We start from the raw sequence: 144,179 nt of genomic DNA on the forward strand, positions 1-144,179 counted from the left end.
GAGAATGTTCCACGAACACTTGAGAAGAAAGTATATTCTGTTGTTTTTGGATGGAATGTCCTATAAATATCAATTATGTCCATCTTGTTTAATGTATCATTTAAAGCCTGTGTTTCCTTATTTATTTTCATTTTGGATGATCTGTCCATTGGTGAAAGTGTGGTGTTAAAGTCCCCTACTATGTTTGTGTTACTGTCGATTTCCCCTTTTATGACTGTTAGCATTTGCCTTATGTATTGAGGTGCTCCTATGTTGGATGCATAAATATTTACAATTGTTATATCTTCTTCTTGGATTGATCCCTTGATCATTACGTAGTGTCCTTCTTTGTCTCTTGTAATAGTCTTTATTTTAAAGTCTATTTTGTCTTATATGAATATTGCTACTCCAGCTTTCTTTTCATTTCCATTTGCATGGAATATCTTTTTCCATCCCCTCACTTTCAGTCTGTATGTGTCCCTAGGTCTGAAGTGGGTCTCTTGTAGACAGCATATATACAGGTTTTGTTTTTGTATCCACTCAGCCAGTCTATGTCTTTTGGTTAGAGCATTTAATCCATTTGCATTTAAGGTAATTATTGGTATGTATGTTCCTATTGCCATTTTCTCAATTGTTCTGGGTTTGTTATTGTAGATCTTTTCCTTTTCTTGTGTTTCCTGCCTAGAGAACTTCCTTTAGAATTTGTTGTAAAGCTGGTTTGGTGGTGCCGAATTCTGTTAGCTTTTGCTTGTCTGTAAAGCTTTTAATTTCTCCATCGAATCAGAATGAGATCCTTTCTGGGTAGAGTAATCTTGGTTGTAGGTTTTTCCCTTTCATCACTTTAAATATGTCCTGCCACTCCCTTCTGGCTTGCAGAGTTTCTGCTGAAAGGTCAGCTGTTAACCTTATGGGGATTCCCTTCTATGTTATTTGTTGCTTTTCCCTTGCTGCTTTTAATATTTTTTCTTTGTATTTCGCTTTTGATAGTTTGATTAACATGTACCTTGGTGTGTTTCTCCTTGGATTTATCCTGAATGGGACTCATTGTGCTTCCTGGAGTTGATTGACTATTTCCTTTCCCACATTACGGAATTTTTCAATTATAATCTCTTCAAATATTTTCTCAGTCCCTTTCTGTTTCTCTTCTTCTTCCTGGACCCCTATAATTTGAATGTTGGTGCATTTAACGTTGTCCCAGAGGTCTCTGATACTGTCTTCAATTCTTTTCATTCTTTTTTCTTTATTATGCTCTGCAGTGGTTATTCCCACTATTTTATCTTCCAGGTCACTTATCCGTTCTTCTGCCTCAGTTATTCTGCTATTGTTTCCTTCTAGAGAATTTTTAATTTCTTTTATTGTGTTGTTCATCATTGTTTGTTTGCTTTTTAGTTCTTCTAGGTTCTTGTTAAACGTTTCTTGTATTTTCTCCTTTCTATTTCCAATATTTTGTATCATCTTTACTATCATTACTCTGAATTCTTTTTCAGGTAGACTGCCTATTTCCTCTTCATTTGTTTGGTCTGGTCAGTTTTACCTTGCTCCTTCATCTGCTGCATATTTCTCTGTCTTCTCATTTTGCTTAACATACTCTGTTTGGGGTTTCCTTTTCACAGGCTGCAGGCTCATTGTTCCCATTGTTTTTGGTGTCTGCCCCTAGTGGGTAAAGTTGGTTCAGTGTGTTGGGTTGTGTAGGCTTCCTGGTAGAGGGGACTGGTGCCTGTGTTCTGGTGGATGAGGTTGGATCTTGTCTTTTTAGTTTGCAGGACCATGTCCAGTGGTGTGTTTTGGGGTGTCTGTGAACTTAGTATGATTTTAGGTAGCCTCTCTGCTAATGGGTGGTGTTGTGTTCCTGTCTTGCTAGTTGTTTGGCATGCAGTGTCTAACACTGGAGGTTGCTGGTCACTGAGTGGAGCTGGGTCTTAGCGTTGAGACAGAGATCTCTGGGAGCGCTCTTGCTGATTGATATTATTTGGGGCCAGAAGGTCTCTGGTGGACCAATGTCCTGAACTTGGCTCTACCACCTCAGAGGCTCAGGCCTGACACCTGGCTGGAACACCAAGATCCTGTCAGCCACACAGCTGTAGGTCTTGGAGTGTCTCCTGGGGAGGTGGGGTTGGCTGTGGCTCACTGTGGGGACAGAGCCACTAGTGGCAGAAGCCCCAGAGAATATTTGTCCATGTGAGCTCTCCGGGAGGCTGCCATTTTGTCACCCAGAAATATGTTTTGTAATTATAAGCCATTGAGATTTGGAGGCCACTTATTGCCACAGCAAAATGTGACTTATAGAGAGTTTTCATTTGTATTTGAAGATACCTCCTCACTGGGACCTCTCACCTGTGCCTCCTTGATTCCAGTGATGCATCTCTGGGTTGCTGTTAATGTCTTCCTCAGCCCCTGTTCATTGATGATATCAGTAGTCTCTAACCTAGGTCCATCCTAGCCAGTCGTCTTTGATTGACAGTATTTAAGATCACCCTACGTTGGCATCACCTCTTTCTGACCCACCTTTGCAATAGAAAATACACACACATTCTTTGCCAGGACACACTCTGGAAATGAAGGGCATTTAAAGCAGTCTTTAATTTTTTATTCCTCCATTAACAGCTAGCCAGCTTCTCCCTTGCCCTCTAGGTTCTTCAAACAAGAGTCAGACATCAGCCCACTAGGTGTCTCCAATCTTTAGGAAATGCGTATTAAGTGCTCCAAGTTTTTGTAGGTTGTCTAGTAAGTCTGTGGCAGCTGCGAGGTTATGCTGCTCACATCTCCTTCAGGATAATCTACTGTGAGGTGTGTAGTTGACTGACAGCGCCAGCTGCTACCTCTTTCATTCAGTTGCAATGTTTGTATCAAGGCATTACTGCTTCTTGTTGTTCCCACACGATGACTAAGCACAGTGGGGGTACTAGTGCCATTCCATTCCTGCCTGCAGGGAATTCCTTTAATTAAGGTTGCCAGATAAAATACAGGATGCCCAAGTAAATTTGAATTTCAAATCAACAATTAGTAATTTTTTAGTATAGGTATGCCTACAATATTTAGGTCATACTTCACTAAAAACTATTTGTTGTTGATCTGAAATTTAAATTTAACTGTGCGTTCATATTTTTATTTGCCAAATGTACTTATAGTGACAATACAGTTGTTTCTCCATATGGAGGAGGGGGATTGCTTCCAGGACATGCTGAGGATACCACAATCTGAGGATGCTCAAGTCCCATGGTCAGCCCACAACCTCCTGGGCCATATCCGTGGTTCTGTTGCCAAAGAATCAACCAACCTTAGACTGTGTATTAAATTTGCAATCCCTGGTTCATTGAATCCTGGGATGAAGAACCAGAGAATATAGAGGGCTGACTGTATATTTATTGAAAAAAATCGTCGTATGAGTGGACCCTCGAATTCAAACCCTTTGTTTTTCAGAGGTCATCTTGAGCACACCCTATCATCCTGGCAGAAAATTCCTTAGAAATGTACAAAACTCTTTCTATCCAATCCTTCTTTATCTCTCCCCTTTCCTAAGTGTCAGACCTGCATCATAGTTTGAATGTTTGCCCTGCCTATTCCCGTTTGTTTCCCTTTATCCTAGACAGTCATTTCCCCATAAAAGCTCCTGTAAGTCTAATCCCATCTTGGCATCTTCTCAGAGGACCTGAACTGACACATGGAGTTTGATGAAATTGGTATCTTTATCTCACTGAAAATTCTATTTTAATTCTACCATGTGGATTTTGGAATAGGTGCATGCTAAAGTCCTTTCAGCTCTATCTTATGAGTCTAAGTTTCTTCTTCCTAGTCAGAGAGATCACACTGTAAAAAAAGATTCCACTTTTACTGTATGAAAACTGATGTAAGGTTTTAACTTTTTCGAGACTGATTCCTAACTCCTCTAGGCTTCCTCTAAGATTCTATGGAAATTGGCTATAGTGAAATGCTGTAAATGGTAGTTAAATGAGCTGCAACCTACATTCTGTATTCAAGCTAGTGCCTCCTAACTGTGAATGCTGAAGTGGTAGAACCAAGCCAGAGAACAAGTTTCTGTTATGTTGGACAGCTGCAGTCTCCAGGTTTGAACTTCAGCCTGCTGACCAAGCTGGAGGAGGAGCTGGCTCTTCTCAGTCACACAACTCAAAAATCCCCACTACTCAAGGGCCAGGTTCTCTCTGGGACTCTACATCCAGTCCTATTGAATTCTAGTGCACTGGCCATATTGAAGTGGACAGTGGGAGGCACACACACTATTTTTTTCTGTTTTCATTGATTTTCTGAAGTAAAGTCTTTTTAGCAAGCAAAATGTGTCCTATCTTGACTTTGTCTTTGTGTTATTGAAATCAATACTATGACCAGAAGATTTATCTTGGCCTCCAACATGGAAGCATAGAAACAAATCAAGGGACTGAAAGTCAAAATCTACCTCAGGAGTGGGAAAAGTTGACCTTTGGTTGGTATGGTATGCCCAAGATGGCCTGCCGTTTCCACAGTGCTACATAGTTCAGTAAAATGGGAATCCTGAGGAGGGGGCACTAAACCCCATGACCCATGTGACCTCCACCATTCCTGTCCCCAAATAAAGGAAATAACCCCAGTGCAGACCAAGTGAGCCAACAGAACTACCACATGGGCTTGCCGCACTTGTTTCTGAAACAAATGTGATAAAAATGATAGATTCCAATTCTACTTAAATAGATTGACCACCTAGTACATAAGATATAAAGAATATTAGGAAAAGATACAAACAATCTGAAGAGTGGAGATAAGGAGACTCCAAAACTATGTCCCAAACATATCAGATTAGGATGGGGGTCCCTCTGAGGAGTTGTCTCCCAGGACCCCATTATCAGACCTTGGAGGCTTGGTGGACACTGTTGTTGCCCCACCCAGATCTTTATTACCAAGCCGGTATATTCAGCCTCTGCTGCTTGAGTGTTGGCTGTGAACAGCACACAGCTCTATCATTCTCCTGAGAATTGTCCTTGACTAAAGGGAATAATGCACCCAGAAATGCCAGGGATGTAAAGGACTCCCTCAGAGGCAGCTCATAGCCAGTTACTAATAGACACTGGCCACAAAGGTCAGCTTCATTGCCTCAGGCTGGGGCAACTCTGTGGTGTTATTCATGCTCCAGAGTTGCCCCCATTAAATCAGGCTAAGGTTAGACTTCTGCTGAACCCACCTCTTTGCCTAACACCTTCCTCAGTTAAATCCAGTTACCCACCCTCGTACTGAATTCAGCTGAGAGCACTCTTTCCATCAATAATCCGCTCAAGAATCCTTGCCTCAGGTCTGCTTCTAGAGAACCTGACCTAAGGCAGAGTGGCTTACCTTCTCATGGCTGATAAATGATGATATAGTGGAACAAGGCCGAGGGTCCGTTACTTCTCAAGCCACACTGCTGTTGGATCCCAGCCCCTCTTATTACCGGGATGAAGGTTGGTATTTCCCCAATCATAAAACTTAGATATCTCCGTAATTCAAGGGTCAGGGTTCCTCTCCAGGAATCTGATGTCTGACAAGTCCTGCTAAATTCCTGTGCTGCTTCAGAAAGTAATAGGTAATGAGGGAGCACACGCCTGATATTGCTTCTGGGTCTGTGATTTTCCTCTAATAAATACTGAACCAGACATTCTGATGAGAATCATATATTATGTGCTCTTGTTTGATCAACAGAAAATAGTCCCTCTGGCCACCAAGAAAAGGATAAGAATTGGGAGGAAAGTGACGGTGGAATTTCCAAATACTTTGCCTCTAAATTCCTTAAGAGTGGATAGAAAGGTATTGTAGATTAAATTATTCATATTTCCATCTTTCGCAATAGTTTAAGCTTATGAATGTAAAATCTTTTTTTCTTTCTGCATGATCAGCTTGTCACATGCTTCTTAGAAATAATATTCACGTGCTCTTACTCTCAGCAAACAAATGAGAAAATTGAAGTGGAATTTAAATCATGACTTAATGATTTCCCTAGAATGGAAAGCATGGGACTGGTCTTAGAAGTATAACTTTAGAAATAGAGTAATTGTAACCTATAATTTTAGTTTGGGCTTCACTAATTAGGGATTGGTGGACTTGTGTGTGTGTGTGGAGATACTTTACTAAACTTTTTCAAAGGACTACTTCTCGTGTTTCTACCAAATAGCACCCCCCCCAACCTCTCAGGCTGTCATTACTTACTATTGATTTATTAATGAGAAAGGAAAAGGGCAGGCATTTTATAGACCCATCATTAGAATTAGAAGGTATCGCCTTGGAATGAGGAGAGGAGAACACTTCTACAGTTTAAAGAAAACTTTGGAGCTTAACAGTGTATTTCAAGGTCTACGTCATTGCTATATTTGGTTATGGAGGACCATGTACAGTAATCTGTTCTAATCTTATGATGTTATGCTTGTCAGAAAGAAAGACGGCATCTTGCAGTTGCTGTGAGCCTCATGGCAGGTGCATCTTTTCTCCTTAGATTACACATTTCATGCTCCACCACTTACCAGTTTACAGGGAAATTGACTACATTTCTTTGTGTCAGAAGTTTCCACATCTGTAATATGGGTATAATGATAGTATTTTCCTCAGAGCATTGTCAAGATTGAATTAAATAATATAGCAAAACTACTGGCACATAGTAATGGACCAATAAATTATACCTATCTTTATGTTTCTGTTTGCTTTTTATTGCAAAAAGCAATACTTTTTACTTATGTGATCTTTTGGCTTGGTCAAAATGTTCAAAACCCACATGGCTACTTCAAAATATGTGGTAAAACGATGATGAATGTTTAATGTTTAATACCACTCTTTTTTTCTTTCTCATTCTTTTCAAATATTAAAAAAATAGTTATTTTTAGAACCTTAAATATTATATTCCAATCAATAATTTACCTCCCCGTAGTATGTCAGTAATAGCTCAGTAAAACTGGAAGAAAAAAAAAAAAAAACTCCTCTTAGTAGAGGAAAGAGAACTGACATTCTTTGCACAACATTCTTTGCACAACTAAGGTGAGATGACTATTTTATTCCATGGCTTTCCAGTTATAAACATAACACATATCTGTAGAAAAATTTGGCAAATACAGTACAACCAAGTGGAAAGAAAAATGTGTCTCCTATAGCCACACTGATCAGTACAGCCTTTTCTCAGAACTTAAAGATATTTACTTTCAGTTTTTAAAATTAACATTGTTCTAATTATAAAGGTAATGCATGTTCCATCTTGTTTACTGATCTTTTATGCTGTTTAAATTTGCTATATAATTACTCTTTCTTTTTTTTTGCTGGATCTGTCACTATAACTACTGTATGTTTTAGATGTGGCTGTTGTAAAGAGAATATAGCTGTGTTTGTTTTGTTACCCAGTATTTTAACTGAAGAATTGCATCTGCTTATACTGTTTGTGCTTACTGCCATATTTAGACCTATTTCTGTTAAGCTATTTTGTGCTACCCCTGTGACTTCCTATCTTTTTTTTCCCCCTACTTTCCCCTTCCTTTTTCTTTCTCATTCTTTTGGATTGATTGGATTTCTCTTCCATGTCATTTTTTTTCTGCTACTAGTGTGAAAATATACACTTGGTTTCTAGTATTTGAAATCACTCAAGTGATTTAAACATAACTTTAAAAATATAACGCTACATAAATTTAATCAATATTTTTACCTCTTCATGAATAATTTTATTCACCAACTCCCTTTCATCATATATGACTATTTTTCAGAATTTTTTATTTAACTTGGCTTTATCTTCTAAGTTAGGCATTATTTTTGCTCTGATTCATTCAGTAATTTAAACATTCATATTTCATTTTCTTTAGTAAATCGTCAGTCTGTCATTCCTTTTTTTTTTGAAAAATTTTCTTCTCTGTATGACTGCATTTTTAAAGTTGTTCTTGTTTTTGCAGTGTCACTATTGTGTGTCTAGGTGTGGAATTCTTGGGATTCAATGGGTTTCTTGAATAGGAGAATGGCATTTAAAATTATTTTTATAAAAATTAAGATATTATATCTTCTGTTATTGCCTCTTTCCCATAATTTCTGCTATCTCCTCTGGAATTCTGATTAGCTTATTCCAGGTCTTTTCTCTCTCACCTTAAAGTATACTCGTCTCTCAAATATAAGAGGGTAGCCCCTTATCTCTTAGTGCCCTATCTTTCTTTGCTATCTCTGTTTTCCAGCCCATTAACACTCTCTTCAGTTACACTTTAGTCGTCTGATTGAACAATTATTTGAATTTATGTTTTTAATTATGATTTTTCATTTATATAATTAGTTATTTTAAAAATCAGCCTGATTAAATTTTCTTTTGCTTTTGTAACCTGTTCAGTTTATTTCATTACTTTTTAAATCTAATAAGTATATTATACTTATTTTCTATCCTATATCTGATAATTTCAGTATCTCTAGTCTGCAGTTTTGATTCCATAGACCACCCACTTCTCTCCTTCATTTGGAAGCTTGTTCATGACAGCTGCATTCTACTACTTAATTAGTGCGGGATTGTGAACACATGCTTCTTGGAACTTATTTTTGGGGAATTTTTTGAGTCCTCAGTTTAGGGTGAGTTTATTCAGCAAGGATATGGGTTTATTTTTGCTAGGCTCCTGGTTGGCAACACCAACCCAAGATGAATTTACAAAATATTTGCCTCAAGATTTTACAGGTCATGTATGTAAGATGAAGCCTAATCACAACCCCTCGAATAGAGGTTTCTTCTTAGAAATTCTCAGGGAGACTTTTATTTCTATTTTTCTCTCTACTTAGAGCCCAGACTGAGAAAAGAGAGGATATTCCTCTGCTCTCCCTTCACAGAAGATACATATATATATATATATATATATATATATACACACACACACACACACACACATAATTTCTACTACTGAAATCTACTGGAATGGTTGGATTGTGCCCATTCTTCCCCATTTGCTTGCCCACATCCATCCCTTTCTCTTCTTCACCCTTTGCTCTTCTCCAAGCAGTTGACCTTCAGAGACCACATCATCCAAGCTTCTTACACACCAGCTTCTTCTTGGCTTCAGGCAATGGCTAGATTGGCAATGGTTCAGAAGTCTGGAGAGCAGGATTCCTTCCCTTTGCTTATTCCTTGCCTGGCACAGACCTGGGAGTAGTGTTGCATTCTCATTTAAAACCTGCTTGGGTTGTTCTTCTTCCATGGCCTTATGCTGTCTTTAGTGTTCTCTAACACCATTCCCTTCAGGCCAAGGAATGGATATAGTGTACTGTTGGTTTCCAGATTCTTCATGGTCCTTTTTGTTCCCTCAGCCGGAATCACTCCTCTAGATCATTGAGTTGCTTCAGAGCCATTTTTGATTCCCTAAACCCCACCCAATTAGTGTCTCCATTAAATCCCTTACCTATGAGTGTTGCATCTGTTTCCTGCTGGGACCCTAACTGCTACAGTATTAATATTGCAATTTTGTAGGTGAGGGAAGTGAGACACGGAAAAATGAAGTGCTTTTTAAAGAGAGAAATATGGTGGTTTATATTGTTTCCACCTGGGTAAGCAGGGGTCTCTTCCCAGAGACCATCTTGGAATGTTTCCAGATTAGAGTTGGCCAAACGAAAACTCGCCTGTGACTTGGAAAGCAGAAGTGAGGTCACATCATTAACTCCCTGAAGTTCCTGGTCGTCAGATGGAATGTGGGACAAACAAGAGGTGGCCGGTGGGTAACATCTTGTCCTCACACTCTTCTGTGTTACGCTGCACTCTTTTCTGACTGCCGACTCCTTCCACAAATAGGAGCCTCCGACCAACCACCAGATGCTTCACTGCAAACTCCCAGGGTAGTTGCTACACAGGGGCAAAAACATCTGTTTTTCACTGTGATGATGTCTGGGATAAAAGACCATGTGGAGAGAGATGCCCAGATATCACAGCCATTCCAACCATCCTAGGGAAGGCCTTGGACTTGTGAGTGAGATCATTATATACCCTCCAACTCCCATCAGGGCGTCCGGGTAACTAAAGCCATATAAGTGACCCCAGGGAAGACCAACAGAAGAAACACACTATCAAATCCTGAGAAAAAATGCAGTATTATTGTTTTAAGCTACTGATTTGGGGGATTTTTTTTTTTAATGCAGGCCGTAGACATCAGTATATATGAGTGTGGTATTGCTGTAATAATAATCGTTAAAAAGACCGTAATGCATGTGACATTGACTTTGGGACTTGATGATGGGAAGGGTTTCAAACAGGCTGCTACCCGAGACTACAAAGGCCCTAAGAAAACCATCAGAGTCTGGAGAAAAGGCGACCTTGGTTATTTAGTGGCAGGAAAATTGGCCAAAACGTTGCCTGGGGTAATTTGGAAGCTAGTATGAACTGCCTAAGAGGGCTTTCAGGGAGAATGTTGAAAAGCTAATTGGCTTCTTTTAGTGTCATGGGATCAGATATAGGAAGAAAGAGCCGAAAGAAAAATAGAACTGTACATTTTAAACACAGTTGATGAAATCAGAAGGACCAATATTTTTTGTGTTGGAAAATAAAATCATCTCACGCCTCGTCTCCCCAGCCAGCAAACCATCATCAAAGTAATACAAGACCTAGGACTGCCAATGAAACAAAGTTGTATTTTTAATACCTCCTGCTAATACATACGAAAGATGTAAGGTGGTTTCAAATAAACACTGTCAGCTTGAACAAAAGCATTAAAAAAAATCAGGAGTGTTGTCAGAACAGCCTCGCCTGCACCCCAAATAGTGTGAGGTCATCTTGGGCCCTCCAGCCCCAGTTAAACTGTTAGATATAATTCCAGGCGACAGAAGTAATCCCAGGTGACGCCAGTAGAAGGGCTACTCAGATTTCCAGCAGTGCCCTGTTGTGTGGTGTGTTATGTAGTAAAAGGGAACTCATGCAAGCTACTCTTCACAATTATTTGTAACTGGGGGTGTGATTTAATCCTGAGTCAATTATCCTTTTGGTTTGTTTGTTTATAAAATGCTAAAGAACAGCTTACACGATCAGCCCAGCATAGAAAAACTATGCAACACCAAAGCATTTTGTGTTTTCCTTTTAAAATTATAAATCAACTATATTCCAAAAAAATTAAATTTATAAAAAGAGATTAAATAAATAAATAAATAATAAATAAATAAATAAAATTGGCAGATGAGGAAATACACCTAGGAAGAGTTTAGAATTATATAAAAAGATATGGTAGTATTCCATGTAGAATAAAGGATAGATAAATTGGATTTAGCTGAAAGCTTTCTTTTGCTTGGGGTATTATTATTTATCTTCATTTTACCACTTTATCATTTTTCTAAATCCTCCCCCCCCCCCAAAAAAAATAGGTGTGTGTGTTCAATAATCTTTTAGAATAAAAAAGCTACCCTGAGGGCTTCCCTGGTGGTGCAGTGGTTAAGAATCCGCCTGCCAGTGCAGGGGACACAGGTTTGATCCCTGGTCCGGGAAGATTCCATATGCCGTGGAGCAACTAAGCCCGTGTGCCACAACTACTGAGCCTGTGCTCTAGAGCCCGTGAGCCACAACTACTGAAGGCCACTGTGCCTACAGCCCATGCTCCTCAGCAAGGGAAGCCACCGCAGTGAGAAGCCCACGCACCGCAACGAAGAGTAGCCCCCGCTCGCTCCAACCAGAGAAAGCCCACACGCAGCAATGAAGACCCAACACAGCCAAAAATAAATAAATAAATAAAATTTTAAAAAAATTTCTTTTAAAGTTGCCCTGATCCCCAAACTCCACCTTAGAACTAGAAACTCACCCTCTTCTTATTCTTAAGCCTAGTCTTCCTGGGTCAGTTCTACTCTCCAAAGGGCTTACAATGTCCGTGTCCATCATTTTTCCTCAGCATTGTAACATGAACCACTCTTGAGAGAGGGAGATTCATAATCACTGCAAGACGCCGGGGACCTGGGATATAGGGGTATGTTACAGATGCTACTTCAGATCTGGAAGCGGGGTATTTTGACTCTTAACAGTATATTCAGATTTTCCACCTTTAGTCACCAGCACCATCACTATCACTGCTGTGAGAGCACCGGCCCTCTGGCCCCCTGTCTCATGCTGGGTCTCTCACGCCCACCCAGAACCAAGGTCTCCTTGCCCCCTGTGGGGCTGCCGCACGATGCCAGCCTTGTCAGACTTGGCGTCACACACGGCTGGCAGGTCATCTTGGAAATGCTCCCTGCTCGATGCTGCCAGGCTCCCTGTTCTCTCTGCCAAGGCACCGAACCTGACGATTTCTGCTGTTGGAGACAAACAGACAGCCTGTTCCAGGTCAGCCCTGACCAGGCTGTGGTGATGACATTTCTGGTTTAGCAGGGTTCCTCGCGGTCCAGAAGGGAAAACTCAGTGGTCTCCCCTCTTGTGTTAAACTTAGGGATTGTTCTTTCCACCAACCCACGCTATTCAAAATCTGAATATCGGAGTTCTTTGTTTACCCTCACGAACACAACTGCTGTTTACGAAGCGGATCTGCAGTTCTAGGTGGTTTAAGCCTAGACAGATGTCTAGCCTCAGCAGGAAGCTATTTTCTGAACCCACCCCTCTCTAACCAGCACTGAGCACGTCTAGGTTTCTCTAAGTGAAGACTCCCTGCTTACCAGCCCTGAGTATCTAATTCTGCTGCTTAACATAGGCTGTGCCATTTCAGCTTGGCACTTATGATCTAATACTCTTGAACCTTAAAAGGGAAGAAATTGGAGTCTTCTTTTTTCCTCGGGTGGTACATTGGTCTATATGAAAATTTGTTCTTCCTAAGCAAGCAACACTTGTGTTCCACATCTAAAGAGAACAGAAGTAATGTGGTCAGTGAGAGGAAAGTAAAACGTGGCAGAAAATTATTGCTAGTAGTTGAGCTGTCAGTATCAAAATTGATTCATTATTTCACCATGCCTGGAGAGAGTCAGAGCCCACTTAAATGTTTTATGCTCTGTATGGGCTCAAGATTTTCTATCTATGTCTAAAGTACAAGAGAAAGAGATTCTTAAGGAATCTTTTAAAGGTGCTAAAGATGCTGTAAGGATTTCCTGTCATAAAACCTAGAGGACGATTCTGTTTCTGAACTGTCAATCTAAGTTTTACAAAAACATGTTGGCAGTCACTTCCCCCAGAGTTGTCAAATGTGTCATTGATAATAGTTTTGCATCATAGAGGGGAAAGGGGATATTAGGAACTTAATTCTCAACACATCAGCGGTGTCATTGACAGCTTAAAACAAGAAGTAGTCTAATTCCTCTGAACATGTAATCCGAAGTCTTGCAAAGTGATGGAGTGTGTGAAGGGGTGAAGGGGAGGGGTGTTTATCGAAGGTCTATTGCGTGTTTGGTGTTTCTGTATTTCAAATTCTCCACAACCCTATGGGACCAAATTAATTATCTTCCTGTTCCATAAGAAAAGGGCTGAGGCAGGTCCCATAGCTGTTAGTGCCTCCTGGGATGGGTGCTCAGGTAGAGCTGACTCTGGAGGCCATGCCCTTCTCACTGAATCATGTTCAGGAACATGTGGAATGAAGGGATGTGAGATTGCCCTCTCTCTTCATCAAAATAGTTTGGACTATCATAGGTCAGCTGCCAGCAAGACTATCATTTTATCCCCAACAGAAATTTATTTTAAAAAATGTGATGTGTTTTTTGTAAAGCCCCTGGGCATATGTACAAGAATGCAAACAGCATTTACATATCTATTATCTATTAACTGACACTGCATTTGCCAGGCATTTGACACAATTAAGCAAATGCTTGACTGAACAGATGGGTCTTATAAGGATCCCTAAGGGCATGTCTGCATTAACTATGCCAAGGGGGGTTAATGCACCCATTTGGCATCTGCGTGCATTTTCCCATCAGCATATACACTACTGCCTTGGATGGTTGCAAATGGGTCCATATTTGTCCCAGAGGACTAAGTGTAAATGAATTGAGGTATTTCCAGTTTGTTCCATTTTTGTCTTCTGTTTGAAATGTATCCACAACAATAGTAGATTACAATCCTTGCTTGTGTCTCCTATTCATTTACTTGAAAATAGCCTAATGTTTTTATTTAGTTTACTAGTGGTGTCAATGAAATATAACACGTTTTTTAGACAAAGTACATAGCCTTTGGATTTTATGCCTTGGTTTACATAGTCTCTGATGCCAGTTTATAATAGCGTAGAGGAAGGAAAAAAAAAAAAACCTCAGATCTTAATGGTAATAATGAATAATTTAACATTACAATACCTGACGAAAAAAGTATTTGTCTTATACTAAACTATTTCATGGCCTCTGAAATGAAAACACAACCCCAGACATACGTACTTAAGTCATACTGTAGAATCTCTTTTCTGTCTCCTGGATATCTCTCTGGGAGATGACCTCACCATGTCAGTTAAACTTTTTAATTTTTGCTTTGGCCAAGTCTTCAGGACCTCCTTCAAAAGCTCTCCTAAAAGGAGTACAGTTCAGGACCTACTCTGAGGTAATGGGTACTCCGGCATTTTGTTTGTTACAGAGATAAAGCTGCACCATGAAACAAAGCATGGACAGAGTAAATGTTGGAGTTCATTATATGTGAGGCTGTATGGACTGTAGTCTCTGCATTTTGCATTGATCTACAGCTGTATCAAACATGTTTGGCCCAGTGGGTTTTGTGCCATCCTTTATAGCTAGTAGAGTTTAGCACTAAAAGTAAAGCAGCCATGGAAGTATATTGTACACTGCAGATCATCATGTGGGAGGATAACATTAAACAGAAAACAAAACTGGTGAAAATCCCAATATTGATTCAGCTTTGTGAGGCAAGCAAATATACAGAGTTAATGAAATTAAGTGATAGTCTTGTCAAATCAGGCATGAGGAGTGGAAATTCTTTTTTCTGTTTAAAAAGGCTTGGCAGTGTTTTATCAAAATATATATTTGATCTACTAAATGGGAGATAATCTCACACTGGGAAAATCCCATATAACATTTTTTTCCACATCCTATGCTTTTATTTCCTTATTGACTAAAAAGAAAAAAAAGAAAAGAAATAATCCTTTTCAAGTATAAATATGACCAAAAGGATTTGTTTCCCTGCACTGCCTAAGTTCTCAGGTTTTTATACAGAGAAAAGTAACTGTAAAATGTATTTCATTTTTAAAGTATATTCAAAAATTATAGTATGCATATTTTAAATTTCTGTTAATATGTTGCCAGCTGAAAGAGGAACAAGAGTTATCCAGGATTATTTTCATTGTTTCTACTTGTTGCCCAAGGTTCGGCATTTGCAGTTGCTGATTCTAGAGTGAAAAGAGACCTTCACATTTTTCTACTGTAGCACAATAATTTGAGAAATTTGAGACTTCAAAGGATATGACTCACTCAGTCAAATAACTAGTTAGTGGTATTCCTAGTGTATCAAAACTAAACCTTTTTCATTTTAGCCTAGTACAATGCTACCCTGAATCCTAGATGATTTGGATTTTAGTTTTTTAAATTAGTTAATACATAGAGCATAATATATGTCATAAAAGAAGTATCACATGCTCATATGAGCACCCAATTTAACAACTAGAACTTGAGCAATACTGCTAAATAAACCTTTATATTTATCCCCATAACATTAATTAAAATTTAGTACAGAATGAAGCATATATCATTTCCCTGAAGATATTCACTCTTAACGATTTCATATATATCCTTCTAAGCCTCTGTGTATTTGTATATGTTTGGATATTTAATTTTACAAAATCGGTATCATACAATAGATGCTATTTCTCATTTTGATTTTTCACTTAACAATATATTATAGATAGAATAGCCTGTTTGTATATGTATTTATTTTAAAATAAATATTGCAATGGCCTTTCTTGTCTATATTTCTTCGTCCACTTGTGCTAAGTACTTTAAGATGCTGGATTTCTAGAAAAGATACAATGCTGATGTTACTACATTAGACCCTCATCACTTTTGAGTTAAAGGTATGGAACAGACATATGAACACATCTTGAAGATTAAATAAAATTCATCTTATCTTGGTTTACTCTGACAAAGTATGACTATAGTTCTAATACTTTCATCTCAGTTCTAATGTAGACCTTATATTAAAATTTAAGGTCCGTTCAACAAAATACCGAAGATGAAACTAAAACTATCCCACTTGATCCCTGGATGCTGAGGCCAGAACTCCATGAAAATTAATCCACAGAGCTTTGGCAGCAAGTCTGGGGACAGCTGTCCATGCAAATGCCCAGCACACCCAACACCGTGGTCTAAAGACTATGTGGAGAGCAGAGGCTTTCAATTATCTGACCGCCCTCCTGACCTGGAAATACATCAGTGTCAGTCACAGCCCTGGAGGTGAAGTCAGAGCATCTCAGAACTCAGTCTAGCAAATCACACTCAACAGAAGGCCAGCTTGCCTCTCAGTGATTGGATTGAGGATTTGCATTCACTGTTTCCTAAAATTTCTCCTTCTTCCTGCTTTCTAATGTACACAATACGTATTTCATATTTAATGCACTTTTGGCAGAGAGATATAATTCAAAGTCAAAAACATTAATTTCTCTCTTCGTGGCTCTATTATTATAAATAGCACCTGAACCAGATCTATTTTTATTAACAGGTTTTCTTGTTCCATGGGCTTCATGGACCAAAATGTGACTCCCCTCCCCCCAGCCCAGCACCAAGTTAGCTATAGTAGAATATGACGTGCAACAGATTTTCTAGAGAAGTTCAACCATAGTTTATCCTCTCTATTTGAACTATCACAAAGAAACTAAGTGGTTACTTTTGTTCAAGGCAAAATACTTATTCTGAGTCATCAGAATACAGTGCCTAGGAAGGAGTAGCCTACATTATTTGCCGTGGAAGGATAGACATTGGTTATTTGATCATCTTGAGAGTACTTCTGGCATTTGTCATCTTCTAAACACACACACACACACACACAAAGTACAAATTATTTAAGAGTTCATAAGAATATTCCTGATTAACTTTTTAGGATAGTTACACCCTTAACCCTACTTAAAAATAGCTATTTGTTCTTTTCTAATTCTGATAAAGCTTTCACTTTCCCCAAGATTCGTTTTTGGGGAAATCACTATATTGTAGAAACTACAAACATTGTTTTGTTTCTGCTCAAGTTTGTTATGGGAATGAACATCCAATTGAATGGAGTCTGCAGTTTTACTTTCAGGTTTCATGTTAGAGACATTCCATGGTTCTGCACTGGTTAAGTTCTAGTAGTATAAGAGTTGTATAGAGAGGCTCAGAATTCCTGGGGCACAGAGCACAACCGTTATCTGCTCAGATTTCTCTTAAAAGTTCCAAAGGAGCTATATGCCGAGGCAAGGCAAGAATTGGGTTGTAGGTAACCACCTGCATCTCGAGCCAAGATATGTCTTAGCTTTTATCACAAAGTGAGAAACTATAGATTTTGCAAGATAATATCATAAACATATCATACCATCTTATTTAAGTTTTGTCAACTTAGTCCTTTTTTCATAAGTAATAATTTGACTATAATATTTTACAAACACATAGCACATTATATGAAATGAAATAAGAAAATCTAATTGTTTCATTTGCCATTTAACTTTTCTTTAGGTCAGTAGAATGATATAGGATTATGGAGACCTAAATAAAATTTACTTTTTCTTAAACTAAACCGTTGCTTTCAGAAAGAAAGTGCAGTGGCACAGATACTCTCCATGGGAATTTTTTCTGCCCCATTTGAAAAGTTAAGCCAACTACTCAGCAAGAACTTTTGTTCAAATAAAATAGGAGATGGAAGAGTTGTAGCATTGTTAAAGGCAGCATAAGGAGATGTGATTTGTTCTATTTTCAAAATATGGTGAAGGGAAATCTATAGTTCTCTTCCTGTGTATGGAAAAACCCAGTTCTTTCCTCCTGTGTGTCTCTTATGTGTCTCCTTTACTCCTCACACCGAACAGTTTACTTCTGACACTTCTGGTTGCCAAATGTGTGGGGATCCCCCCTCCGCCCCCCACGAAGAAGTTCTCTGTGACACCACCTGAGTGTTCTACGGTTTAACTCAATTCTGACACTATCTATCTGGAGATAGTGTCAGATTCTGCAGGTTAAGGGCTCAGTCCCACAAGACTGTTCCACACTACTTCAGATGCCAATCACAAATAGTAGGTCCCCAGGTTACCCACAACTTCTGTCCAATTTGGCTACAAATCAGAGGTTTCCATAACCCCTTCCTTGGTTTTGACTTATTCACTAGAACAGCTCACAGAACTCAAGGAAACACTTTCTTGTGTTTACCGGTTTATTAAAGGATATGATAAAGGATACAGATAAACAGCCCGATGAAGAGATACAGTACCTATCTTGCTGTTCATCGTATCCTTCATCTGGGAGGTCCTGGAGTACCAATGCAGGAGCTGCTGTCCCTGTAAAGTTGGGGTATGTCACCCTCCTGGTGTGGATGTGTTTACCAACCTGGAAAATCTCCAAACCCCATACAATTCAGATTTTATGGAGGCTTCCTCACTTAGGAATCATCAGCTGTTAGCTCCATTTCCAGCCACTCTCCTCTCTCTGAGGGGTAAAGTGTGGAGCTGAAATTTCCAAGCTTCTAATCACAGCTTGGTCTTTCTGGTGAATAGCCCCCATCCAGGAGCCCACCCAGAGTTGCCTCATTAGAACAAAAGAAGCTCCTAGTGATCTTATTTAGGAATTTATGAGGCTTTTAGAAGCCCTGTATCAGGAATGGGGTGAAAGACCAAATATTAGAACAAGAGATAATCTTATCGCTTAGGAAATTACAAGTATTTTAATAGCTCCATGCCAGGAACATGGAACAGAGACCAATATATATGTATATTTTTTTCTGTTAACTCACAGATAGTTTCTAATCTGTAATTTCTTTCTAGTCTTTAAAAAAATTGTCTATGCTTGAGTCTTGTGAAAAAACCGATCTCTTTTCTTTTAAAAAAGATTGATGTTTTCTACCTCAGTATGTGACATTTAAATGACCACTAAATGTAATGTGTTCTAATGTCACTTTCCCTAAAAAAGATGTGTGCTATTTTTTTCTGCTGTATGCTTAATATTTATATTTATTAGCATTATCCTGAATGGCAATGTGAAGTTTCTGGAACAGAGCAGGTTACTATTTACTTAAAGCAAATAACAACTGCACCAACTTCCCTTTCCCCAAATTCTTATCCCTGAGGTGGAGTGATGAGAACCAATGCGGTCCTACACATAGTGGGGTCCACCATATGTGAGGAGCCCCCAGAAATGAGCCCCAGCATTTATACAGGAAAGAGAGGCAACTAATCCTGCTCACCTGGGTCACCTTGGAGACATAATGGGGAAGATACTGGTTCTTAACTCTTGGGAATGTAAGTGACTTTCTCATGGAGGAAAATAGGACTAGTGTGTCCAACTTTCCAAGCAGGGGATACCCTCATGGTCTCAAGTCTTCTCCCTCTTGAGATGTGAACATGTACCTCCTGGGAGGCACATCTCTCTGGACTGTTCCCTGCCCATAGCTTAACTTCCCAGCTTGTTTTTTTTTTAGCCCAGGTCCCAAGTTTTAGGAAAAATTTCTCAGAAAGCTCTAACTATGTAGAAATAAGAAAAAGTAGCACCACATCTTCTAGGTAGTGACTTTCCATATTGGCTTATCTAGCAAATTCGTGGAGCAGCTTTTAAAGCTTTTATTTTTCTTTTAGGTATGTAAGATTAGGACAGATCATATACCACTGCGGCCGTGACTGTGGAATGTGTTAAATAATTTCATAGTTAGCTAAAGTCAAGCAGATTGAGGAAAAAGGCCCATAGGGCACTGGTTGCTGCAAAGACCACCAAGTTTCAGTGCTTGGTCTCAGCATTTTTATCTTTCAAGTAAGTGAATGGTTTCAGTCAGCTAGACCATCTTGAGAGTGATTGGTTTGAAGAGAAGTAGGAAAGCAGACTCATTTTAGAGTACAGCCCTAGCCTGAGAGATCATTTTGGATAATAGCGGTAGATGTTTTTAAAGAGATTTCTACTCATTACACATCGCAGGTAAATGGGTAAGAGGAGGATAGAAATTAAATTCTGTGGGAACATTTATCATATTGGCATTTGGCCCACAATGAAATAAACCACTGACCAGAATGTAAGTTCCATGAGGACAGGGATTTCTTTTTGTGTGTGTGTGTAATTGATGTATTTTCGTTACCCACAGAAATGCCTTGTTCACAGCAGGCTCCTAATGTGTATTACATACACGAGTGAATGAATGAATGATAGTAGACGGAATTAGGAAATGTGAAAAAGACTCTAGTATCATTTGAAGGATGCTGGTCTTTTGGTATCACCTTATTTTGATTACTGTTGGCATTTGACACATTTTTTCTTATTAAAATTATATCCTTCATTTGTTTCCTTTGACAGAATTTTTAAGATATTCATTCTGTCTCTTTGGGCAACCTCTTACTTTAATAAATTACAATTATTGAGCTCAATTCTTAAAAGATGAGGTACCCAAGGGCTCTGTCTTTGTAACCTCTCTCTCTCTATCTTTTCCCTGGATGATATCCTAGCCCTTGGCTTTGACTACTCACTATGTATACATACTTTCTAAACTCTCGCTTTTAACACGGACATCCCTACTAAATTGTTCCTTGATTCTTTGTACTCAGAGTGTATGAAGCTGAATTTATCATCTTTCTTGCCCAATATGCATCTTGTCCTATATTTCTTCCTTTTGTGACTGGAACCAATATTTCCCTTAGCACACAAGCCCAAAACAAACTCCCTTCATTCCTCTCCTTTGCCTTAGACTCTATTATTCAGAATCCCTGGTGGAGGAGGTCGTAGAGAGGATGCGACCTCTGGTTTATTCAAGAGCTGACCTCGGACAATCAGAAGCTCCTCACCCTCCCCGGCCCTTGGAATGAGGTTCTGCCCACTGTTCCTACAGTGGGAGACGTTTTCAAGGATGCAGCCTTGAGAGAGCAGTGTGTTATTGAGACCATCTGGATGAACCCAGTTAAGGCCCCCGTATAAACTTTTAAGTTTCTGGCGGGTATATGGGGAGATCTACTTGCCTTGTGATGCCCAAGACAAGCCTTGTAAGGAAGTTCCCTTGCCTATTAAACCTGCCACCTGCCTTCCCAAAGGCATCTACCTCCCTCCTCTGTCTCTCCTTCCCTTCTCTGTCTGGGGCCAGTTTACTTTCTTTTTTCATCCACTTCAGTGGTGCCCCTTTATTGCTAGTTTTCCTTGCTTCCCTTCTATCCTTTAGACTTCTGCCAAAGGGATCATTCTAAACAAAATAAATATGATTATACATTCCGATTAAATTTTAATTAATAAATTTACTTAATAAAATTAGCTTTCAAGGTATTCCTCAGATCTTCACTTTCTGAACTCTGCCTTCCTTGAAAAGCCTCAGATTTTGCTCTCCTTACACATTCTGGGTTCCTATCAGTAATTCATTTGTTATTTTATTTAGTAGTCAAATGTTCATTCTTTTTTCTCATTCAGCAGTTGTTAAATGTGAACCTATGAAGACACAGGGGACTTTGCTATGAGCTGAGGTGACAGCAGAGCACAAAACAAAGTCTGTTTCTTCAAGGAGTTTTCAATATACTAAGAAAGATTATAGATAAAGAAGCCAAACAGTTACACATGTAATCAGTGATGTAAAGAAGAATTACAGAATGCCTGTAACAGGAGTGCTTGATGTAGTCTGTGAAGGAAGGAAGGGTATCCCTGTGGTAATAAAATACATTCGAAGCCATGAATAAGGAGGGATAGTGAACGAGGTATGAAGGGGGAAACATCATTCCAGGAAGGGGAAAAGATGGTGAGAAGATCCTGAGGCAGGAATAACCATACATCTGGAGCAATCTGAAAGGCAGGACGTCCATAGAGGAGGGAACAAAGGGAAAAGACGCCACAGCCCAAGTGCCATGCTGATCTATCCCTCTCTCCTTTACTGGGTAGTTAATATTTCAAAACTTGTTAAAATATCCCCACTTCCTCTATGTGCACCTTGATTTTTTAAAATTAATTTTAATTGGAGTATAGTTGATTTACAATGTTGCATTAGTTTCAGGTGTACAGCAAAGTGAATCAGTTTGTTAGTTTCAGTGAATACATATACATATATCCACTATTTTTCAGATCCTTTTCCCTTATAGGTTATTACAAAGTATTGAGTATAGTTCCCTGTGCTATACAGTAGGTCCTTGTTGGTTATCTATTTTATATATAGTAGTGTGTATATGTCAATTGCAATCTCCCAATTTATCCCTCCCCCACCCTTCCCCCTTGGTAACCATAAGTTTGTCTTTTGCACCTGGAGCACTTTGATTTTTACCTGTTTCCTTTGTGACTTTAAAACACCCTGTGCAGACTTCCATCATAAACTTACCTTTTATCTCTCCCACACTATAATTATGAACTCCTTGTTGGAAAGAACTGTCTGCATCCTTGAGGCTCTGCACAGAGTGTGGCACATGGTAGAAACAACGACTCTGATGTAAGAATGAATGAAAGTCTGTAGGTGAGCACAGGCACTGTGGCTGCTCGATTATGCAGTACTACACCTAATAACTCCTCTTACGTCTTTTTTTTTTCTTTAACATCTTTATTGGAGTATAATTTCTTTACAATGGTGTGTTAGTCTCTGCTTTATAACAAAGTGAATCAGCTATATGCATACGTATATCACCATATCCCCTCCCTCTTGCGTCTCCCTCCCTCCCACCCTCCCTATCCCACCCCTCTAAGTGGTCACAAAGCACCGAGCTGATCTCCCTGTGCTATGTGGCTGCTTCCCACTAGCTATCTATTTTACGTTTGGTAGTGTATATATGTCCGTGCCACTCTCTCACTTTGTCACATCTTACCCTTCCCCCTCCCCATATCCTCAGGTCCATTCTCTAGTAGGTCTGCGTCTTTATTCCCGTCTTTCCCCTATGTTCTTCATGACCGTTTTTTTTTTGTTGTTTTTTAGGTTCCATATATATGTGTTAGCATACTGTATCTGTTTTTCTCTTTCTGACTTACTTCACTCTGTATGACAGTCTCTAGGTCCATTCACCTCACTACAAGTTAACTCAATTTCATTTCTTTTTATGGCTGAGTAATATTCCATTGTATATATGTACCACGTCTTCTTTATCCATTCGTCTGTTGATGGCCACTTAGGTAGCTTCCATGTCCTGGCTATTGTAAATAGAGCTGCAGCGAACATTGTGTCACATGACTCTTTTTGAATTATGGTTTTCTCAGGGTATATGCCCAGTAGTGAGATTGCTGGGTCGTATGGTAGTTCTATTTTTTGTTTTTTAAGGAACCTCCATACTGTTCTGCATAGTGGCTCTATCAATTGACATTCCCACCAACAGTGCAAGAGGGTTCCCTTTTCTCCACACCCTCTCCAGCATTTATGGTTTGTAGATTATTTGATGATGGCCATTCTGACCGGTGTGAGATGATATCTCATTATAGTTCTGATTTGCATTTCTCTAATGATTAATGATGTTGAGCATTCTTTCATGTGTTTGTTGGCAATCTGTGTATCTTCTTTGGAGAAATGTCTATTTAGGTCTTCTGCCCATTTTTGGATTGGGTTGTTTGTTTTTTTGTTATTGAGCTGCATGAGCTGCTTGTACATTTTGGAGATTAATCCTTTGTCAGTTGCTTCATTTGAAAATATTTTCTCGCAATCTGAGGGTTGTCTTTTGGTCTTGCTTATGGTTTCCTTTGCTGTGCAAAAGCTTTTAAGTTTCATTAGGTCCCATTTCTTTATCTTTGTTTTCATTTCCATTTCTCTAGGAGGTAGGTAAAAAAGTATCTTCCTGTGATTTATGTCATAGAGTGTTCTGCCGATGTTTTCCTCCAAGAGTTTGAGAGTGTCTGGCCTTACATTTAGGTCTTTAATCCGTTTTGAGTTTATTTTTGTGTATGGTGTTAGGGAGTGTTCTAATTTCATTCTTTTACATGTAGCTGTCCAGTTTTCCCAGCACCATTTATTGAAGAGGCTGTCTTTTCTCCACTGTATATTCGTGCCTCCTTTATCAAAGATAAGGTGAACATATGTGCGTGGGTTTATCTCTGGGCTTTCTATCCTGTTCCATTGATCTATATTTCTGTTTTTGTGCCCGTACCATACTATCTTGATTACTGTAGCTTTGTAGTATAGTCTGAAGTCAGGGAGCCTGATTCCCCCAGCTCCGTTTTTCTTTCTCAAGATTGCTTTGGCTATTCGGGGTCTTTTGTGTTTCCATATAAACTGTGAAATTTTTTGTTCTACTTCTGTGAAAAATGCCAGTGGTAGTTTGATAGGAATTGCATTGAAACTCTAGATTGCTTTGGGTAGTATAGTGTTTTTCACAATGTTGATTCTTCCAATCCAAGAACATGGTATATGTCTCCATCTATTTGTATCATCTTTCATTTCTTTCATCAGTGTCTTATAGTTTTCTGCATACAGGTTTTTGTCTCCTTAGGTAGGTTTATTCCTAGATATTTTATTCTTTTTGTTGTAGTGGTAAATGGGAGTGTTTTCTTAATTTCTCTTTCAGATTTTTCATCATTAGTGTATAGGAATGCAAGAGATTTCTGTGCATTAATTTTGTATCCTGCTACTTTACCAAATTCATTGATTAGCTCTAGTAGTTTTCTGTTAGCATCTTTAGGATTCTCTATGTATAGTATCATGTCATCTGCAAACAGTGACAGCTTTACTTCTTCTTTTCCAATTTGGATTCCTTTTATTTCTTTTTCATCTCTGATTGCTGTGGCTAACACTTCCAAAACTATGTTGAATAATAGTGGTGATAGTGGGCAACCTTGTCTTGTTCCTGATCTTGGTGGAAATGGTTTCAGTTTTTCACCATTGAGGACAATGTTGGCTGTGGGTTTGTCATATATGGCATTTATTATGTTGAGGAAAGTTCCCTCTATGCCTACTTTCTGGAGGGTTCTTATCATAAATGGGTGTTGAATTTTGTCGAAAGCTTTCTCTGCATCTATTGAGATGATCATGTGGTTTTTCTCCTTCAATTTGTTAATATGGTGTATCACATTGATTGATTTGCATATATTGAAGAATCCTTGCATTCCTGGTATAAACCCCACTTGTTCATGGTGTATGATCCTTTTAATGTGCTGTTGGATTCTGTTTGCTAGTATTTTGTTGAGGATTTTTGCGTGTATGTTCATCAGTGATATTGGCCTGTAGTTTTCTTTCTTTGTGACATCTTTGTCTGGTTTTGGTATCAGGGTGGTGGTGGCCTCGTAGAATGAGTTTGGGAGTGTTCCTCCCTCTGCTATATTTTGGAAGAGTTTGAGAAGGATAGGTGTTAGCTCTTCTTTAAATGTTTGATAGAATTTGCCTGTGAAGCCATCTGGTCCTGGGTTTTTGTCTCTTGGAAGATTTTTAATCACAGTTTCAATTTCAGTGCTTGTGATTGGTCTGTTCATATTTTCTATTTCTTCCTGGTTCAGTCTCGGAAGTTTGTGCATTTCTAAGAATTTGTCCATTTTTTCCAGGTTGTCCATTTTATTGGCATATAGTTGCTTGTAGTAATCTCTCATGATCCTTTGTATTTCTGCAGTGTCCATTATTACTTCTCCTTTATGATTTCTAATTCTACTGATTTGATTCTTCTCCCTTTCTTTCTTGATGAGTCTGGCTAATGGTTTATCAATTTTGTTTATCTTCTCAAAGAACCAGCTTTTAGTTTTATTGATCTTTGCTATCCTTTTCTTCATTTCTTTTCCATTTATTTCTGATCTGATCTTTATGATTTCTTTCCTCTGCTAACTTTAGGGTTTTTTTGTTTTTCTTTCTCTAATTGTTTTAAGTGTAAGGTTAGGTTGTGTATTTGAGATGTTTCTTGTTTCTTGAGGTAGGATTGCATTGCTATAAACTTCCCTCTTAGAACTGCTTTTGCTACATCCCATAGGTTTTGGGTTGTCATGTTTTCATTTTCATTTGTTTCTAGGTATGTTTTGATTTCCTCTTTGATTTCTTCAGTGATCTCTTGGTTATTAAGTAGTGTATTGTTTACCCTCCATGTGTTTGTATTTTTTATAGATTTTTTCCAGTAATTGATATCTAGTCTCAGAGGGTTGTTGTCAGAAAAGATACTTGATACAATTTCAATTTTATTAAATATACCAAGGTTTGATATGTGACCCAAGATACGATCTACCCTGGAGAATGTTCCCTGAGCACTTGAGAAGAATGTGTATCCTGTTGTTTTTGAATGGAATGTCCTATACATATCAATTACATCCATCTTGTTTAATGTATCATTTAAAGCTTGTGTTTCCTTATTTATTTTCATTTTGGATGATCTGTCCATTGGTGTAAGTGAGGTGTTAAAGTTCCCTACTATGATTGTGTTACTGTCGATTTCCCCTTTTATAGCTGTTAGTATTTGCCTAATGTATTGCGGTGCTCCTATGTTGGGTGCATAAATATTTACAAATGTTATATCTTATTCTTGGATTGATCCCTTGGTCATAATGTAGTGTCCTTCTTTGTCTCTTGTAATATTCTTTGTTTTAAAGTCTATTTTGTCTGATATGAGAATTGCTACTCCAGCTTTCTTTTGATTTCCATTTGCATGGAATATCTTTTTGCATCCCCTCACTTTCAGTCTGTATGTGTCCCTAGGTCTGAAGTGGGTCTCTTGTAGACAGCATATATACGGGTCTTGTTTTTGTATCCACTCAGCCAGTCTATGTCTTTGGGTTCGGGCATTTAATCCATTTACGTTTAAGGTAATTATTGATATGTATGTTCCTATTACCATTTTCTGAATTGTTTTGGGTTTGTTATTGTAGGTCTTTTCCTTCTCTTGTGTTTCCTGCGTAGAGAAGTTCCTTTAGCATTTGTTGTAAAGCTGGTTTGGTGGTGCTGAATTCTCTTAGCTTTTGCTTGTCTGTAAAGGTTTTAATTTCTCTGTCAAATATGAATGAGATCCTTGCTGGGTAGAGTAATCTTGGTTGTAGGTTTTTCCCCCTCATCACTTTAAATATGTCCTGCCACTGCCTTCTGGCTTGCAGAGTTTCTGCTGAAAGATCAGCTGTTAACCTTATGAGGATTCCCTTTTTTGTTATTTGTTGTTTTTCCCTTGTTGCTTCTAATATTTTTTCTTTGTATTTAATTTTTGATAGTTTCATTAATATGTGTCCTGGTGTGCTTCTCCTTGCATTTATCCTGTATGGGACTCTCTGTGGTTCTTGGACTTGATTAACTATTTCCTTTCCCATATTAGTGACGTTTTCAACTATAATCTCTTCAAATATTTTCTCAGACCCTTTCTTTTTCTCTTTTTCTTCTGGGACCCCTATAATCGAATGTTCGTGCATTTAATGTTATCCCAGAGGTCTCTGAGACTGTCCTCAATTCTTTTCATTCTTTTTCCTTTATTCTGCTCTGCAGTAGTTACTTCCACTATTTTATCTTCCAGGTCACTTATCCTTTCTTCTGCCTCAGTTATTCTGCTATTGATCCCTTCTAGAGAATTTTAAATTTCATGCATTGTGCTGTTCATCACTGTTTGTTTGCTCTTTAGTTCTTCTAGGTCCTTGTTAAACGTTCTTGTATTTTCTGCATTCTATATCCTAGATTTTGGATCATCTTTACTATCATTATTTTGAATTCTTTTTCAGGTAGACTGCCTAATTCTTCTTCATTTGTTAGGTCTGGTGGGTTTTTGCCTTGCTCCTTCATCTGCTGTGTGTTTCTCTGTCTTCTCATTTGCTTAACTTACTGTGTTTGGGATCTCCTTTTCTCAGGCTGCAGGTTTGTAGTTCCCGTTGTTTTTGGTGTCTCTCCCCAGTGGCTAAGGGTGGTTCAGTGGGTTGTGTAGACTTCCCGGTGGAGGGGGCTAGTGCCTGTGTTCCAGTGGATGAGGCTGGATCCTGGCTTTCTGGTGGGCAGGTCCATGTCTGGTGGTGTGTTTTGGGGTGTCTGTGGCCTTATTATGATTTTAGACAGCCTCTGTGCTAATGGATGGGGTTGTGTTCCTGTCTTGCTAGTTGTTTGGCATAGGTTGTCCAGCACTTTAGCTTTCTGGTCGTTGAGTGGAGGTGGGTCTTGGTGTTGAGATGGAGATCTCTGGGAGATTTTCGCCATTTGATATTACTTGGAGCTGGGAGGTCTCTTGTGGACCAGTGTCCTGAACTTGGCTCTCCCACCTCAGAGGCACAGCCCTAACACCTGGCTGGAGCACCAAGAGCCTTTCATCCACACGGCTCAGAATAAAAGGGGGAAAAGAAAGAAAGAGACACAGAGAGAGAGGGAGAAAGGAAGGAAGGAAGGAAGAAAGAAAGGAAGGAAGGAAGGAGGGAAGAAAGAAAGAGAAAGAAAGGAAGGAATGAAGGAAGGGGATACAATAAAATAAAGTAAAATAAAATAAAGTTATTAAATTTAAAAATAATTGTTAAAAATTTTTTTTTAAGTAATAAAAAAAAAGAAAGAAGGGAGCAAACCAAAAAACAAATTCACCAGTGATAACAAGTGCTAAAAACTATACTAAAAACAAACAAACAAACAAAAATGGACAGACAGAACCCTAGGACAAATGGCAAAAGCAAAGCTATACAGACAAAATCACACACAGAAGCATACACATTCACACTCACAAAAAGAGAAAAAGGGAAAATATATATATATTTTTTTGTTCCCAAAGTCCACCTCCTCAATTTGGGATGATTCCTTGTCTATTCAGGTATTCCACAGATGCAGGTACGTCAAGTTGATGGTGGAGATTTAATCCGCTGCTCCTGAGGCTGCTGGGAGAGATTTCCCTTTCTCTTCTTTGTTCGCACAGCTCCTGGGGTTCAGCTTTGGATTTGGACCCGCCTCTGCGTGTAGGTTGCCTGAGGGCGTCTGTCCTTCGCTCAGACAGGACGGGGACTCTGGCTCACTCAGGCGGGGGCGGGTGGGGGGGAGGAAGGGTACGGAGGCGGGGCGAGCCTGCGGCGGCAGAGGCTGGCGTGATGTTGCAGCAGCCTGAGGCGCTGCAACCGTCTCTGCGGTCCGCACTGATAGCCGCGGCTCACGCCCGTCTCTGGAGCTCGTTTAGGCAGCGCTCTGAATCCCCTCTCCTCGCACACCAGGAAACAAAGAGGTAAGAAAAAGTCTCTTGCCTGTTCGGCAGCTGCAGACCTTTTCCCGGACTCCCTCCCGGCCAGCTGTGGCGCACTAGCCCCTTCAGGCTGTGTTCACGCCGCCAACCCCAGTCCTCTCCCTGTGATCCGACCGAAGCCCGAGCCTCAGCTCCCAGCCCCGCCTGCCCTGGCGGCTGAGCAGACAAGCATCTCGGGCTGGTGAGTGCTACTCAGCGCCGATCCTCCATGCGGGAATCTCTCCGCTTTGCCCTCCGCACCCCTGTGGCTGCGCTCTCCTCCGTGGCGCCGAAGCTCCCCACCTCTGCCACCCGCAGTCTCCGCCCGCAAAGGGGCTCCTAGTGTGTGGAAACCTTTCCTCCTTCACAGCTCCCTCCCACTGGTGCAGGGCCCGTTCCTATTCTTTTGTCTCTGTTTTTTCTTTTTTCTTTTGCCCTTCCCAGGTACGTGGGGAGTTTCTTGCCTTTTGGGAGGTCTGAGGTCTTCTGCCAGCGTTCAGTAGGTGTTCTGTAGGAGTTGTTCCACATGTAGATGTATTTCTGATGTATTTGTGGGGAGGAAGGTGATCTCCACGTCTTACTCTTCTGCCATCTTCCTCCTCTTATGTCTTGATCTGAGAATATTTGTTGCAATGATTAATTGGTATTAGCATCATACATGTCCGTAGTTTAAACCATGTATCAGTCTGTCAGTCTCCCTGTCATATTTACTAAGATTTAAGCTCCCCAAATGTTCAGAATCTCTCTGAGACTCAAATGGAACGGAAGTACAATTTTCTTTCCTTCAAGGAGCTCTACCGAAAGTGGAGATACTCTTCCATATGGATCTGCAGGGAATGTATTGTTTCAAGTATTGTTTTGCTCAGCACCTTAGAGACCAGCTGCTGAGAAAGAAAGAGCCCTGTGAAAAGAAACCTGAGTTCTCATCAAACTGCTGCGGCTGCCATTATTAACTTTGCAGGGCAGATCTTATATATATTAAAGCAGACATACTTCATCTACCCAGAATTTACATTCTGCATCTCACATTGGCTTGCTCTACCTTTTGAACTCTTTAAATTTCGAATTACTTAGCATCTATGCTGACTGCTTTCACATAGATTAATAAAATCCCATTGGTAATCTGCGTGCATTGTTTACATGAATTTCTTGTACGTGAATAGGACTTTGATTCATGTTTAGGACTCACTGGCCATGTGCTCTATTTAAGCAGGGGTATGTGTTGTAATCAATCATGGACCATCTAAAAATATTTTATAAAAGCACTATAAGGTCCCAGCATAGCAGAAATTCAGGAAATAAAAACCACCATCCCACAACAAAGTTTCAATTTATACTCTCTAGCCTTTACAAATGAGATTTTAAGGTGTAATTTAAAGATGTATATTTTAACTTGTAAGAGCATTTATCTCCTTTATACTATGTGTGTGGTTTTTCAATATAAGTTATCATGTGTGAGAGAATTCTCTTAGACTTGAGCGTTTGGTTGAATAGTTTGTATCTCTAAGGAGAACACCAATCATTGATGAGGGCTGCACAGCTACAACCAATATACACTACGAATTAAAGTATTATTGGTTACAATTTCGGATTATCTATTTACATGGGATGCATGTGACTGAAATAGTGCCTTGAATTCCCAGTTGGGAAGAGTGGATTCAAAAATAGGTTTTAGCAGTACATTTACATCACGTGCACTGTATTTAATTCAGATTAAGTACTTAGAAGTTACTTTTATTTTTTAAATACTTAAATTTCTTAAAGATATGCATACATATATATGTAAAATATGTGCATGTATATACATATATCTTTTAAAATTAACTAAAATTAGTCACTTTTTTAAACTACGGAGGAATGCACACAGAGCTACACATCCCCCTATACAAATCCTACTTTTATTTCTACTCCTATTTCTACTCCTGTTAATGGTAGGTAATGCTTATTGAACATCTGCTCTGCTCAGTTATACTTTACATTTATTCACAAAAGTAATTCTTATGACAGTTCTATTAGAGAGATAATTCTGTTTTTATTTATAAATGTATAAGTTGGGATTTGGCCAAGTGCCAGAAGTTATATAGTTATGTGGCCGGAAGTGGACCTAGATTTCAGACCCAGTTTTTCATCTACCATGAAGCTGGGAATCTTGCTACTCTGTGTAGCAGTTCTTTACTCTGTAGTAGGCACTTTTCACATGTTACCTAAAATAATATCATTACCATTGCCCCTTAAGATGAGTATTATTATTATTATTATTATTTTATAGATGAGAAAATCAAAGTTATGTCAGGTCAAGCAAATTTCTCACACAGATTCTAAGTGACATGGGATCACTCTGAGTGCAGTGTTGGCAAGTGTGGGAACAGGAAGAAGTTAGGAGCCTCTTTCAATAATCCAGGAAGAGAAGGTTGGTGGCAGTGAATAGGTAAGAAGTGGTCATATTATGGTTTGATGATCCATGATGCATCAGGAAAGGGATAAGTCAAGGATGACTCCCAAAACTCTGGCTTCGGCAGATATAGGTATATATTGGTACCACTTCCTAAATAATGTAAAACATTATGAAAGGCACACTCCGGGTATGACAACAAAGATTTCTTTTTAAATTTGAACTTCCAGCATGATATCCAAAAATCAATTCACAGGAAGTAGTTGGTTTTTTAGATGGGGGCTTTAGAAGAGAACTTGGAACTAGCAATATCATTTAGGGGTATGTTAGTTAGCATTGGGGCTGTCACTGAAACCACTGAATAACTATTGGGGGAATGTGTCACACAGTGAACTGAGGACAAAGCTAAGACTGATCCCTAAGAAATGCCTATGTTTGAAGATCAGGTATATGAATCAGAGCCCGCAAAGAGTACAGAAAAGGAATAAACAATGAAGCAGAAAAAAATCAGAGAATTTGGAGTCATAAAGTTCCAAGGAGGAGGTTTTCTTATAAGGACTTCATATTTTTAGAGCAGTTTTATGTTCACAGCAAAATTGCTAAGAAGGTACAGAAATATCCCATATACCCCTGCCTCCACACCTGCATAGCCTCCCCCATTATCAACATCACTCTGCAGAGTGGTACATATGTCACAACTGATGATGTAAGCATTGGCAAATCATAATTACCCAAAATCCATATTTACGTTAAGGTTCACTCTTGATGTTTGTACATTTTATGGGTTTGGACAAATGTATCTCAGCATGTATCCATCATTATGGTATCACATAGGGTATTTTTCACTTCCATAAAAATCCCCTGTGCTCTGCCTATTTACCCCTCCCTCACCACCCGTGTCCCCCAGGCAATAACTGATCTTTTTACTGTCTCCATAGTTCTGACTTTTTCAGAATGTCATATAGTTGGAATTATACAATGTCTAGCCTTCTCAGATTGGTTTATTTAACTTAGGAATTTGCATTTAAGTTTCCTCTGTCTTTTCATGGCTTGATAGCTCATTTCTTTTTAGTGCTTATAGTTATCCCTTCATTTACTGAAGGGGTATCTTGGTGGCTTCCAAATTTCAGCAGTTATGAATAAAGCTGCTGTAAACATCTTATGTAGATTTTTATGTGTACATAAGTTTTCTACTTCCTTGGGTAAATACCAAGGTATGTAATTGTTGGATCATATGGTAAGAGTGTTTAGTTTTGTAAGAAACCGTCTAACTGTCTTCAAAAGTGGCTGTATCATTTTTCATTCCCACCAGCAATGAATGAGTTTCTGTTTCTCCACATCCTCGCTAGCATTTGGTGTTGCCATTGTTCCAGATTTTGGCCGTTCTAATAGGTGTGTAGTGGCATCTCATTGTCCTTTCAATTTGCATTTCCCTGTTGACATGTGATGTGGAACATATTTTCATATGCTTATTTGCCATCTGTATATCGTCTTTGGTGAGGTATCTGTTAAAGTCCTTGGACGATTTTCTAATTGGGATGTTTGTTTTTTTATTGTTGAGTTTTAAAAATTTCTATATATTTTAAATATGTCTTTATCAGATATGTCTTTTTAAACATTTTCTTCCAGTTTGTGGCTTGTCTTCTCATTCTCTTGACATTGTCTTTTAGAGAGCAGAAGCTTTTAATTTTAATGAAGTCCAGCTGGTCAATTGTTTCTTTCTTGGATCATGATTATGGTATTGTATCTAAAAAGTCATTGCCATACCCAAGGTCATCTAGGTTTTCTCCTATGTTATCTTCTAGGTTTCTTATAGTTTTTCATTTTACATTTAGGTCTATGATCCATTTTGAGTTATTTTTGTGAAAAGTGTAATGTCTGTGTGTATATTCACTTTTTTTCTGTCTTATCCTAGTAATTCTTTGCCTTCTAACTGCAGTTTGTACCTTTTGAGCACCTTCATTCAATGACCCCAACTCCCACCCCCTGTCTATGGTAACCACAAATCTGATCTCCTTTTTTATAAGTTTTTGTTTTTGTTTTGACGATTCCACATATAAGTGTGATTCATACTGTATTTGCCTTTCTCTGACTTATTTCACTTAGCATAATGACCTCAAGGTCCATCCATGTTGTTGAAAATGGCACGATTTCCTCCTTTTTTATGGCTGAATAATATTTTATTGTGCGTGTGTGTGTGTGTGTGTGTATATATATATATATATATATATATAGCAAAATTTATTTATCCATTCATCTGTTAATGGACACTTAGGTCATTTCCATGTCTTGGCTATTGTAATTAATACTGCTATGAACATGGGGGTGCAGATAACTTGACATAGGATTTTTATTTCCTTCAGATACATACTCAGAAGTGGAATTGCTGGATCATATAGTTGATCTATTTCTCATTTTTCTGAGGAAGTTTTATACTGTTTTTGAAAGTGACTGCACCACTTTGCAATTCCACCAACAGTGCATAAGGCTTCCCTTTTCTCGACGTTCTCACCAGCATTTTTAAAAATCTCTCATCTTTTGATACTAGTCATTCTAACAGGCATGAGGTGGTATCTCATTGTGGTTTTGATGTGCATTTTCCTATTGATTAGTGGTGTTGATTATCTGTTCATGTACTTGCTAGCCACTTGTATATTTTCATTGGAAAAATATCGTTTCAGGTCTTTTGCCTATTTTTAAATTGGATTATTATTATTATTACTATTTTTTGCTATTGAGTTGTGTGAGTTCTTTATGTATTTTGGTTATTAACCCCTTATCAGATATATGGTTTGCAAATACTTTTGCCCATTTCGATTCTTTGTTTGTTTGTTTGTTTTGCATGTGGATATCCAGTTGAAAAGACTATCTTCTCTTCATTGTATTGCCTTTACTGCTTTTGAAGATCCCTATATTTATGTGGTTCTATTTCTGGGCTCTCTATTCTGTTTCGTTGTTCTATTTTTCTGTTCTTTTGCCAAAACCACACTGCCTTCATGACTGTGGATTTATATAGTAAGTCTTGAAGTTGGGTAGTATCAGTCCTTCAACTTTGTTCTTCTGTTTCAATACAGTGTTAGCTATTCTGGCTCTTTTGCCTCTCCATATAAACTTTAGAATCAGTTGGCCAATATCCAAAAATAACGTGGTGGAATGGGAAGATTGTTTTTCAAATGGGTTGAATACTGTTTTATCAAATAATAAAAGAAAAAAGAAAAAGAATCAATGGATTTACAAATATGTGTGTGATTGGTTATGTTAATGAGGATAATTCCAGTGGAGTACTGGGGATGTGAGTCAGATTAAACTGGTTAGGAAAAGGTAGAAAGGATGAGAGAGTGAGACAGGAAGCTAATAGACAACTGTTTGATATTGTGACATTGTGGGAAATTAACCAGGGAGAAAGCAGTTGCTAGAATATGCTGTGGGATCCAGGACTTCCTTGAGGTGTGTCAGAACTACAATATGTTTGGCACATTACCTATAAAGTACACAAGAGAACATTATTAACACTTAAGCTTTCCTTTTAAAGTCTGGGGAAACTGACAGCCTTGAGTGAAAACATGGTATAAAGTAAGAGACAAAGATTTGGTCATCAGATATATCTGTGTTTGAGTTCTTGGTCTAACACATTAAATTATGTGATCTTAGGAAGTTACCTATTCTCTTTGAGCCTCCCTCAAAGAAATAATATCACTTTATGGAGTGGCTGAATGGATAAATTAAGTATTATACCTAGTATGCTTAGCAAAATACCTGGCACATCGTAAATGCTCAATAAATGGTAAATTGAATTGTTATTATAACAGAAATAATTATAAAGGAATAACTCACATACGTGATGCTACCTTTTTGATGACTTCACTGTTACTGCTAACCAGGACCCATCTCACCTCGCAGCTATGGTCACTCAGTATTTGCTTACCTTCGGTTTGTATACTTTTGTGTGATTAAATTGCCCCAGTTATGGAGGAGTTTGGTTTCACTCAACCTAGGATACAAAAAGCATGGAACTAAAGTAGTTATGATCAGTTTTTTTCCAACAGCTTTACTGAGCTATGGAGTCTTTGGATTTGCCTATTCTATACGTTTCATATTAAAAGAGTCACACAGTATTTAAGTCTTATGACTTGCTTCTTTCACTTGGAGGAATGTTTTCAAAGATCATCCATGTTGTAGCATTTATCATAGTTCATTCTTTTTTATTGTTGAATAATATTCCATTGTATGAATATGCTACTACATTTTGTTTATCTATTCATAAGTTTATGGACATTGTATTGTTTCTACTTTTTGGCAATTATGAATAATGATGCTACTATAATATTTTTGTAAAAGTTTGTGTGGACATATGTCTTCATTTACCTTGAATATATACCTAGGAGTGGAGTTACTGAATCAATGATAATTCTCTGTTTAACTATCTCAGCAACTGCTAGGCTGTTTTCCAAAGTGGCTACAACATTTTAATTTCCAAAAGAAATGTATGAGAGTTCCAATTTCTCCACATTCTTACCAAAACTTGTTATTGTCTATCTTTTTTATTCAAGCCATCCTAGTGAGTATGTCATTATGGTTTTGCTTTGCATTTACCTAATGGCTAATGCTGCTGAGAATCTTTTCATGTGCCTATTGGCCATTTGCGAACCTTCTTTGCAGATATGTCTATTCAGGTTCTTTGTCCATTATTCTAAATTGGGATTTTTGTCTTTTTATTATTGAGTTGCCTGTGTCCTCTATGTATTGTATTTAAATTTGCTAGATGCAAATCCATTATCAGATATGTGACTTGCAAAACTTTTCTCCCATTTTTGTGCATTTTTTTTAATTTCATAAAAGACCGGGAGGATATTTTAAATTCAAAGCCAGAGCTTTTCACACGCCAAGGAAATATTAAGGTATGAGTACCACTTGGGTTGGGGTGGCAGGGCTACAAAGGCTCTAAGAATGAGAAATTCAAATATTCAAGTCATAACAGAGTTCTTTGGAATGACCTGGAATTACAGCTATGAGTTGTAATGTAATTAATAAAATATGTTCTGAGTTCCAAAAAGCCTGACTTACAAATGAATGCAACTATTTTGTAACGAGAAGAGTCAAGCAGTGATATCTACAACTTATTAAAATTACTCCCTTTCCACAAAGTACTGCGAGTTAGCTTCCTGATATCTCATTTCAATTTCATTTTCACTCAACATTGCAGACTATTTGTCAAATACTGTGAGAGGAATTTATTACTTTTTTAAATTCAGTTTTGTTTTTTTTTTAAACTTCGGGTTTTATTTATTTATTTATTTATTTATTTATTTATTTATTTATTTATTTATTTTTGACTGTGTTGGGTCTTCGTTTCTGTGCGAGGGCTTTCTCTAGTTGTGGCAAGCGGGGGCCACTCTTCATCGCAGTGCGCGGGCCTCTCACTATCGCGGCCTCTCCCGTTGCGGAGCACAGGCTCCAGACGCGCAGACTCAGTAATTGTGGCTCACGGGCCTAGTTGCTCCGCAGCATGTGGGATCTTCCCAGACCAGGGCTCGAACCCGTGTCCCCTGCATTGGCAGGCAGATTCTCCACCACTGCGCCACCGGGAAAGCCCCCTAAATTCAGTTTTTAATGTGTTCTCCTAGAACTAAAGTTTTAAACTTTCCAATTTACTGAACATTTTCCTCATCTTCTTTCATTCAATTTGTGTGTGGGGGTGTATATGTGTTATGTGTGTGTATGGAGACATATTCATTCATATACATGTATACATACGTATTCATTCATAAACCTATTCACATATTTAGTATATTTTAGTATTCCAATTAGGACCACTTGTTCTGATCAATACGTATACAGTATCCGTGCAGACTTCTTTTCTTGACAGCATCCTTTCACTCATCAGCTCATTTGATCTTTGAAATTTATTTGAAAATATACAATAGCATCAATTATTTCATTATTCTAAGGTTCTTCTTCCCTTGCCTACTCTCCGTGTTGTACAGAACACCATGCTTTCTCCTCTTAGATCCCAGTCATGATTTTTATCTGCTTTTAGGGAGAACAAAGGACCATCTGAAGTGGATGACACTAATTGTGATTGTGTTTTCACACATCTTCAGTATCATTCATGTCAGACTGTGCATTGTCTTTCCACTTTCCTCTTAGAGTTTTTTTACTCTGGTCATTTTAAAAAAAGGATCAGTAAGAATGAAAGGCAACTGAGAATTCATGAACTACTTTTAAGCCAGTCTTGTGTAACTCCATACTATTAACAGTTTTTTTTTTCCATGATGCAAGAATGAAATGATGTGCATACAAATGAAGTTGCATTTACACAATACACAGATTTAGTGAGCACTGGAATAGCTGTAGGGCCTTCATCCTCTCCTCAATCTCCTCCCAGTGGCTCTGTGAGGGTCACACGTGGGTATTTCACAGGAGCTCAGGAGTGGGCCTCTTCACGACCTTTATCCTTGGTCTCCTTATAATGATATAGCGTCCAAAATTCAATAGAGGGAGCATTGAATTCATCACTGTTACTGCTGCCAGTGGCCTCTATGAAAAATAGCTTCTCTACCTATAGTGCCGTCTCCCAATTTCTTCTTTACTATTTAATACAGAAATAAGGAAAGGGCCCTTCATATCTTGATCACTTTTGTCAAGCTCAGTCTCAACTAGGTCTCAAACAAGATGACAACTACCATGCTAAGTAAATCATTCAAGGCAATTCAAGAAAAAAATTATATAGTGAGGCATTCCATTCTAAATATCAAAAGAACTATCCTTAGCCTTCATCTAGAGAAACCTTGCAGTCTGCACTCCTCACCCCATGATCACAGTCTGAGAAACTAGATCTTGGAAGTCACCACCTTGTGTGAACCTACTTGGGAAAGCACCAGCTCTGGACACAATCAAGAGATATCAATTTTGGTTTGGCCTGTCACTAACTTGCTTTAGGAATTTATGTGGCTGGCTTATGTGTGTGTCTCAGTTTGCTCACCTCTGAAGTAGTAATAATGATCGTTCTAGTGGGCAGTGTTGATCTGTGGCACAGCTCCCTGGAAAGCCAGAGGTTTGGACAATGAGATGTCTTGTTTTTGAAGGCAGGAGTAGCCTTCTCTATATGGATTGATTTCTTTCCAGTTCTCAGCTCAGTGTCTGCAAGGGAATAAGCCCTTCATGCTTAAGAGATGCTCTTGCTGTTATTGTTACTAAGGCCTTGAATTAATGGAAAGTGCTTCTTAAGTCACGCATGATTTTCTTATCTGAAATTTTTGGATTAATCAAACTTGTTCAGAATGCATCTCAGAATGAATTAATGCGATTCAGTTCTAGATCTTTAAAGTACAACACAAGCACCAAGTTAGTGAAAATGTAATCATACTGTAACCATTAACAATCAAACATCTGTAACTTCTCTCCCTGCTTCCTGCCTTGTTCCACTCAAATTCATTCTCCACACCTCCTCTACTGTAATATTTTGTGGAAATAGAAATCTGGTCATATCAGATTTTAATAGCAGCCAACAATTTCCCATTGCCTACTCAACAAAACCCTTGCTCCTCAGCATGGCATACACATGCATCTGAAGTCTGGCAACTCTCTCTCTCTCTCCAGGCCTTTTTATGGCTATGCTGGGCCCTGCAACAGGGAACTGTTATCTAGGCATTTTCCCCAATGCTACTTGTTTGTGTATGCTACCTTTTCTCCATGGTACATGCTCCCTTTTTGTTCCACTGACTACTTCTTATATTTTACAACTCAATCCAAACCCTTTCCTCCTGGACCTTTGCTCTGAGTTAAACATGCTCAGTTGGTGCCCTGCTTTTGTGTTCACATAATGCCCTATACACGTATCTAACTTTGCATTTACCCTATTTATTAAACTTCTCTCTCAATGAGTCCATCTCCGTTTTATGTAAATTCCTTGAGGGCAGAGGCAGTCTTATTCATCTTTGTATTTGTAGCTCCAAACATTGTATAGGAACCCCACATACATGCTAGGTTCTTTGCTAAGCACTCTATATACATTATGTCATCGAATTTTCACAATAACATGATATGGTTGGCATTGGTATTCCAGTTTTATTAATAGGGAACTGAGACTTGGAGAGAATAAATACTTTTTCCAAGCTCATGCAGCTACCACGTGGCCGAGCCTGTTCTTGTATGTCTCACCTTTGAGCCGAAGTGCTTACTATATATACCCTTGTTCTACTTCTCCTCAAATATCAGTTCACATTAAATACTCAGTGGTAGTCTCACTAATTTCACTAGTTCTGCCTACAGATATGTTCCTTCCCAAACATTAACTAAGTCTTGATTGAGCCTACTTTAATTTTCAACCATCCGTATATCTCTCTATTATTTTCATTTCTTGCCAGACATCTTTGTGGAATCCCCCCGCTCCAGCTATTTCATCGAGGTCCTTCTCTGATTGGCCTAATTCATCAAGTTTCCATATTGTCAAATCTAACAGCTTTTTTCAAGACAGCTCTGAACATACACGTGACATTCCTTCTGCCAGAAATACCATTTTTCTTTCGATTCACACAAGTCAAACACCACCTTTTCTGTGAAACTCCCAGATTGCCCCAGGCACTTGGTTGTCCATAATTTTTAGTCCCCTTAATATACTATGAATGGCTGAACTATAGCCATTGTCACACTGCACCGAAGTTGTCTTTCCTCCACCTGTATTGGGAAGTGCTAATGAGGAAAACCCTGGGTTGCATCATTCCCCCAATTTTTGAAATGTAGAAGGTACCCACAGTGGTTGCAGAAAAAAAGAGAAATATGTAAATATGATGCTTAGTACATATAAATATATGTAAAACTAATGATAATATTAGTTTACTCTTTATAATTTATATAGTATTGTATATAACCATGTAACTATATAATAGTTATCTATGTGTATATCACTAGTTTATTCAGTACTGATTTATTCATATAATCTTAGGCTTAAATTTAGACTCAAGCAAGTGCCTATATTATTTACATGTCCTAGTGAGGTTTACAATGCTATTATTTTGAAAATGTCATATGATTTTTGGAGGATGAGATGAAAATTTGTTGACATTTGTATCCGTATTCCCTCTGCAAAGTATAGGCTACTTCTGCCAAGCAAAACTCTAGAGAGTTTTCTTAAATATCAAAGAGTACTTTGATTATAAGTTGATTAGCTAAGAGTTAAATATTATAAAATTAGGTTAAAATGAATTCAGAATAATTGACAAATTGATTGTTGACACTTTTGAAACAAGGTAATTCAAATACAAATGCCATTTTTAACATTAACATTGGGTAGGCTAACTGGATGATCATAATTCTGCATAAAAATGCGACACTCTTCGATGTATTGTGACAGGTACATTTTAGTTTATTTATTTATTTTCTTATTTATTATTATTTTTATTTACTTTTTTAAACAGCAGATTCTTATTAGTTATCCATTTTATACATATTAGTGTATATATGTCAATCCCAATCTCCAATTCATCCCACCACCACTCCCCCACTGCCACATTCCCCTCATACGTTTGTTCTCTACATCTGTGTCCCAACTTCTGCCCTGAAAACCGGTTCATCTGTACCATTTTTCTAGGTCCCACATATATGCGTTAATATACGATATTTGTTTTTCTCTTTCTGACTTACTTCACTCTGTATGACAGTCTCTAGATCCATCCACATCTCTATAAATGACTGAATTTTGTTCTTTTTTATGGCTGAGTAATGTTCCTTTGCATATATGTACCACTTCTTCTTTATCCATTTGTCTGTCGATGGGCACTTAGGTTGCTTCCATGTCCTGCCTATTGTAAATAGTGCTGCAATGAACATTAGGGTGCATGTGTCTTTTTGAATTATGGTTTTCTCAGGGTTTATGCCCAGTAGTGGGATTGCTGGGTCATATGGTAGTTCTGTTTTTAGTTTTTTAAGGAAGCTCCATACTGTTCTCCATAGTGGCTGTATCAGTTTACATTCCCACCAACAGTGCAAGAGGGTTCCCTTTTCTCCACACCCTCTCCAGCATTCGTTGTTTGTAGATTTTCTGATGATGCCCATTCTAACTGGTGTGAGGTGATACCTCATTGTAGTTTTAGTTTGCATTTCTCTAATAATTAATGATGTTGAGCAGCTTTGCATGTGCTTCTTGGCCATCTGTATGTCTTCTTTGGAGAAATGTCTATTTAGGGCTTCTGCCCATTTTTGGATTGGGTTGTTTGTTTTTTTAATATTGAGCTGCATGAGCTGTTTATATATTTTGGAGATTAATCCTTTGTCCATTGATTCGTTTGCAAATATTTTCTCCCATTCTGAGGGTGGTCTTTTCGTCTTGTTTGTAGTTTCCTTTGCTTTGCAAAAGCTTTTAAATTTCGTTAGGTCCAATTTGTTTATTTTTGTTTTTATTTCCATTACTCTGGGAGGTGGATCAAAAAAGATCCTGCTGTGATTTATGTCAAAGAGTGTTCTTCCTATGTTTTCCTCTAAGAGTTTTATAGTGTCCAGTCTTATATTTAGGTCTCTAATCCATTTTGAGTTTATTTTTGTGTATGGTGTTCGGGAGTGTTCTAATTTCATTCTTTTACATGTAGCTGGCCAGTTTTCCCAGCGCCACTTACTGAAGAGACTGTCTTTTCTCCATTATATATCCTTGCCTCCTTTGTCATAGATTAGTTGACCATAGTTGTGTGGGTTTATCTCTGGGCTTTCTATCCTGTTCCATTGATCTATATTTCTGTTTTTGTGCCAGTACCATATTGTCCTTTTTAATGTAGCTTTGTAGTATAGTCTGAAGTCAGGGAGTCTGATTCCTCGAGCTTCGTTTTTTCCCCTCATGACTGCTTTGGCTCTTTGGGGTCTTTTGTGTCTCCATACAAATTTTAAGATTTTTTGTTCTAGTTCTGTAAAAAATGCCATTGGTAATTTGATAGGGATTGCATTGAATCTGTAGACTGCTTTGGGTAGTATAGTCATTTTCACAATATTGATTCTTCCAATCCAAGAACACGGTATATCTCTCCATCTGTTTGTATCATCTTTAATTTCTTTCATCAGTGTCTTATAGTTTTCTGCATACAGGTCTTTTGTCTCCCTAGGTAGGTGTATTCCTAGGTATTTTATTCTTCTTGTTGCAATGGTAAATGGGAGTGTTTCCTTAATTTCTCTTTCAGATTTTTCATCATTAGGGTATAGGAATGCAAGAGATTGCTGTGCATTAATTTTGTATCCTGCATATCATCTCACACCAGTCAGAACGGCCATTATCAAAAAATCTACAAACAATAAATGCTGGAGAGGGTGTGGAGGAAAGGGATCCTTCATACACTGTTGGTGGCAATGTAAATTCATATAGCCATTATGGAGAACAGTATGGAGGTTACTTAAAAAATGAAAAATAGAAATACCATACCACCCAGCAGTCCCACTACTGGGCATATACCCCGAGAAAACCATAATTCAAAAAGAGTCATGTACCACAATGTTCACTGCAACTCTATTTACAACAGCCAGGACATGGAAGCAACCTACGTGTCTATCAACAGATGAATGGATAAAGAAGATGTGACACATATATACAATGGAATATTATTCAGCCATGAAAAGAAACGAAATTGAGTTATTTGTAGTGAGGTGGATGGACCTAGAGTCTGTCATACAGAGTGAAGTAAGTTAGAAAGAGAAAAGCAAATGCTGTATGCTAACACATATATATGGAATCCAAAAAAAAACCAAAAAAAGGGTCATGAAGAACCTAGGAGCAAGATGGGAATAAAGACGCAGACCTACTAGAGAGTGGACTTAAGGACACGGCGAGGGGGAAGGGTAAGCTGGGACAAAGTGAGAGAGTGGTAGTGTTTGTATGGACATATAAACACTGCCAAATTAAAATAGAAAACTAGTGGGAAGCAGTCGCATAGCACAGGGAGATCAGCTCGGTGCTTTGTGACCACCTAGCGGGGTGGGATAGGGAGGGTGGGAGGGAGGGAGATGCAAGAGGGAAGAGATATGGGGATATATGTATATGTATAACTGATTCACTTTGTTATAAAGCAGAAACTAACACACCATTGTAAAGCAATTATACTCCAATAAAAACGTTAAAATAATTTTTTTAGTATCCTGCAACTTTACCAAATTCATTGATTAACTCTAGTAGTTTTCTGGTGGCATCATTAGGATTCTCTATGTATAGTATCATGTCATCTGCAAACAGTGACAGTTTAACTTCTTCTTTTCCAATTTGGATTCCTTGTTATTTCTTTTTCTTCCCTGATTGCCATGGCTAGGACTTCCAAAACTATGTTGAATAATAGTGGTGAGAGTGGACCTCCTTGTCTTTTTACTGATCTTAGAGGAAATGCTTTCAGTTTTTCACCATTGAGAATGATGTTTGCTCTGGGTTTGTCATATATGGCATTTATTATGTTGAGGTAAGTTCCCTCTATGCCCACTTTCTGGAGAGTTTTTATCATAAATCGGTGTTGAATTTTGTCAAAAGCTTTTTCTGCATCTATTGAGATGATCATATGGTTTTTCTTCTTCAATTTGTTAATATGGTGTATCACATTGATTGATTTGCATATACTGAGGAATCCTTGAATCCCTGGGATAAACCCCACTTGATCATGGTGTATGATCCTTTTAATGTGTTGTTGGATTCTGTTTGCTAGTATTTTGTTGAGGATCTTTGCATCTATGTTCATCAGTGATACTGGTCTGTAATTTTCTTTCTTTGTAGTATCTTTGTCTGGTTTCGGAATCAGCGTGATAGTGGCCTCATAGAATGAGTTTGGGAGTGTTCATTCCCCTGCAATTTTGTGGAAGAGTATGAGAAGGATGGGTGTTAGCTCTTCTCTAAATGTTTGATAGAATTCACCTGTGAAGCCATCTGGTCCTGGACATTTTTTTTTGGAAGATTTTTAATCACAGTTTCAAATTCATTACTTGTGATTGGTGTGTTCATATCTTCTATTTCTTCCTGGTTAAGTCTTGGAAGGTTATACCTTTCTAAGAATTTGTCCATTTCTTCCAGGTTGTCCATTTTATTGGCATAAAATTGCTTGTAGTAGTCTCTTAGGATGCTTTGTATTTCTGCGGTGTCTGTTGTAACTTCTCCTTTTTCATTTCTAATTTTATTGATTTGAGTCCTCTTCCTCCTTTTCTTGATGAGTCTGGCTAATGGTTTATCAATTTTGTTTATCTTCTCAAAGAACCAGCTTTTAGTTTTATTGATTTTTGCTACTGTCTTCTTTGTTTCTATTTCATTTATTCCTGCTTTGATCTTTATGATTTCTTTCCTTCTACTAACTTTGGGTTTTGTTTGTTCTTCTTTCTCTGGTTCCTTTAGTTATAAGTTTAGGTTGTTTATTTGCGATGTTTGTTGTTTCTTGAGGTAGGATTGTATTGCTATAAACTTCCCTCTTACAACTGCTTTTGCTGAATCCCATAGGTTTTGGATCATCGTGTTTTCATTGTCATTTGTCTCTAGGTATTTTTTGATTTCCTCTTTGATTTCTTCAGTGATCTCTTCGTTATTTAGTAATGTATTGTTTAGCCTCCATGTGTTTGTGTTTTTTACGTTTTTTTCCCCTGTAATTGATATCTAATCTCATAGTGCTGTGGTCAGAAAAGATGCTTGATATGATTTCAGTTTTCTTAAATTTACTGAGGCTTGACTTGTGACCCAAGATGTGGTCTATCCTGGAGAATGTTCCATGTGCACTTGAGAAGAAAGTGTAATCTGGTGGTTTTGGATGGAATGTCCTATAAATATCAATTAAATCTTTCTGGTCTATTGTGTCATTTAAAGCTTGTGTTTCCTTATTAATTTTCTGTTTGGATGATCTGTCCATTGGTGTAAGTGAGGTGTTAAAGTCCCCCACTACTTCTGTGTTACTGTCTATTTCCTCTTTTATAGCTGTTAGCCATTGCCTTATGTATTGAGGTGCTCCTATGTTGGGTGCATATATATTTATAATTGTTATATCTTCTTCTTGGATTGATCCCTTAATCATTATGTAGTGTCCTTCCTTGTCTCTTGTAACATTCTTTATTTTAAAATCTATTTTATCTAATATGGGTATTGCTACTCCAGCTTTCTTTTGATTTCCATTTGCATGGAATATCTTTTTCCATCCCCTCACTTTCAGTCTGTATGTGTCCCTAGGTCTGAAGTGGGTCTCTTGTAGACAGCACATATATGGGTCTTGTTTTTGTGTCCATTTAGAGAGCCTGTGTCTTTTGGTTGGAGCATTTAATCCATTCATGTTTAAGGTAATTATCGATATGTATGTTCCTATGACCATTTTCTTAATTGTTTTGGGTTTGTTTTTGTAGGTCCTTTTCTTCTCTTGTGTTTCCCACTTAGAGAAGTTCCTTTAGCATTTGTTGTAGAGCTGGTTTGGTGGTGCTGAATTCTCTTAGCTTTTGCTTGTCTGTAAAGCTTTTGATTTCTCCATCGAATCTGGATGAGATCCTTGCCAGGTAGAGTAATCTTCGTTGTAGGTTCTTCCCTTTCATCACTTTAAATATGTCCTGGCACTCCCTGCTGAGAAATCAGCTGTTAACCTTATGGGAGTTCCCTTGTATGTTATTTGTCGTTTTTCCCTTGTTGCTTTCAATAATTTTTCTTTGTCTTTACTTTTTCCCATATGATTACTATGTGTCTCAGCATGTTTCTCCTTGGGTTTATCCTGTATGGGACTCTCTGCATTTCCTGGATTTGGGTGGCTATTTCCTTTCCCATGTTAGGGAAGTTTTTGACTATAATCTCTTTAAATATTTTCTTAGGTCCTTTCTCTCTCTCTTCTGCTTCTGGGACCCCTATAATGCGAATGTTTTTGCATTTATTGTTGTCCCAGATGTCTCTTAGGCTGTCTTCATTTCTTTTCATTCTTTTTTCTTTATTCTGTTCCACAGCAGTGAATTTCACCATTCTGTCTTCCAGATCACTTATCCGTTCTTCTGCCTCAGTTATTTTGCTATTGATTCTTTCTAGTGTATTTTTCATTTCAGTTATTGCACTGTTCATCTCTGTTTGTTTGTTCTTTATTTCTTCTAGGTCTTTGTTAATCATTTCTTGCCTCTTCTGGATCTTTGCCTCCATTCTTTTTCCAAGGTCCTGGATCATCTTCACTTTCATTATTCTGAATTCTTTTTCTGGAAGGTGGCCTGTCTCCACTTCATTTAGTTGTTTTTCTGGGGTTTTATCTTGTTCCTTCATCTGGTACATAGCCCTCTGCCTTTTCATCTTGTCTATCTTTCTCTGAATATGGTTTTTGTTCCACAGGCTGCAGGAATGTAGTTCTTCTTCCTTCTGCTGTCTGCCCTCTCCATTTTAGTTTATTTTTGCACATTAGATATCAACTATTATGCTAAGCAGTACTAGTTCTGATTGTATTCTTCAACCTTAGAGAAAATGCAGTCACAAATCAGACCACTGTAGTGTACATCACTTGCTCTGACAGAGGCTGATATTGTTACAGCACAGATGGAGACAAGCAATATGGGTCTGGGAGTCTTGAAGACAAGCAATATGGGTCTGGGAGTCTTGAAGACTTCGCACAAAGTCTCTGGGATGTTTGAGAAGATCCAAGCAAAGCACACTGGTGAGAGGGTAGACTCAGCAATTTTCTGCCTTTTATATGTTTGCCCAGTGAAGCTCATTACCCTTTATCATGTGGAAGTTCAGATATTTCTCTCTTCCTTACACCTTTCCAGATCTTGTAATTTCCTATTCCAAGATAAGCAATCTATAAATGAAATTACAGAATAAGTATGTCCTCCAAGCACATGACTGACTCTGAGGTGAAAAGAAACTCTCATATTTTGTGGTTGTTTTTTCTTTTTGGCCACTCTTTGTGGCATGCGGGATCTTAGTTCCCCAACCAGGGATTGAACCCATGCTTCCTGCAGTGGAAGCCAGGAGTCTTAACCCCTGGACAGCAAGGGAAGTCCCCAAAACTCTCATCTTTAATTTAATAAAATTACATTTTATTTGGAAAATATGTTTTGATACTTACTGTTTTAATTGTAACTGTAGATTAATATTGTTTATGAAAGTATACTTATATGAGGATTCAGAGGTAACTCAATTACCTCTTACGGAAAGGATAACAAAAAGGCTCATGTCTGAGTTTTCTTTTTTTATCACTTTAATCAGATCATTGAAAGAAAAAAATTTGATGTCAGAGAGAACTAAATTAAATGTCCAATATTCTGGTAAATCCATTGTGAAGGCCTAGAGCTTTTGTTTTTTTCCATCTCCGTGTAGATAACACTACTAGATCAGTAATATTTGTGTGTTGTTTGTAGCACGTCAATATTACATTGATTCCTTGTGTGAAAAATAAGTTTAACTGAGTTATGTAGGGAAAGGTATATCCGTATTTATGCCATAGAACCATAGTTAGGATTAAATTAGATATGATACAAAAAACACCTAACACCATTTCAATGAAATACTCACTGATTCTCTAGTTAGAAAGTGCTCTTAACCAAACATCTTCCTCTTCTACCTTCTTTATAAGAGGAACTATGTTTCTGGATCTGAATCACAATTTTCTTATTTGCTCTTTTATCTTTGGCATCATAATAACCTAAACAGAGTTACTTTGAGAATATAATCAGAGTTGTAAGTAAAAGACTTCACACATTGTTCTGCCCAGAAAATGATAAATGTATGGCACTTATTTTTATAATTATGATTTATCTGCATTTAAATTCATTTAACCAAATCATCAGGCTCAGAAGAAGTATGAACTTAGGAAAATGTTATTGGAAAAGCTCTAGTTTAATATACAGATGACTGAATATTAAATCAGAGATTTTCTTCTTACCTCTGTCCTGGTAATCATTCTAAGGATTGTCCCCAACTTGTACCTTATTTTTGGTACCTGATTACTTGCTCTACATTCCTGTCTTTCTTCTTGACTGTACAACTTTTCTTTCTCTGTTGCTCAGTGACAGGCATCCTGCAGAGAATCCTAAATCCCATTTCAGGCGTCCTGGTACTTGCCTGACACTTTGAGTCATTGCATAGTTTGGTTGCCCAGTTTTCTGTTGCTTGGTTTAAACTGTTTGAATGAACAGCCCTGTTTTTCTGAATTGATGTTTTTGATTCTGACTACGTATTTTGCCTGCCAGATGTGCCATTTTTGCCTGACTGAGCTGATTTCTGGTCAACATTTTCAGGGGCAAGTTTAACTCCAGTCAGTCTACCATTGTGCTTTTGCACATGCGTGCATATATGTGAGCATGCAAACACACACACACACACACACACACACAAATCTGCCTGCTTTCCCAGCCTACCCTGACCACAAAAACTTACGAATTTTTTTTGCATAATAGCAGATGTCAGCACTTAAGATTACTAGATCTAGATCCTTGCTGTGCAATACAAGTTTTTTTTTTAATGGAAATGTATTTGTTAAAATCTTCGTATTTATTTATTGAAAATCTTAATTCAGTTTGAGATAAGACATAATACTTAAGAGTCTGTACTCAGGGGCAAAGTTTCTTACTGTCCCATTCCAGCTCTGCCATTTACAAATTGTGCTGACATGGCTGAATTACATCGTTTTATCTGCCCCTCAGTTTCGTCATCTCTAAAATGAAGGTGTCATATTGCTGTTGTGATTAAATGAGTTATTGCTTGTAAAGTGTGGAACACTGCCTGGCACACAGTTAAGTGTGCAACAAGTATAGATTAGTTTTGTTTTATGTTATTATTATGTTATATTCGTGAAATAATCCTGCTCAAAAAATATTAACCTCTAAAAGAGAACCCAGATTGTCTTACCAATATTTAATTTTTTGATTTGATATATTCACACACAGCAAAATAGACTTGAACTTATTACCAGGAGGTCCTTGGCATCCAAAGGAATCAGTAATCAATCAATAAATTGGCTTCAGTGAGATAATATACTAGATTCATGAGAAAAAATTTATTACATTTATTTCCGCTGCTTATAAAGTATCTGTGAAGAAATATGTGTAAATATATTAAGTCATTATTTCTTCATGATGGCACAATAACGCTATTTTAAATGGTCATACATCTAGAAACATTTGCACTGATAGGATTAAGATATAAATAAATATTAAACAAAAATATTATTAGTAATATTTACCTTTGATTATATTGGGTGGAGCTCAATTTGTAAGATGTCTATGAAGAAAAGAACAATAATGTTTCTACATCATTAGATTTAACTGTCACCATAAAACATGATGGGTTATAGAAACCACCATAAATCTTGTATGGGAAAACACATACCAATGAAGTTATAATGCAAACATAAACTAAAAAGTGAAAAAATAAAAGATAAATCAAAACAAAAACAGAAGTAATCCACACTGCAAGTATTTTGGAGAATGTGACTGTTTGGATAGATACGGACTTTACCAAACTGTAAATTTCTTTCACCACAATTCAGTTATGGTTGGAAGCACCATTCAAAGTCAGACCTTTGGGAAAATCTCAATGTCTGAAATGGTCAAGCTTGCTTAGAGCCTAAATTAAAGGAAGAAACCTGAAGCAGAAGTTCTGTAGAATTAAACAAGCTTCAATATCACAAATATTCATTTATATTATTATGAAGCAAGTTATGGAATAAAGAGCAGTTATATTATTTGCTTTCAAACTTAGGTTAGAAAGTAGTGACATTGTGTATCATCTAGTTTTTAACAATTAGGTGAATGTTGATGGTTTTAAAGAATTTGTTTTTTAATCTGTTGGAATCTTAACTAATTTTTTTTAGCATCTTTATTGGAGTATAATTGTTGGACTCTTAAAGGCTGTTAATATTTTCAAGATAGTGGTGAGATTCTTTGCTAAATAAATGTCAGTATAAAAAGTTGTGTGCTTTGTGAAATGATAAACAGTTTTCAGTACCTGGAAACATTTAATCTGTATTTCTACCATCTCTGTCTCTATAAATCTATATGTCTCTACATCTGTATCTCTATCTCTTCATCTCTCTGTGTACGGGGGAAAGGTCATCACCAGCACCACTATTGCTTAGATATCCCTGCTGCTCTATATCCTCACTGATATTTGGTATTCTTTTATTTTTTCCCCCAAAGTTGTTGTTATTAAAAAATCCTAGTGTTTTAGCCAATATACATTTTTTCTTATCAATGACTTGCTTGTTGACATTATTTCTCTACTGGCACATTGGATCATTTGGCTTTTATGTATTGACTTTTAATCCTTTATATTTTCAAGATAGCAATCTAATATTAATGATATGTATTGCAGATATCTAATTCTAGTTTGTAGCTTCTGTTTTAATTTTCTCCAGGGTGTCATTTAATCGGCATAAATTCTTAATTTAAATATAGCCAAATTTATCAAACTTTTCTTTAATTCACTTTTGTATTTTAAGAAATTCTTTTTGTGTTTTAAGAAATCTGTTTCTATCTTGATTCCATATGTTCCTGTATTTTATTCTAAAAGTAAAGGTTTTTCTTTCACCTTTAAAAGTTTAATTTATCTGAGATTGATTTCTGTTAGAACGTGAGATAGGGGTCTAATTCCATTCTTTCCATATGGATACCGATAGTTTCAGATCATTTATTGAAAAATCCATGTTACCAAAGTACAATAACGCAAGCTAGGTTGTAAATCAAGTTTCCATCAATGTGTAGATTTGATTATGGCCTTTTTATTCTTTTCTAGTAATTTTTATTTTTATATTCTGGCATCAACATTGTACTACCTTTAGTCCAGTTTTATTAAAATCTTGATTTCCAATGAGGCAAATTCTCCCTCTTAGGTCTTAGATGTTCTTTAGTCTTTATTACATCATATTAATTTTATGATTCATAACATGATTGTCATGTTCTACCAAATAAACAAACAGACAACTTTTATATATGAATTGCCATTACAGCAAATCTGTAGATCACTTTGGGAAGAATTGATGTATTTAAAATATTGATAGTCATTATTTACAAAGATATCTTTTGTATGTATTTTTCTTATTGTGTGGTGCTGCTGTGTACAGAAGTGCAGCTGACTTTGTATATGCTGATGGTGTATCTCAGAAACAAGCTAAATTTGTTGATTAATTCTAACAATTTATTTGTAAATTACTTTTCCTTTTCTATATACACAATCACATGTCATAATAATGACAGTTCGAGTCATTCATTCCAATCCTTTTAGTCATCTCTTATCCTACCATTGACTAAGAATATTTAGAAGTTTTAATAAAATTTCTTATTTCAAAGGAGCAAATCCACTGTTCATCATTAAATTCTATGTGTTTATGTGTGTGTGCATTTATATCATGTATAGTACATGCATACATATGTACATTCATATGTGCATACATACATGCATGTATACAGTTACTGAATTTCCCCTTTCTAATTTTTCTTTTAGTTTAAAAATTTTTAAATTATGACCAAATATTGGGTGTTATGTGATTTTTTTGCTTTAATTTGTTCATCTGCTATTGTGAGCAGATTACACTAAGTGCCTGTCTAATGATAAATCAAGTTGGATAAACCTAAGTTGGCCTTGATGAATTGATCATTATAAATTCTGATAAATTCAATCTAATTATATTTTACTTTGCATTTTTTTCCATGTACAATGTTAAAATTAAATGATTGTTTTAATTTCTTAACCTATACTTGTTTTAGTTTTAAACTTTTATTGGCCCTATGAAATGAGTTCTTGGAATGTTTCCTCTTTTCCTATTCTCTTAAAGTATTTTCGTAAGGTTGAAATTCTTTCTTCCTTGAATGTTGGGTACAAGCTCACCAGAAAAAAAAAAATTTGGCCTGACATTTTAATTGTGAGAATATTTTTGACAAATAATTCAACTTCTTTAAATGTGATAGGAATATCTAGGCTTTCTAATTTTTCTGTGCTTCGTTTAGTGAGTTATATTTGGCAAAATTTTCTTCTCATCTAAGTTTTCAAATTTATTTTATGATGTTATTTGCAGTACCCTCTTATTATTTTTTAATCTCTTCTACCTCTGTACTCATGCCTCTCTTTCATTCTGAATATTATGTAATATTGCTTTCTTTTGACTTTTTTGACCAACTTGTGACTATCTGTATGCTCTTGCTTGTATGATTATTTTATTTTTCTACTCCTTTCTTTATCACGTTTTTTCCTCACCATATTATGTTCTTTTGGAAGAGAGGGGCTGATTAAACAGTTTTTTTCTTATCAAGTTCTAGATGTGGATATTTAATTTATTAATTTTAGTCATTGTTTTAGTTCATCATTCCATCTTAAATCTCAGATCTTCTATCTGAGATTTCTGTCTATTCCTCTGATGTTATCATTAATGAAATGTGTTTGTGGAAAACCGAAACATATTATCTCTGGCTCTAAATGCTACCAAAGTGACTATTCCACTGTGTTTTGGCTTCCTTTTTTCTCAAGGGTCCAGTTAATTTTTTTCCTCTAGTTGCTTTTATGAAATTCTCTAGTTTTTTTGTTTGTTTGTTTGTTTTATAGTTTCTTCATAATATTATAGAGTTTTTAAAAAATATTCTAACAATTTTACATGGTACTTTAAAAATCTGCTTGGTTATTTGTTACAGTTTTTTATTCCTGACTTATATTTTCAATCTTTCATTTTAACTTCTTTAAGCATATTTCAATTTTTTTTTTTAAACTTTGGGTTTATTTTATGTATGTATTTATTTATTTATTTATTTATGGCTGTGTTGGATCCTCATCTCTGTACGAGGGCCCTCTCCAGCCGCGGCAAGTGGGGGCCACCCTTCACCGCGGTGCGCGGGCCTCTCACCATCGCGGCCTCTCCTGCTGCGGAGCACAGGCTCCAGACGCGCAGGCTCAGTAATTGTGGCTCACGGGCCCAGCCGCTCTGCAGCATGTGGGATCCTCCCAGACCAGGGCTCGAACCCGTGTCCCCTGCACCGGCAAGCAGACCCTCAATCACTGCGCCACCAGGGAAGCCCTATTTCAATATTTTTAATTCTCTGTGTCTGAAAAATGCCATTCTTTAAATTATTTGCACATATAATTTTGCTGACTTTTAAAAATTATAAATTTTAAAATTGAAACATTATACACATCTAGAAAAGTACAAATATTACAAGTGCACAGAAGGATGAATTTTTACAAACTGAATTAGTAGGTTAACAGCACCCAGATCAAGAAACAGGACGTTATTGGCACCAGAGAAACCCCCTTGGTGCTCTTCTGTCAGGAACCAGCCTCCCCCAAAGGAGTTCCTTTCCTAATTGCTACACCCAGGGTTAGTTTTGCCTATTTTATTCAAAATAGACTCTTTTGTGTCTGTTTTCTTTCATCTTTGCATTCTTCTGCGAGATTCCTCCCTGCTATTGCCCCAGTTGCGGTTCATTCATTTCCACGGTTGAAGAGTACTTCCTGTGTGTGTGTAGAATTTAATTCTATTGCTGATGGGCATTCACATAGTTTCTAGTGTGTGGCTATTACAAATAGTGCTACTACTTGTACATGTATTTTGGTAAATGTACATATGAATATTTGTTGGGTATACACTAGGAGAATAATTATTGGACATAGAACATGCAGATGTTCAGCTTTGGCAGCTACTTCCGGTTTTCCAAAGTGGCTAAACCAGCGGGCTAAAGCAATTTGTGCTCCCGCCAGTATCTTAGGAAAGTTCCAGTTGCTCCCCATCCTTACTGCTTTCCATCTTTTAAATTTTATTATATTTTTAAAAAATAAACTTTTTTGTTGTTTCAGAATAGTTGTAAGGTAAAATTGGGAAGATAGGACAGACTTCATGTATAATCCATTCCTAGTCTGCTGTTTGTCTTGCTCTTGCTCTTGGTGGCATTGTGTGTGTGTGTGTGTGTGGGTGTGTGGTGTGTGGTGTGGTGTGTGTGTGTGTGTGTGTGTGTGTGTGTGTGTGTGGTGTGTGTGTGGTATGGTGTGGTGTGTGTGTGGTGTGTGTGTGTCTGTGTGTGGTGTGTGTGTGTGTGTGTATGTGGTGTCTGACTGTTTTCTTCTTTTAGATTCCTTAGAGTTGTTTTCATCAGAAAGGTCAGGCATGGAATCTGGTCTTCTGTGCTGCTAGAAATGCAAGTTTAAGTTCATTCTTCAATTCACTTCAGTAAGGCCTCAAACCCACCAGGGTCTTGTTGCCCAGTCCAATGAAATGCTTTTCTTCTCATATCTTAGCTTTTACCTAATAGCAATTTCTGCCAAAATCACTTACACCTGCTTTTGTGAAAGACTCCTTTCCCTTACCTTTCATCGTTTTCTTTTTTTTTCCACTGGCCACTCCTTGACTGACTCTTTTTGCTGCTTTCTTTTCCCCATCAGGTCACTAAATTATGGAATGTATCATGCCTCATGTTCTGCATCCCATCTTGCTCCATGTTGTTAAATAGTTCATATGGTAATGACTCTCAAATGTATATATCAAGCACAAATCTCTTTACTGAACTGCAAATTTTTTATTCAGCTGCTTATAGCGTTCTCACTTGGATATTCTATAAACTTTTCAGATTTATTATATACAGAAGGGAATTCTTGGTTCTCAGTGGCTTCTCAGCTTAGGACTTTACACGTACTTTCCTTCTTTCAAGAACACTCTTTGTCTCTTTCTTATCCTCAGGTTTCATTTAAGATACTGCCTTCATAGATTGGCTTTTCCCTCCTTCCAAATCTGTGATTTCTCTTTTATTATTATGATAGTTTTCTTTTTACTAGTTCTCACAACCCACTATTACTGTACCTATTTCTTTATTCCATTATATTCTGTCTCACATATCCTAAGTACGCTCTCTGAGGACAAGATTCCTCTTGGTCTTCATCATTGCTGTGTTTCCAGCACTTCTCACAATCACAATTAATAGCACCTGGTAAACACTGCTTAAATGTTTATTGAGTGAATGCTGCTTTTGTCTTCCAAGTCTTCTATAGGATGCAGTAAAGAGTGTCAAAGTCTTAGCAACTTTGGCAGCAGAATAAAAACAGGAAAATAGCAGATTTTACTATATATGATTTTGCTTGGAGAATCTTAATATTTTAAAATGCATTTGTTATCCTTGTCCTGGTTTAGGAACCTAGGTCTTGTCTGTGATAACACATTATTTAGAGTTCACAGGAAGTTGTGTGACTTGAATTCAGTCAACTCCAGGAATATTGGAAAATCTCATAATTACTTTGCACAGCCTATGCTGGATAAACCAGAGCTGGGATGGAGGCATGGATTCCACTTATTAATAAACACTCTTATGAGAAAGCATTTTTATTATGCATTTCCATTAAAAGAGAATTTCAGAATTGACTGTGTGTCTAGGATAATACGTGCATTTCCAGGTCAAATACAAATTCACAATATCGATTTTTTATTCCAATCATGAGAAGTCTTTTATTAAAATTTAGTGTTTGAGCAGAATTGAACTTTACTCTTTAATTAACTAGCACATTTTCAATTTACTTCAATATTTTAGAAGGCGGTCATTCATTTTTCTGTATGAGCAAGGGAGATAGCTGATCTTTGTAAAGATTGGGTTTAAATTTTAGCTTGTGTAGGAAATATTCTTCTGGCACAATGAAAACATTTTATTTCAATTTGCATTTTGCTGAGGAGAGGTAGGGAAAGAAGAAGGGAAAGAATGAAAATGAGATGGGGTAGGAATAATTTCTTTTTTTAAATGAAACTATCAAAGTATCTTTCAATCAAAAAAAGAAGGGATACCACTGATATTAAACCACTTTCAGTGCATCTAGTATTAATTTTTACTGTTAAGTTTACTATAGTTTGGCCCATTATTGCAGTCAGAAAATTATCTTCAACCATTAAACATATTTTGCTTTTCATTGCCTGAGTCTGTGGGAAAGAAAGGCATAATAGCTATGCTCTCATCTGCTCTCAGAAGCACTATTGTTGGTTAATTAGAGAAAGGTGAAACACTATGCCATCCTTGAGAACCAGTATTCATATGTTAAATACAAATTGATGCTATTTATATTTGTTCTATAACAATTATTTCAGTCATGAAATAATCAGCAAATTCAAACTTATTTATAATTTCCTACCTATTCTTTATTGTATAAAATGTCATTATTTATTAAAATGCTCAGATGTGTTGAAGTAACCTTGTTTAATGCATCATAATACATTGTTCGAGTTGGCCACCTCTTTGTAAGATGTTGGCAACTTACTTTGTCAACAACACGCCCATACAGGCATTGAGAGCATGAAGATAATAAAATTCTGGTTTAACTACTAATTAGCAAGCAATAGGGGCTGTCAAGTTCAATCATAATTGTCTAGCTGATAGGACATGCAAATACAGAGTGTGCATGTTTGTATAAAACATTTCCCATTATTTATTAAGACATATGCAAGGATTTTACTGAGCCCACCAATTTCCAAGCTCAAATGAGGATCTATAACTAGGTCAAACAAAGAAAATATGGTGTAAAAAATAAAGGATCATAAGAATTTAAATAAAAATTAAATTACTGCTTTATTGTTGCCAGTTCTTTCTACATTACTGTGTGATCATGAACTAACTTGTGGTGATTAACACCTTATTCCATTTTAATATGACAACACCACATGCAGAATTGCCTTTGTAATTCAGCAGTGATTATATGGATTATTATTTTCAAAACCCCAAACACAATTTTGAAAGAAAATCACAGCAAAATAGTTGATTTTTAGATTCTCACGAAAGGATATCTATTTTAGTCACTTACTAAAATAAAAACAAAAACTTCCCATGTATGAATCCCTGATAAATATGACCCATCTTATTTCTTATTGTTTTTTGAAATAGTAACGTTAATTGTGAGAATTTGGGTGTATAAACAGACTCATCGTTTCCATCCAATGGGCCAAGGATATGACTATATCCTCCTGGAACTCAGCCTTCATTTCTGAGAGCTGCTCTCCAATAATTGATGGTGCTTCACATGATCACACATTTGCGCTCACACACACACACACACACACACACACACACACACAATGAGGGTTTTTAAAATTTTTGGTGTGGGAAAATGAAGTAAGACTATACTGCTACATATACATGTCCTGATCTTTTTAAACAAATATAATGATTTAAAATTAGATTTAGTTGATTTAGAATAATAAGTCAGATTAATTTATTTTTAGCAACTCATAATATACTCTAGGAAAAATAGAAAAAAACAAAAATCTTTATGGGAAATGTGCATAATATAATATGAAATGAAGCTCAGGATTCTACAAGAGATATAATTTAGAGATATTCCTGATTAGTCTTTTCATTTTAAAAATGAGGAAATGTGGCCTTCAGAAGTTAGTTGGTTTACAAAAGAATAGATAGCCATCTGAAAGATTACCTGAATTTCAGTTGGTTATTATTTTTCTATATTGTCCTCTCTTTTATGACTTCACTTTATAGAAGTTAACTTTATAGGACTAATCCAATGTATTATCTCAATCATTGATTCATTCATTCATTGTCTATTTCTACTAGACTATAAATCCTGTGAAGGCAAAATCTTGTTGTTCTTGGTCCCTTTATCCTCAGTGCTTGAACAGTGTCCATCAAAACATATGTGTTTGAGGGACTTCCCTGGTGGCGCAGTGGTTAAGAATCTGCCTGCCAGTGCAGGGGACACAGTTTCGAGCCCTGGTCTGGGAGATTCCCACATGCCGCGGAGCAACCTAAGCCTGCGTGCCACAACTACTGAGCCTGCGCTCTAGAGCCCGTGAGCCACAACTACTGAGCCTGCATGCCACAACTACTGAAGCCCATGCACCTAGAGCCCGTGCTCTGCAACAAGAGAAGCCACCACAATGAGAAGCCCGCACACTGCAACGAAGAGTAGCCCCCGCTCGCCGCAACTAGAGAAAGCCCACACACGCAGGAATGAAGACCCAACACAGCCAAAAATAAATAAATAAGTTTATAAAAAAAAAAAAAGATATGTGTTTGATAAATGAATGTTGAATGAATTCATTCATGAATAAAACCTGCCACTCAGTGCTTAAATTACTGTATTCTGACTCCTATTCTGACCACGCTAAGGATAGTACTCAGGCAAAGTTCACCACTGAACGTTATGTCCAAAGGCAAATATCTTCTTTCAGTATTTTTCCTACATAATCTTTGCATTACATATTATCCTGGAAACTACAATTTCCATAAAATAAAATGCATGAGTTTTAATTATCCTTAAGTAATAACCTTTGTAACCACTGTGTAATTACCACTCCTGTCAAGATAAAGAATATTTTTGTCACCCTAGAAGTTTTTCTTATGGTTATTTTCAATCATCTTCTCCTCACAGGTAAGCATTGCTGTGATTTCTATTATATAGATTAATTCTATCTGTTCTTGAATTTTATTTAAATGGAATTACAGAGTCTGTACACTTTTGTATCTGGATTATTTTGGTCAAATTAATATTTTTGAGATATATCTGTGGCATGCCACGCTTCAGTCATTTTTTTCATTTTTATTGAAGTGTAATATGTCATTGCATGAATATACCAAAATTTATTTATTCATTCTTCTATTGATGAACAAGCTTGTTTTCAAATTTTGAGCTGTGATGAATAAAGCTGTGGTGAACATTCTGAGACAAACCTTTTTGTCCATATACATTTTCTTTTTTGAGTGGGTAAATGTCTACATGAGGAATTCCTGGGGTATAAAGTGGTTTTATATTATATTTAAAAGATATTGTCAGAGAGTTTTCCAAAATGTTTGTATCATTTTACATCCTCACAAGCAATAGGAAGGGAGTACAAGTTATTCTATATTTTCTTCAGTAGTCTTTTTCATCTTAGTCTCTGAATTGGGTGTTTAGGGGCATCTTGTTGTTTTAATTTTCATTACTGTAATGACAGATGACAGTGAGCAACTTTTCTTATGCTTATTGGCCATTCATACATCTTCCTTTTTTTAAGTGTGCTGTTCAAGTGTTCTAACCAGTTCAATGAGTGATTTATTCTCTTTATTATTGATTTGTATATGTATATATTTATATATGTCTCTGTATTTCTATATATTTCATATGTTTATGTATATATGTTCTTCATTGTGGCTTGTCTTTGCTTCCTCAGTTTTAATTTTAATGGTCCCAATTTTGTCACTGTTACTTTTGTCCTACCTTTTAGCTTAGAATTTTTTTGTCTATTAAAGAAGTCTTATCTATCCCTATAAAGATATTCTTCTTTTTGTCTCCTAGGTGCTCTATAGTTTTAGCTTTTGCATTTAGGTCTATAAATCTACTTTAGGTAGGTTTTTATGGATGGGTGAGGTAGGGGCTAAAATAAATCTTTTTCCATATGGATTTATAGTTTTTCCAGCATGATTTATTGGAAACTCTATCATTTCCCCACTGAATTATTTTGATAGTTTTGTAAAAAATCAATTGATCATATATATGTGTGGGTTGATTACTATACTTTCCATTCTGAGCCATTGATTTAAATGTTTATCCTTAAGTGAATATCAGTCATGATAGCTGTAACTTTTCGGTGACCTTTAAGATCAGCTGTTATAAGTCTTCTAATTTGTTTTTCCTTTTCAAAAATGTTTTGCTTTTCTAAATCTTTTGCATTTTCATATAAAATATATAATCAGCTTGTCAATTTCTATAAAATAAGTTTGTCAGTTGGGATTGTATTGAATCTAATGTAACAATCTGGAGAGTATATCTTAACAATGAGTTTTATTCTTAAATATAGATATATTAGTTATTAAAACTATTGTTTAATTTATAAATATTTGGAGATGTCTTATGTCTTATTGTTATGCATTTTATATTACATGTATTTTATAAGAAACATTTGTATGTCACTTTCCTTGACATTTTTTGATAATGTTCTACTGCTTTACATGTGATCTATTTTGTTTTATGTTCCATATGTATTTAGAGCGAGTTGAATGTGAATCTAGCAACAGTTTGATTTAAGAAGCTAAGAATGATGATTAAGTCTTACTGATAGTATTGGTTACATTTTCTAAAGCCAAACCTTCTGAAATATTTTGCTTTCTACTTACTAAGGGTGGGGTGTAAAAAAAATCTCTACATATGATTGAAATATGATTATGAGTTTTTATACTTATCCCTTTAGTTTTGACGTTTGCTTCACACATTCAGAAACTCAAAGCTCTATTATTAGGTGCTGCTTGTGGATAATTTCTGTTGACCTGCTACAAGTTCAATGATCCATTCCTCTGTAGCTTCCAATCTACTACTAATCCCATGTGATAAATTTTTGATTGTACATATTACATTTTTCATTCCTAGCACTTGCATCTGGTTATTTTTAGAGTTTTTGTACCTCTCCTGCAATTCCCAATTTCTTTAACAATTAAGCCTATATTTTTCTTCAGATCTTTTAACATAATTCATAGGGTTATTTTAAAGTCCTTTGGGAATTCCCTGGTGGTCCAATGGTTAGGACTCCACACTTTCACTGCCAGGGCCTGGGTTCAATCCCTGGTCGGGGAATGAAGGTCCAACAAGCTGCGCAGCACGGCCAAAATAAAATAAAATAAAAAGTCATTTAATTGAAGTCATTTTTGGGGGCTATTTCTATTTACTCATTATTTTTAGTATGGGTTGTATGTTCCCTTCTCTTCACAAGTCTTTTAACACTTGAATCTCTGCTCATTATTATAATTTGGGGAAGTCAGGTTATTTTATCTTTATCTAAAGAGTACCTGGCTTTATTTTAGCAGATGGTTATATTAATGGTAGTCTACTTTCTTTTTGGAGGCATGGTTTTAGGCTTTATTGGGGTAGATCTATTTTAGTATTGCCCTTGTTTCTAGGATATGTTCTTTTTGGGGTTTCAGTGGAAAGTTTGAGATAATTACCAAGCCCATCCAAAGTGGCAGGACTTGAACTCCAAACATCATTTTCTAACCATTGGGCAACTACTGAAATCTCTAATCAGTTTTTTTAGGTTATTTGATCTAGTTTTTACCCTGGCTTATTGGAAGTCTCCCCTTCACAATATAGACCAGAAATCAGGCAGAGATTTGAGGGGAATTTGCCAACATATTTTTGCAACCTATCTTTTGTAATTCTTTCCTTTATCGCATTTTTTTCCCCTAGATTTTCATCTGTTCTGGCAGTCCTAAACACCACCTAGGACTCTCCAGCTCAGTTAGATGGCTGTTTTCTGCATGATCTCTATTCTTTTTGTGCTGTGTGTACTGAGGGTGCCCTAAGAGTAAAACCCTAGTCAATGTGGATCTCACCAATGTTTCCTTTCTTTCAGTGTTTTTATCTGCTCCACTTTTAGCCTGCTTTTGGTTGCTTCCCAGTGCTTTAAAATTGTACATGCATTTTTGTTCCAGAGTCCATAATTTTTACCAACATGAAGGTTAGTGTGCTATAAGCTACTCTGCCATTATTTGAACCTGGAAGTCAATATCTAATCTATGTTTTGAAACTCTTATGTCTTTTGGTTTCTCCAATCCAGAGTTTCTTGGTTCTCCTTTGGATCTCTCTTACCGATCTTCAGTGGCTTCCTTTATTCCACTGCTCCTCCAAATATTACTGTTCCCCAGGTTCCGTCTTTGCCCTATACTCTGCACGTTCCTCCATGGCTTTTACAACATCAACACAAAAATGTTTATTACACCCAAATATACCTTCTTCTATCTCATCCTTAACTTTATATCAGTTATCACAATATTTCTTTTACACCTCTAATAATGTCCCTCAAATTATTTATTGTTTCTGGGCCCAAATTCAATGTCAAATGACCAGTTGTCACTATCAAATTTCCTGTTCTTTGGATTGGAGCCTTTGATTATTGACCACTGCCAAGATACATCTCAAAATCTCTGAATTCTAAGGAGACAGGTGTGAATGTGGGAGGTATATGTGGAATTTTTTCCTGTCACAGTGTCATCTTAGCCTATGTCTGACTTCCTTGATTCCATTATAAGTTTTCCCTAGGAGCAAGAGATTCCAGAATCTTGAAGCCAGATGGGATTGCAAATACTAGGAAAACAAGCTTTACTCAATTTTATGACCTGTGATTCTGTCAGCAATTCATAATTACCCTCTCTCCAGATATTCCAGAGTTTCGTTCCTATAATACTCCTGATAAGACACCTGCGATGTTCATTCATATCTGTAATTGTTTCCTAAGTTAGATACTCAGCTAGGAATTTGTTTAATAAAGTCATTTAACAAATATTTATTGAGCATTTACATTGTATAGGTATTTGGAATAAAGCAATGAAGGGGGGAGACAAAAATCTCTGGTTTTAAGGAGTAAATGACATTACATATACCTACATTTATAACTAAATCATAGCTTATTGTACTGCTTCTATTTTCTCAGCCATATTGGTCTGAGTAATTCTGTCTTTGATCACAACTTCCTCTGAGTCACTCATCTGCCCAAATCTCATAGCCATTATGAGCACTTTGTGCCTAAACATTGTTTAAATTGATATTGCCAAATACTACATAAGGAACATGTCTTTATAATTGCATTTCCTACAGCTGTCATTCAGAACATTGTTTTTCTAAAGATTTTTATGATCTGTAGAATATGATTTAAAAGATAAAGCAGCATAAAACATTTAAAAATATTTTAATCCATTTTCAACATGGATAATAGTCTTTGAAAATATGTACTTCTTGATATAGTTTATTTCTTATGAGATTTTTTTTTTTTTTTGCTAATACAGGTAGAAGCAACTATCTGAGTTTTTATATATTTTGAAATAGGTTCTATATCGTTGACTACAAAGAACTGAAAGGGTAATTGGGAGGACCTATATCAACAATCAAATATAGTCACTTCTATATTTTAAGGCAGCTTTAGAGTTTTATAAGTTTAGTGGAACCATTTTTTTTTCTACCACAAGAGCCTTTGCTACACCGACTTGTCATTATTTTAAACAGAAGATTATCAGTAGAATTTTTTAAGATAAAGGAAGAAAGATATAATAATGACTAACATTAATCAAACACCTCCAGTACATTGAGAAAGTTTTATGGTTTTCTCATATTGCTAGTGGTTTAGAAAATAGGTTTTGGAGGAAAAAAAATCCTCCAGATTCAGATCTTGGCCTTGCTGCTTCCTAACTGTTAACTTTGAGCAAGTTACTTAATCTTATTAGTCTCAGGTTTTTCACTGGTAAAGTGGGGCTAATAATAACTTCAGAGGATTGTTTTGATAATTATTTAGAAGGCCTACAAGGCCCAGTGCTATACACATAGGTGGTACTCAATAATTTTTAGCTATTTTTAATATGAACAACCTTGAAAGTAGGATGTTATTATATATTCTCATTATAGATGAAAAGCCTGAAGGTCAGATACATTGTTACTTTAACAGTTGTACACAACTACTAAGTGATAGAGCTGAAATTCTAAATCCAAACATTTACATTCTGTGTAGCTGATAGGCGCCTTCAATTACAAAAGTAGTTATTTTTTACCACTTAACTTGAAAGGTGGAAATATTTGTATAGGAATGGGAAGTGATTTTAGATTTAACTTGTCAGATTTGATATGGTAAATTCTTGGTGACCCAATGAGTTCAAAACTGGTCTAATACTCACGAAGTCCCCAAAATAAGTTTGCCATATTTACCAATGATGACTTGTGATATATGAATTGTGTATGTGCATACGCACACATATATACACACATGCATATATAATGTTGGGCCTTCAAATGTGCATGACCACTTAATCTCCTTTATTACACTTACAAATAAAATATTTGTCCACATCATTTTCTTAAGACTTCATTTTTTAGAGTAGTTTAGGTTCATAGCAAAATTGAAAAGGAGATACAGAATTTTCCATATACCCCCTGCCCTGCACATACATAGCCTCCACTGTTATAAAAGTCTCCCACCAAAGTGGTACATTTATCAGAATTGATTAACCCACATGGACACATCATATTCACCCAAAGTCAGTATTTTACCTTAGCATTCACTCTTGGTGTTATATATTCTAAGAGTTTGGAAAAATGTATAATGACATGTATGTATCATTATAACATCACACAGAGTACTTTCCCTGTTCTAAAACTCCTCTGCACTCTGCTTCTACATCATATTGAAACTGGAATGTAAAGTTGACTTTGTTACTAACATATATTATTAATGAGACTGTAGACTGATAACTTCAGAAATGATGTTTTTCACCCCTTTAATCTTTAAAATTTTGTTAAAGTAAAATATCAACAGTTCACTTTCAGAATACATTCTATGTCTTATTTTTGATATACTTAATATAAGTGATACTTATCTTCAAAGGTTATTGCTGGTCATGTAGAGATCTCTTTTGGTTTTAGTTCATACCATAAGAGAGAGGTACATTATGATACTTTTTGCAACCAATTTTTTTTAACAGAAAAGATGGGTAAGAACCCTCATTAATCTTCCTGTCCCAAAAGTTCATTATAGTGCTTTTCTATTTGGTTCACTGGTGGAAGTTCTACCAGGCCCCATGTTTTCATTTTTAAATTGCAATTTGAATCCTTCATACTAAATCATTTTGATAGCATATTTTTTCCCCCTTTGGAGATTAAAGAACACAACTCTTGACTCGGTTTGAAGCCAGTAATCCTCTTAATGAGAAGATGAACTCAGCCACAACATTTCTTTGATTTTTTTAGGGACAAGAGTGTTAATTAGAAATGAGTCAGTGGTAGCAGAAAGAGTTGATACCCAATTTAATTACATTTCCTTGAAATAATAGAATTGGGTAGCTGGCACACTGTATTCTTCCAGATAGGCATTAAGAACAGTTGTGTGTTATTAGTAAGAATTTACAGTAGTTCAAGTAATGATTTAACTTGCATTCGATAAATCTTTTCAGATTTACTTCTAAATGAAGCGTGGTAAGTATAACGTTCTTTCAGAATTTGTATGATGTGTTTGAAACATTTTTAGGAAATGCAAAGTTTTTGTTAAAACTGCAACGAATGTAAGACAAAACAAATGGATTAATAAAATAGAGCAGTATCTTATTTTTGCACTAGTTAGAATAGTAATCATGAAATGTTTTAAAGTCTCAAGGTGACTGATTTAAGATCTCTATATTAGTGGCCAAATTAGGTGCTAATATAATTATGTCCAAACATTATATGTACACTGCCTTGCCTCTGGATTACATTTGAGGAAGTAAACTTTAGGTTTAATGTCATCTGTGAAACATTTTTATATTAACTCTTTTTGAAATATATCTATTTCAGTGTTGTAATTTGATTTTGTAAACATATATAGGTTCTCTATATTGTTTATTTACAACTTAGGGGAAAATTTATGAGAAAATTTACATTCATTTCATCTCCGAAATAGCTCTTTTTCTTGTAAATATCAATTGCTCGTCTAATAAAAACATTCATCTCTCTTGAAATTTGATTATCTGAAAGTATTACAGTGCTTCTCTCCTATCAGAAATATTTTTTATTCTAAGTTTAGGGGACCTGGAGGAGGTTTAAATCTCCTCTATAACATTAGCCAACATTCCTTATGGGATTTAGTTAAAACATTAGTGATAAAAAGGTACACTCTAAAGGGTGAATGGATGTATAATACATAATTTCATATCTAAGTGACCTAAAGAATCTCCAAAATGACATTGTGTGTTATGACCCTAAAGATATAATAGATACTAGGGAAAATAACCTGTTTCTTTGGTCAAGAATATATTTTCTTGCCTGGTATAACATGAAACAAATTTAGAACACTTCTAATTGTAAAATAAATACGTGCATAATGTGTTGTTATGACCATTACATTAAAGATTGTTTCCTTGAGTAATGTGTTCTTGTCTGATACCTGAGCTTAGATATTTCTGAAAGTTCATATATGCTGAGTTACTTGTATGCTGGCTGTAGTGATAACTTTTTTTCATTATTTTGAAATATCACTCAAGCAATCTATATTTGAATAATACAATTTTGAAGCAGTGGTCTGACTGTGGAAGGATAAACATTCAAAAAGAACTTATTTTTACCTTAGGGATTAGAGAAATATGACATATTTAGAACACTCTTCTAAAAACTACTGCAAAAGTAGGGTACAAACAGCTAATCAATACATGCTTGGCTAACATTGTATAAGCTTTATTACTTTTACATGTAAAACAATGTTGACTTACAATGAGATTCTTAGGTGTAAAAAAATGTAGGGAAAGGACTTCTTTTCCTTTATCTCTATTCATTTGTTCCTTTAATTGAATTTCTTTATTCTCAAGGCCATTTATCATAAATAATTAAATGATAGCCATTAATTGAAACTCAGGTTCTAAAGGCAGAGAAAAATAGTAGTTTTAGCCAAGTGTCTGTATCTTTAGATTTATTCAGTTGAAGAAACACTGAATTTAAGTCTATATAATTCTAAGAAAGAATATATTTAACTACATAATATAAAATATATAGTATATGAAATGTATAATACATTACTATGTTATTATATAAGAGTATATATATTTGTGTATATATATCAATTCTGAAAAAAGAATATTTGTCCATTTTTAAATTAATTTTCTTTAGAACTTAATTTTCCATGCTCTCATGTACAGCAGCTTATCTCGCCAATAATCAAGAGGTAGTGAAATAGTGATTTAAAACTAGAAGTGAACCCTGGGCTAAGACTAAGAGGGCCATGTTGCAGTCCTGACCCTGGCATATCTCAGTAAATACGCTCATGCAAGTAGTTTCACTTCCTGATGGATGGTTTACTCATTTTTGAACAGAAGAAGATTGGACTAGTTTCTCTACCACATTTTAATAACATGAATTGATAATCAGAATTCAATTAAAGAGAAAGATTCCACAATTGCTTATTAGGTGCCCAGTGGATTTAGGGCTTCTACTAGGTGTGAGTCCCCCCATTAAAAATTATAATTTACCTTGTTAACTTCATACTTTGCTACTTTGTTTTAATATAGCATTTAAAACATGAATGATAACATGAACATGTTATAAATAGGAATGCAAATTGGAAATTATAACAAGAGAGAGTAATGTCCTATATTTCTACCTTTTATACTAAGAATATCTAAAAAATTACAGAAATGTCATATAACAACAGAATAAATTTGCAGTAGATCTGGAAACTTAGAAGAAGTGTGTCATTGGCAGGAGAAAACTTTGAAAAATTCTTGGAGACTAGAAAGCAAGTGGAATCATATTGCTGGAGGGCAAAAGAAAAAAGTGGAGAAAAGTTCAGGTCAAAGCAGGGTTACCAAGAAACTACTACAGAGGTAAAAGCAGTTCCAAAAATATTCAAGTTCAGAGACAACGTACACAAAAAGAACCTGGAGGTTCAGGACCAAATGTCAAAATAATTAATTAGGATTACATTAAGGGCAAATGGGTACTGTACTCACCTTATCATGAGTTGTAAGCAGCAGTTGTAGATAGGCTGAGGTTAAATTTTGAAAATTGCTTTCAAAGTGTGAACTACTGTCTGAAAAGGGCTCTGGATGTAAGTGTTGGGGTTTGGAAAGAAGCAGAAAAGAACCCAGAGTAGTTCCAGATAACAGCACAGACAGGACGAGATAGGAAAGGGAGCCTCTGATTCTGAGGTTAGCCATCCAGCTAGTGGATGTACTGTACTGGCGCTTAGTGGAGTGGCCGCTCTCAGTGCTAGGACTTCAGCATCAGAACAGAGCTCCCAGATAATTTACAACCCTAGAAGGATACAGAGTTATGGTATCCAGAAGTCAGACTAGCTCATATTCTGCTGAGACCACAGTGCAACCGTTTTGTTACAATCCCTTGGGGAGCACTCATTCATCAGAGATAAGAGTCAATAAAACTAAGAAAAGACAACAAAGAAAAAAAAAAACCTAATATTTGAGGAGAAAAAAATCAACACTTGATTCCACCTAGAAGATACACCTGCCCATGACTTAGAAGGCAAAAGAGAGGCCAAGTGTACAATTCTGCTCCCAAGTATAATCCTAGAAGTGTTTAGTATTTTCTTTGTCCATGCAAATATTGTTTCAACTGGCTGATTGCTAGCGTAATGGATATTGATGGGCAAGGGGTAAGGCATCATGTTTTCGTTCCTGACTTTCTTACTCCACGTGTTAGCCTAGATTTAGTGTAGCCGTGGAGCCAACACTCTGGGAAATTAGTACAACGTCTTGCTATTTCTCTGGTGCACTTCCAAAGAAACTGTAAGGGTATAATTCAGTGAATTAAATCTCCTTCTCATTAAATGGCCTAGAATAGATTTTGTAATCTGTAAATGATCCACACCTGACGAAAACCTAAATACTCCCTAATGTGGGAAAAGTTAAATAAATTATGGTATAATCATTCTATAGCATATTATGTGACATTAAAAATAATGTGTTGAAGTTATATGTATCAATATTGATATAGAGATTATATCATTATGTTAGTAAATAATTTTCAGCAGTAGGAAAATGTGACCTTTTTTATTTAAAAAAAAGCATATTCGACAGAAACCCAATGCTATATGTATGTGTGCCTGTGTGTGTGTGTGTGTGTGTGTGTGTGTGTGTAAATGTTTTGAAGAATCCTCTTGTTCTTTTTGATAATGAGTCATTCCGGTCAGAGAAGTGGATTTTTGAAAAAAGAGCATGAGAAACTCTGACTTCTATTTTCTGTTTTTTTTAGTTTTTATAGTATACTCATACAAAATATTATTTATATTTAGTAACTTAGATATTTTAATGTCATGCGAGATCCCACATCAGTCACAACCTCTTGGCATCTCTCTAGATGTCCCTTCTTATCTATCAAATTATTATTTTTTACCCATTGTGCTACTGTTAAATAGTTTAGCTTCTTCTCTGAAGCCTTGGAACCTGACCACCTCACATACCCCACAAAGACTCAGCTAAAAGAAAGTCTCATACTATTTAATACCAACTGTTAAGGTACTAAGCCTCCTTCTGTGGGTAGAGGAAGAAGGGACTCCTCTTAGAAAGCTGTACCTTTAATTCCCTCAACACAGAGGTTCCACAGATGCTCTAGATAGAGGTGGAGTGATGTTAGTGTATATCCATCACTGCCAGGGATTTCTTCAAGGGCAAATGCTTATAAACCAAGTGTAGTAAAAACCCAATGTTAATATTACTCTATTTAAAGCAAATATAATGACTATCAATGAGAATGCTTCTGCTGACAAATGACTAATTTTATGTGCTATTAATCTGAACCTTCTTACTAACAAGTAAAATTTATTTTATATTAAATATCTTTTAATCTGCTTTTGTATAATTTATTTTAGGTAAAAATCTTATTCTACTGTAACGGAAAAGAAAAATATTACTTCTGTTGAGATTTCATGATGGTGACAGCTGTGGAGTATTTTTCTTTAATAAGGCTTTCTAGAGAGAGTCATTGAAGTTGCTTATACTTTTCTGTTACTCTTTTGTTAGTCTTTTGTTAGAAAATGCTGACCATAGCAGTAGAAAACTATCTTTGAACAAATATGCAGTTCTTTAGAGAGTAAACAAAATAATATTTTGGAAATTAAAATTGTTTTATTGTTTTACCTTTTGCATATGAGACCCATACTGCTCTACTTTCAGAGGCATCCATGTGCCTCTAAGGAATTACTGGATGGTTATTAACTAGTTTGAGAGTGCAAAAATCAGAGTTCAAGAACTTGGAATCTGCATAAACAAACTCTTGCAAGTTTGACCTTTGTAAAATTATACACAATTTTTTTCCTAAAAAATATATAGCCACTCCCCAAGGGACATTTAATTTTATTATAATCTAGAAAAATATTTATGATGGATTAGAAAACAGGATATAATGGATGGGAAATCTCTGCTAGGAAAGAGTACTAAATAACTCTTCAATATTTGTAGGTTGTGGGAAGGAGGAATGAGTTGGACTTAGGAGGTCGTCCATGTCATTCTTTACTTTGCTTTTTGAACTAGAATCCTCCATGGCTCGATCTGTCTGATAGGTTGAAGGGAAAACTAAATGCAGAAGTGTCACACTCCCTGTTTTGAACTCTAGGAGGAGATGACCACACGGGATAATTCAGCACAAACGCAGCCTGGGGAGGGAAAAAACGCATGCGTAGTAGAGGGAGACGATTATCCAGATTAACCTTCATCACCCCCTTGTGAGGTGGAAGGAACTGAGACATTTCTGCTAGTTGATTGTGAAGCAGAGGAGAGGTCATAATAACGCATATCGCTGAGAATCTGGCTAGAGAGTTCCCAGAGGTGCTGCCAAAGGGGCACACAATAGCCTCCTGATCAGATACTGCAGGGCAGGCCGTCTAGATCAGGGGTCCCCAATCCCCGGACCGCGGACCGGTACCGGTCCACAGCCTGTTAGGAACCTGGCGGCACAGCGAGAGGTGAGCGGTGGGTAAGCGAGGGAAGCTTCATCTGCCGGTTCCCGTCGCTCCCCATCGCTCGCATTACCGCCTGAACCATCCCCCACCACGTCTGTGGAAAAACTGTCTTCCAGGAAACTAGTCCCTGGTGCCAAACAGGTTGGGACCGCTGGTCTAGATTGAAAAGTCACAGTCAGGGGCTTCCCTGGTGGCGCAGTGGTTGAGAATCTGCCTGCCAATGCGGGGGACACGGGTTCGAGCCCTGGTCTGGGAAGATCCCACGTGCCGCGGAGCAACTGGGCCCGTGAGCCACAACTACTGAGCCTGCGCGCCTGGAGCCTGTGCTCCGCAATAAAATAGGCCGCGATAGTGAGAGGCCCGCGCACCGCGATGAAGAGTGGCCCCCGCTCGCCACAACTAGAGAAAGCCCTCGCACAGAAACGAAGACCCAACACAGCCAAAAATAAATAAATTAAAAAAAAATAAAAAAGTCACAGATCTCAGAGCATCATCGTTAGGTCGGGGATGATCTAGGTAACTGTGAATTAGGAAATGATGAGGCAGGAGCAGGATTCACAAAAGCAGACTGTTAGTTCCCCAGCCACATACTTAGGAGCAGAAACCAGTAGGATTCCCAGAGATGGGAGGGTACTAACCACCTCCGTGAACACCAGCTGGCGCTCTCCCTGAGAACAGACCAACCGTGCCTCAGCGGAGTCCAGCACGGGAATCCGATTCAACATGAGACTCACACGGCAACGAATAGTAGAGGGAGGGCAGGTCTGATCCCCATCCTTCCACTTAATCTTTGTGTAACTTTAAATGAGGATGTATTTTAAAGCTGAGGTATTGTTAAATGATAAATGTACTCAGTAGGATGATTAAGTCCTTTATAGAAATAAAGAAACTACCACATATCTATGTAGGACTATTTAGAACATTTCTAATGCCACTGCTAAAATGATAAAAAATATACTATTTTAAATTAATATGTGACTTTACATTGACTTTTCTGTTTCTTTGTGTGTTTATTAAGTGAACCCTAAGTACAGCCTTGAGGACAAGAAAATTAAAATATTCTGATTTCAAGTAAATTTAGGAATTATACAACACAAATGCATAGAAAATGTTTTATGCACAAAAATGATAATTGTATTGACTAATATGACATGAGATAAATTCAGTTTAGAGAAAATCAATGATTATGTTCCCGAATATGTTTAAATTTATAGCTGCAGAACTTGCATTTCACACATAAAACTCAAAATCCTATAAAATTATACTGTTTTAATCTGTAATTTATAGGTGTAGTGTGGTGTATAATTTTGCTATCTGATTTTGTAATCGAACATAATGGGAAAATACAGAACTCTATAGCTAGGCTGATTGACTCTACCTCTATATAGTTGTGTGAACTTGATCATTAATTAACTTTTGTTCTTCAATTTCCCCACCTGTAAAATGGTAATAATAACAGTACTCAGTTCACTGGATTGTTCGGCAGACTAAAATTAGAAATTATTCTAAATTAGGTAAAGTGATTAGAATAGTGCCTGGCACATTGAAGCATTATATGAGGCTTGACTTTTATTATCTTCAACCAGTAGGCAGCAGAAAGAATCCATAGCAAATATCAGATAATGCAAATTGCTGCAATATTAATTTCAAAATCAGATATAGTTAAGTATTATCTTTCTCATTTCTGACCTTAGAAATATTCAACATTCCAATTCCATATGTAGAATCACCAGGCCAGTGCATAATTGTTCCAATTTAAATTTTGCTCCTAAGTGATTTTAGCTCTTATTTTTGAAGCAGCTTATACAAAAATAGCTTTAAAAATCACAAGTGTTTTTGGTAAGCTGTGATAACATGTTTTCCAGAATTATCCTTGAATATATTACTTAGAGTTCTTCAAGAAGTTTATGAAATATTCCTATGCATGTAGTGCTAATTAAAAGCTAATATGAAAGCATCTTCGGCCCAGGGACTTTACAAAGTTCCATAGCAATGGGCAGAATCTGGAAACTGATAGTTATAAAGGCTTATCTAGGCATATGCAAACTTGGCTCTCCCCGATAATCAACAAACTTATTTTAAAAACTCTTCCTGGTCATGGGGGTGCGGTAATACTTTCCTTACCCTCAGCAGGCCTGCTATGTTTGGTTTGAATATATCATTATCTTGCTATTAAAAATTGTCCTCCACTGAATGTTTCTACCACTGCTTAGGAAAAAGAAAGTATCTTGTACTCCCCTTGTATCAACAAGGAAAGTAAGATAACTTACAAAATCACAGTTTCTTAAAATCCTTCAGAAAGCTGAGGACACAAAGAAACCTATATGAACAAAATCCAGTAATGAGAAGCCTTCCTAGGAGAGACCCAAAGCTTCTTTTAACCCCAATGGAAGGGAAGAAAGCATCCATTGATGAGGGTAAGAAAAAGCAGAAGAAATTTTGAAGAACTTTTATAACTTAGCGGGGGGCTAGCATGATGATTTAAAATCCCTGGGGGCACTGGCCACAAAAAGAATCTGCACTCAACCACCGTTTCCCTTTGGCCTTCATCAAGGCTCAGTGGAATACTGGGGCCAGAGCAAGAGCTGGGAGAAACTCTCCCCGTCCTGGGTACCCCAGTCCTCAAGGCAGTGGCTTCCTAGAACAGGCGTAAGAGCAGGACAGCTCTTAGTGACCTCCTTAAGGCCCAGGTCCACTCCTACCAGCGGAAGGCAGGGCAGGAGTGAGAGAAAATTTTCTGCAGGAAAACTTCTGAATTTTGTGTGTCATGGAATACATGACAGAGGCCACTACAGCTGGGCTAGGAGCAGGATTGCTGAGAAAAATTCCCTGTGTTAGGAGCACATGAGTTTTTGCTGAACTCTGTGGACAGACAGAAGAAATGAGAAAAATCCTCTAGGTACTGGGGTCTTCACTGAATAATGAGGTGACTTGGTGGCTTGGCAAGGGGCAGGAGAGCTGCAAGTTGCAACATGAGGGGCAGGCATGCAGGAGTGTGATGGCTGAGAATGCCACAGTAGAATTGAGAGAGGACCCCAGGCACTCCTACAAGTCCATACTTGTACAAACGGTTAAAAAATTATTCTACACTTGGACCTCTTTCTTACTTACTGTCATAAATTACACTTGAATTTTCACATCCTGACATGTAAGCTCTATAATCCTAGGGATCTCCTCCTTCACACCAGTTCCTTTTACACTGAGGTCATGCTGTGTGTCTTTCTGTTTCAAAAGGCCACCCTTCTTACTGACTGTCCATTTAAGTTCCATATGTTTTTAGCTGGCCTGCCAGTGCCAGGCCAGCTAGGGGGAAGGAGAAGAAAAAATTGGCACCCACCATTGCTTCCTTGCCTGGAGAAAATTCCATCAGATTTGTCATATGCCCTAAAATTTGTAAAAAGAATCCACTTCTCATATGACCCGGGCACTGTTCAAACTGTTTCTCTGCACTATGACTTGAAACAAGTGAGTTTGTGCATGGGCTGTTCAAGAGTGGGGTATTGGTTTCCCACAACCCTTCAGCTCTTCCAGATGAAAGCCCTGCTGGTTTTCAGAGTCAGATGTCGTCCTGGTGCAGGTCCCCTGTGCTGAGGAGCAGGATGTGGGGCTAGTATAGCCTACTCTTCAGGGGGGACCTCACAGTTGTGACATCCCTCCCAGTTGCTACATTGTGGGGATGGGTTCTGACTAGACCTTGTCTCTTCCCCTCGTACCTGTCCCGATGTGTCCTTTTCTTTATATCCTTAGTTGTAGAAAATCTGTTCTGCTAGTCTTCAGGTCATTCTCAGTGATAGTTGTTGTATATATGATTGTAATTTTAGTGTGTATGTGTAATTGTAATTTTACTCATGGTCATCCCATTCTGCCATCTTGACCCAAACATGATTTTCCTGTGCTCAATTTCATTGATTTCAACTCTTAATTGTTATTATTTCTTTTTTTTTTTTTTTCTGCTTAATTTAGATTTAATTTGCCATGCTTTTTTTCTAGCTTCTAAGGTGGAAGCTTAAATGATTGATTTTAGGTCTTTCTTGATTTCTAGTATATGCAATCAACACTGTAAAATTTCCTCTAAGCACTGTTTTCACTGCATTCCACACATTTTGATAGGTTGTGCTTTCATTTTAATTCAGTACAAGTTGCCTGGCTGTCTTGGTCAGGAGATCATGAGACTCTTAATTTTGTTGGAATATTTAAAAGTTCCTCTTGAGATTTCTTGTTTCACCCATTTGTTATTTAAATGTGTGTTGTTAAATCTCCCAATGTTTTAGGATTTTCCAATTATCCTTCTGTTATTGATTTCTAGTTTAATTTCATTTTTGTCTGAAGGCAGTAATTGTATGGTTTCTATTTATTTAAAATGTTAAGGTATGTTTTATTGCTCAGTATTTGTCCTATTTTGGTAAATGTTCCATGTGAACTTGAGAAGAATGTGTGTTCTGTTGTTGCTGGAATGAAATTGTCTATAGATGTCAATTATATCCAGTTGATTGATTTTGTTGTGGAGTTCAGCTGTGTCATTTCTGATTTTCTGCTTGCTGAATCTATCCATTTCTGCAGGAGGGGTGTTGAGGTGTACAACTATGATAGTGGATTCATTTATTCCTTCTTGCAGTTCTATCAGTTTTCGCCTAACACACTTTTTACTGTCTGTTTTTAGGCACACAAACTTTGATTGTTATGTCTTCTTAAATAATTGACCCCTTTATTGTTGTGTAATGTCCTCTTTCTCCCTGATAACTTTCCTTGTACTGAAGTCTGCTCTGTCTAAAATTAGTATAGCCACTCCTGCTTTCTTTTTAATCTATGTGTGTCTTTATATTTAAAGGGGGTTTCTTGTAGACAATGTATGGTAGGGTCTTACCTTCTGATCTACTTTGATGCCTTCTTTTTATAAACTGGTTTATTAAAAGCATTGCCATTCAAGTGATTATTGGTATTGTTGAATTAAGTTTATCATAATTCATCACTGTTTTCTATTTGTTGCCTTGTATTTCCTACCTATTTTTCCTTTTGTAGTTTTAATTGAGAATTTTATGATTCTATTTTTTCTCCTTTCTTAGTATGTCAGTTATACTCCATTTTAACCTTGTTTTTTTTTTAGTGCTTGTCCTAGAGTTTGCAATATATATTTACAACTATTCAAAGTCCATTTTCAAATAACACTATATTGCTTAATGGATAGTGTGCATAACATAACTCAATAATCCTAATTCCTTCCCCCCCATCCCTTTATCTTTGCTGGCCTTCATTTCACTTATATATAAGTATATGATATATAATTATATATGTATATAAATGTATATAATTTTATATGTATATGTGTATATTATATATTGATAAGCACACAGAACTAAATACAGTATTAGTTTGAACAGACTGTTATCTGTTAGGCCAATTAAGGAAAAAAATATGTTTTTATTTTACTTATTCTCCAGTGCTCTTCCTTTTTTTGTAGATTTGAGTTTCTGACCTATATTATTTTTCTTCTCTCTGAAGAACTTCTTTTAAAGTTTTTGCAATGCAAGGTTACTGGTGAGAAATTCCCTCAATTTTTGTTTGTCTGAGAATTTATTTCTCCTTTACTTTTGAAGATAATTTGCAGAGTACATAATTGTAGTTTTTTCCTCAACATTTTAAATATTTCACTCCACTCTGTTTTTGCTTGAATGGTTTTTGAGAAGTTGGATGTAATGCTTATTTTTGTTCCTCTATAAGTAAAGTGTTTTTTTCCTCTTGCCTCTTTCAGAATTTTTTCTTTATATTTGATTATTTTTATAGCTTGAAAATGACATTCATAAGGGTAGTTTTTGGCATTTATTTTGCTCTAGTGTTTTCTTGGATCTGTAGTTTGTTATCTAACATTAATTGGAAATTCTAAGTCATTATTGGTTGCATATTTCTTTTTTTTCTCTTTCTGATATTCCCATTCACATATATTATACCTTTTGTGTCTAGATATTGTTTTTTCCAATCTTTGTTCTCTTCACTTTTCAGTTTTCAAAGGTGCTATTGATGTATCCTTGTTAAATTAAAAGACAGATCCCAGTCTTGAAAACTCCCTAGGTAGACAAAACCAGTTTATTCATACAAACAAAGCTTCATTTAGCTTATTCTGCTAGGCTAACTTGACCAGGGTCATTTCTTGTATGCCTCTGAAAATTATAAGCAAAACATAAACTGTTTCCCCAATTTGATATGAGGTAACCACTAAGTAATTCCCTATTATTTAAGAAAATTTTGTTATTATAGCCAAACACTGTGAAGAATAAACAATCTCTGCCTTCTCACTATATAAACCACTTTATAACAATATACCCTTGAGCCTCATTCCATGTTTTGGCTTGAGTGCTTTGGTTCAGGAACTGTCTTTTTGGTGTGCGCAAAATAAACTGTTACTTATTATTACTTCAGTGATTCATTGGTTTTACTTCAGCCATATCTAAACTTTTGATATCCTAGCTCAGAAATTCTTACCTCAGCTGTGTCCAGTCTACTAATGAGCCCATGAGAGTCATTCTTTATTTCTGCTTACAGTATTTTTTATCTCTTGATTTCCTTTTTGGCTTTTTCTTAAGATTCCCATCTTTCTGCTTTTACAATGCCTTTCTCTTCTTGAATGTCATCTCCTTCATCTGTTAGACCTCTTAGCAGATTAATCATAGTTGTTTCAAATTCTCAGTCTGATAATCCCAACACCCCTGCCATGTCTGATTCTGATGTTTCCTCTGCCTCTCCAAACTGTAATTGCTGCCTTTGATATGCCTTGTAATTTTTCTCTTGATAGCCAGACATGATGCACTGGGTAAAAGCAGTTGCTGTAAATAGGCCTTTAGTAATGTGATGGTGGGGTGTGGGGGGGAGGGGAAGTGTTCATAATTCTATGAATAGGTCTCAGTCTTTTCATGAGCCTATCCCTCTGGACTGTGAATTGCATATATACTTCTCATTCTCCCTTCCTTTTGTGAGACAGGATGACTAGTATGGTCTGAAGTTTGGTGTTTCCCTTCCAGCAAGTCAGGTTCAAAACCCCAGCAGGTAAGGATATGGTTAAATAGTTTCACCTGTGCGCAGGCCTTTTTAAGGAGAACAGCGTGCTCAGGTGTATTTCAGAATAGTTCCTTTATCTCTCTCCCTGCTGGAAGCTCCGGAGTCTTTTACTTCAGTATTTACTGTGAGAACTTTGTTGAGCTCCTGGAAGTGAAGCTCACAGTTTCACGGAGGGGCCCACCTATGACTGCGTCCCTTGAAGTTTTTAATTCTTGGACTTGTCTGCTCTGAGCCTCCGGCAATTTGTTCATTAAACTTCAGCTTTTTATTTTTTTACTCTGGGACCGGTTCTGGTGGAGTTTCAGCTCATGAGTTTCTGCTCCAGTAAGTTGTGTTTCTTTTTGTCTGCTTATCTCTCTCTCCAGTTTTGGGTTCATTTGTTTGCTCTGTGATCTTACTTTTCTTTAAAAAATTTGTTGGTTTTTTAGTTTGTTCAGCCTTTTACTTGTTGTTAGAACAGAGTTACAACTTCCAGTCTCCTGACAAGCAGATTCAAGATACATGGGAAAATTTTAATTGTGTTAGACATTTAATAGATGACTTTTTATTTTGTCTTTAGTACGGGATATTTAATATTTCAAAAGATAAAGATGATAATGTGGTTTATCCTTCTTATAAAGAACTGAGATTTCTCCATTAGAAAATTACATGTGCTTTCATATAAATTTTTCAGCCTATGTAAATTATATGCTTTATTTAAAATATTTAAAATAATATTTGATTTTACTAGACTTTTAAGATTTTATTCATTAAATATTTTCTTGGACCTGTTCTGAGCAGAAACTGTTACTAGTGCTGGTTAAACTATAGTTTGAACACAAAATGGCCTGTCTTCATGGAGCTTTCAGTGAGTTTTTTATTTAAATAATTTACTTTTTATTTAAAATTTCCATTTTGTCCTTCTTATTTCTTTGCTTAAAATGTCTACTTTTGTGATTTATTTCAAATATGTTTCTTTACCACCAAGAGCATAGTTTTATAATAGGTGCTTTAAAATCCTTATCTGATAACTTTATCATCTGAGTCATCCCAGAATGAAAGTCTCTCAGTTGCCTTTTTCCTTGAGAATGACTCGTATTTTCTTCAGTTTTGGTATGTTAGGTATTTTTTAAATTATTATTATTATTATTATTATTTCCTGGATGTTGTGAGTTGTGTAGACTGGATTTTGTTATAATCCTCTGGAGAATGTTGATGGTTTGTTTCTGTAGGAGATGGAGTTTATTTTGTTTAGACTGCCAGTTGTGTTTTACTTTTTGTTGCAATGGCTCAAATTTCAGTTGTTTTCTCAAAACCTTGGTCATGCTGATTTTGGCCTGTCTCATTTGAACCTGTGAGATTCAGGGGTTAGGCTGAGATTTTTCAGGTGGTTCAAATGTCAGCTGAGTGCTCAAAATTGTTGCTATGCTGATTTGGGTTTGTGCAAAGCATGTGTGGTTCACTCGCTAGGCTGGGAGTTTTATGGGCTTCTACACAGAAATGCTGGCTTCCCCTCATTTAGGATTTCCTCCCATACTCTGGCCTAAGTCACTTTCTTCCTTTATTCCCTGGCCAGAAATATCCAAATTTTCTGTCAGAGCTTTAGCTGCACGTGCTACATGCCACTGTGCAAGTGGGGTCTCCCCTTGGTGCAAAACCATGAAAGAAGAAACAAAGATAAAACCAGGACAGTCGCCTGCAACTAGGTTGCTTCTCCATGTTTTGGCTCATTTCCATCACTTATCTGCTCTTGTTTACCTTCCAGGGTCCTCAAGTGGTGTTTGTTTGTTCTCTTTTGTAATGTATCCAAATTTACTGTTGTAATTAGTGAGAGGGATGGGTGCTAGGGGCTTAGATCTCAGAGGCAGAATGGGGACTCCCATACGGCTTGCATTTTTGTTAAGTACATATTTCCCTTCGACAGTGAGACATTGAAGGAGTTTCCACCCGCATTTTGAAAAGTAGTATGTTTGTAGCATTTCTGAAGGTGTGTCTGATGAGTCCGTGAATGGTATAGGCTTCTGAACCAGTATTGGATTCAGCACTAAACTGAACCCACACGGTAATTAATTGGCACCAATTAGGTAAATGTGCCTTATGGCTGCCCAGCTGCTTGGCAAGAAAGTAAGATTGAGAAATCAACTTTCATCTTTGCTATTTAAAATCACCCGTATCTATTATTTTTGAATTTGAGCAGCTGCTATCTCTTCTGAAAATTGAACAAACACATCTGTCTTAGTAAGCTGCTAGATTTAAACGACAAAAAGCTTTCTGTTAAAGTAAACATTTAAACACAAATCCTATTGCTGCTACAGCTCTATCAGGTACTCACATGCAACTTATGTTTTAACTGGAAAATAATTTCACTCAAATTATACACACTTTTATTCTTTAGTAACTTATTACTTAAGAGGCAGCAAAAGATAATACAATTATCTATTAGTTGAGTGCTTAATCTTTTTGTGGTAACTGCCATAGTCAAATCCAAATTAATGATTAGATTTCCAAGTAAATTTTTTATCTTCTTGCTGATGGCAGTCAGTCTGGCATCCTATATATGGACCCTGTTAAACATTTTGATCCAGCAAAATATTTTAAAACACACAGCAGTAAAACTTACTATTGACTGAATTATTCATATTATATTCCCAAGATGAAGATGGGGAGAAAATCATGGCATCAATAAATACAGGATACAATTCTATTTTAGTAATCCTCTGAAGATCATCCTGCAAGTCTGTAACAATTTTATTATTAATTCTCTTTATTTGTATGTTATATACCTGTGTTAGGTAAGTGGGAATGTAATTGATTTTAATTTAATTCTATAATACCACATTGACTTCTCCATTTTTCTCATTCTGAGAACTTTATTTTTGTTGTAGTTTCTGGAAGCTCATGGTCCTAAATTGAATACATTATGTATAAAAGTTTTTATTATTGTTAGAATCAACATGGCATTTGCCATTTTATAAATTACCTAGAATATAATAAAGAAATAGAGAAATTGTCTTTTTTTTCTATGAAAATGACACCATTTTCATAAAGGAAACTTCAAAAATAGATTTAATAGTTACATAACTATTGAGAATAAGTGAGATGTTTCTAATTTTTGACGTTTTGACAAATTCTTTTCTTCCAAAAATATCACGGTTATAAAGAAAATAAATAGTATTAAGAGCAAAGTATTTTTATGTAGAAAAATAACTAGGTCTCTAGGCTCCTGTGTGAGGTTGCTAGGGCTGATGTAACAGAGTTGCACAAACTGAGTCTCTTAAACAACAAATTTATTGCCTTAGAGTTGAGGAGACTAGAAATCAGGGATCAAGGTGTCAGCCTGGTTGGTCCCTTCTGAGATCTGTGAGGGACACTCTGTTACTTGCCTCTCTCCTAGCTTCTGGTGGTTTTCTGATGATCACTGTCATTCCTTGGCATATTTTTCTGCCTAAGAAAAATCTTCATCTTCACATGACATTCTCCCTTTGTGTGTCTGTGTCCAAATTTCCTTTTCTTATAAGGACACCAGTCATATTGGATTAGTGCACTCACTAACGACCTCATTTAAACTTGATTATCCCAATGGAGACCTGTCTCCAGTAAGGTCACATTCTGAGGTACTAGGAGTTTGGACTCCAACATATCTTTTGTGAGGAGAAACAATTCAACCCAAAATATCATCCAAAATCAGGAAATATGTGAGCTAGAGGTTAATTAATCATTCCCTTGCTTTTGCATATTTAGGTAATTTCCAAGAATACAACAACCCATTTCTGTTTGTTTCTCTTTATGCAATTCCTACTTGTTTTAGGGAAAAGAAATACACTGATGAAAATTTAATAAAGCAAATTATTTAATTCTATAAGGGCTTGTTTCAATATAACAATAACTCATCTATTTTCTCTTTCATTCAAGTAAATATTTTTGAGTACTCTGGGAAAACAGACTTTCATTTCATTAGAAGAATTCAAAAGTTCCTGCCTTCTGATGGGTTGGGGTGTCTCTGGACTTGACTTGTGCAAATTAAGAAGTTGTTATCTAAGCATAAGAAAAAAAATCTTGATTTTTCTAATTGTTGCACTTCTCCAAGAAAATTTTCTCTTTTATTAATGCGATGAAAAGCCTACACCACAGGGCCAGAAACTCTGAAGTTCCTAATTGTGATCTGAGTCAACAACTGTCATTACTCTTATTGTTACAGATAATAACATATTAATGCCAGACTTGAAGCCCTTGAGTTCAGTGCTATTTGCCTGCATTTTAAGTCTAAGAGCCTCATGTCTAGAAAGCCCAAACTCATTAAAGAAGTGCAGATTTTGTAGTGTTGAACATATAGCAAAGGCTTTGGGAACCATGCATGTAAATGACAGACACAAACTGGCATAGGAGACACATTGGGAACTGTATTAAGACTTAAGTCACCACACACACAAAGGGAAGCAGAACTTACAGCCCGAAACTAACTTTGAATATGTGCTGATGAAACATAAGTAAAAGTCTATCTAGTATAGAATTCACATTATCCAGAATATAATGCAGATGATTTGACATACAAGCAATTAGAATTATAGAACACATTCTTGGGGGGGAAAACAATGAACATATGCCAACACTCAGTTGTTCCAATATTGGAACTATTAGACAAAGACTTTAGATCAGCTATTATAACTAAGCACTATGAGGTAAAGGAAAACAAATCTCAAATAAATACATAAAATAAACTTATCAACAATTGCATTTTATTATTCTAAATACTGATACTTCAGTTAATAAGCAGAATTCCTCAAAGAAGATAAGAGAAAAAGACATCACTGTTTTGCCTACCAAAGTAAAGAATATTCATAAAAGACCAGAAAACCTATTTTAATAACATAAAATTGTCATCAAAACAAAGATAAAGGCAGTATTATACAATCAAAAAATGGAACTCATATATAAAACACGTGTATGAGTCTCAAAACATGGAATAGAATATTTTGGCATCCAATTAATAAAATAAAATTGCAAAAAATAAGTCTAAAAGATCTGAACAAGACTGGCGAATCCTTTATTTAGTTGACATTTTTAGAACAATATATTCACTAACTGGAGAATACCCATTTTTTCCAAAGTTCCCATTATATATTCACCAAGAGAGACCACATGCTTGGCCATAAAATAGGTCTCCATAAACTTAAAAGAATTGAAAATATACAATGTTTTCTGATCATAACAAAATTAAATTCGAAATCAACAACAAGAAAAATCCTAATATCTCGAAAGTAAACAACACATCTTTAAACAATTCATGGGCCAAAGATGAAATAAAAAGTGATAGTAGAAAATGTTTTGAAGGGAATGGGCAAAAATTATATCAATACACATGGGATATAGGCAAAGCAATTCATAGTTTATATACTATCTTTAGTGCTTCTAAATCCAGGGACCTAAGGATTTACATTTGAAAGCCTGGAAAGAAAAGCAAAGTGAAGCCAAATAACTGGAAGGAAGGAAATAATAAAGAGCAGAAATCAATGACACAAAAAAGCAGCTGCCTGATAGAGAAGTTTAACCAAGACAAGAGCCAATTCTTTGAAAAGATCAACAAAATTTACACATGCTTAAAATAACCTGACCAAACAGTAAAAGAAAAGAACAAAAATCAATAATATCATACATAAAGAAGCAGGGTTATCTCAACAGAGAATGAGTGCAGTAACATTGTGAAAATGGTTTGACCTCAAGGGCTGGACATGCTGTGAGAGTCAGTGCTATACAGGAATCAGCTATCAATTCAATGTAATTATTTCTTCCAGTGAAAGCCAGATGTTTTTTCATTCTGAATGTTTTAACATCCTTCTCTCTTTCACATGTCTAGGTATAGATTATTTTATTTGTTTAAAATTTGAAGGGGGGCTATTCTTGGAATTTTAGGATTATTTTCTTTTCACCAGCTAATTAAATCCTTAGTCACTAGTCTTTCAAATATTGTCTTTCACTTATATTCTCCATTATTTCCTTTTGAAATTCTAATTAGGTGATTGTTAGACCTCCTCAATATCTTCTAATTTATATTTTGTCTTTTCCACCCTATATTCTGTGTAACATTTTATATAATGTCTTCATATCTACCTTTTAGTCTTTAGCTATGCACATTTTGCTCTTTCAACTAGACACCAAAATTCTAATTTTAATTATTAAATTTTTATTTACAGATATTCTTTTTGTCCCTCAGATCTCACTTATCTATTTTAATAGTCTATTTCTACTCACACAGTCAAAATATTCTTATATCTTTTAAAAGATTTAAAAACCCTTTTATGACTTTCTATATACAGTTTTTACAGACCTGAGGCTATGATTTATTGATTTTGCTGATTAGTAATTATTATACTTTATATTTTTGTGTATTTAGTGATTTGTTATTGCTTGTTCATGTTCCATTAAATTTTATCTTTGGTGCTTTCTTAAGTCCTGGTTTTAAAAATCGTCTCCCCTGAGAATATTTGAATTTGCTTCTTCCAGTTTTGTAGACACTATTATCCTATTATGTTTAGACAGTATTACAACTTGGGATTTTTAAGACCAATGGATAATGTAAATTCAGGCCCCAATCTTTGTATGTGTGAAATTGGGGTTACAAATCCTCCTGGCAAATGTTTATTCTTTCTTCCTCTACAATTATGGCCAAGGACAAAACAGGCCATTATCTTCATTTTCTCCTTTGCTGGGACAGATTTTTGTTTGTTTGGGATTGTTTTTTTTAATTTTTTTTCCTCCCTGAAGTGACTCACCAAGTGTGTTACCTCTTGGGATTATTAACTTTTTGCAGAGTTCTGTAATCAGACCCATTTCCCTGAGAGGAAAATGGGTCTGATTATAGAACTCTAGTGTCTCTATCACTCTAGTGTCTAGTGTGCAACCAATTTTCTGTGGATTCTTCTTCGTTTTTTATTTCTTCTTTTTTTTTTTTTAAAGGAAGAATTGGGAGACTGCCAACTTGGTCCACTTTATCTTTTTCCTTTTTATTTTATCCAGCATTTTTAAGTATGATAAAAGCATTTTTTGAGCATTTAGTTTGTCATCTTGCTCATTACAGAAACTATCATTTTAAATCAACATTTATTGTGGGATTGGGAGGGTTTATTGTAATTTTCTCCTCTACAGACTCAGTCAATATATTTATGTTTGCATATTATTTTACAGCTCTCAACTGTCCAATTTAAATGGTTTGTTAGTTTAAAATATGACTAATAGATTTGTATCATTTTACTTTTGCCTTTAAAATGTTAATACCTACTTAGAAATATTATCAACATTAAAGCAGGATATAAACTTTTGGAATGCCTCATCTCGCCACTATTAATGTCCACTCATTTAATTACCTCTGAGACCCATCGAAAGCTAGGCTGCATCCAAATCCCTAATATTTTTTCCCTAGAGACGAAAACTATTTAGAATCCCTGTCTCTTCTCTCTGGGAAACTGATATGCACTACTCAGAAATAAATCTGGTGGGTTTTCATTTACTTTTTTTCTCAGGAAAAAAAGGCAAATTCTAAAGAAAATAAAACTTAATATCAGCAAATTGTGGTATAATAGACAAGAAATGGGTAGAACTGGTTTTTTATTCTGATTAATGCATGTGTTTCAAGCCCAGTATTTAGAGTGTTTAGTGGAGTCAAGACTTGATTTCAAAAGCAAACATTTATTGAATAACAGTCACAATGTAAAGCATTGTGCTATGCTCGTGATCTTTTCACTGTATAGCAAATTGTAACTTTCTTTTTGTCTATTTGTGGCTCCTCCTTGATCACTTTGCTAAGTGTGTCCCAAGAGTTGAAAGTCATAAGACCTCAAATTGCTGCTACCCCGAAGATCAGAGTTATTCAGTTTGTCCCATCTTGGTATTCTTTCTTGAAGATAAAACCAACCCTGTTGCTCTGGCCACAGACGATTAGGTCAGTGATTCCCACAACAGCAACCTCAAGTAAATACAGTTAGGAGACCAGAAAGGGGAGCTCTCACACCCTATGACAAGAGCAGAGCCCAACAGCAAGGGGAAAGACAGGACTTAGCCAGTGAAAAGCCATGACTTCTTTGTTTACTTAGCCTTCCCAGCTTCCTTTGCCCCTCTATAAAAGCATTCTTGTTCCTTCACTGTCCGCGGATTTGCACAAGTCTCACCATGGTGGCAGACCCTGAATTGCAATTCTCTGCTTATCCCAAATAAACCCACCTTTGCTGTAGAAATACCTGATAGTCTGTTTACTTCAGATCAACAATACTTTAGAAATAATAATTTTGTTTGGAAACTCACTGTTAAGGCATATGAAAGAAAGAAACAACATGTATAACCAGTGATTCAAAATAATTTGGCTCTACTATACTTCACTTGAAAGTCTGACAGGTACTCAGCTTTGTGGATTTCTTCTTAGAAAACTGCTAGAATTCTTAAGCAAATAAATGTCTTTTAGATGAATATATATCTAACTGCTTAATGCAATTATGATTATGAATGGAAGAATATAATAGACTTTTTTGCTCTAATAACTTCTAATTCTTATTCTTATTTTTCTAAATATATTTTATTACTTGAAATTGGTTTCAATTTATAAACTTGCAAACTAGATAATAAACTTAATACTGAGTCTTAGACTTGATATTTTAAAATAACCAAAATCTAGAAAACTCACAGTTTTTTTTTTTACTTTATTAATTATTGCAACATTATTGGACACTGACACAGTTTTTTTAAAATTAATTATTGCAACATTATTGGACACTCAGTTTTTTTTTACTTTATTAATTATTGCAACATTATTGGACACTCACAGTTTTTTTTTTTTTTTTTTACTTTATTAATTATTGCAACGTTATTGAACTTGTTTCATAGAATGGCCATGTTCAGAGACTCCCTATAGAAAAATCACTCTTTCTCCATAGATAGTCATCATGGTCCCAGAGAGACAACCTCATAACAAATGCTCTGCTAAATCTGGGGAGGAACTTTGATCTTGCTATAGATCAAGGAGCCAAGATACCAAGTTATCTGCTGACTTACCTTTTCCCCCCAGATTTATATATAATTCCCTGTGATTAAACTGCAGTTGAAATTGCTTCCACATAGAAAGCTACTAGTTTACTTTGCAAGGGTGAAGGTGATAACAGACTGCATATTATCAGAATTGAAGATGACATCACAATCTGTTTTTGAAATTTGCTAATTAATATCTAAATATTTTTCCCCATTTTCTATCGATAATAATGCTATTTGTGATTTGAGTTACCTTGGCAAACTCTCAAATTAAGTCAGCTACTGTTTGACTATTTCAATCTATTTTACATTGCATATTTTCAACTAATTTTTGGTTTTGGATGAATTCCAAGAGAAATAAGGCATTACTAGTTGATGCACCTAAAACTTATTTATCAATCTCTTATTGGTGTCCAACCTATCATTATATAATGATGTATAACTTACTAGACTTCACAAATATATTTACTGCTTGTTTCCCAGCTTTATTGAGATATAATTGACATATAACAGCATGTAAGTTTAAAGTGTACAATGTGATGATTTAATATATGTATATATTACAAAATGATTACCACAGTAAATTTAGTTAATACATCCTTTACTTCATGTAATTACAATTTTGTTGAGAACCTTTAGGATCTACTCTCTTGGTAACTTTCAAATACACAATACAGTAGTGTTAACTACAGTCACCATACTGTACATTGCATCCCCAGAACTTCTCTATCTTAGAAATAGAAGTTTGTACACTTTGATCACCTTTACCCGTTTCCTCCACCTGCCGCTGCTCCTGGAAGCCACCAATTTACTCTCTGTTCTTATGAATTCACTGTTTGCAGAGGGTATGGAGAAAAGAGAACACTTACACATGGTTGGTGGGAATGTTAATTGGTGCAGCCACTTACGGAAATCAGTATGGGAGTTCCCCAAAATAACTGATAATAGAACTACTATATGAACCAGCAGTTCTACTTCTAGATATATATCTGAAAGAAATTGAATCACTCTCCTGAAGAGGTATCTGCACCTCCACAATTACTGCAACATTATTTACAATAGCCAAAACATGAAAACAACCTAAGTGTCCATCGGCTGATGAATGGAAAAAGAAATGGTGTGTGTGTGTGTGTGTGTGTGTGTGTGTGTGTATGTATGTATGTATGTGTGCGTATATATATATACATATATATATAATGGAGTATTACTATTTCATTTTAAGCACCACTCATAACCTGACAACCTGCTATTAAGGTGTCCTAGTTTTATAGGGTCTTTCACTTTTGATCAATTGGGATACACCTTTAGGAGACCATTGGCTCTAATTGATTTGTCATAGTTTAAGCTATCAAAAGGTAAATAATGTAATTTGATCCTGGCTATTTTGGTTCTTAAATGGCAGTTGAAACCACCTCAAAAAAAAGTCTCTGACTCTAAATAAGTACATTCATAACACATAAAATACAGATAATATTTATTAACATTTTATATGCCAGGAGCATATTTAAGTGCACTATTTGTAGTAGCTAATTTAATCTCAGCACCATACAATCAGATAAGTAGGTAATTTTGCTCTTAATTCATTTTTGTTTTATGGTAGTCCATGTATGTATGTATGCATGTATTGATGTATAATAGTTGATGCATTGTAATGGTAGGAAATGTGAAAAGTATAAAGAGATGTACAGAGAAAGCTCTCCCTCTAATTTCCATATTCTGTCTACCCAGTTCCTACCCCCCTTTACACTTTGGTAGCAACCACTGATCCTAGGGCTTTGTGGGTAATGGCTTTCGCGAACATTTTCTAATATTCTTTGCAAATACATCTATTTAGATTTTTATCTCTACCTATGCTATTTATAACACATAGCTTTTATATGTGGTGTTTTCATATGGCTCATTTATTTTTCTTTATTAGCCCAAGAATGGAGATAATTTTTGCTTTTTAAATTTCCAGTTTGAAGAGACTTTTCTAATTTCTAATTTTATGAAATAATATCAGAAAAGTTTTGTACTGTTTCTGTGTTTTTGGAATTCTTGAGGTGTATTTTGTGTGCTAACATAAAGTCAATTTTTATAAATACTGAATGAAAACCTGAAAAGATGTGCTCTATTTTCAGATTCTAAATTTTGATATTTATCAATCAGATATGTCCAATTAATTATATTAAATACTACTGTATTTTTTGTTATATTAATTACTCATGGATTAAAAGTCTTTAATAGCCCTTAGCAATAACTTGTTTCTGTTTCTCTCTCTTTCATGAATGTTAGTTGCTAATATCTTCATTTTTAATATTTTTAGCATTATATGATATTCTTATTGGTGTCATTTTATGTTTTTACCCAAATTATACCTATTTTGATATAAAATAATTGTCTCTTTTAGTTTTCTATTCCTGCATATTAAACACATACCTACCCTTTATTTATTTCAAGACTCTATGCAATGGCAATTTGAGCTAGTCTTACCTAGGGAGGGGATATTTTCTGGTCTTAGGTAGCTTCACCTATGCTTCTGGCCCAAGGTACTCAATTGGCTGGAGACTGGCAAGTGTAGGAGGACCTCCTCTGGACATCTGGAGGTCAGGTGTCTGGTCACTGGTCCCTAGGTGTCTCGTCTTCCAGTAGGCCAGGTCAACTGGTTCCCCAGACAGTGAGACTCTTAACAGCTCCATAGAGAGTGTTCTATACAGGTTGGAGCTGGCATTACATCACTTCTGCTACTTTCTATTGTTTCAGACGTGTCTCAAGACCAGTTCAGATACAGGAGGAGGGAATAGACTCCACTGTTTGACGGGAGTAACTTAAAAGTTTCATTGCCAAGGATGTGTCTCTAGGAAGGAGTAAAGGATTGTGGCTGATTTTGCATGAGAACGTACTGTGGTCTGTGTGTATACATTGGCGTACTACTCCTTTGCCTATTTTAAAAATTTTCATACTTACTCCCGGTATTTTTTTTTTTCCTGGCATACTTCCTTTTTTTTTTTTTTCAACATATTTATTGGACTATAATTGCTTTACAATGGTGTGTTAGTTTCTGCTTTATAACAAAGTGAATCAGTTATACATATACATATACATATACATATGTCTCCATATCTCTTCGCTCTTGCGTCTCCCTCCCGCCCACCCTCCCTATCCCACCCCTCTAGGTGGTCACAGAGCACCGAGCTGATCTCCCTGTGCTATGCGGCTGCTTCCCACTAGCTATCTATTTTACATTTGGTAGTATATATAAGTCCATGTCACTCTCTCACTTTGACCCAGCTTAACGTTCCCCCTCCCCGTATCCTAAAGTCCACGCTCTAGTAGGTCTGGATCTTTATTCCCGTCTTGCCCCTAGGTTCTTCTGACCAATTATTTTTCTATTTTCTTTTTTTTTCTTTAGATTCCATATATATATATGTGTTAGCATATGGTGTTTGTTTTTTGCTATCTGACTTACTTCACTCTGTATGACAGACTCTGGGTCCATCCACCTCACTACAAATAACTCAGTTTTGTTCCTTTTTATGGCTGAGTAATATACCATTGTATATATGTGCCACATCTTCTTTATCCATTCATCTGTTGATGGACACTTAGGTTGCTTCCATGTCCTGGCTGTTGTAAATAGAGCTGCAATGAACACTGTGGTACATGACTCTTTGAATTATGGCTTTCTCAGGGTATATGCCCAGTAGTGGGATTGCTGGGTTGTATGGTAGTTCTATTTTTAGTTTTTTCAGGAACCTCCATACTGTCCTCCATAGGGGCTGTATCAATTTACATTCCCACCAACAGTGCAAGAGGGTTCCCTTTCCCCCACACCCTCTCCAGCATTTATTGTTTGTAGATTTATTGATGATGGCCATTCTGACCAGTGTGAGATGATATCTCATTGTAGTTTTGATTTGCATTTCTCTAATGATTAATGATGTTGAGCATTCTTTCATGTGTTTGTTGGCAATCTGTATATCTTCTTTGGAGAAATGTCTATTTAGGTCTTCTGCCCATTTCTGGATTGGGTTGTTTGTTTTTTTGATATTGAGCTGCATGAGTTGCTTGTATGTTTTGGAGATTAATCCTTTGTCAATTGCTTCATTTGCAAATATTTTCTCCCGTTCTGAAAGTTGTCATTTCGTCTTGTTTTTGGTTTTCTTTGCTGTGCAAAAGTTTTTAGTTTCATTAGGTCCCTTTTGTTTATTTTTGTTTTTATTTCCATTTCTCTAGGAGGTGGGTCAAAAAGGATCTTGCTGTAATTTATGTCATAGAGTGTTCTGCCTATGTTTTCCTCTAAGAGTTTGATGGTGTCTGGCCTTCCATTTAGGTCTTTAATCCATTTTGAGTTTATTTTTGTGTATGGTGTTAGGGAGTGTTCTAATTTCATTCTTTTACATGTAGCTGTCCAGTTTTCCCAGCACCACTTATTGAAGAGGCTGTCTTTTCTCCACTGTATATTCTTGCTTCCTTTATCAAAGATAAGGTAACCATATGTGCGTGGGTTTATCTCTGGGCTTTCTGTCCTATTCCATTGATCTATATTTCTGTTTTTGTGCCAGTACCATACTGTCTTCATTACTGTAGCTTTATAGTATAGTCTGAAGGTGGGGAGCCCGATTACTCCAGCTCCGTTTTTCTTTCTCAAGATTGATTTGGCTATTCGGGGTCTTTTGTGTCTCCATACAAATTGTGAAATTTTTTGTTCTAGTTCTGTGAAAAATGCCTGTGGTAGTTTGATAGGGATTGCATTGAATCTGTAGATTGCTTTGGGTAGTATAGTCATTTTCACAATGTTGATTCTTCCAATCCAAGAACATGGTATATCTCTCCATCTTTTTGTATCATCTTTAATTTCTTTCATCAGTGTCTTATAATTTTCTGCATACAGGTCTTTTGTCTCCTTAGGTAGGTTTATTCCCAGGCATTTTATTCTTTTTGTTGCAATGGTAAATGGGAGTGTTTTCTTCATTTCACTTTCAGATTTTTCATCATTAGTGTATAGAAATGCAAGAGATTTCTGTGCATTAATTTTGTATCCTGCTACTTTACCAAATTCATTGATTAGCTCTAGTAGTTTTCTGGTAGCATCTTTAGGATTCTCTATGTATAGTATCATGTCATCTGCAAACAGTGACAGCTTTACTTCTTCTTTTCCAATTTGGATTCCTTTTCTTTCTTTTTCTTGTCTGATTGCTGTGGCTAAAACTTCCAAAACTATGTTGAATAATAGTGGTGATAGTGGGCAACCTTGTCTTGTTCCTGATCTTAGTGGAAATCATTTCAGTTTTTCACCATTAAGGATGATGTTGGCTGTGGGTTTGTCATATATGGTCTTTATTATGTTGAGGTAGGTTCCCTCTATGCCCACTTGCTGGAGAGTTTTTATCATAAATGGGTGTTGAATTTTGTGGAAAGCTTTCTCTGCATCTATTGAGATGATCATATGGTTTTTCTCCTTCAATTTGTTAATATGGTGTATCACGTTGATTGATTTGTATATATTGAAGAATCCTTGCATTCCTGGGATAAACCCAACTTGATCATAGTGTATGATCCTTTTAATGTGCTGTTGGATTCTGTTTGCTAGTAATTTGTTGAGGATTTTTGCATCTATGTTCACCAGTGATATTGGCCTGTAGTTTTCTTTCTTTGTGACATCTTTGTCTGGTTTTGGTGTCAGGGTGATGGTGGCCTCGTAGAATGAGTTTGGGAGTGTTCCTCCCTCTGCTATATTTTGGAAGAGTTTGAGCAGGATAGGTGTTAGCTCTTCTCTAAATGTTTGATAGACTTTGCCTGTGAAGCCATCTGGTCCTGGGCTTTTGTTTGTTGGAAGATTTTCAATCACAGTTTCAATTTCAGTGCTTGTGATTGGTCTGTTCATATTTTCTCTTTCTTCCTGGTTCAGTCTCAGAAGGTTGTGCATTTCTAAGAATTTGTCCATTTTTTCCAGGTTGTCCATTTTATTGGCATATAGTTGCTTGTAGTAATCTCTCATGATCCTTTGTATTTCTGCAGTTTCAGTTGTTACTTCTCGTTTTTCATTTCTAATTCTATTGATTTTTCTCTTTTTTCTTGATAAGTCTGGCTAATGGTTTATTGATTTTGTTTATCTTCTCAAAGAACCAGCTTTTAGTTTTATTGATCTTTGCTATCATTTCCTTCATTTCTTTTTATTTCTGATCTGATGTTTATGATTTCCTTCCTTCTGCTAACTTTGGGGTTTTTTTGTTCTTCTTTCTGTAATTGCTTTAGGTGTAAGGTTAGGTTGTTTTTTTTGAGATGTTTCTTGTTTCTTAAGGTAAGATTGTATTGCTATAAACATCCCTCTTAGAACTGCTTTTGTTGCATCCCATAGGTTTTGGGTCATTGTGTTTTCAGTGTCATTTGTTTCTAGGTATTTTTTGATTTCTGCTTTGATTTCTTCAGGGATCTCTTGGTTATTAAATAGTGTGTTGTTTAGCCTCCATTTGTTTGTATTTCTTATAGATTTTTTCCTTTAATTGATATCTAGTCTCATAGCATTGTGGTCAGAAAAGATACTTGATATGATTTCAATTTTCTTAAATTTACCAAAGCTTGATGTGTGACCCAAGATATGATCTGTCCTGGAGAATGTTCCATGAGCACTTGAGAAGAATGTGTATTCTGTTCTGTTTGGATGGAATGTCCTATAAATATCAATTAAGTCCATCTTGTTTAATGTATCATTTAAAGCTTGTGTTTCCTTATTTATTTTCATTTTGAATGATCTGTCCATTGGTGAAGTGGGATGTTAAAGTCCCCTACTATGATTGTGTTACTGTCGTTTTTCCTTTTTATGACTGTTAGTATTTGCCTTATGTATTGAGTTCCCTTTTTATGGCTGTTAGTATTTACCTTATGACAATTTCCCTTTTTATGGCTGTTAGTATTTGCTGTCGATTTCCCTTTTTATGGCTGTTAGTATTTGCCTTATGTATTGAGGTGCTCCTGTGTGGGGTGCATAAATACTCACAATTGTTATGTCTTCTTGGATTGGTCCCTTGATCATTTGTAATGTCGTTCTTTATCTCTTGTAATAGTCTTTGTTTTAAAGTCTATTTTGTCTGATATGAGAATTGCTACTCCAGCTTTCTTTTGATTTCCATTTGCATGGAATATCTTTTTCCAACCTCTCACTTTCAGTCTGTATGTGTCCCGAGGTCTGAAGTGGGTTTCTCCTAGACAGCATGTATATGGGTCTTGTTTTTCTATCCATTCAGCCATCTGTGTCTTTTGGTTGGAGCATTTAATCCATTTACATTTAAGGTAATTATTGATATGTATGTTCCTATTACCATTTTCTTAATTGTTTTGGGTTTATTATTGTAGGTCTTTTCCTTCTCGTGTGTTTCCTGCCTAGAGAAGTTCCTTTAGCATTTGTTGTAAAGCCGGTTTGGTGGTGCTGAATTCTCTTAGCTTTTGCTTTTCTGTAAATGTTTTAATTTCTCCATCAAATCTGAATGAGATCCTTGCTGGGTAGAGTAATCTTGGTTGTAGGTTTTTCTACTTCATCACTTTAAATATGTCTTGCCACTCCCTTCTGGTTTGCAGAGTTTCTGCTGAAAGATCAGCTGTTAACCTTTTGGGGATTTCCTTATGTGTTATTTGTTGTTTTTCCCTTGCTACTTTTAATATTCGTTCTCTGTATTTAATTATTGATAGTTTGATTAATATGTGTCTTGGCATGTTTCTCCTTGGATTTATCCTGTATGGGACTGGACTCTCTGTGCTTCCTGGAGTTGATTAACTATTTCCTTTCCCATATTAGGGAAGTTTTCAACTATAATCTCTTCAAATATTTCTCAGTCCTTTTCTTTCTCTGTTCTTTTTCTGGGACCCCTATAATTCGAATGTTGGTGCATTTAATGTTCTCCCAGAGGTCTCTAAGACTCCTCAGTTCTTTTCCTTCTTTTTTCTTTATTCTGCTCTGCAGTAGTTATTTCCACTATTTTATCTTCCCGGTCACTTATCCGTTCTTCTGCCTCAGTTATTCTGCTATTGATCCCTTCTAGAGAATTTTTAATTTCATTTATTGTGTTGTTCATCACTGTCTGTTTGCTCTTTAGTTCTTCTAGATCCTTGTTAAACGTTTCTTGTATTTTCTCCATTCTATTTCCAAGATTTTGTATCATCTTTACTATCATTATTCTGAGTTCTTTTTCAGGTAGACTGCCTATTTCCTCTTCATTTGTTAGGTCTGGTGGGTTTTTGCCTTGCTACTTCATCTGCTGTGTGTTTCTCTGTCTTCTCATTTTGCTTAACTTACTGTGTTTGGGATCTCCTTTTCGCAGGCTGCAGGTTCATAGTTTCCATTGTTTTTGGTGTCTGTCCCCAGTGGCTAAGGCTAGTTCAGTGCGTTGTGTAGGCTTCCTGGTAGAGGGGACTAGTGCCTGTGTTCTGGTGGATGAGGCTGGATCTTGTCTTTCTGGTGGGCACGTCCGCGTCTGGTGGTGTGTTTTGGGATGTCTGTGGCCTTATTATGATTTTAGGCAGTCTCTGTGCTAATGGATGGGGTTGTGTTCCTGTCTTGCTAGTTGTTTGGCATAAGGTGTCCTGTGCTGTAGCTTGCTGGTCATTGAGTGGAGCTGGGTCTTGGCGTTGAAGATCTCTGGGAGATTTTCACTGTTTGGTATTACTTGGAGCTGGGAGGTCTCTTGTGGACCAGTGTCCTGAACTTGGCTCTCCCACCTCAGTGACAGCCCTGACGCCTGGCTGGAGCACCAAGAGCCTGTCCTCCACACGGCTCAGAATGAAAGGGAGAAAAAAAAAGAAAGAAAGAAAGAAGGTAAAGTAAAATAAAGTAAAATAAAATAAAGTTATTAAAATAAAAAATAATTATTAAGAAAAAAAAGATTTTTTTTAAGTTAAAAAAAATGAAAGCAGACAGAACCCTAGGACAAATGGTAAAAGCAAAGCTATACAGACAAAATCACACACAGAAGCATACACATACACACTCACAAAAAGAGAAAAAGGGGAAAAAAACATATATTGTTGCTCCCAAAGTCCACCTCCTCAATTTGGGATGATTTGTTGTCTATTCAGGTATTCCACAGATGCTGGTACATCAAGTTGATTGTGGAGATGTAATCCGCTGCTCCTGAGGCTGCTGGGAGAGATTTCCCTTTCTCTTTGTTCCCACAGCTCCTGGGGTTCACCTTTGGGTTTGGACCCGCCTCTGCATGTAGGTTGCCTGCGGGCGTCTGTTCTTTTTTCAGACAGGATGGGGTTAAAGGAGCAGCTGCTTCGGGGGCTCTGGCTCACTCAGGCCTCGGGGAGGGAGCGGTACGGAGGAGGCAGGGCGAGCCTGCGGCTTCAGAGGCCGGCGTGACGTTGCAGCAGCCTGAGGCGCGCCGTGCGTTCTCCCGGGGAAGTTGTCCCTGGATCACGGGACCCTGGCAGTGGCAGGCTGCAACGGCTCCCGGGAGGGGCGGTGTGGAGAGTGACCTGTGCTCGCACACAGGCTTCTTGGTGGCGGCGGCAGCAGCCTTAGCGTCTCCTGCCCGTCTCTGGGGTCGGCGCTGATAGCCGCGGCTCATGCCCGTCTCTGGAGCTCGTTTAAGCGGCCCTCTTAATTCCCTCCCCTCGCGCACCAGGAAACAAAAAGGTAAGAAAAAGTCTCTTGCCTCTTCGGCAGCTGCAGACTTTTTCCCGGACTCCCTCCCGGCTAGCTGTGGTGCGCTAACCCCTTCAGGCTGTGTTCACACCGCCAACCCCAGTCCTCTCCCTGCGATCCGCCTCAGCTCCCAGCCCCACCCGCCCCTGCAGGTGAGCAGACAAGCCTCTCGGGCTGGTGAGTGCTGGTCGGCGCCGAGCCTCTGTGCGGGAGTCTCTCCGCTTTGCCCTCCGCACCCCTGTGGCTGCGCTCTCCTCCGTGGCCCCGAAGCTCCCCCTTCCGCCACCCGCAGTCTCCGCCCGCGAAGGGGCTCCTAGTGCGTGGAAACCTTTCCTTCTTCACAGCTCCCTCCCACTGGTGCAGGTCCCGTCCCTATTCTTTTGTCTCTGTTATTTCTTTTTTCTTTTGCCCTACCCAGGTATGTGGGGAGTTTCTTGCCTTTTGGGAGGTCTAAGGTCTTCTGCCAGCCTTCAGTGGGTGTTCTGTAGGAGCAGTTCCACGTGTAGGTGTATTTCTAATGTATCTGTGGGAAGGAAGGTGATCTCCGCGTCTCACTCTTCCGCCATCTTGAAGCTCCTCTCCCAGTATATTGTTTTAATGAATATCTTATATCTTATATACAGAAGAGTCTGGCTTAGCTTTGTAATCCAAATCTCTCTCTTTCTCTCCTTCATTGTTCCCTATGTAAGTAGTTGTGAAATTAGTGTATGTTTTCAAAAATATTTTATTTCTACTTTTAAATTGGTCTCTTAGCTTATTCTTTTTACTATTAATATTTTCATACAAATATTGCTTTATTTGTTAGCTTTAAATTATATTTTTACAATAAATCTGTAGAGATAATCAATAAACAGTGTGTTCTTACTACCGTCTTACCCCTTCTCTTAAATTTTATTAGTTATTTCTACACACTTAGCTTAAGTCTGTGCTTGATTTAATCTTCTTTCTGGAGTTAAATATATTTAATTTCATTATCATCTTCCCCACACTTCTCTCTCTCACTCCTTCTCTCTCCCTCCTTCTCTCCCTCTCTCCCTTCTTTCTGTCTGTCTGTCAGTCTCTCTATTTATCAGACATCATCTATCTATCATCTTCGCCTCATCTCTCCTTCTTTCCCACTCTTCCTTCCTTCCTTTTCTTTCCTCCTTTTTCCATTTTCTGTCTCTTGTGTGATTTCACAGTGACAAGTATTCTTCCCTGTCCTTTCAATTTTCTGTTGCTGTGACTATTTTTTCTGTATTTCATACCTTAGTTCTGTCATCTCATATATTATCTGCTTCTGTTTTTCATTTTTTTTTTTTTCTTTTTTTACCATTTCTTCCCCTGAGCTCTCATAATACTGCCTTGTAATCTTTATAGAGAAAATTACTTGGTAAATCATATTTTAGTTTATCATAAATTTTTTTAACATCTTTATTGGAGTATAATTGCTTTACAATGGTGTGTTAGTTTCTGCTGTATAACAAAGTGGCTCAGCTATACATAAACATATATCCCCATATCCCCTCCCTCTTGCATCTCCCTCCCACCCTCCCTATCCCACCCCTCTAGGTGGATAGAAAGCACCAAGCTGATCTCCCTGTGCTATGTGGCTGCTTCCCACTAGCTATCTATTTTACATTTGGTAGTGTATATATATCCATGCCACTCTCTCACTTTGTCCCAGCTTACCCTTATGCTTCCCTGTGTCCTCAATTCCATTCTCTACGTCTGCATCTTTATTCCTGTCTTGCCCCTAGGTTCTTCAGAACCTTTTTTATTTTTTTTAACGTTCCATATATATGTGTTAACATACAGTATTTGTTTTTCTCTTTCTGACTTCACTCTGTATGACAGACTCTAGGTCCATCCACCTCACTATAACTAACTCAATTTCTTTTTTTTTATGGCTGAGTATGGAGAGGGTGTGGAGCAAAGGGAACCCTCTTGCACTGCTGGTGGGAATGTAAATTGATACAGCCACTATGGAGAACAGTATGGAGGTTCCTTAAAAAACTAAAAATAGAAGTACCATATGACCCAGCAATCCCACTACTGGGCATATACCATGAGAAAACCATAATTTAAAAAGAGTCATGTACCACAATGTTCATTGCAGCTCTATTTACAGTAGCCAGGACATGGAAGCAACCTAAGTGTCCATCAATAGATGAATGGATAAAGAAGATGTGGCACATATATCATAAATTTTTAACCAACCACATTTATTTTCTTTTTTGGCAGTGTTCTTTTGGCAAGTGGTCTTCAAAAAGTAATAAGTATAATTTTCTTATCTTGTCTTCATTTTTTTAATAATATCCTTCTAAGCATGCTGCATCATTTTCTTTTCTATTACTCACATTTGACACTGTATGTTTTCCTGGATCAACAACCATTTGCCAGGTTTCCTTTAGACAGAAAATGTTGTCTTCCAGGCTATCTGGCGTTCACCACCCATAGCGTCTCTTCTTGTCTGATGCCTCAGATGGAGACTATATCATTCACATAGTCCTGTCCTATTTGCTTTTGCTGTAGCCTGACTCCCCATCTCCTCTCAAATTCTGAAGGCAACACTGCTGATCCCAGTGTCTATATCTTTGATTGCAAACAATGAATAAAAAATTTGCACAACAGGGTCTTTGCTGCTAGTGTGTTTTTGTTTGGTTGGTTTGTTTGTTTGGTTTTTTTTGCTAGTGTTTTCTGAGAACCTGTTATTTGGTCCCTCTCGTACCTTTACGTGTTTCTTTTCTTTACATCCTTTCAGATGGATTCTACCATCTCTCTTAGCTGTGACACAGATTAAAACTGCAGGTTATAACTGTTACCTACTCCTACCAAAAATATGTATATCCTTTTATATTTCTTTATTATATTTAAATGCATTATATGAAGACCAAAGGAATTCTAAATTTTGAATCCGTGTTCCTGTTTAAAACAATGTATTGTTAATAATATTTATTTTACAATTAAGGACATTAGAACACCCAGAAGTTAAGCCATACACACCAAATGAGGTGACCAGTAAGGAGGAGAGCTGGGATCCTACTCAGGGAATCTGGCCCCAGAAACCACACTCAAGCATAGTTAATATTCCTGAGAAATTCAAATATGAATCTAGTTCTAGGTTAAAAATAATTTCCCCAATTAAAGCAAAATGTTTTCTTCAAAGAAAACTACTTGTTTTTGAAGATATGCTTACAAAACCATAATTTATTTTGTGAATTCTCTAATTAATCCTATCTGGGAATTGCACTAACTGGTGCTCAGTCATTGAATATTATACAAACTAGACATATATTTATATTTGTAAAAATATAAATATATAAATATATATATATTCTCTTATGTAGGACTATATACCTAATTTTTCTTTATATTTAAATCAATTTTTTTTTTACAATATTTTAAATTGGAACAACTGTGCTTATCTTTTGGTAATGTATAAGTTTTGTTTAACGGTTGTTTCAAAAAGAAGTCTATTTTGTTTTTTTGTTTGTGTGTTTTTTTAAATTAATTAATTAATTTATTTATTTTTGGGTGTGTTGGGTCTTCGTTTCTGTGTGAGGGCTTTCTCTAGTTGTGGTGAGCAGGGGGCCACTCTTCATCGTGGTGCGCGGGCCTCTCACTGTCGCGGCCTCTCTTGTTGCGGAGCACAGGCTCCAGACGCGCAGGCTCAGTAAGTGTGGCTCATGGGCCTAGTTGCTTCGCGGCATATGGGATCTTCCCAGACCAGGGCTCGAACCCGTGTCCCCTGCATTGGCAGGCAGATTCTCAACCACTGCGCCACCAGGGAAGCCCCTATTTTGTTTTTTATGTTATTATATTTCTAGCCTTACTGATACCCTAGTCCTTGTATTCTGCTTTTTATTTTTCACATGAAAAAATTTTGTCACTGAAGTGTTTCTTTTTTTTTCTATTTTTCAGGGTCTGTATGTTATATTCTCTTTCTGTTCTATTATTCAGTTTATTTGTCAACTTTTTCTTTTCTAAAAAGAAAAGTTCTCTGTTCTAAAAAGCTGAGAGTTCTGTCACAAGTTTATGCTGTTATTTTAAAAACTCTTTTTTAAGTGTTGGCAGTTATGGCTACTAGGAGAATGTCTTTCTGTTTATTGATTCTGATATTTGAGTAAAAGTTCTATGTTTGTTTCACTTTATTGTTACTTTTTTCTTCTTTATATTTAGTTTTATTATCTGAACGAGTATGTCCTAAGTATTCTATGAGGTGACTTTACATTGATTTATTTCCTGTATCTCACTCAACTATGACAGTTTATTACATTGATTTATTTCCCGTATCTCACTCAACTATGACAGTTTATTTCCTTATGTTTTGCAGTAGAACTCAGTCCAGTCATCAAAAACAGAATAAATAAGTTGTAAACATTTTTTTTCTATTTTTGAAAGTAAGTAGGAAGTATTTCTAAGTTTTAAAAGATTTTACACCTATCATATTTCTTATTTTACTTTCTAGCGTTAAATGTATAGTTCAATAACAGAAAACTCGGGATTGTTTTAACATAAAGTCTTGCTATTGTATGTGTTAGATTGAAAAAGTTTTAAACAGGTTGACTAAATATTAGGTTGACTGGCTGTTAGCTCAATGTACCTGCCAAATTTTCTGGAGACATTTTCATTGCTGGTTGATATAGTCATTTTTATCCAAAATGTAACATCTACTAGCAGCCTTGGTTTATTTCTTTTTCTTTTTATTTATAGTATCTCACATGTAAAATGTGGAAAAGTATCACTTTGAAATTCGATAAAAATTGTAGTTTGTGGCAATTTAGACTACCTACGTTTAAAATAATTATTGAAAATGTCACAAATGGCATTGCTAAAACAGTGAAATATATTTATTCAATCTCTGTACAGAAAAATTTTTGAAGGTTGCGATCATAGGAGAGTTGAAATTTTTGCTAAGGTAGTTTGTACATATTTAACAGTAAATGATTCATTATAAGGAAAACCACTGCATTAGAGCTGAGAAAGAGGAAGTGTAAATCTTCATCAGAAACATATGATGACTCAGGGATAGTCACTTGGAAAAAGGAAGTTTTGATCTAGATTTATGAGGTAAAGAGAATTCTCAAGACTACTTTAATTTAGTGATAAGCAATATTGTATTTTCCTTATATGAGAACAGATGCATTAAAAATAATAATGCGTATGGGCCAAATTTTATTTCAGAAATAAATCTTCTTTTATCAAGAAATTAAATGTTTGAAATCTAGTATAATGCATTATTTTATTAATTCCCAGTCACTGAAGGGTTTATTTCTTGTGTTGGTGATTATGGTTGTGGTAGTGAAATTTTGGTTAATATTTCAGAAGTCACCTAACTAGCATGCGCTACAGTTCCCACTTACACTACTAGGCGTCAGTACACATTTTTAAAAAATGAAACAAGATGTTCTCAATATGAGTATAATCTGTCTTTCTTTGACAAAATTATCAGTTAATCAGTTAATATAGCTTGTTTCTTATATAATCTTTAAGCATTCTCAAGGTAAGATGGCAAAACTACAGGTTTTAAATTTAAACTTGGAAATAAAATATATATTTATAGAACATATAGTAATAAAATATGTAACTATAAATATATGCATATATTACTGTAAATGTATATAGTACTAAAAAATCTTTTTCTGTTAGTTTGAATATCGAATAGATACAGCACAATTATAACAAATAGGTTGAAAAGCCACATGACTAATTTACTAGTAATGCAGCTCAAATCTGAATAGATTGAAAATATGACTAAAAAGCTACAAAATTTAGATAATCAGTTGACAAATCTAGCATCTTTATAATAGGATTTTAAGCTGAAAGAATAGAAAAAGCAAAAGGCTAGAAACAATTCTAAGAAATGCTACAGGAAAATTTTATATAACTGAAGAAAACTGAGTATCAAAAATTTACAGTCCAGGGCTTCCCTGGTGGCGCAGTGGTTAAGAATCCGCCTGCCAATGCAGGGGACACGGGTTCAAGCCCTGGTCCCGGAAGATCCCACATGCCACGGAGCAGCTGGGCCCGTGAGCCACAATTACTGAGTCTGCGCATCTGGAGCCTGTGCTCCGCAACAGGGGAGGCCGCGATAGTGAGAGGCCCGCGCACTGCAATGAGGAGTGGCCCCCACTTGCCGCAACTGGAGAAAGCCCTCGCACAGAAACGAAGACCCAACACAGCCATAAATAAATAAATAAATAAAATTTAAAAGAGATAAGCAAAACATTCTCTCTATAAATTTGATCTAAAAAAAAAAAAAAAAAGAAAGAAGCACTCCTCAATCTGTAGACTTCCTGGAGGAATACTACTAAAAAAATAAAAAAAAATTTACAGTCCACTAAGTGCCAAGCAAACAAACTCCCCATTAACAGCTTCCAGAAATAAAATAGAGATGTGAGAATAAGAACATCCCTAATTATCAAATTCAGATAATAGTAATCAGTAGAATTTCTTTGCTGAGGAAAAACAACTCTCAACTATGATGTGTCCACACAGCGTAAGACTTACAGAAATTTAAAGTGAGTTAAAGATATTCTCAGTCATTCTCTGGCTCAGAAATTTCACTACCCATAGAAACTTTACAAAAAGTATTGTTAGCATATATACTGCAGCAAGAAGAATAAAATGAATCCAGGGGAAGACAGGAGGGTAAAGGAAGCAAGTAAAAAGAAATAGAACAAAACACAAAATAAAATAGGAAAAATTGCAAATATATTTGTATTCACATTATATGAGAATCACTAACTATACTGATTGGAATGATTTTTTTGTTGTTTATTTTTTGTCTTCCCCACCTCTGTTCCAGCCATAGGATGTTCCAAACTGTCAAAGAAATAAACAAATAAATAACATAAAATGCAGTTTTATAATAATGCATTATTTAAAATAATGTATTATTTTAAAAAATAAAGATGCCAGCTGTACACTTATTAGTCAAGTAGGCTTTCTTTGGGGCCAAAATGTTTTTCAGGATCCCATTCCTTGCTATTTTAATTTTCCCATTCTTTTCCTTTGTAGTTGGTTCCAGTCTCAGTCATCATCTCTTTGGGTAACCCTAGGAAGATCTCTGTTTCTTTTCACATACAAAAGGAAAACCATGCTCTTTTATTATTAGCCAGTTTTTAAAATTGAAGTATAGTTAATTTAAAATGTTGTGCTAGTTTCAGGTGTACAGCAAAGTGATTCAGAGACATATATATTTATATATATATGTATCTTTTTCAGATTCTTTTCCGTTATAGGTTACTGTAAGATATTGACTATAGTTCCCTGTGCTATACAACAGGTCCTTGTTTTTTATCTGTTTTATATATGGTAGTATGTATATGTTAACTCCAAACTCCTAATTTATCTCTTCCCCCTACCCCCTGCTATCCCCTTTGGTAATCATAAGTTTGTTTTCTATGTCTGTCTATTTCTGTTTTGTAAACCATGATGTTTTAATCCAGTAACTTATTATTCCTAATTGTCCTCATTTTTATTCTGAGCCATTTCTGAATCAATCACAAAGGCCAATGTAATTTCATCTTTAGAGGTAGCGGTGAGAGTCAACCCCATCCAAATCACAGGCATAAAATATTTGGGTAATTAATTAAGGGGGTAATTAATATGGGGAGGGACCCACCAAAGTCTGTTACTAGCCTCACTTACTAAAGACAGAGACATTCAAGGTGGATTTAAAAAAAACAAAACTGAGTTCAGGCAATATATTATTTATAAGAGAAATATACATTCATGATGCATGCATTACATAAAATAGTAAACAAATGCTAGCCAAGAGCAGCAAATGTATTAACATTAATATGAGAATACTATTATCAAGTCCAAAACATTATAAGGAAAACAATATTTAATTATTAAGAAGTAATCTAAGAAGTAGATGTAATAATATTAAATATTAAATCTTCCTTACCACAAACATATAATTTTTTAAAAAAATCATCAGGCCTAATCTCTTCATCTCATGTTGCCAGTTATATAAATTGCCACACGGCAATCAGAATCCAGGGTCATTTCTCATTTCGTGCATCTAATTACTGTAAGGCTCTGTGGCAGATTGGACACACCAAGCCCACTGCCTCCATATTTTCCTTCCACCTTACTTGCTTTATTTTTTCCCCATCATACTTATAATAATCTCACAACTCATACATTCATTTATTTACTTGTCAGCATCACTTCACTAGAATATAAACTGCATTCTTAATAAAAGAATGAGTAAATCAACAGTTAAAGTAAGGATATATGGAAATTGAATCAAACAATACAAAATTTTGTTAGAAATAAATATTTTCATATAAACATAAAGTATTCATATATGGCCACATAGTAAGCCAACCAGGAAATACTAGCAAATTCCAAAAGTTATCATTCAGGACATAGTTACTGACCAGAGCACAATAAATTTAAAAATCAACAAAGAAAGTCAATTACTGTAACCTGTTATTGATAATAGAAAATTTTAAAACTATAAATATTAGATGTAAGAAGAAAAACATGAGAATTATAAAACACTGAGAAATAAATGACAATGAGAGAAATAATATCAAAACTTTGGATATGAGACCAAATTAGTACTCAATGTTAAAAGAATGTATTAGCAACAAAAACATTTCAATTTTGAAGTAAGTTATATAAAGAAAATAAACAAGAATTATCCAAAGAAATAAAAAACAGTAGAGGGGAAATATACTAAAGCTAAAAGCAATACATAATTATAAGGCAAGTTACATGGTAAAGTTAATAAATAAAGCAAAGGCTGGTTCTTTTAAAACCCAGAAAAATAGATGAAGTTTGATAAGTATAATCAAGAAAATTATAGAGAAGCAGGTAATAAACCACAAAGGTACATATTAAAATGGTTACATAATTTTAGAGTTAGAGAAGATTTACAAATTTATGGGTGACTATCAAGGCCGAGTATTTCAAAATTAATGTGAATAGGAAGATAAGAAGGTGATATTTTAGGGGAAAAATTATACATTGATTAATTGACAGTGAGAAGAACACTCAAATAAACCAGTAGATATAGTAGATACAGAAAAAATTCAAATTATATGTTAAATGTCTTTAAAAAATTGACTTCATGACTTCATGTTAAATGTCTTTAAAAAATTGACTTCATGTCTGTCCCTTAGACCTTGGCAAAGGACTAATCCAAAACACTTTTCAGACCTGGTTAAAATTCAATAGAAATTTTAAGAAGCAGATACTTTAAATCTTATTCAAAATAAGAAAACTCTAAATCATTTTGCGAGAGTAAGATAACTTTGATACAAACACAAAGGTCATACTGGAACAGACAACTGTAGGCCAGTTTTACTTAGAGAAAATCATGCAAAAATCTTAAAGGTGTTTTAGTAGAATAATCAGTTTAGTAAAAATACATTAGGACTAAGTAGATACAAGGATGGCAAAACATTAGATCATTTACCAAAGTGATACGGATTAAATAGTTAATGGATTAACTCACAAAGTTAATAGATTAAATTAGCAAAATTTGTGGCATATAACAAATATATAAACATCTTACAGATAGCAAAAATTCATCTATAAAATTCAACAAAAACAAGAGAGATTGAAGGGAATGCCCTTAGCTTGATAGAATCTAGTGTCTATCTAAAGCAGATGTCACACATGCTGGGAAATCATTAGAATCTTTTCCTTCACAGCCCTACCATCAGTGAATGAATGTTCCCATTGTTCCACAAACTTTAGCAATCTAGGGCTTTTTTATTTTCCTGACCTGCTAAGTGTATAATTGTCTCTTATTGGGATTTTATTTTGCATTTTCTGATTACAAATGAAATTAAGCATCTTTTTATATGTCTATTTACCATTTTTTATTTATCTTTTGTGAATTGCTAGGCCATGCTTTTGTGATTTTTCTAATGTTGATTTTTCTCATGGATTTGTCACGTAGTTATACACACCCAGCAATATGTATTTACTCCCCTCCTTCTCACTCTCTCTCTGTTTTTGTCTCTCTTGAATCCTCCCATTTACGTTGGCCGCAGATATATTTTCTAGTTTGTAGCTTGTCTTCTGACTCTCATATTTTTTTGTGGCACAGACTTTAAAATTTTTTTTAAATAGTAGAATGTATTACTGTTTTCCATTATAGTTTGCATGTTTTGTGTTTTGCATAAAAAATCTTTTACTATGCAGATAATAATGCAGTGATTGAGAACATGGCCCAAAGCCAAGCAAACAGGGTTTGAATTCTCACTCTCTCCTATACTAGCCGAGTAATCTCAGGCAAGTTATTTAAATGCTGTATGGTAAGCAGAATTCTAAGTGGGCCCCCAGATTTCTGCCCTCTTGGCATGCATACTCTGTATACTCCCGTTCTCCTGAAGGTTTGCAGAACCTTTGGATATGATGGGATATCATGCCTGTAATCAAAAGGGAGATTACCTGGATGGGGCTAACCTAACCATGCACATCCTTAAAAGGGACAGGGTCGTTCCCAGGTTAGAGGGAATAAAGTATGAGAGGGCTCATGCCTCTGGGGAGGGTTCCTTAAGTAGATAGAAGGCAGAATGAAGTGTGAGAGGGCCTATGGAGAAGATCGTGTACCAAGGACCTGAAGGCAGTTCCTGGTCACCTGCTAGCAAGACAATGGGGACCTCAGTCGTACACACCCAGGGAATGGATTCTGTCAACAACCTGAGGAAAGGCCCCCTGGGAGGGGACCTTTCCCTAGACGAGCCTCCAGAGGAGGACAGAGCCAACCACCACCTTGATTTCAGCTTTGTGAGTCCTGGAGCAGACAACCCAGCCAAAGTGTGCTGGGTTCCAGACCCATAAAAACTTTGAGATAAGAAATTGGTGTTTTTTCAGCTTGAAGGTTTGTGATTATTCATTATTGGAAAGCTAATGCATCCTCTATTCCCAATTTCCTCATTTGTAAAATGAATAGTAGTATCTAGTTCATAGACTTGATTGTTAAGATTGCAAGAGTACATCAGTATAAACTTGGAAGGTGCTTAATGCACAATGATTGATTAAGTAAACATTATATAAATGATTAAAATAGGAAGAATATTGTCTTCCATATTTTATTCTAAAACCTTTAAGGTTTTGTTCTTTCGCTTTAAGTTTATGATCTACTTGATATTTATTTTTGTGTAAGATCTGAGGGAGGAATCCATTTTCCCTTCCCTTCCCTCTCCTCCCCTCCCCTCCCTCCCTGCCTTCCTCCCTCCCTCCCTTCCTTCCTTCCTTCCTTCCTTCCTTCCTTCCTTCCTTCCTTCCTTCTTTCTCTTCTTTCTTTCTATAGAGAATCAATTGTGTCAGCACCATAGTTGAAAATTACATACTTTGCTCAGTGATCTGAAAAAATATCACTTTCATAGGTTAAGTATTCGTTCATGAATGCATTTCTCTCCTCTCTCTAGTGTTCCACTAATTTATTTCTTTTCTTTTCTTACACCAATAACTCAGTCATTAACATAAGTCTTAATATCCAGCGGGGGAAATCCCATCAACTTACTCTTCATAGGTTCTTCCTTATTATTTTTTTTTGGAGGAGTGCATTAATGTTAACTATATGGATTAAGTGTTTTTTTACATACATGTACTTCAGGCTAACTATCAGCCAGACCAAGATGTATAATATTAGCAATATGCATATGTCTCTCATGGGCAATCCAAGTCTATAAAACCCCTTCCCACCAAAGAGGAAACCATTATTTGGGTTTCTAAAACATAGAGTTGTTTTGACTGTTTTTGAACTTCTTGTAAGTATAAGTATAATTTTTTATATATTTTGTTTTTGTTTGTTTATAATCTTTAACTCAACATAATATTTTTGAGATCCATCCATTTTTGTGTGTAGTAGGAATTGTTTTTTTAAAATTGCTGAGTGGTATTCCATTGTGTGATTATACTGCAGTTTTGTTAATCAGTTTGCCTGTTAGTAGGCACTAAACTTCTTTGCACTTTTTGACTATTTTATAGTCAAATAGTTAATAATGCTGCTAAGAACAATCTCCTAGAAGTCTTTTTATTAATATATGCACTTATTCTCTCGAATATACAGAGAAAAGTGGAATCAATGGGTCATAAAATACATACATGTTTAATTAGAAACTTCTAAATAGTTGTCCAAAATTGTTGTATAACTTTATACTGTTACCCCCATTGTATGAAAATTCTCATGACTCCATGTTTTCACAAATATTTAACACGGTAAAGCATTTTATCTTTGGCCCTTCTATTTTATTTTAGCCAGTCATTCCCTCATTGTAGTTTTTATGTGCTTTTCCCTGATAACATATATTTTATGCTTATGTTCTTATTGACTATTTGAAAATCTTCTTAGTGAAATGTCTCTTCAGGTATCTTTTGAGTTGTCTTTTCCTTACTGACTTGTGATTTATTTTACGTATGTACACAATACACACATGTGTATGTGTGTATACACACACACACATATATTTAGCTTTTGTAAATATAAATTGTAGTCCTACATATGATTCTATTGGAATAAAGGGTTTCATGCAAAAAAAGTTTGAAATTAATGATACATTCAATTAGCATTTATTGAGTGCATAATGACTAAAGACACAGACAATGTTTTGAGCACTGATTATTCCAGGCACCATGCTAGGTAATGAGAATAAAGCAGTGAGGCACATAAATGCAATCCTGATCTTGTGGAGCATGGAATGATAGACAATAAACAAAGAAATTAATATTCAATTGCAATATGTACTTTAAAAATGATGAGGCTCCTCTTAGAATGAGTGATGTATCCTAATCAAGGAATGTATGCTAATCAAGGAAGGAATGTATCCAATGTATGCTAATCAAGGAAGTCAGGGAAGAAATCTCAGAGAAGGACCATTGAAGTTAAGGCCTTAACTGTGGCAAAGAAAAACGTGGCACGACAGTCAAGGTTTTTGGTTATCTGAATGAAAAGACAGACGATGCTGTGTGATTCAAGGTTATGATAGCAGAACTCCATGTATTTTGCAAGCACATAGAAGGAACAACCCATCCAGTTTGATTAGAAGTCTTAGAGGAATTGATGGTAACACAGCTAACTAGGATTTCTGACATTTTAAAAACAATTTCTGAATATTAAATTTTTACTTCTATTGTACTTTGCTGATTTATTTTCTCTATATTTAGGAAATCTCATGGTACTTAAGCTTTAGGTATCTAGTATCTTTATGGTGCATTAACAACAAAAATTATTAAGCCCTGGGCTCAGGTACCATGCTATGACTGAACTTGATGCAGTTGTTACCATGTGCCTACAACCAGACAGAAAAGTATGTCAAATGAACCGGGTTAAAGTGATATAAACTGATGTAATATAAATGTCAATGAAATAGATTATTTACCTTTGGCTTTTAACGTAAATTTACATCATGTTTGTGTCAGTGACACCAATGATTTTTGAACAAGGATAGCGTTCTTATATTTAAGGGCCTTTATCTGAATTCCATCGACCCCCCAAAGAAATTCTGCATGCATGCACACAACATACATTATAAATTAGGGCCTGAATTAATCAACTGGGTAATGCACAACCATTACCTTTTTTCACACAAGGATACATCATGAAAAACAGCCTCAGATTTGCTTTCTTGGTGTCTAACATGATTAATTGTATTTTTGTGATTTGAAAAGGCAAATTATTTGCTGTTATGAAGAATGACATTATTAGAGTTTTAGGCTGTGCTCTTTTCCTTCATCTGGAAATTGTTTAATTCGCTAATGCCAATTGAGAGCAGGTTTCAAAGAGGCCTTACCTCCCTGTTCGACTTTGTTTTACGTCTAGCAGAGTGCTGGTTTTTGGAAGCAGTATTGGTGGGAATGTAAATTGATACAGCCACTATGGAGAACAGTATGGAGGTTCCTTAAAAAACTAAAAATAGAACTACCATACGACCCAGCAATCCCACTACTGGGCATATACCCTGAGAAAACCATAATTCAAAAAGAGTCATGTACCACAATGTTCATTGCAGCTCTATTTACAATAGCCAGGACATGGAAGCAACCTAAGTGTCCATCATTGGATGAATGGATAAAGAAGATGTGGCACATATATACAATGGAATATTACTCAGCCATAAAAAGAAATGAAATTGAGTTATTTGTAATGAGGTGGATGGAGTTAGAGTCTGTCATACAGAGTGAAGTAAGTCAGAAAGAGAAAAACAAATACAGTATGCTAACACATATATATGGAATCTAAGGGGAAAAAAAAAAAAAAAAGGTCATGAAGAACCTAGTGGCAAGACGGGAATAAAGACACAGACCTACTAGAGAATGGACTTGAGGATATGGGGAGGGGGAAGGGTAAGCTGTGACAAAATGAGAGAGTGGCATGGACATATATACACTACCAAATGTAAAACAGCTAGTGGGAAGCAACCGCATAACACAGGGACATCAGCTTGGTGCTTTGTGACCACCTAGAGGGGTGGGATAGGGAGGGTGGGAGGGAGGGAGATGCAAGAGGGAAGAGATATGGGGACATATGTATATGTATAACTGATTCACTTTGTTATAAAGCAGAAACTAACACACCATTGTGGAGCAATTATACTCCAATAAAGATGTTAAAAAAAAAAATTTCAAATAGGTGGATCATCTTATTGTATACTAGAATGAAGTTAAAGTGGAATGAATATTGTATAATCTTGTTCAAAATGGATAGAACTACTTCCTCAATTTAACATTTTGAAAATATCAAATTCCTTATAATTCCTTGAAGGCTAAGATATTTTTGTTCTAAGCCTATGGGAAAAAAATGGGGATATAAATAAAATACATTTTCTCAAATTTAGATTTCTCTTCTTTAAATTGGTAAAACAGAAAGCTTGAAACATAATGATGACTTCTTTGATTATTTATGTTTTCCGTATACTTTACTTGAATTTTGAAAGCTGGCAGTATTTCACTATTTAAAAGAAGGGATGTATAACGTCCTGCTGCTGTTTATAAACAACTTGTTTTTATTACTCAATGTCGAATAATTTCTTATGATCCTAAAATCAGTGCCAATGTTTTATATAAGTTGGGCTTGAGTAAGCTACAAACGATGAGTAAATATATGGAAACATTCTTCAGGAAAATTGATCTGAATAAAAGTATCTTTCTATTTACCATATCCAGGCCTATATAGCCAACACAGAAACAGAACAGAGAAAACAGCTGCAGGAAGTCACAAGCAGAATGTTATAAATTCTGATTTCAGCAGCCAGAGAAACACCTTGAAGGGTCATGTTGGAAGACAGCACTGAGGCAGGAATATTGGAAGGTGAACAGTACTCTTCCCACAGAAAGTGGATGACAAAACTGCTTAATATTCAGTTCAGATTGAAATCGATAGTGCAGAGTTGAGCATATTAAATAATTCAAAAGGGGAAGCCTCAGGAAAGAGGACCTCTTTTTATCAAAATAAGATTAATGGGTCTTTTTTATCATAATAAACAGACACTGAGTAAAAGAAAAAAAACAACAACTGTTACCCACTGCAGCTGGCAAAACGCTTCTGCAGCCAGAAAAAAGGCAAATGATACACAAGTCAGAGGGGCCCAAGAAATGGTAGAGTAGTTATCAAGGGGGAAAGATAATTTAAATTAAGATGAAGAAATACTCCTTTTAATCTAAATATACAGGGGTGTTATCAGTTTTTGGCAAGGAGGTCACACTTGAAGATGATACACAGGATGTTTACAGGCAAGAACTGTGACATCTATGTGCTGGTATCCAAGTCCATGCTTATCCATATACAGTCCTGAGCTGTCTTGTGTCAACTCCAGTGTGTATATTAGCTATCCTTTTTCTTTATAAAATAAGGGTTACAATGTCTAAGTTATATATGTACCATGAATCTGATAGGATATATACATCACCTACATTGTATACTTATCCCAGATTCTGACATGTGGTAGGCACTCAATAAATATTTGTTTAGTGAATAAGTAGATGGCTTATATCAATTTTCAGTAAATAAGATTTTATATTTACACCTATTGAATTTTAGTTGTGTATTTTTTTTCCAAATTCAACTAAATAAAGCATTAATCTAGCACACCTTTCCAATATGAGCTCCCATTGTATATATGGACTGTATTCCATAAATAAATTAGTCTACTCACTATTCCTTGAATATACTCTAACCTGTTAATTTTTGCCTTTACACATCCAAAAATGACCTAATTTCTTTTTATCCTCCTCTCAAAATTCTGTTTATCCATAAAGTGAAAAATCTCATGTACTCTTCCATCACTGAACACTCACTTCCAAATAATGATTTAATCATAACACTAAGATTGGGGTATAAAAGCACTTTAATGTACAGTAATTTATTCTCATTTTAAATTAATTCTAATCCCTTATTTATGTAAAATATTGATGTCTTGTGTGCGTGTGTGTGTATATATATATATATATATATATATATATATAGTCTTTCTCGTTTGTAAGTTTGTAATTTTTCTGGACATTTTCCTTCCATAGAATGTATTGATATATGAAAGTGTGTGTGTGTGTAGCATTTCTTTTTGTCTTCCACTCTGTCTTACTTGGTGTAAGTTACATCAAGGCAGAAATCTTTGTGTTGTTCACTAATATGAACTAGTGAATCAAGTGCTTAGAAAAGAGCCTGGCACAAAGGTAACATACAACAAATGTTTGCTGAAAATGACTTGAGGTCTCCTGCTTAAAGAACTCCATGATCTGATGAGATCTTCAAATGCAATTAGATGCTGATGTATTGTCACCATGTGTTTGCAATAGGGACCTAATTGTTATATCCAATGTCACTGCTGGTACAAGACGTAATTCTTTCCTGCGATAATACTTTTTAAAAGCAAGTCCAGAGCTGAATATTATTACATTGTAAAACTACTTAATTCTAGGGGTGAAGACGGGTGTGGTTTTACGCCACAATTTCTTCCTCTTCAAATCTGTAGTAAGAGTCATTCATGTTATTATTTTGTAAAGTGGCCTTCTTTTCATGAGTTTTTGTCAATTAGAGGTACTCACTATACATTCTAATTCATCAAAATTTCACATAGAATGTAAAGCAGGAATGATATATGTATATTTCTTTCAGTTTTAAAATAATTTAAGAAAATATGGACAAATATTTTCAGACTCACTTTAAATAGGGAATCGGAGGTGTCAGAATTGTGGTGTAATATTTGCCAGACTCTTGGGACCTCATTAATAATGTGTATTTATAAGGTGATAATTGTTCTCTTCACTCTGATTGAGGTGGAAGTGCATTGTGAGTAAAGTTTCCCTTTTATGAAGAGAGATGAACAAAAAAGGAAGTGTGTAATCAAGGGTACAATGTAGGTTATTGATTTCATATTAAATTCTTACCATTTTATGAACAACTTTAAATTTATGTACACTCTCAGTTAACCATGAGTCATCAGTATTGGCTGACAGAAAATTTAGTGTCATTTAAAAATCTATGGATCTTTTGAGAAGTGCATTTCTAGGCTGTTGTCATTTCAAATACACATTCAAAAATCAGGATGCTGTGCAGCTTCTAAAATATAATTGGTGTAAGTTACATCAAGGCAGAAACTTCTGCAAACTTCTTTTTTCCAGCTAGGAGCATTCTGCATGCCAGAATGCTCTTTGAAACTAAACACATGGGATGAAATTTTTAAAAACAACTTTTATTCTAGAATTTACAGTTCTGACATGAATTAGCCTCTCCTCCTTGGAGAACTGGGATGGCTAAAAAGTTCATGTTATTCCTGTGCTATCTTATATTTGCAGTAGAACAGATATTCTAAAGTTAGGCAATTGAAAAACAATATTTATTGAGCATTCCTTTGACTAGATTAAGGAGCCATTTCAAAAGTTCAAGTAATTTTTAAAATATTGTAATGAAAATTTAGAACTAAAAGAACTGCATTGTCTTTTTTACTTTAGAAATTTAGCCTAATAAGATTTCTCAGTATAGTTATGCTAATATAAATATACTCATAGTTAACATTTAAGAATGCCTAACACCTTAAGTCTATTGACTTGCAAAATTTTAAACTGTGTTTTTCAAACATTTATACTTAAATTATTTGACGTTATTTAAGTGTTAGATTCTAATTCTGTTGAGCAAATTTTAAGGTAGCTAGAGGCAGAGAAATAATCGTCTTATGGGTATTTCACATTTATCTTTTATTTTCCTGACACAAATATATAATTTTGTCTGTTATCATATCTCTTAACTTTCAAAAAAAATATTAGCCTTGACCTGGGGTTCATATTTTTTTTACATCATTTTTTATTTTTATCTTGAGGCAACTCCTGGCTTTGTTGAGGAATATCAGAGACAAAAGCATCAACAAGCAAATGAACTCTTCCCTTTTTTGCTTTTAAAATTATTTTTATATATTATTTTACTTTTTATCTTTTCTGATTTGTTTAATAAAATTCAGCTATTACTTACCTGTAAGCAGTAGACACTCTTTAGAGGTCTTTTTGTTTCTCATAAACAATTGTGATAATTTATTGAGGTCCTTTCACAACACATACATAAAATATTTTGTGATTTTATATATCTTAATGTGTACTGACTCTGCTATAAAATATCTTTAACTTTTATGATTAGCTATTCCAGTGTATCTCGTACCATTCAATAGCCATGCATAAAACATCTGACGATTATGCTGTTTGAAATCTAGCTTCAAAGATTGCAATTTAAATCATTAGGAAATTGGTGAAATATTTTCTCGCATGTCATTTAACAATTTTTCTCTCTAAACTACTAAAACAGATTTCTGCAAAGTACTATAATTGATGCCACCAACACATAACAGGTGTCACTTCTGATTCTATTAAGACAGATTTCAGTTAGTCACTGTAATAAAATATTCTTATGTGCAGATTCTGTGCAGAGCAATGTTTAGTTTGATAGAATTAGACAAGTGATATCAGTATATTGTCTATTGGACCCGATGTACAATAAATCAGATGAAAGCTTAGCCCACATGCCACACTGCAGAAAAATGACAACCAAATTTGGAGAGTCTGAGATGTTACAAAAGTTGATTTTGTTTCTAAGTTCCAATGTATGAAAATAATTGTTTTAATCAGGCTTAACCATGAATTTGCAGTTCTTATTCTCACACCACTAAATACCTTTATGGATGAAAATAGCGTAGCATGCGTTTGGTTTTCAAGAGAAGCCTAAATATTATTGTATATTCTAAATTACCAAAGGCAACACTTTTAGCAACCTGGGCACTTGTGCAATAAGGATTGAGTGTGAAAATGATAAACACTTATTTAAGGTATAATAGGACTTAACATAAGTTTAGATAAAAGACAGCAATAATTTGTATACAGAGAGAATTTTTAGTATTATTGGCTTTAAGCAGCATTAGTCTGCAGGGTGTATACCATACCTCCACTTCAGAAAGGTGTCCAACAATATAAAATTGGGTTAAAGTCAGAAAGAAAAACATCGGTCTGAAATGTAATTTTATGGGAATTATAGCTATAAGCCCTATGATACAATGTTTTCTGAAGAAAATTTGTTTTTTTAATATTAGAATCTTCTAATTATTTTTTCTAACCTACCCTTTAACTCAACAAGTGTTTAGAAAGAGATGGGTGCTCTCTCATGCTAGCTTATCCATCCCACATTATGTGAAAGTTCTATGTGGTAGCCGTGGTTAGACATGTGCTGTGGATGTCTTAGTGCCCCTCCCCCCAGACTGTGAATATAAATCAGTGCCACTTTATTTTTCTCTTTAGGACATTAGGACATGAGCACCTATATTTTCTCAGGTTTCTTTTATCCCAGTACTTTCAGTGAACCTAGGGTTACTTGTGTATGTTCAGAAAACCATTGCTTCTGTTAGCTTTTGCCATTTATCATCTGTTATCTAAGAAAGAGAAATTAGAATAGTACCCAGAAGCTAGAATGCCTATATGATGGATTTCAAATGGTCTTGCCTTTAGGCCTTTGTTGCTTTCTGGGCTGAGTGGTGAATGTTGAGGCCCATGTGGGATGCTGAGTTAGGGGCAGATTAGGTCACTGTTTTAGGTGCTTTGTTCAGTGCCATCAAGAATGTGTGGACACGCATCTCTCAATTAGGTTGAGATTCTATTACATGTAAGGATTGTGTTAGTAAAATCATTTCTGCACTGTGGTAGGCAGAATTCTATGATACCCCCCAAGACTCCACACCCCCTTTTTAATTCCCAGGATGGTGAGTCTGTATGATGGCGTATTATCCCTGTGATTAGATTATGTTATATGCCACAGTTGACTTCAGAAGATAATCTGGGCTGGTTTAACCAAATTTTCATGAGCTGTTTTAAAAGCAGAGGATTTTCTCCTGCTAGTTACAAGAAGGGAAGTCAGAGATTTTAAGTGTAAGAGGGCTTCAACACGAGGACATTTTCCATTGCTGAGATGGAGGGGGCCACATGGCAAGGACTTGAGAGCAGCATTAAGAAGTTGAGAGAAATCACACACACACACACACACACACACACACACACACACACATTTTATGCTTACAAAATAACTTTGATCATGGGTTTAATCAAAAGTCCATAAGCTTACTGTTCAATATTTACCTGTTACGTTATGCCAAACATTTAAAATAGACTCTCATAGAATTGCTTATTTGAAATCTCTACTCTTTGTACACATCGGAGATTTGTATAGTTGAAAAGACATTAAGAGAAAAATAATGCATTATATTAGAAATTTTATAGTTAATAATGTTTGATTATTATGTGCAAAAATTGTTTGCAGTTTAAGAGAAAAAATCAATAATAACCAAGTAAAAGCTGTCAAAAAACACTCTAAACTGCAAACAATGCTTCTTCTGTTTTAGAAATTTTGCACGGTAAATTAAATTTTGGGTACAACCCATGTTGGAAAGAAAGGCAAGAAATTCATTTTTTTTAATAGTTTAGTAATATACAAATAATATTTTGGATATTTGAATTCTCAAATAGAAAAATATGTTTGCTGTACTTTTTAAGACTCAAATATATAATCATTGGCTCTCTATAACAGTAGCATTATCTGAAACAAGTTTTGAAAGAAAAACATTATCATATATCTTAGGTCAAACATTCATGATGTGCAACACAAAACGATATGACAAATTTATTGACAATCAACATGTATCAAGTAAGAGCCTATATTCAACAATTTTTTAAAAAGTTTAGTTTGGCAATAACAATGTTGAACAGATAAAGGAAAATTCTGTATGATTTAATGGTTTTAAATGATGATTTTATGATTATAAGCTTTCAAAATATATTCCTTCTTATAGGAACATAAACTGATAAATTGTTTTTTTTTTTTTGTTTTGTTTTGTTTTTAAGTGAAAGCAGGTTTATTGAGAGAGATACACATTCCATAGATGGAATGTGTCCATCTCAGAAGGTGAGAGCAGTCCCAGGGCATGTGGTCATCTCTGAAACTGAAAGCAGCCCCCAAATATGGGGTGGTTAATTTTTATGGGCTGGATAATTTCATAGGCTAATGAGTGGGAGGATTATTCCAACTGTTTTGGAGAAGGAGCAGAGATTTCCAGGGGTTGGGCCACCGCCCACTTTTTGGCCTTTTATGGTCCGCCTCGGAACTGTCCTGGTGCCTGTGGGTGTGTCACTTAGCTAATGTGCTACAGTGAGCAGATAATGAGGCTCAAGGTCTACTGGAAGTCAAATCTTCCACCAACTTGGGCGTAATCGGTTCTAACCAGATTTTGTCATATATTCTGAGAGTTTGGATGGGTCAAATTGTGTTGGGAATGATCTTCTGCTATTTAATCTAGCATGTAGAAAATATATAAATTTCATATATTTTTCTGGAAGTGTTCAGTGAGATTATATATGTGCTACAAAAGGGGTGCTAGGATCCTTTCTAAGATTCAGGAAGGAATCCTAATTTTATAATAAATAATCTATTTAAATGTATAAATTGTTTCAATGTTATCTTTTGATTTAGAACACAATACCATGTATGCTATGTATGTTTTATTTTAAAAATACAATACCATAGGGTTTCAGCATTATTTTTGGAATTTAAATGTAAATTTAAATAATGTAAATTGAAGGTTTTCTGTTAGTTTTGTTTAGTTTGTTTTTAGACAGATCTTGGCTAAGGCTGCAGAAATCTTCTATATGTGTATGTATATATATTTTCATTACTTTCCTATAGGAACTTATAATTTCATTTGATAATATAACATGTAAAAATGATTGTCCGAAATAGAACATTCGTATTCATTCAAAATCTCCATTAGATGAGCAACATTTTGTTTCAAGAATATAATGTATATTTCAGAAAAAGCCATGAATGCTGGCTTTTGTAAATGATAGAAGTGATGGTGTAATTTTAGAGTCAGAACAGTCAAATTTTCAGTCTTAGTATTCAAGGTCATTTTGGGCTCAGGGAATATATAAGCTATGCATAGACAGATCCATTTAGCAAAAATATTTTTGCTCATCTCATAAAGACACAGATAAGAAATTAATCATAATTGAGGGAAGAGTAAAAAGGTAGTGCTTTAAAAATGCAATCAAACTTAAGCAACTGTCAGCTTAAAATAAACTGCTATAAATATATTGCCCGATATATATGACTATCATGGTAACCACAAACCAAAAACCTATAATAGATACACAAAAAATAAAGAGAAAGCAACCCAAACATGACACTAAAGAAAATAATCAAACCAAGAGGGAATAGACTAGAGGAAGAAAGGAACACAGAACTAAAGAAAAAAAAATGAGAAAACAATTAACAAAATAGAAATAAGTATATACTTGTCAATAATTACTTTAAGTGTAAATGGATTAAATGCTCCACTCAAAAGACAGAGTGGCTAGATGGATAAAAATATGAGGTCCATCTATATGCTGCCTATAAGAGATTCAATTCAGATCTAAAGACACACACAAACTGAAAGTGTAGGGATGAAAAAAGATACTCCATTCAAGTGGAAACAAAAAGAAAGCTGGGCTAGTGATACTCATATCAAACAAAATATACTTTAAAACAAAGACTATAACAAAAGACAAAGAAATGATTTACATAATGATAAATGGATCATTCCAAGAAGAAAATATAACATTTGTAAATATTTGTGTACTCAACATAGGAGTGCCTAAGTATATATTGGGAGAAACGGAGAAATTGACAGTGAGAAGATACTAGTAGGAGACTTTAACACCCCACTTACATCAATGGATAGAACATCCAGACAGAAAATCAATAATGAACAATTGGGATATTATACCAGTGGATTTAATAGATATATATGAACATTCCATCCAAAAACAGCAGAAGAGACATTCTTTTCAAGTGCACATGGAACATTTTCCAGGATAGGTCACATGTTAGGCCACAAAACAAGTCTCAGTACATTTAAGAAGATTGAAATCATATCAAACATCCTTTCTGACCACAATGATATAAAACTAGAAATAAATTACAGGAAGGAATCTGGAAAAAACACAAACATGTGGAGACTAAACAAACATGTGGAGACTTTTATGTTGTTAGAGAAATAAAAATGGAAATATAACTTTCCCAACTGTATGAAAAAGAGCCAAAGCAATTCTGACAGGAATTTTCATAGCAATAAAGGCCTACCTCAGACAACAGAATCTTAAGCAATCTAATTTTACACCTAAAGGAACTAGATAAAGAAGAATAAATAAAGCACAAAATAGAAAGAAGGAAATCATAAAAATTAGAGTGAAAATAAAATAGAGACTAAAAAAACAGTAGAAAAGAACAATGATGCTAAGAGCTGGTTCTTTGAAAAGATAAAATTGATAAACCAAACTCTCATAAGAGACTACTATGAACAATTATATGCCAACAAATTGAAGACCTAGAAGAAATGGATAAATTCCTAGAGACATACAATCTTCTAAGACTGAATCAGAAAGAAATAGAAAATCTGAACAGACAGATTACTAGTAATGAAATTGAATCAGTAATCAAAAAACTCCAAACAAAATTTCAGGACCAGACTGCTTCATAGCAGAATTCTACCAAACATTTAAAGAAGAGTTAATGCCTATCCTTCTCAAACTATTCCAAAAAAATGAAGAGGAAGGAATGCTTTCAAACATCGTATCAGGCCAGCATTATCCTGTTACCAAAACCAAACAAAGACACTACCAAAAAGGAAACTACAGGCCAATATGCTTGATGAAAACAATGAAACAATTCTCAGCAAAATATTAGCAAACCGAATTCAACAATACATTAAGAAGATTGAATATCAATCAAATTAGATTTATTCCTGGGGTGCAAGAGTTGTTCAATGTCCAAATTAATGTAATAGACCACATTAACAAAATGAAGGATAAAAATCACATGATCATCTCAACAGATGCAGAAAAGGCATTTGACTAAATTCAACATCGATTTATGCAGATAAAGGCCATAGATTATAAACCAATAGCTAATATCATACTCAAGGGCAAAGAGCTGGAAGCATTTTCTCTAAGAACAGGAACAAGACAAAGATGTCCACTATTGCCACTTTTATTCAACATACTATTGGAAATTCCAGCCACAGCAATCAAATAATAGAAAGAAAGAAAAGGCATCCAAATTGGAAGGGAAGAAGTAAAACTGTCACTATTTGCAGATGACACAATACTAAATGTAGAAAACCCTAAAGAATCCATCAAAATACTATTAGAAATAATAAATGAATTCAGTAAAGTTGCAAGATACAAATTAATATACAGAAATCCATTACATTTCCATACACTAATAGCAAACTAACAGAAAGATAAATTAAGAAAACAATTCCATCAAAAGGAAGAAGACATGGCATCAAAAGAATAAAATACCTAGGAATAAATTTAACCAAAAAGGTAAAATTTCTGTACTCTGAAAATTATAAGATATTGATGAAAGAAATTGAAGACATCACACATAAATGGAAAGATATACCTTGCTCAGATTGAAAGAATTAATATTGTTAAAATGTTCATACCACCCAAAGCAATCTACAGATGCAATAAAATCGCTATCAAAATGCCAATGGCATTATTCACAGAGGTAGAACAAGTAATCCTAAAATTTATATGGAACCACAGAAGACCCCAAATAGCCAATGCAATCTTGAGGAAGAGCAAAGCTGGAGGTATCATGCTCCCTGATTTCAAACTATACTACAAAGCTGTAGTAATCAAAACAGACACATATATCAATAGAACAGAATGGAAAGCCCAGAAATAAACCTACACTTACACGGACAATTAATTTACAGCGAAGGAACCAAGAGTATATGATGGGGAAAAGACAGTCTCTTACATATATGGTTTTGGGAAAACTGGATAGCTACATGTAAAAAAAGAAAAGAAAAGAAACTAGACCATTTTCTTACACCATATACAAAAATAAACTCAAAATAAATACTTAAATATAAGACCTTAAAACTCTCAGAAGAAAATATAGGAAGTTCTCTGAAATTGCTCTTAGCAATATTTGTTTTTGATATGTCTCCTCAGGCAAGACCAACAAAAGCAAAAATAAGCAAATGGGGCTACATCAAACTAAAAGTTATTGCCCGTCAAAGGAAACCATCAACAAAACAAAAAGACAAACTACTGAATGGGACAAGATATTTGCAACTGATATATACAATAGGGGGTTAATATCCAAAATATATAAACTCAAGATCAAAAAAATTAACAACCCATTTTTAAAATGTGCAGAGTACCTGAATAGACATTTTTCCAAAGAGGACATACAGATGGCCAATAGGCACATGAAAAGATGCTCAGCATTTACTAATCATCAGGGAAATGCAGATCAAAACCACAATGAGATCACTTCACACCTGTCAGGATGGCTAGTATCAGACAAGAAATAACAAGTGTTGGTGACGATATGGAGAAAAGTGGACCCTCATTCACTGTTGGTGGGAATGTAAATTGGCGCACCGCTATGGTGAGCAGTATGGAGGTTCCTCAGAAAATTTAAAATAAAACTACCATATGATCTGGCAGCCCTACTTCTGGGTATTTATCCAAAGAAAATAAAAATACTAATTTTAAAAGATATATGCACCCCTATGTTCATTGTAGCATTATTAACAGCTAAGAAATGGAAGCAACCTAAATGTCTATTGATAGATGAACAGATAATAAAGATGTAGTTTATATACAAAATGGAATTTCATTCAACCGTAGAAAAGAATGAAATTATGTCATTTGTGACAATGTGGATAGATCTAGAGGGTATTCTGCTAAGTGAAATAAGTCATACAGATAACGACAAATACCATATGATTTCACTTATTTATATGTGGAATCTAAAAAGCAAAACAAACAAAACAGAAACAGACTCACACATACAGAGAGCAAACTGGTGGTTGCCAGAAAGGATGGGTCTGGGGAGGACAGGTGAATTAGGTGAAGGGGATTAGGGGGTACACACTTCCAGTTATAAGTCATGGGGATGTAATAGTCAATAATATTATAATAACTTTGTATGGTGGCAAATGGTGGCTAGATAATTGGGTGATCATAATGTATAAAAAAATCACTATGTTGTATACCTGAAACTAAAATAATATTGTAAGTCAATTATACTTCAATTAAAGAATTAAAAACAAGAAATGCATCACAATTATATTTTCAGTAATTTGAATAAACTCACTTTTTTCTCAAAAAATAATTTGTGCAGTCATAGGTAGTTTGCCCTGTTGCTTTTGAAATAATATACACAGGATAAAATTTTGATCCTTAGGGATGAACTATTTTTCTTCTAATATATGATCCAGACTGCCATTCTCTCCCTTTATAATATCTTCTAAACTAAGTTCATTTAATTAGAACATAAACTGAATACAGTATGTATACCAATGTATTGGTACAAATACATCATTCATAGAAAATCAAGTAATGATAGAACATTGCAGTGCTATATACTTAGAAAATAAGTCATATTCACAAACAATATTTTATAACAATTGTTATTGACATTATATTCGTTCTGAAATTTATACTTTGTAGAATATTATTTCTTTTAGTGATCTAGTGATGCCATTTTATTAAGAACTTTAATTAAGACCCCTAATAATCTTCACATTTCCTGGATATAATTAGATGTCACAGGGTATAGATATATTCTCTTATTTTACCAGAATCCATGTTTAGTGTTTTTTTTTTTTAATGTCATTTGGTAACTCTTCCTAAGAATGTTTCTATGAAAATGTTAACTATGAAGTAAATATTTATGTGAATTAAAAATAGTTATATTTGATGATCAGTAACTTCTATTAACACTAAGAAAACCTATTGTGAACCAACTCATCTTCATTCTGAGAAGTATTTGTTTTAATAGACACATGCTATCCTGTGAACTTGGGTCAGCAATGGTACAAAAACCCTCGTCCCAAAAGAAAAATGCCATTATAAAAATAAAAAATAAAGCTTGTTCTTCTGGTATGTTGTTACATATTCATGCTCATGCAAAGAAAACTAAACTTGAAGGTAGAAGTTCATACAGGAAGAGATGAGTTCAATCAAGCATAAAATGAGAATTTTGAAATTCCCAAAAGATGCCATGACATTACATTACTTAGAAATACTATTCACTGGGAAAGTAGGAAGTTTTTCAAAAGAGGGAGGTGTATTCTGATTTTGTTTCATCTCAAACAGGAATTTTATAATATATGCTTTGATATACTAAAACCCATTTAAAATTTCTATTTCTATAAAATTGTGTAAATGTAAAATAGGTACCTTTCTAGTTAAGATAGGCATTTAAGCAAAAGGCAAAGGATTCTGAAACTTCTACTCATCACACCAGAAAAAACATTAAATTTAGATTTATTCATTAGTTCCTTCTTTAAGAAAGATGTGTTAAGCTCACACACTCTATGCGGAGACTCCCTGGCAGGCAAGGGAAATGCAAATGCACGTGATGAATACAGTAAATAGCTAACCTCGAAGATTTTGATATTTAGTAAAAAAAAAAAACAGAAACAAAAACAACAAACAACAACAACTAAAAACCCGGCTGGGTATATAACCGAAAAGGAAACAGTAAAAGCACTGAATACAGTGCTGGACGTGTCATTGGTATGGTTTGTTCTGAGAGGTGGGCCCTGGCCATCCAGAAAAGCTTACTCATGGAGCTGTGGCTTGAGAGGCTGAGCAGGACTTACTTGACAAGAGAACATACCTTACACAAAGTTACAGAGTCTAGGAAAAGCATGTGGTAAGAAGAGCCAGCAGTCTGGTGCCGCTTAAGGGTGATCAGAGAATTGCAGAATGTGGGACCAAGGTGTCTTTTATGGCACCTGAACAATCATGGCCTGTATAGACTATGGACTGATAGAGCTCGTTTTTTATTCTGATGTCAACTATCAGGCAAAAAATCCAAATCCACTGTCGTAATTTCATACAATGTAGAAACTATGAAAATGACTGAAGGATTCTAAACCACTGAGTAAATTGGCTATTCAGACAGATCACTCTGGAAGCTACTGTGGAGGATTACTGAGCAAAGTAAAGCAAAAGGCAGAAGACTAGAGTTTGTTGGCATGTCCTAGAAATAGACTTCAGCCAAGATAGTGTTAAAGTTACTGTTAACTACAACTGCAATGATTATTGATGCCTACATTTGAGTGTGTCCTGTACATGCTAGGCACTGTGTTAACCAGTTTATATATTATCTCATTATAATGTGAAGGACAAACCTATAAAGATGATATTTACATCCCTAGTTTTAGTCCAGATTCTTGGCAAAGCAGACACCAAGAAGGGACCAAATGTGCAAATACTTTTTTTTTCTCCCCCTTCCAAGAGAAATGCTTGTGTTGGAGAAATGGGGAGAGATCCAGAGAAAGATGGGAAAGTCTTCAGACCATGACGAAAGACTAACCTAGAGTTGAAGAACAAAGGGCCTGAAGATTGGGTGGTAGTGATCTGTATGGTTGCGGATTCTCAAATAGCTCTGCCAAGGCTGTCAGCAAATGTTTGCATTTTATATTTAGGCATCTATCCAGTTTTAGTTAATTGAAAGGTGTGATGTCTGGATCTAGATTCTTTTCTTTTGTTTGCATGTGGATGTCTAGTTTTAGCACAATTTATTGAAAAAACTACCTTTGCTCCATTGTATTGCCTTTGCTCCTTTGTCAAAGATCAGTTGACTATTTTTCTGTGAGTCTATTGATAGGCTGTCTATTCTGTTCCAGTGAACTATATGTCTATTCTTTCACCAGTACTTTCACCTTAATGACTGTAGCTTTGATGACTGTAGTTAGTAAGTCTTCAAGTAGGGTAGTGTCAGTTCTCTAACTTTGCTCTCTTTCAGTATTGTGTTGGATATTTTTGGTCTTTTGCCCCTAGATATAACTTTTAAAATGGTTTATCAATATCCACACAATAATTTGCTTGAATTTTGTTTGGGATTGCATTGAATCTATAGATAAAATTGGGAATAACTGATATTTTGACAATATTAGTTCTTCTTATTTATAAACATGGAATAAAGAGTAGTTCTCAAGAGGTATGATAGATTCCAAAGTCCATAGGATGTGAAGTTGATTGAACTTGGTGAGTGATTTAATTGGCTGAGGGATGTTTTGTAATGAATATAGCATGGGATTCTTGCTTAACATGAATTGCGTACCTATGGCAGAGACAGCTAATTCAGAAAAAGAAACTGGTTTTAGGCGTAGATCTTGAGAACATTTTTGGACATGCTGATTTCACAGTGCAGTGGGACATCCAACTGAAGATTTGAAGAACTCAGCTGTGTGCATGAGTCAGAAGTCTGGATGAGTGGCCTGTCCAGAAATTTAAAATGTATATTATTAGAACATTGTCCATTTATTGGCCCATCTGAAATCAGTGATATACAAATGCAAAATGACTTTATTTTTATCTAATTATTGCCTTTGACAAAGAAAAGAAGTAGCCACTCAGTTGTCAGCTGAGAGTTGACCTTGAGGAAACAGCTCGGTCACAGTGTTCTACAGAACAAAACCATTTCAGCAAACACCAGTATCAGACAAGGTCATTCTGTGACTGTGATAGAGTGAGGTAAAGGCAAGCCCCTCTGCAGTCATGGCTGAGTGCAGATAAATGCAACAACACCGTCTAGATCGCAAAAGAGCAAACACTCCCTTCTTCAGGCTAACACGAATGCCTACTTTTCTACCATCAATTTCAACGTTTGCTGTGCTCTGTATGCTGTGCCTCGTAGTTAAAACAAATTTGATACCAATCCCAGAACAGTTCACTCTGAATGCCATTATCCAATCCAGAACAAAACCATGGCGTTCCTGATGGGTGATGCATGCGCTGGGGATACACACTGCAGTCTCAGGTTCTTGAATATCTTTGCTGACAAGTCCTGTTGTTGTGTGGGGTTTCAGTAATATACCTAAATTACAGTTCCCTTCCCAAAGTGAACTCCTTAGTGGGCCAAAATGTAGGAACGTGTGTACTTTACTGGTGCTCCTTTTGTCCATCATAACATCATGTTTCTTATGTCGTTTACTTTCTCTACTCAAATGGGCAGCAAAGTAAGATTAGCGGAGCTGCTCTGGAAGAAGTGGGTATGGGATGTCCACCTTCCTTTCCTGCTCTCATCGCTGATATCTGTGTGTTTTTTGAGATGCCGAATTTCTGAGAATGGAGCTCCTTTCTTTAATATTAATAGTGATGGGAAAAAATGTGCATTTTCACCATGTGGGAAAAGGAAGGGATAAATACAATAGAACCATGCCTTAACTCTTCTGTCCAATAGCCACTAGTCATATGTGGCTATTTACATTTAAATTAATTAAAATTAAATAAAATTAAACATTCAAACTTCTTAATATTGCTAGCTACATTTCAAATGCTCAGTAGCCATGAGTGGCTGGTGGCTACTGTATTGGACAGCTCACATATAGCACATTTCCATCATCACAGAAAATTCTACTGGACAGACTTCCCTAGGGGAGACACTTTCTGGTTGAATGGAATAGGATAGCAGAGCAATTTCATTGGTGTATTCATTTTTTTATTGCTTTGTAACAAATTACCACAGTGTAGGAGCTTGGATAAACACACTCTTATTAACCCACAGTTTCCAGGATTCAGGAGTCTGGGCATGGCTTAGCTGGAGCCTCTCCTCAGGTTTTACAGGTTGCAGTCAGGACATTGATCAAGCTGTGTTCTCATTCCACGCTCATTCAGGTAGTTGGAGGACTTCAGTTTCTTGAAGTTATGTGACTGAGGATCCCAATTCCTTCCCAGTTTGCAGCCAAGAACTGCTCCTAGGATGCACCTGTAGTTCCTTGCCCTGTGCTTCTATAGGCACTTTACAACATAGCTGTTGCATTCTTCAGGGCAGTAGGAGTAGCTTATCTGACTTTTTCTCTGTGATCCGCTAGAGAAAATATGCCACTTTTCAAGGGCTCACCTGATTAGGTAGACCCACCCAGAATAATCACCCTTTTCCCATATAACATAATTATGTAAATTATATCTCATAGTTACAGGTTCCACCCAAACTCAGTGGGGTTATACAGGGTGTTGATACCAGGAGAAAGGTATCTTAGACGCCAGCTTAGAATCCTGCCTACCACAATTAACATCTTCATTCTTAAATGGGTGTCTTGGCCCCAAAGCATTGCAACTTCTTCTACAATGTGAAATAGTTGACACAAGCTTTGATTCAGATTTAGAACTCGTTTATCAGATTTATAATGGAAAATGTCTCTTCAACATTTCTTAAGGCATGAAAGTGGTTGAGATCAAGCAGAGAGATGCCTAACATTAGAAGAGCGGAGGGAAAGAAAAATTCTAATGCCTAACATTAGAAGAGCAGAGGAAAGAAAAATTAATCCAGGAGGTCAGCAAATGTTTAAGGCATTGGTGGAGGTCATGGAGTGAAGAAAGAATAGTCAGAGAATCTGAAGAGAAGTAGAGACAGTGTTACTCTGTTAGGTCAAGGAAGCCAAATGAATGAAAACCGTTAGGATAAAAACAAACAAATGAACAAAAGACACTTCACAACACAGTCACATGTAGTAGTTTGGATATTAAGGATAATCATTGGATTTGTCAAAGAGTTCGATAGTAACAAGTGGAACAGAGTGATGGTGGCAAGATACATTAGAAAAGGATAGGGGAAATTATGTACAATGTCTGTTTGAATGAGGATGTTACAGTAGACATAGAAAATAAGGTCGAAGTATCTTAATTTTGTTTCGTATTGTATTTTTGCTGCTTATTTCTGATATAGAAAGACGAGGTTGGTTACCCGTAGGCATTAGGAAAAGAAACAGGAAAACATATAAAAAGGTTTAAAAATCCATGAGATGGGACTTCCCTCGTGGTCCAGTGGATAAGCCTCCACACTCCCAATGCAGGGGGCTGGGGTTTGATCCCTGGTTGGGGAACTAGATCCCGCATGCATGCTGCAACTGAGAGTTCGCATGCCGCAAGTAAGAGTCCACATGTGGCAACTAAGACCTGGCACAGCCAAAATAAATAAATAAATAAATAATAATTAAATATTAAAAAAGAATCCATGAGAGAAAGGGGATAATTGATAGAATAGGAATCTGTAACAGAAAAGATAGTACTGGGGAGGAATACTCTTCCCTTCTTCCTTTCTAAGTTCTTTGGCTGACCTAATAAGTAAATTGACATAAGAGAGATCAACAGGAGAAAAAACAAATTTAATTTTGTATGAATGGGAGCTCATAAAATAGGAGACTCAAAGATGTGACCAAATCAGGCAGCTTTTATACCTTTTAGACAACAAAATAATAAAGTTGTCAAGAATTAACAAGACAAAGGGGTTTGGGATCGGTGAGGAAGTAACCAGGTTTGTTTATATAGCTTTCTTGGCCCTGGATTCCCTATCTCTGGTGATAAGAAAGCCTTCTACTCTCCAGGTGCAAGTGGGTGCGGGGTACCTTTCATGTGGGAGATTTATTTCCTGCTTTCAGAGGGACAAGGAATGGTCAGAATATCCTTCTTGCATTGGCTATTTCTTAAGTAATTTTGTTCAAAATTATTAATATGCCAAAGTGATATGTTTTGGGATGGCATATTTTGTTCTCCCTCAGTAGAATGAAGGATACATGTATAAATAAAACTCATCCAGGGATGCTTGAGAAGACATAAAATTGGGTGTAGAAATACGAATAGATACATTGTACATCAGATGCTTTTAATTTTCTAAATGGAACATATTCAAAAGAACAATGTTATTTGTTGGGAGTAAGAGTTACAGTAGTTGAGTAGGAAACTTCCTTAACCTGATAAGGATTGGGAAAATGTATTGCAGTCATGAGATGATCAAAGCTGGAAAAAAAAAGAAAAAAGAAAAACAATAACAGTGGAATGCTGTATGAGACCGAAGCACAGTTGAAGTGGGGGATCAAGTATTTTATTGGCACCAGTTTGCATAATTATGTGACTTTCCACAGCAAAAGTTGATCACAGTATATATAAAAACAAGAGCCCAATTGTAACATTGAGAGAGGGTTTACACTTCGCTACTTTACCAAGGATTAAAGAGAGTTGGATTAGGGAGAAAGGTAGGTGCTTTGAAATAGAAATAACAAAGCAGAGGAAAAAGAGAAGCAAGGCCAGGACAGGTAGACTGAGAGAAAATACCAAGTTAGAAAGACTGTGGTTAGAAAGAGAAAGATTGGGCAAAAGTTGGATGGGAAGACATCAAAGCTAAAGACGTTATTTAATTTTGTTAGAGCAGTTAGTAAGGAATTTTATGTAAACAGTTTTGTTTATTGTATATGTAATCCCTAACAATTTTTTAATTTTTAATTAAATAGCAGTCTAGTTTCTTCCGTAATATGCCTATAAAACCTGAAGAATTACTAAAAATTCATTAAAATTTTCCCAGAAGAACTGAGATAATGTGCAATTATCTATTTCAGTATGGCCTTAAACATGCAGAAGCAATGAGACAAAACATGCAAAGATAATAGTGTTCCTTTGCCAAATAAATAGTAAAGAATGGGGAAAAGTGGCAGTTTTTGATGCCACAAAGTGTGATTTGGGGAGGAGGCACACAGGTCCATGCTGTCGGTTTCTTTTACTGGTAGTCAATCTGGAACCACTTTGTGAAAGATGGAGGCTGACAGCTTAACTAAATTATTGTGCTTCTAAAATCACTGAATGCTGTCTTCTTTCTTGAAGGGGAGCAAAATATGCCAACCCAAAATATGGCATTTTGACATATTGATCATTTTGAATTAAAGTTACTTAGGTAACAGCAGGTAAAAGAAGACACTCTGACCCTTTTTTGTCCCCCTGAAAGCAGGAAATAAATCTCCCGTGTGAAGGTACCCTCCCTATCCCAGGAGGATAAATGACATCCTCCTTATAGACAGAGATAGGGAATTCAGGGCCAAGAAAGCTGAATGAACAAACCTTGTTACTTCTTCACTAATCTGCTATCCCATGCCCAAACCCCTTTGTTTTGTCAGTTCTTTACAAATTTATTGTTTCCTTGTCTGAAAGGTATAAAAGCTGCCTTCTTTGGTCACTTCTTTGAGTCTCCTATTTTATGAGCTCCTATTCCTGCAAAATTAAATTTGTTTGTTTCCTGTTGATCTTTTTTATGTCAATTTAATTATTAGGTCAGCCAAAAAACCTAGAAGGGAAGAAGAAAAAAATTTTCCTCCCCTACACTCTACACAGTTAATGTCTCTCAAACTTTATAAATTTTAACTCTATTTAGGATGATTATTACTGTTTTAATGGAAACTCGTAAAAATAATTTAGAAAATAAACACTGTGGTAAAAAAAAACTATTAAAATATGTTAAAAATAACAAATTCTGAACCTAAGTTGACAGTATCACATCGAGAAAGCATATTTATTCATTGTCTTAAGAGAGACTTTTATGGAAATTTCTAATGAAAAGCAAAATGACTACATTTCATCTTGACTATGGGAGCTTCATAAATGATAGTTATTATGTATTTCAGTGAACAGGTGTCAAAGGACAACACCAACAAAGAAATTAAATGTAAGAAAATAAAAACAAATAATCTGATCTCTGGAATAATCTAAGAGTCTATTTCTGATATGAAAAGGAAGACTGTTCTTATTCAAAAGCACATTAGCTTAATTACGCATGTTTGTTTCCTTTTCTAAATCAAGACACACTTAATTTTGCATAATGAGGACATATTTTGTTTGCAATTATAGTAAACATCTATGTTTTTAAGCTTATGTCACTAATTTTAGAATAAAATAAGATTTTTTCCAGTGTCTCCTATTTTATAAACACATAATAAATCTTTGTTCAAAGTAAAATCCAAGTGACGGATTTATATTACGTTCAATGGAATGCATAGTGTTGACTTTTAAAATATGAAAAAAAAATATATGTGTGTATATATATATATTCTTTCTATATATTCCTTCTTTCCTGCATTTATTTATTTGGTGATAACAGAAAAAATGTTCAAGTACGGAATTAACACAGCAAAAAATGGAAACATATCTGGCACAAGATTCCACTTTGTAACGCAGTTGCTAAAGGATTCTTGCTTAGAAGAAAAGCATCCTAGTATATTTTAATTTATTTCCTTTGAATGGCATTTGTGATATTGTGATTTATAATAAGAAATACCGTTGTTTTTTGTCCCCTTTTCTGGCACAGAGCTCCTAAACCCTTGCGACTTCCTAAGTGCTGAGAATAGCAAAGGTATCCTCTGTTATGTTAATGAGGTGACTTTTGGACCCCACCTAAAGATGGGGGCTGGTTGCCAGCAGAACCAATTAGCAGAACCAATTAGCAGAACCAATTAGGTAATTAGAGAGTTGGAACTTTCAGTCCCACCCCCTGATTTCTGAGATGGGGAGAGGGGCAAGAAGTTGAATCAATCACCCATGGCCAATGAGTTCATCAATCATGCCCGTGTAGTGAAGTCTCCATAAAAGCTCAAAAGGACAGGGTTTGGACAGCTTCCTGGTTGGTGGAGGTGCTGGGAGAGTGGCACACCTGGATGTCATGGATATTCCGCACTCTCTCCAACACTTTGTGCCCTGTGCATTACTTCCATCTGACTGTTCCTGAGTTATATCCTTTTATCATAAATGGGTGTTCAGTAAATAAAATGTTTCTCTGAGTTATGAGTTGCAAATTAATCAAACCCAGAGAGGAGATCATGGGAACCTCTGATTAATAGCCAGTCAGTCACAAGTATAGGTAACAATCTAGGCTTGTGACTGACACCTGAAGTGGGAGGAGGGCAGTTTTGAAGGAATGGATCTTTAACCTATGGACTCTCATCCTATCACTGGGTGGATAGTGTCAGAATTGAGTTAAAAATTCTTGGATACTCTGTTCCAGAATCGTTTGTTGGTGTGGGGGGGAAACCCTGCCCCACATTGGAAATTGGGTCCAGTAACCTGGTTTAACATTTTATTATGAAGTGACTAAACTAAAAAGAAATTAATACATGCACAATATAAAAAAGCAAACGGTATCAAAGTTTAACAGTTTAGTAAAAAAAAAAAAAAAAACTATATTGTTTTATTCTAAATCTCTAGTTCAATTCAAAAGACATTTATTTGTATCCATTTTTTATTTTGTTTCTCTTAGTAGCACCTTAAAAGGAAATACCAAGCTTATCCTTCTCTTACACTTTTTAGACAGATTCTTCTGAGTCTCCTCTGTGAAAGATGAAAATTGTTCTCACATCTCAACTCCCTTCATCTCAGTACCAAATAATTCATGCAAATCCTTTTACTTGTTGTCATTAAGACTTTAAATATTATTCCCAAATCTGCATTTCTTGATACATCAATTTTTAAAGCATTTTAACTATACTAAATAAGGAAAATAGTGCCTCTCGACTGTTTCTTTCCACTCATTACTTCCAATTTCCTAATTCTGTCATCTGTATCTTTATTATTATTATATAAATTTCAGGTGTACAATATTATAGATCAACATCTCCGAAAATTACAGAGTGATCACCACCGCAAGTGTAGTTACCATCCATCACCATATATTTGACCCCCTTCATCCATTTTGCCCACACCTAAACACCATCCCCTCTGGTAACTACTAATCTATTTTCTGTATCTATGTTTTTATTTGTTTGTTCATTTTGTTTATTTGTTTAGATTTCACATACAGTGTTAACCTTTCTCTGTCTGACTTACTGATATTTCACTTAGCAAACCTTGAAGGTCCATCCATGTTAGATAATTTCATTGATTCTTTTAATTTTTTTAGTCTATTTTATCTATTTCTGGTCTAATATTTCTTTTTTCTTCCCTTCTATTAATTTTGGACTTTGTTCTTTTTCTAGTTTCTTTAGGTGTCAGGTTAGATTGTTTACTTGAGATTTTTCTTGTGTCTTGAGATAAGCCTGTGTTGATATAAACTTCCCTCTCAGAACAACTTTTGCTGCATCCTGTAGATTTTGGTATGTTGCATTTCTGTTCTCATTTGTTTTTAGGTATTTTTTGATTTCTCCTTTGACTTCTTTGATGACCCGTTGAATATTCAGTAGCATATTATTTAATGTCTTTGTTTTTGCTGTGTTCTCATTTTTTTCCTGTGACTGATTTCTAGTTTTATACCACGGTGACTGGAGAAGATGCTTGATATGATTTCAGTCTTCTTGAAATTATTGAGACTTTTTCTGCAACCTAACATATAATCTATCATGGAGAATGTTCAAAGTGCACTTGAGAAGAATGTGTATTCATCTGCTTTTGGATGGAGTATTCTGCATATATCTATCAAGTTCATTCAGTATAATGTGCTGTTTGTGGCCAATGGTTCTTTATTGATGTTCTGTCTGGATGATCTGTCCATTGATGTAATTGCGGTGTTAAAGTCCCCTACTATTATTGCACCACCTTATATCTTGGTACTCCTACGCTGGATGCATACACATTTATAAATATTGTATCTTTTTGCTGGTTTGACCCCTTTATCATTAGGTAATGCTCTTCTTTCTTTTACTACGGTCATTATTTTTCAAGCCTATTTTGTCTGTTAAGAGTATAGCTACTCCAACTTTCTATTTCTATTTGCATGAAATATCTTTCTCCATCCCATTACCTTCAGTCTCTTTAAGTCCTTACTTCTGAAATGAGTCTCTTGTAAGCAGCATATAGTTGGGTCTTGTTTTCTTATCCATTCAGCCACGCTATGTCTTTTGATTGAAGCATTTAGTCCATTTTACATTTAATGTAATTTTTGATACTTAGGTGCTTATTGCCACTTTGATAATCGTTTTCTGGCTGTTTTGTGGTTCTTCTCTGTTCCTTTATTCTTCTCATTCTCTCTTCTCTTGTGTTTTGGTAGTTTTCTTTAGTGTTATGTTTAGGTTCCTTTCTCATTTTTTTTGTGTATAATTACTATAAAGTATTTTCTTGTGGTTACTGTGAGATTTACATATGACATCCTATGTAAATAGCAGTCTATTTTAAGTTAATAGCAACTTAAATTTGAACACACTCCAAAGCTTTATCTTTTTAATGCCCCCCACATTTTATACTTTCAATTACACATTTTACATCTTTTTATTTTAAGTATCCCTTAACTAATTGTTGTGATTTCAGTCAATCTTACATTTGTCTTTTAACTTTCATGCTTGCTTTATAAATGATTGATCTACTACCTTTAGTACATATTTATCTTTTCCAATGAAATTTTTTACTTTTGTATGTTTCCTTATTGTTAATTAATGCCATTTATTTTCAGCTTAAAGAAGTCTCTTTAAGATTTCTTATAGGGCCAGTTAATGATGTCCAACTCCTTTAGCTTTTGCTTATCTTAGAAACTTAATCTTTCCTTCAATTCTGAATGATAACCCTGCTGGTGGTAGAGAATTCTTGGTTGGAGGTTTTTTTCCTCAGCATTTTGAATATGTTATTCTATTCCTTTCTGGCCTGTAAGGCTTCTACTGAAAAAAAATTACTGATAGGTATATGGGGTTTCCTTTGGTAACAAGTTGATTTTCTCTTACTGCTTTTAGGATTCTCTTTTTATCCTTAACTTTTACCATTTTAAGTATAATGTGTCTTGATGTGTGTCTCTTAAGTTTGTTTTATTTGGAACTCTCTGAGCTTCCTGCACCTGGATATCTGTTTCCTTCCCCAGATTAGGCAAATTTTTAGCCATTATTTTTTTCAAATAATTTTTCTGGCCCTGCCTCTCTTTCTTCTCCATCTGGGAATATTATTCCTATAAGGCAAATGTTATTCCACTTGGTATTGTTTCAAAGGTCCAGTAAGATAGCTTCACTTTTTATTTTATCTTTCTTCATTTTGCTGCTCTGCCTGGTGAGTTCAGTTGCTTTGTCCTCCAGCTCATTTATTCATTCTTCGACTTCATTCTGCTGTTGAACCCCTCTAGTGTACTTTTCAGTTACGTTTTAGCTTCTGTTTGGTATTTTCTTATATTTTCTATACCTTTGTTGAAGTTCTCACTGTGTCCATTCTTATCCTGAGTTCAGTGAGAATTTTTATGACTCTTTGAACTCTTTATCTGGTAGATTGCTTATCTACATTTCATTTAGTTCTTTTTCTGAAGCTTTGTCTTGTTCTTTCAATTGGAACATATTCCTTTGCCTCCTCATTTTGCCTGATTCTCTGTGTTTGTTCCTATGTATTAGGTAAATCAGCTACCTCTCCAAGAACTGAAGGAGTGGCCTTATTTAGGAGATACCCTGTGGGACTTAAAAGTACAATCCTTCATGGCCACCAGAGCCAGGAACTCAAAGGGTATCCACTGTGTGGACTGTGTGCCCTCCTACCGTGGTGTGCCCATGGCTGCTGCTGTGGTGCGCTAGTGGGCAGAGCTGGCCCTGGAATGGCTGCAGGGCTATGCCATGGCAACTGCCTGGTGCTGGTGGGTGGGTCTGACAGAGGTGGTCACTGGGTGCTGGTATGTAGGGTTATCCCCAGCTGACTGTGAGGCCTGGCTGAAGCACGGGGGTGGGTAGGGCTCTCAGTGGGTTGTGCCACTGATGCTAAAAGGTTAACTGGAGATTTCCAAAATGGCACCCGCCAGCACTGGCATTAGCAAAGTAGACTGAAATAGCAAAAAATGGCTCCTGTCAGTGTCTCATTCTATGGGGAGGGTCTCAACTGGTTCTTGCCTCTTTGGCAGATGCATCAAGATTAGCAAGTGGTTCCCCTTTCAACAGTGGTTTATGTGCTTTTCAATCTGGCATTTTTGTGCTGGTTTTGGGCTCATGTGAGTCCATGCACAAGCCCTTTAAGAAAAGCTTTTCTGTTTCCTGTAGTTCTACAGTTTCGGGACATATTCCCTGTTGGTTTTCAAAGCCAGGTGTTTTGGGTACTTGCCTCTCCTGTTTGGGATCTAAGAGTTGTGTGCCTGATGCGGAGCTCAAATCACTTGCTCCTCAGCAAAAATAACTGTACCTTTGTGATCCTTCCCAATTATGGATCACCAGATCTGGGGTGTGGTTTTGTCTTCAATGAGATTATATCACTGTTTCTCCTACACATCTCAATGCTATTCTTTTACCCTTTTTTTTTTTTTTTGTGGAGACTGTTGATCCAGTTTTCAGATCCCTTTCAGAAGGAATTATTCTATAGGTAGTTGTAGAGTTGTTGTGTCCATGGGAAGAGTTGAGTTCAGAATCTTCCTCCTCCATCATCTTGAACCCTTGGGCTATATCCTTACTTTTGAATTCATGAAGTTTAGATTTTTTAAAAAATATGTTGTGTACTATCGCCTATGCTTCTGTGATATCTGTTGGCTGCACCAAAAATCTAAATAGTGTTAATAATGTAAAATACTTCTGACAGTAGATCCAGATTTATTTGACCCATACAGAAAATACATTCTAATATCACTAAGCGTGTGTTTCAGTGGAAAAAAAATTCTCATACAGAATGAAGTGGTCTTTGAGCATAGGGCACTTTTATGCATCAGGGCAATAAAAGAGATTCAATCATCACACTGAATTTGACACCAGACTCTCTGACTTCAGTCTATCTGTACCCTTTAATAAAACAGAAACTAAATGAAATAGAAGCTGAACAAATATTTGTAAGCTAAAATTAAACATTATTGAAGGAAAGTGTCACAATGATTTGAGAGCCTTTAAGGTATAGTGGTTTGTGATTCAAGGCAAGAGTGTAAAAAAAGTGATCCTTACATTTATTCTGCATTACAGCACAATGAGCTGCTGGGGGGACAACAGTCCCATTCTGTCATTGGGAGATGCTATATCAAGCTTAGCTTTCCATAGGGGCAGAAATTTCTTCCCACTTTCTAAGGTGGAATTCCAATTTTCCAAGGGCTTCATAGTTTCATGTATTGGGCAACAGGCTTTCTCAGACAATTATTGTAAACAGTTACTATCCAAATCCAGTGAGCAATTGTCATGCTATTTTACTCTTAAAAGTTGTTCTTATGCTATAAAGCAATAGAAAGTGCTATGGTCTGAGTGTTTTTGTCCCCCCTCTCCCCAATATTCAGATGTTGAAATCCTAACACCCAAAGTGATGGTGTTAGGAGATGAAGCCTTTGGGAGGTAATTGGGTTATAAAGGTGGAACCCTCACAAATAGAGTTAGTGTCCTTATAAAATGAATTCCACAGGGCTCCCTAGCTCCTTCCACCATGTGAGAACACAGTGAGAAGTTGGCTGTCTGCAAGCCAGCAGAGGGTTCTCACAAGGACCCCACCATACTGGCACCCTTATCTTGGCCTTCCAGCTTCCAGAACTGAGATAAATAAATTTTTGTTGTTTCTAAACTATGTAGTCTGTAGTATTTCATTACAGCAGTTTAAATGAACTAAGACAGAGAGTAAAGGTCTTTCCCTGGAAAGCAAACTCCTGTGTGTCCAACAGAGCTGGTTCTGATAGAACTCTCCATGGAAGCAGTCAGTGTCCTTTTCTCGCTTCCCTGGTATGAGAGTGTCCCCCCAAAGCCTGTTCTTCTGTGATCCATGATGTGTCATGTTGTGGAAGACATCCCAGGATCTGGGATGCACAGCATATGCTGTGCAATGGAGACTATGCAGTAAACGTCTGGCATAGCAGCCTCCGCAGGTAGACTGCTGGGTGTGAATTCTGGCTACACCACTTAGCTGAGTTTCTTACTTTGCCATGCTTCAAGTCCCTCATCTGTAAGTGAGAATAATAATAAACCTACTTCATAGCGCTGTTCTAATGATTAAATATGTTAGTAGACACAATGTGCTTATTAGAATAGTATTTTTGTGAAAAATTTGTATTAATTAACCATCACTGTGGTTTGTGGTGGTTTTTATGCTTTATATTATTATTGCATCAATAATGAGTCTTTTTATTTTATTTGAGCAACTGTTTGAATTTTGTGAAATATTTTTCAATGATTTCTTTCCTTTTGATCAAAAGAACGTATTATAAGTATACTCGTCAAGACTTTTCATCTAGATCAAATCAGTATATAAACTTACATTCACTTGGTTTCTTCTGAAGGACATGGAAGAATAGTTGGGGTTTCATTAAAGATCATATACTACTCCCAGACACTGTAGCAATGTTTAAGAAGTATAAAAATGTTTGTAGCATTTGTTTATTTATTTACTCCCTTTTGCATAAAACCAGATAGGAGTTACTCCTTGGTTACATTTTAAAATTTCAGGTTCTCTAGTTTCTTAAGATAACTGATGTTAAAATCCAGCAGGTAAGTATGTTTTCTGGCTTTTCCCAATTGATTTCTAAGCACCTAGTTTTTAAATCTGAGTGTAATTTTTCATATAAGTCAATTTTTCATTCTTTTCAGGCCCTAAAGTCAATATTTTTCTTTAAAATAGCCATAGCTTTTTTCATTTTATGAATTTTTATATCATAATATTTAAATAGTATCATTAACACTTTTGAAAAATATACAAAATAATATTAATAAGGATGCAATATCACCAATTAAAAAGAGCTACAATTAACATTTTGGTAGATTTAATTTCTATCTGACTCATAAACATGGGTAAACCACATGAAAACTATATTGGATATACAACCTTGATCTGCCTTTATCAAGTAGTATTTTAACCTGAGTGATTTATTTCTCTAGTTCATTAAGAAGAAGGTTTTCAATAACTATTTATAAAGATTAAATTTCATTCCATTGCATGTACATTTCCTTACTCTTTTATTTTTTAACATCTTTATTGCAGTATAATTGCTTTACAATGGTGCATTAGTTTCTGCTGTTTAACAAAGTGAATCAGCTATACATATACATATATCCCCATATCCCCTCCCTCTTGCAACGCCCACCTACCCTCCCAATCCCACCCCTCTAGGTGGTCCCAAAGCACGGAGCTGATCTCCCTGTGCTATGTGGCTGCTTCCCACTAGCTATCTATTTTACATTTGGTAGTGTATATATGTCCATGCCACTCTCTCACTTCATCCCAGCTTAACCTTCCCCCTCCCCATGCCCTCAAGTCCATTCTCTACGTCTGCATCTTTATTTCTGTCCTGCCCCAATGTTCTTCAGAACCATTGTTTTTTTTTTTTTTAGATTCCATATGTATGTATTATCATACAGTATTTGTTTTTCTCTTTCTAACTTACTTCACTCTGTATGACTGACTCTAGGTCCATCCACCTCAGCACAAATAACTCAACTTCGTTTCTTTATATGGCTGAGTAATATTCCATTGTATATACATGCCACATCTTCTTTATCCATTCATCTGTTGATGGACACTTACGTTGGTTCCATGTCCTGGCTATTTTACAATACACATATACATATATCCCCATATCTCTTCCCGCTTGAGGCACCCTCCCTATCCTACCCCTCTAGGTGGTCACAAAGCACCAAGCTGATCTCCCTGTGCTATGCAGCTGCTTCCCACTAGCTATCTGTTTTATGTTTGGTAGTGTATATATGTCCATGCCACTCTCTCACTGTTTCCCAGCTTACCCTTCCTCCTTCCCGTATCCTCAAGTCCATTCTCTAGTATGTCTACTTCTTTATTTCCATCTTGCCCCTAGGTTCTTCATGACCATTTTGTTTGTTTGTTTGTTTAGATTCCATATATATGTGTTAGCATACGGTATTTGTTTTTCTCTTTCTAACTTACTTCACTCTGTATGACAGACTCTAGGTCCATCCACCTCACTACAAATAACTCAATTTCGTTTCTTTTTATGGCTGAGTAATATTCCATTGTATATATGTGCCACACCTTCTTTATCCATTCATCTGTTGATGGACACTTCGGTTGCTTCCATGTCCTGGCAATTGTAAATAGAGCTGCAATGAACATTGTGGTACATGACTCTTTTTGAATTATGGTTTCCTCAGGGTATACGCCCAGCAATGGGATTGCTAGGTCATATGGTAGTTATATTTTAGTTTTGTAAGGAAACTCCATACTATTCTCCATAGTGACTGTATCGGTTTACATTCCCACCAACAGTGCAAGAGGGTTCCCTTTTCTCCACACCCTCTCCAGCATTTATTGTTTGTAGGTTTTTTGATAATGGCCGTTCTGAGTGGTGTGAGGTGATACCTCATTGTAGTTTTGATTTGCATTTCTCTAATGATTAGTGATGTTGACCATCCTTTCATGTGTTTGTTGGCAATCTGTATATCTTCTTTGGAGAAATGTCTATTTAAGTCTTCTGTCCATTTTTGGATTGGGTTGTTTGTTTTTTTTTTTGATATTGAGCTGCATGAGTTATTTGTAAATTTTGGAGATTAATCCTTTGTCAATTGCTTCATTTGCAAATATTTTCTCCCATTCTGAGGGTTGTCTTTTCGTCTTGTTTATGGTTTCCTTTGCTATACAAAAGCTTTTAAGTTTCATTAGGTCCCATTTGTTTATTTTTGTTTTTATTTCCATTTTTATAGGAGGTGGGTCAAAAAGGATCTTGCTGTGATTTATGTCATAGAGTGTTCTGCCTATGTTTTCCTCTAAGAGTTTGATAGTGTCTGGCCTTACATTTAGGTCTTTAATCCATTTTGAGTTTATTGTTGTGTATGGTGTTAAGGAGTGTTCTAATTTCATTCTTTTACCTGTAGCTGTCCAGTTTTCCCAGCACCAATCATTGAAGTGGTTGTCTTTTCTCCACTCTATGTTCTTGCCTCCTTTATCAAAGATAGGGTGACCATGAGTGCATGGGTTTATCTCTGGGCTTTCTATTGTATTCTATTGATCTATATTTCTGTTTTGATACCAGTACCATACTGTCTTGATTACTGTAGCTTTGTAGAATAGTCTGAGGTCAGGGAGCCTGATTCCTCCAGCTCCGTTTTTCTTCCTCAAGATTGCTTTGGCTATTCGGGGTCTTTTGTGTTTCCATACAAATTGTGAAATTGTTTGTTCTAGTTCTCTGAAAAATGCCACTGGTAGTTTGATAGGAATTGCATTGAATCTGTAGATTGCTTTGGGTAGTATAGTCATTTTCACAATGTTGATTCTTCCAATCCAAGAACATGGTAGACCTCTCCATCTGTTAGTATCATCTTTAATTTCTTTCATCAATGTCTTATAGTTTTCTGCCTACAGGTCTTTTGTCTCCTTAGGTAGGTTTATTCCTAGGTATTTTATTCTTTTTGTTGCAATGGTAAATGGGAGTATTTCCTTAATTTCTCTTTCGGATTTTTCATCATTAGTTTATAGGAATGCAAGAGGTTTCTGTGCATGAATTTTGTATCCTGCTACTTTACCAAATTTATTGATTAGCTCTAGTAGTTTTCTGGTAGTATCTTTAGGATTCTCTATTTCTAGTATCTGTCATCTGCAAACACTGGCAGTTTTACTTCTTCTTTTCTGATTTGGATTCCTTTTATTTCTTTTTCTTCTCTGATTGCTGTGGCTAACGCTTCCTAAACTATGTTGAATAATGGTGGTGAGAGTGGGCCACCTTGTCTTGTTCCTGATCTTAGTGGAAATTTCAACATTGAGAACGATGATGGCTATGGGTTTTTCATATATGGCCTTTATTATGTTGAGGTGAGTTCCCTCTGTGCCTACTTTCTGGAGGGTTTTTATCATAAATGGGTGTTGAATTTTGTCAAAGGTTTTTTTGCCTCTACTGAGATGATCATATGGTTTTTCTCCTTCAGTTTGTTAATATGTTTTATCACATTGACTGATTTGTGTATATTGAAGAATCTTTGCATTCCTGGGATAAACCCCAGTTGATCATAGTGTATGATCCTTTTAATGTGCTGTTGGATTCTGTTTGCTGGTATTTTTTTGAGGATATTTGCATCTATGTTCATCAGTGATATTGGCCTCTAGTTTTCTTTCTTTGTGACATGTTTGTCTGGTTTTATTATCAGGTTGATGGTGGCCTCGTAGAATCAGTTTGGGAATGTTCCTTCCTCTGCTATATTTTAGCAGAGTTTGAGAAGAATAGGTGTTAACTGTTCTGTAAATGTTTGATAGAATTTGCCTGTGAAGCCATCTGGTCCTGGGCTTTTGTTTGTTGGAAGATTTTAAATCACAGTTTCAGTTTCAGTGCTTGTGATTGGTCTGTTTATATTTTCTATTTCTTCCTGGTTCAGTCTCAGAAGGTTGTGCTTTTTTACAAATTTGTCCATTTATTTTAGGTTGTCCATTTTACTGGCATATAGTTGCTTGTAGTAATCTCTTGTGATCCTTTGTGTTTCAGCTTTCTGTTACTTCTCCTTTTCCGTTTCTAATTCTGTTGATTTGAGTCTTTTTCCTTTTTTTCTTGATGAGTCTGGCTAATGGTTTATTAATTTGTTTATCTTCTCAAAGAACTAGCTTTTAGTTTTATTGATCTTTGCTCTTGTTTTCTTCATTTCATTTTCTTTTATTTCTGATCTGATCTTTATGATTACTTTGCTTCTTCAAACTTCGGGGTTTTCCTGTTCTTCTTTCTCTAATTGCTTTAGGTGTAAGGTTAGGTTGTTTATTTGAGATTGTTCTTCTTTCTTGAGGTAGAACTGTATTGCTATAAACTTGCCTCTTAGAACTGCTTTTGCTTCATCCCATATGTGTTGGGTCATCGTGTTTTCATTGTCATTTGTTTCTAGGTATTTTTTATTTCCTCTTTGATTTCTTCTGTGATCTCTTGGTTATTTAGTAGCTTCCTTAGCCTCCATATGTTTGTATTTTTTACAGTTTTTTTCCTGTAATTGATATCTAGTCTCATAGCATTGTGGTTGGAAAAGATACTTGATATGATTTCAGTTTTCTTAAATCTACCAAGGCTTAATTTGTGACCCAAGATATGATCTATCCTGGAGAATGTCCCATGAGCACTTGAGAAGAAAGTGTATTTTGTTGTTTTTGGATAGAATGTCCTATAAATATCAATTAAGTCCATCTTGTTTAATGTGTCATTTAAAGCTTGTGTTTCCTTATGTATTTTCATTTTGGATGATCTGTCCATTGGTGAAAGTGGGGTGTTAAAGTCCCCTACTATAATTGTGTTACTCCCGATTTCCCCGATTATGGCTGTTAGCATTTGCCTTATGTATTGGGGTGCTCCTGTGTTGGGTACATAAGTATTTATAATTGTTATATCTTCTTCTTGGATTGATCCCTTCATCATTATATAGTGTCCTTCTTTGTCTCTTGTAATAGTCTTGTTTTAAAGTCTATTTTGTCTGATATGATAATTGCTACTCCAGCTTTCTTTTGATTTCCATTTGCATGGAATATCTTTTTCCAACCTCTCACTTTCAGTCTGTCTGTGTCCCTAGGTCTGAAGTGGGTCTCTTGTAGACCGCATATATATGGGTCTTGTTTTTGTATCCATTCAGCCAGTCTATGTCTTTTGGTTGGAGCATTTAATTCATTTACATTGAAGGTAATTATTGATATGTATGTTCCTATTACCATTTTCTGAATTGTTTTGGGTT

Source organism: Balaenoptera ricei, chromosome 1, assembly GCF_028023285.1.
Source record: "Balaenoptera ricei isolate mBalRic1 chromosome 1, mBalRic1.hap2, whole genome shotgun sequence".
Classification (NCBI taxonomy): Eukaryota; Metazoa; Chordata; class Mammalia; order Artiodactyla; family Balaenopteridae; genus Balaenoptera; species Balaenoptera ricei.